The 144,179-nt window shown below is 41.3% G+C and overlaps 2 protein-coding genes across 4 annotated transcripts in view; both read left to right on the top strand.

Annotated features, from left to right (window-relative positions):
• RAB3IP (RAB3A interacting protein) overlaps positions 1–50,681 on the top strand; it is a 51,435-nt gene extending 754 nt beyond the window's left edge. The window contains exons 2-11 of one of the 3 annotated variants that reach the window (XM_074942061.1): positions 17,336–17,611; positions 17,841–18,102; positions 25,003–25,098; positions 28,520–28,597; positions 29,002–29,205; positions 32,696–32,824; positions 39,402–39,514; positions 44,257–44,356; positions 44,461–44,530; positions 50,331–50,681. In XM_074942061.1, the coding sequence (XP_074798162.1) occupies positions 17,336–17,611; positions 17,841–18,102; positions 25,003–25,098; positions 28,520–28,597; positions 29,002–29,205; positions 32,696–32,824; positions 39,402–39,514; positions 44,257–44,356; positions 44,461–44,530; positions 50,331–50,413 (1,411 nt within the window). In that variant the 3' untranslated portion in view covers positions 50,414–50,681. Of the gene's footprint in view, positions 1–17,335; positions 17,612–17,840; positions 18,103–21,988; positions 22,100–25,002; positions 25,099–28,519; positions 28,598–29,001; positions 29,206–32,695; positions 32,825–39,401; positions 39,515–44,256; positions 44,357–44,460; positions 44,531–50,330 lie in introns of those variants that run through there. The other 2 variants (XM_074942064.1, XM_074942062.1) reach the window with 2 other exon arrangements.
• Positions 50,682–67,777: 17,096 nt separating this feature from the next.
• MYRFL (myelin regulatory factor like) lies at positions 67,778–129,062 on the top strand. The gene is made up of 25 exons (XM_074956660.1): positions 67,778–67,836; positions 68,394–68,494; positions 69,178–69,268; positions 73,124–73,191; positions 73,283–73,541; positions 74,646–74,737; positions 76,734–76,884; positions 83,014–83,209; positions 84,567–84,643; positions 87,450–87,560; positions 88,417–88,507; positions 92,667–92,867; positions 93,258–93,366; positions 96,617–96,726; positions 107,367–107,530; positions 108,191–108,254; positions 110,741–110,826; positions 111,505–111,576; positions 111,665–111,711; positions 111,817–111,975; positions 119,690–119,752; positions 123,029–123,116; positions 123,390–123,464; positions 125,634–125,742; positions 128,739–129,062. Exons 1-25 carry the CDS (start codon positions 67,778–67,780, stop codon positions 128,823–128,825), a joined length of 2,730 nt encoding a protein of 909 aa, XP_074812761.1. The 3' UTR covers positions 128,826–129,062.
• Positions 129,063–144,179: the final 15,117 nt, after the last annotated feature.

Genomic DNA, 144,179 nt, shown 5'->3' with positions numbered 1-144,179 from the left:
CCAGCCTCCACCTCCCGCACCCCCCAGACACCCGCCCTCGCCCGCACAGCTCCCTCCAGCCCCCACTTCCCGCACCCCCCAGATGCCCGCACAGCTCCCTCCAGCCCCCACTTCCCGCATCCCCCAGACACCCCTCGTCGCCCGCACAGCTCCCTCCAGCCCCCACTTCCCGCACCCCCCAGACACCCCTCGTCGCCTGCACAGCGCCCCCAGCCCTCACCTCCCACACCCCCCAGACACCCGCCCTCGCCCGCACAGCTCCCCCCAGCCTCCACCTCCCGCACCCCCCAGACACCCACCCTCGCCCGCACAGCCCCCCCGCCTCCTCCTCCCGCACCCCCAGACACCTGCCCAGCCCCCACCTCCCGCACCCCCAGACACCCCTCATCGCCTGCACAGCGCCCCCAGCCCTGACCTCCCATACCCCCCCAGACACCCGCCCTCGCCCGCACAGTTCCCCCCAGCCCCCACCTCCCGCACCCCCCAGACACCTGCCCTCGTCCGCACAGCCCCCCCAGCCTCCACCTCCCGTCCCCCCAGACACCCGCCCTCGCCCGCACAGTTCCCCCCAGCCCCCACCTCCCGTCCCGCCTGACTCCCGCCCAGCCCGCACAGCTGCCCCCATCTCCCGCACCCCCCAGACACCCACCCTCGCCCGCAGAGCTCCCCCCAGCCTCCACCTCCCGCACCTCCCAGACATCCACCCTCACCCGCACAGTTCCCCCCAGCCTCCACCTCCCACACCCTCCAGACACCCGCCCAGCTCCCCTCAGCCCCCACCTCCCACACCCCCAGACACCTCCCGTCGCCTGCAAAGCCCCCCCAACTCCCACCTCCCGCACCCCCCAGATATCCGCCCTCGCCCGCACAGCCGTCCCCCGAGCACCCACCTTCTGCAGCCCCAGACACCCACCCTTGTCCGCACAGTCCCCCCTCCAGGCGCCCTGACCCCCTGCATCCTCCAGGTACTCCTCACCCACCGTCCCCCAAGATACCCAGCACCCACCATCCCTTCAGCCACTGGTATCCCCTAGACACCCAGTCCCCTGAGCCTCCAGCATTGCTCACCTCTCCCAGACACCCAGTGCCCATTTCCCCCTAGTCCCCTGTATCCCTCAGATACCTAGCAAGGGCCAGCTCTCCTTAGGCAGTGATCACCCACAGCCCTTAATACAACCCCTGGCACTACCCCCTTAGCTGACCCATAACCCCAGCTCCTATGCAGAGTCTCTAGCATACACCCCCACCCCCACCCCATCTACCACCCAAAATGCCTCTTTGTCCACCCCCCCATTCTTGACTCCTACAGAGCTTCTTGCAGAAAGTCCCACTGCACCCATCCCAGGCACCCAGCAACCGTAGCTCCAGAGCTTCCTGCAGCCCCCATTAGCCTGGCCATCGCACTCAACCCCTAACCTGCACCCTGGGCCCAGCAACAGCACTACCACCAAAGCCCTGTACCTGTATAGATCCCTCCCCAACACCTCCAAGCAACTCAGCCTCTGCACCTATACAGAGCCCCTGCATGTAGAGAGAACTAAGGGGCTGTACTGAGTGCCCTGTCTTCCTCCTGACAGTACCCATGACTTCTCTCCCAGCAGTGTATGTGTGTCGAACCCAAGCCTCCTTTCTGAGACCCCACTTAGGCTCCTATACCTTATTCTCTCCCTATGACCCAAACAGACCCTTTCTGTTTCCTCTTCTTTAAGCAACCCCTTACAGACTCAGCACTCACATGATACCAGCAACAACAGAGGCCTCTTTCTGCCCATGAACATTGACTGCTTCTATACAGAAATCTGCAGTTCATACAAATACCTTTTCACCCGCCTCAGTGGGAATGTTTCATTTATGCCTCTATTGTGCCATCAGTTATTCAGCAGAATTTCCTACTGGAAATCTGTGGGAAAGTCTGCCTTAATACTGATTGCATGATATAGGTCAGGTCTTGCAATGAAATTGTTTTGTGTGTGTATGTGTTTGGGGTGGGGAGGGATAGCTATTCTCTAAAGAAACATATTATTTGCCTCTTTGCATCCCTCTTTGGTGCCCTCTGGGTCTTTGCTGACAAGTTAGTTGATGAGTAAAGAGATATTGTCAACTAGAAATCCAGTTTAAAAAAAAAAAAAGTTTCAGGTACCGCCCCCGAAACTGTCTTACACACCTGTTGTATAAAAGATCAACAAACAGGGAAAACTCAATCTGACTACAGAAAGAACTGTCAAATGCGCAAAGTAAATAACCAGAAAAAATGAATGTTTTTCTCTAATATTAAAGTAATCATGCTACAATTAGCAGGAAACCAACCAGCCGGTTTTTAAGTCGTTTTAAGTCCTTTAAATTCCTGCATATTGTTTCACATTCCAGCAGAACAACAAAATCAAGACATTGGGGGAAAATGAGTGAAATTAGAGGCTTAATTTTTGTTGTTTTAAAGGTTGATGAGATATGCATATAGTAGTAGTTCTGCTGAAAATGTTCTCAAGCATTAATTTCCTTGACTACATCTGGCATTAAAGCCAATATAGAAAGAGAGACGCTGTTATAAAAAGTGACAATCAGGCTTGTTACTGTTCAATTTGATAGTGAAACTTTGTCCTTGAAATTCTGGTCTGAAGCAGTTCCCGGCTTAAAGTGACAATCTTGAAGTATTTAAAAAAGTGCATATGTGCTTTCTTGATATTTTCATTTTGTGTTTTGATAAAGGTTGTGGAGTTGTTTACAAAGTGTTTTTGTTTGCAGAAGAGAATAGTTGCATGTGATATAGAGGTTAATACCATGTCACTGTAAAATCCCAGCACTATTAAGTAGTGAGGATTTCAGTTAACCTCAATTTCGTAATGCAATTAAGTTGGAGCAAGAACAACAAGGCACAGATTTTGGTTATAACTTTTGTGTAGCTGACCACTTGCAATCAAATATGACAGTAAATATTCTAAACACTTTTCTGATACTGTACTAGTTTCATAAGAATTATGACAGATATTCATTGACAAACAAGCATCCTCCAAGGGGCAAAATCCTGAACAATTCTGTAGACCTAAAATACACAACTGCAATAATATTTTTCCCAGTTTCAAAGCGTTGTCATTTTGTTTAGTTTGCAGTTGGCACATTTTTGTTCACTTACCTTTGCTTTGTATTGTTTGTTTACTCCAGTCACATGAATGTCTCTTTACACAGTGTTAAGGATAATGGCCTAAATGGCTAAACCAGCTCTAGAATTTGCAGTAACTGAGAAATTAATAATCAGCCTCTTTTTAGAAGCAGAAGTAAACTTTGGTTTTTTTTATTTAGAAGTTTGTATTGACAGACGTCATCTGCTCAGTTGTATCCATATTCCTTGACAAAGTGGGAAATGGGGAATATGGGGAAGAAACTGAAGCCTGATTAAGCATTAATATCCTGTTAATACTTTGTTGTATTTTATTACATGACACATACTAAAGTGTAGGTGTTCTGAGTGTGGCCACATCATGCCTTTCATTTTTTTTTCTCATTTAGCAAGGTTACGCTTCCATTGCACTAGGTTAATGTTACCTTGTGAGCAAAGTAGACTAAATAATTTACCATTGTCGTTATGCTTTTAATAAATAATGTGCGCACACCTTGTAGCTGACACCATAATACCCAGCATTCTTAAAATCTTGTTAGAGTATATTAAAGGGTATGTCTACACTGCCCATGTTACAGCGTGACAGCGGCAGAGCTGTGATGTGGGCAGTGTAGGCTCACTTTATGACCGGGGATTTAAAAAAAACCCACCCCGAACAAGCGGTGGTAGCTTTATTGCCAGAAGCGCAGCTCCTGGCAATAAAGCACTGTCTGTACTGGCACTTTTCAGCGCTAAAACTTTTGTTGCTCAGCGGTGTGTATTTTCTCACCCCTGAACGACTAAAGTTTTAGTGCTGAAAGTGGTAGTGTAGATACAGCCTAAAAGGGGAAACATTCGCAGTAGAACAGTTAGAATTGTCCTTTTCAATAAAATCGTCTATTTTGCATCCATGCAGAAGAAAGGTAATTGGTAGTCTTGCAGCCTGTATTCATTTTATTTAAAATTCAGTTTCAGTCATTTTAAAAGTCCAGTGAACTACTTTTATAGTTGTCTTAATGCTTATCACGTCTGTCAAAGAAGCAACTTTTCTTTTTAGCTTTTATATTATTTGATTTTGATTTCAAATTGCATGCTACAATAACATTAAAAAATATATTTAAAACTAACTCTATCACAATTTCAGTAAAACCGTAACTGAATAATTGAGTCATACTTCTGTAGTTCATATGTTAACCATGTTTTCCATAAAAATAAGAAAAAGGAACAAGAAGAGAGGAAATCTTTCATTAAAATGTGTTTCTGCAAACAAAGTGTCTAAATATTGCAGTCATGCACTTTGGTTTTGTTGTTGGTTACAACATTTCTGCTGTTAAGACAAAGTTGAAGGGGCTGCTCCTTTTGAATCAAAAATTCCACTGACTTCAGTAGCAGTGGCATCAGGTCTAAAATCTAGAAAGTAGTGTAAAGTTGAGAGGAGAAATATATTGCAGATCGGTCACATTACTTAAAATAGATGAGTGTTCACAGTAAAAATTGAGTCAGTTTAGAGAGAGTTTCTTAAATCTTGGGCAGCTATATGTTAACTAAAAAACAGAAAAATCAATTTGTCATAAAATTTCAGTTGATTATATCCAGCAAAGTACTGGCTTCCACTCTAACAAAAGATACAATGACCACCAAACTTTAATTTATGTGACAAAATATATATTTTAGGTTTCAGAAAAGCTTCATAAGCATATAGGTGTCTGACAGTCCTAGAATCTTGAATGTTACCTGTAACTATAGTATTTCAACTTTTCCAGATTCAAAAGGGATTTTTCAAGTTGTCCTTTTCACATCTTGTTTTTATTAAAATAATTCCATTAATAAGCTTTGTGAAATCTAGTATTTTAAAGAAAATCTTGTTTTGAAGGGTAAAACACCCAGACACTTTCTTCTAAAGAATGTGAAATATTAAGTGTTCAGACGCACAACAGAGAAAAATACATTAAATGAATATGATTATACATGTACTGTGTGATACTTGTAGCAGAAGAAATATCATTGCTGCCCCAAAATTGAAAGTACATTTTTTTCACTAGTCCTCAGAATAGTGTATTTTTTTTCTAAAAGCTTCTGAGTGATCCATTCATTGGGCACTGTTACATAATCATTCTCAAAGTAAAAATGAAGAATTTTGAATTTGGAAAACAGTTCCCCTCCAGCCTTTCCTCACACCCTACCCTCCTAAAATCATTTCTGGAAAATAGTTTGCTACTTCTATCACATCACCTTTTCTAAAAGAACTGAGCGTAAAGGTACCCTCTTCAAAATTTTATTGAATTGCTTTGTCTCTAGAATCTCTAGTAGCCAGGATGTTTTTGTATTACAAACAATTGGGAGATAAAATGTCTCAGTAAGAGATCTTGAAAGTCTGACTTTTTCCTAATCTATTGCATCATGTGGTATTTAAGTAAGGATTTAAAATATAGCTGCAATCCTTTTTAATTCCAGCAGCAGGACTATAAATATCTCATTGTTATATTGTGGAGTGGCAGTAGCTAACAAATTGCATAGGGGGCTAATGTAATGGCAGCTGGGAACCGTAATTTGGGGTGGAGTGGGATGGATTGTAGGGAGATAAGGAAGTAGTGACCCAAACTGTGCTGGGACTTCTACTACTGAATAATTCTTAACCATTAAAAAAAATCTAAAGAAATTCCCATGCAAAATCTTAAAATGGATTTGTACAGAGAATTTAAGTTCTGTTGTAGGTAATAAAAAAGAAGTAATTAGAAAGCCAGGAAATTCAGAGCTAAGTTTAAACTTAGAACCCAAGCATTTTAAAATACAGTTAAGGTCACCTTTACAATCTTATCTCTGCCCCATAGTGACACCTTGAGAGGTAAAGAAATAAAATTAAACAGAGGCCTTGTCTGCATGAGAATTGCATAAATTTGACTTATATCCACTTTTAAACAGACTTAGGGTATGTCTACACTGGCAGAGTTACGTCCTCGTCCAAGATTTCCTCCTCTTGGCTCAGTCCACTCTCGAATGGCACCTGAGCCACTGAAGTATTCACAGGGGCCTTTGCAGTGGAGGTGGGGTCGCCACCAAGTATCACGTCCAGCTCTTTGTAGAACTGGCAGCTCGTGGGCGCAGCACCGGAGTGGTGGTTTGCCTCCTGTGCCTTGTGGTAGGCGTTCCGCAGCTCCTTCACTTTGACCCTGCACTGCAGTGTGTCCCGGTCATGGCCCCTTTCTGTCATGCATTGTGAAATCTGTTCCTAGGTATCATAATTCCTATGGCTAGAGTGCAGCTGGGACTGGACAGCCTCCTCTTCCCAAATGCTGATGAGGTCCAGCAGCTCGGCATTGCTCCAAGCGAGGGATCACCTGGTGCGTGGAGCAGTCATGGTCACCTGGAAGGATGCGCTGAGACTACTGCATGCATCACCGAGCAAACTGGAAGGGGACTTTCAAAATTCCCAAGGAATTTAAGGGGCGGGGCTCACGGTTGGTCACCGGAGGGCAAGGCAGTAGAGTTCAAACCGATGACCAGAGTGGCGAGAACAGGCATTGTGGGACACCTTCTGGAGGCCAGTTGTGGCGCTGTAGTCGACCAGGGTGACTACACTGGCACCGAGGAGCTGTAGCCCCAGCGCAGAAAGCTTTACGCCTCTCATCGGGGTGGTTTTTTTACAGCGCTGCAACTGGGCAGTTCTGCTGCTTTACTGCGCAGAAACTTGCCAGTGTAGACAGGGCCTTAATTAAACCATTGCAAATCCCTGTGTGGACACTATTACTTCAATTAAACCAAAGAAGAGAGTGCCTGGTTTAAACCGAAATGAGAATGTTCACATGGGGGGTTTGTACTATTTTAACTAAAACCTATATAGGTTTTAAACTAATTAAAACACCTATATAAATTAAATTGATGCAACTTTCTTGTATGGATAAGGTCTGAGACATTTTATTAACCTTTATGTTCTGGACAATTAACCAGTGATCACAAAATCTTGAAGACCTTAATTGTACAGTATGTGCACTTAATTAGGCCACCTTTATGACTATTCAGAGTCCACAGAAAAAGACAAATTCTTGATTAGCCCATTAGAATACTGAAGATAGTTATTCCCCCTTCAATTCTTTGTGATAGAGCATAAAAAGCATATTAATATTACTGATTATGCCAAATAGTGTTTCAAGCCTTGCTTCTGTAGCTTACTGAAAAGAGCATGCCTGTCTAATATAGAGCTAATTTCAGGCATATTGAAAACTAGTTTTAGTGCAGAATAAAAAACCCTCTGGCAGAAACAAGTTCTAACAAATTCTCTCTGAGACATTATTACTTATGCAAAAGAAGAACTGTGTGGCGAGAATTGTACAGTGCTTTTAAACATACACACTTGTTTGTTTTTGAAAATGCTAACTAGAGTTGACTTTCCCTCACCAAAAGCATATTAAAATGGTATTTTTTCCTTCTCTCCTATATTTCTTTCTGTTAAATAGTAACAACACAGTGTATGGGTTTTGCTGTTCTGTAGGTGCTCCTGAGTGTTGCAGCTAGAATTTTTGAAATACATGGAATGAAGAGTGAGAGTTGTGGCTGTAGGTTTATAAGCAAGCTGTTAGGCAGATCGCTTCTGACTGGCTGCAGGGGCTTGTGATGACAAACTTCTGAGGGATCTGAGCAAGGCTCCATAGTCAGTACTAGATATTTTAGAATAAAATGACTTTTTGGGGGTTCCAAATGAAGATATGGCATGATTTAACTATTGTTTCGCATTGAACCATCAATTTTTTGACAGGTTTCAGAGTAACAGCCGTGTTAGTCTGTATTCGCAAAAAGAAAAGGAGTACTTGTGGCACCTTAGAGACTAACCAATTTATTTGAGCATAAGCTTTCGTGAGCTACAGCTCACTTCATCGGATGCATACTGTGGAAAGTGTAGAAGATCTTTTTATATACACACAAAGCATGAAAAAATACCTCCTCCCACCCCACTCTCCTGCTGGTAATAGCTTATCTAAAGTGATCACTCTCCTTACAATGAACCTATCCTTGCAACAAAGCCCGTTGCCAACTGTGCCCACATATCTATTCAGGGGACACCATCACAGGGCCTAATAACATCAGCCACACTATCAGAGGCTCGTTCACCTGCACATCCACCAATGTGATATATGCCATCATGTGCTAGCAATGCCCCTCTGCCAAGTACATTGGTTAAACTGGACAGTCTCTACGTAAAAGAATAAATGGACACAGATCAGATGTCAAGAATTATAACATTCATAAACCAGTCGGAGAACACTTCAGTCTCTCTTGTCACGCGATTACAGACATGAAAGTTGCTATATTACAACAAAAAAACTTCAAATCCAGACTCCAGCGAGAAACTGTTGAATTGGAATTCATTTGCAAATTGGATACAATTAACTTAGGCTTGAATAGAGACTGGGAGTGGCTAAGTCATTATGCAAGGTAACCTATTTCCCCTTGTTTTTTCCTTACCCCTCCCCCCCCCACCCCCAGACGTTCTTGTTAAACCCTGGATTTGTGCTGGAAATGGTCCACCTTGATTATCATACACATTGTAAGGAGAGTGATCACTTTAGATAAGCTATTATCAGCAGGAGAGTGGGGTGGGAGGAGGTATTTTTTCATGCTTTGTGTGTATATGAAAAGATCTTCTACGCTTTCCACAGTATGCATCCGATGAAGTGAGCTGTAGCTCACGAAAGCTTATGCTCAGATAAATTGGTTAGTCTCTAAGGTGCCATAAGTACTCCTTTTCTTTTTATCAATTTTTTGGACACTTGCTGCTTTGACTCAGGCTAGCAGTTGAGCAGCTTCAACTTCACGTTGTTTATATCAAATATAAATAAGTTAAACATGCTGGCTTGTTTTGTCCTTTTTGTCCCCATTGAGATAATTCACAATTTGACTTGCTGTTGGAAAACATTTATCAATTTATTAAACTGTCCTTCCTTGTTTTAGTGATGATCTAATAAAATAAGGTGTAGTGCAAAGTAAGAAAAATCCTTGTTCGAACTGTGCATATTCTAGATCTCTAAATTTGTGTGGGGATAGCATTGGGGGAAAAGAAGAGGGTTAACAGACAGGCACAGAAGTTTGGCTTATATTTTGACTTATATTTGCTTGTTAGGTGAAAGAATATGGGGTAAACTATTTGTAAAGATTTGGGCTTTATTTCTGTCTGTGTCCAGACTGACGCAAGCAACCTCTTAAGGTATGTCTACGCTCCACTGTAAGCCCAAGGTTAGTGGGACTTGAGTCAGGTGACCCATGTTAGAAAGCCCTGAGTTTGAGTGTACACTGTTCCTTAACTTCACATTAAGACTTTTCTAACCCATGCTTGAACCTAGGGCTCTGGCATCCAGACTGCAGTGAACAGACCCGATTCGAAGTAATCATATCCCAGAGTGCCAAGCAGACTCCTGAAATGTGGTTACTCTAGCCCTAAAACTGTAGTACGCAGTGGGAAAACTTTACTCCCCGCCCTGCTTGTTACAGGAAGTTTGATCAGCCCGCCAAGCAGTCATTTTGGTCTGTGCACTCCCAGCTACTGGAGCCAGCAACATGGAGGGAGGCACCTTTTGACGAACTTCTTTTGCTTGTGCTTTCACTTCTGTGTCAGAAAACTGGCAGAGCATCCAGGAGGAGCAGGTGGACATTTCGGCAGTGTTGTTTTTTTTTTTTTTTTGTCCCACCGAAGGTACCTGATGGATTTCCTGGTGGAGCTGCAGGAGGAGGAGGAGTACTCTCGCTAGCAGATGCTGTTCTGTATAATTGGCATAGCTGCTGATGCCCCCTACGTAGACTGACACTTCTAGTGCAGGGCCACAAGCACAGACTGGTGGGATCACATCATTATGTGCAGCTGGGATGACCAGCAGTGTGTCCAGAACTTTTTCATGAAGAAAGCCACGTTTCTGGAGATTTATGAGCAGCTTCCTCTGGTGTAAAGAGAAACATCTGAGGTCACCCTGGCTGGTCCAGAAGCAGGTTGCTATAACTATCTGGAAGCTGGCTACCCCAGACTGCTACAGGTCCATTGCCAACCAGTTTGGGGTTGGAAAATTGACTGTGGGTAAAGTGGTGGCAGAGGAAACTGAGGCCATCAGGCATGTGGTTTACCCCAAGGTGGCTGACATTGGATATTCTGGAAGTAATTGCTGGCTTTGAGAGAATGTGGTTTCTGATCTGTGCTGGGGCTATTGATGGGACTCATGTGCCCATAGTTTGCCCTCCTCAAGGAGCATGTTCAGCCTCAAAGGTTACTACTCCATTGTTATGCAGGCATTAGTGGACCACAGGTGCAGATTTATGAATGTCAATTTGGGTTGTACAGGAAAAATTTACGATGCCAGAGTTCTTCATCACTTGGGAATCTACATTCATGGACAGGCTGGGATGCTATTCACACCAAATTACATTGACATAAACGACGTTACTGTCCCCAATGTTCTTCTGTATTCTGGGGGACCCATTGTACCCTCTTTTGCCTTGGCTTATGAAACCATACCCTGATTTCAGAGGCCTTGGCCAAAAAAAAAAAGGTTTAATTACACTCTCAGCAGGTGTAGAATGATTGTTGAATGTGCTTTTGGCAGATTGAAATCTCATTGAAGGTGTTTACAAACCCATTTGGATGCCAGTGTCATCAATGCTGTTTGAATTACTATGGCTTGCTGTGCTCTTCACAACCTTTGTCAAATCCGAGGAGAACCATTTCCCCCTGAATGGATATATGACAGTGAGGGGATACTGGGTCAGTACCCTCAGCCAGAAAGTATAGTTGCCACTGTGGGAGCTGGTTGTATCTGGGCAGCAGAAGTCAGGAATGCTTTGCATTCTCACTATATGGACTTGCATGGCCCTATGGAAGAGGGGGAATAGTACTAGCACATTCATACAGGTAGGACAAAACTGGCTCGCTTATTTTGGAGGGGTGGTATTTGGCAGGGGGGTTGGGCTTGATTGCTATGCAGTGTAAGTCTGAATGACATGATGAACAATGAATTTGGTTGGAGTGGGCACAATGGCTGTACAGGTGGAGTTTATAGAAATGTGAATTGCTGTGAACCCTAAATAGAGGAATACCATTTGCTTACTAATGCTTAATTGCTCCTGAATCATAGAATATCAGGGTTGGAAGGGACCTCAGGAGGTCATCTAGTCCAACCCCCTGCTCAAAGCAGGACCAATCCCCAATTAAATCATCCCAGCCAGGGCTTTGTCAAGCCTGACCTTAAAAACTTCTAAGGAAGGAGATTCTACCACCTCCCTAGGTAACGCATTCCAGTGTTTCACCACCCTCCTAGTGAAAAAGTTTTTCCTAATATCCAACCTAAACCTCCCCCACTGCAACTTGAGACCATTACTCCTTGTCCTGTCATCTTCTACCACTGAGAATAGTCTAGAACCATCCTCTTTGGAACCACCTCTCAGGTAGTTGAAAGCAGCTATCAAATCCCCCCTCATTCTTCTCTTCTGCAGACTAAACAATTCCCTCAGCCTCTCCTCATAAGTCATGTGTTCCAGACCCCTAATCATTTTTGTTGCCCTTCGCTGGACTCTCTCCAGTTTATCCACATCCTTCTTGTAGTGTGGGGCCCAAAACTGGACACAGTACTCCAGATGAGGCCTCACCAATGTCGAATAGAGGGGAACGATCACGTCCCTCGATCTGCTCGCTATGCCCCTACTTATACATCCCAAAATGCCATTGGCCTTCTTGGCAACAAGGGCACACTGCTGACTCATATCCAGCTTCTCGTCCACTGTAACCCCTAAGTCCTTTTCCGCAGAACTGCTGCCTAGCCATTCGGTCCCTAGTCTGTAGCAGTGCATTGGGTTCTTCCGTCCTAAGTGCAGGACCCTGCACTTATCCTTATTGAACCTCATCAGGTTTCTTTTGGCCCAATCCTCCAATTTGTCTAGGTCCCTCTGTATCCTATCTCTGCCCTCCAACGTATCTACCACTCCTCCCAGTTTAGTATCATCCGCAAATTTGCTAAGAGTGCAATCCACACCATCCTCCAGATCATTTATGAAGATATTGAACAAAACCGGCCCCAGGACCGACCCCTGGGGCACTCCACTTGACACCGGCTGCCAACTAGACATGGAGCCATTGATCACTACCCGTTGAGCCCGACAATCTAGCCAGCTTTCTACCCACCTTATAGTACATTCATCCAGCCCATACTTCTTTAACTTGCTGACAAGAATACTGTGGGAGACCGTGTCAAAAGCTTTGCTAAAGTCAAGAAACAATGCATCCACTGCTTTCCCTTCATCCACAGAATCAGTAATCTCATCATAGAAGGCGATTAGATTAGTCAGGCATGACCTTCCCTTGGTGAATCCATGCTGACTGTTCCTGATCACTTTCCTCTTGTGTAAGTGCTTCAGGATTGATTCCTTGAAGACCTGCTCCATGATTTTTCCAGCGACTGAAGTGAGGCTGACTGGCCTGTAGTTCCCAGGATCCTCCTTCTTCCCTTTTTTAAAGATTGGCACTACATTAGCCTTTTTCCAGTCATCTGGGACTTCCCCCGTTCGCCACGAGTTTTCAAAGATAATGGCCAATGGCTCTACAATCACAGCCGCCAATTCCTTTAGCACTCTCGGATGCAACTCGTCCGGCCCCATGGACTTGTGCACGTCCAGCTTTTCTAAATAGTCCCTAACCACCTCTTTCTCCACAGAGGGCTGGCCATCTACTCCCCATGTTGCGATGCCCAGCGCAGCAGTCTGGGAGCTGTCCTTGTTAGTGAAGACAGAGGCAAAAAAAGCATTGAGCACATTAGCTTTTTCCACATCCTCTGTCACTAGGTTGAACATGTTTTCAGTTTTATTATCGCAAATCATGATTGTGTAATGTGATGCAATGGCAGCGACAAACTTTCTTGGCATCATAACATGCCTTATTTGTAAACATGTCTTAGTAAACCATTTCATCACGGAAATGCTTCCTCTTGGAACAGTCTGTGCAGGTACAAGGGGTCAGGGTTCGAGTTCCTGAAGAACACCAAGCAGTGTAGATTGAGGGTCCTGAAATAGGACAAGAAACAGAGGGTCATTGTCTAAAGTAGTTCAGTAGAGCAGGACAGAATTATTGTGAAATTTCCAGGACATAAAATGTAACAGTTCTAAAGTGAACCAACACACATTGTGAAGGGGATGCTTCAGTCCTCACACTGTCTCTGCACACAGCCTTGTTAATTGCCGTTATAGAAGGGCAGAGACCATGGTAATTTTAGAATTATAACCTGTATTCTGTTACATGAAAATTTCATAACTAATTACCATTTGGAGTTGGGGGTGGGGAGGAGGGGCGTGTATAGTGCCCTTGCTGCCAAAGGCTTTCTCTCTCATTTCAGGCCTTTCATATTTTGGAAGACTTACCTGTTCTTGTGGTGCCCCACTGGCAGTGGGAGATGTTATTCCAAGCTGCTGGAGGGAAACTTGCAGTGTATGCAGCTGGAGTATTCAAATGAATAGTAACTGAACTGCACATTTTAGTGGAGTGGGCTAGTCAGCTATATGGGGGGGGGCCTGAAAAATACACCCCTATCTGCAATGTGACTATCTGGAGTTCCTGCTTCAAGAAAAGTTTGTAGCTATCAGCAGCCAGGATTGGGTCAGAATTCATGAGAGAATTAATATGAATTATCCTGTTGTTGCTGCATACAAACGCATTGAAATCTGCAACTTTACTCCATACCGCACCCAGCACGGTTCTGGGAAAAAACTGCCACCACACTCGTACTTTGGAGAAATGATTTTGTGACCTGCAGAATTGCATGGATTACCTCTAACTGAAATGGACTAGATCTGGAAATAGAATACTGTTTCCCAAACACACACACGCAGTTCACTAATTACAGGTGGCTGCATAGACCCAGGAGACGTGATTGCAGAGTGGCAAATTTCTAAATAATGAAAAGAAAACAAGAGTGACCCTAGCAAACCTCTGTGACTTAACAGTTAAAATAATCTTTACAGCTGTTTATGAATGTTTGAAATTCCAAGTCACTATTTTGAACTCCACATGGTGGGAGGAAAGGGAAAAGGGAGAGGGGACGCCTAGGTGGTGTGATATTGGCCACTAGTGGCCAAATGTTGGTAGCCAGGGCTTACCATTTTTGCTTCTCTCCCATTACTGTAATAATAAACTTTTGAGTCATACACTTACCAGGCTCTGGAGTGGCTTCTGTCTCCACCGGATTCTCTGCAGGCTTGGCAGCTGGCTGTTCCTCATGGGTGGAGTGGGACGGGGCAGTGTCAAACAGCTCTTTTGAGTAGGGACTGAGAATTTGTTATTGGTCCTGATCCACTGTCTGCTCTGGAGTCACTTCATGCTCCTGACTTGGAGCCTGCTGCTGGCTCCCAGCAGTTCCCCAGGCTGGATTCAAGGGCCAATGGGGTACCATCCCGGCTGACCAGGTCATTATGAAGCACGGTTGGCTTCCTGCTGAATGCAGTGCCCAGGACCTGGTCAAAGACATCACAAAATGGGCATGTTGTTGGTGAGTTGCCTGAGGTGCAGTTATTGTCCCTGGTCTTCTGGCACTCACTCTTCAGCCTCTTTATATGCTCGCTGCACTGATCACCTGTCCAGAAAATCTTGGAGAGCTGGCAGTTTTTACCTATCTGCTGGTATGTGTGATGATAGTTCCTTCACATTAAAGTTTTTCATACTTTTGATGAAATGGGAGTCACGGAGCAAAGGGATTGACGTACAGAAGAACTGGCAGGATTTTTGCTCCCATTTTACTTCCTAGGCCATATTCTCCACTTGTCTGCTAGTTGGGCATGTAAAAGGCATGTCATTCAGGCAATTGTTCTCCCTTTCAGTCATGCAGAGGACTTGCCTCCCTGCTTTTTCTTCTCAGTGAAGAAATTGGGATGCAAAGGAGAAGTGGGGAGGCAGAGAATGAGAATGTGATTGTGGAAAGTTTAGATTGGCTTATTGAGGAAAGGGGGAACTGAACTGTGAAGTGGTGGGATGAGTAGGAGAAATTGAATTGACTTATCAGGGTGGGAGGCAGTGGCTTTGGGTATGTTGTGGACATTTTTCAACTGGTCTAGTAAGTTCCTTTGTATAGCTGCAGGGGCAGTTTTTTAGTCCCTATGTTTGAGCTTCTAAAATGTTTTAAAAAAAAATCCACTTTCACTCTAGTGATTGCAGTAGAGGGAAGCTGAAAACATATTGTTGAAGTTTAACTTTGAAGAAGTGGTCTGTACTTTTGTCAGCCTGCTCCCATCCATCTTTTCATTTGTGAATCTAACAGGCTTTATCCTCAAAAGTACATTAATGGAATATTTTATGATAGTTAAGCACAGGTATAGAAAAAATAAGATTCTCTTGCCAAAGAAATTGCTTACATGGAAACTTAAAATTAAGCTGCTCATGTTTGTGGTTCAGTAGAGAAGCTGTAGATTTAGAGTTTACTCTGCTTACAGAAGAAACACTGTGCAACTGGAGGAGATACTACTGTTGTAGGTAGTTCTGAATAACACATTTCTACAGAAAACAGGAATGGAAAGAGGGTCCCTTTTAAGCCATACATGGTCCTTACTGTGCATTTTCTGGGATTTCCTGCAAAACATTTCTGTGAAGTAGCAAGGGCATACTTAACACAGAAACAGCACAGTGAAGCCATTGTGTTCAGGTGTAGGAACATTTTAGGGTTTTGGGGTGTGTGTGGTTTTTTTGGGGGGGGGGGGCGAAACCTTACCTGGCAATGTATTTAAATAGCTAGTCGCATTAGGAAATAATTATTGATGTACATGTATCCAGTCAAATACAATACTGGCAGTAGAAAACAGTTTGTTTTATTAAATGGACCAAAAAAGGGATGCAGTTACTAAATTACTGCAAATGCAAATTGCTGATCTCCACCCTGGACACTGTCCCTACATTGTAATAAGTATTTTTAAAAATTCACAAACGGGCTGCAAATGTAATAGTAAGTATATCACATGATCTCTGACTGTTTTAAACCTCATCTCTGCATACCTCCTCTCTTGCACCAACCTTTGTCATAATTTGCGGTGCTATGTCTTTTTAAATTGTAAGCTCAGAGCAGATTTTTGTCTGTAAAATGCCATACATGTCTGTTTGTTTAAATGCTGTAATTCTCTCTCATGGTACTATGCAGCTACATGAAGAGACATACTTTATATTTATATTGCATTTATTTATACTTCTAAACAATGGAAAAACCTGTTTGCATTGCCACCACTTTCAGAGGTGGTCATGTAAGTACTTGGTACTTAATTTGCCCCTCAAGTCTCCAAATTGAACCCTGAAATGTAGAATCCTGACTTTTACAAAGGGTTTGAATGTCATGTGAAATTTCTGTAAATTTGGAGTTATCTGGTCGTCAAGGGCACATAGTCTCCCTGATTTTATGCTGAAAACAAAGAAATTGTGTTAGAACCTTGTCAATTCAAAATAGTGAATTTTCACCTTATGGTGAATATGGGGAAAATGCAGAGATTTGTGCATGGCAGTTTTATTAGTATTTTACTACTTCATAGTATTACTATTTTGTGTATCTTTGGGTTGATATAATATGCTAAAGATATAAATTTAAGGGCTCATCTGTCTGAGTAGTCCCATTTACTGTTTTTGCCGCTTGAGTGAGCTATTTCAGGAACAGGCCTCTAGTTTAACAAACCATAAAACTTTGGGAGACTTATTTACAGATACACTGATTGGAAATACTTCACACACTGGAATATGAGCTTTCTTATGTTCTTTTCTGTGTCTCTTTTTTATTGAGATCAAAAGAGTACTGATCTAGGGTAGAAGAGAGGTTTCAGAGTAACAGCCGTGTTAGTCTGTATTCGCAAAAAGAAAAGGAGTACTTGTGGCACCTTAGAGACTAAATTAGTTAGTCTCTAAGGTAGAAGAGAGGTTTTACCTAAAACTTCCATTTTTCTCCTGTAACTTCTGTTCCCTCCTCCACTACACACAACCCATGTGTTCGGCACATTTGTGTAGCTTTACAAGACACCTGTAATCTAGTGCACGCTGACTTCATTGTATAAAACAGAACACACATTTATCACAATACATTCAGTTCCCATCACTCTGGTAAACAGGCACCTAAAGCTTAGTCCTAAGCCCCCTGCTTCATCAGCCATGCTGTCCAGTGTTTGAGTAAGAATGGGTTGCTTGCATTTGAAGTTAATAATGTAATATATAAATGTATTCTTTACTAACCATTCTAATAATTTGCTTGTTTAATTCAGGGTTTCATATGATGAGGCTTTTATTATGGCCAGTGACCCATTGGAAGGCTTTCATGAAGTGAACCTAGCTTCTCCCACTACACCAGATCTTCTTGGAGTGTGTGAGCCAGGGACTCAAGAACCAACTACCTCACCCAGCGTAATCTACCGCCCACATCCTTCTGCTGTGTGCTCTACACCTATCCAACCCAATGCATTAAATGTTTTTGACCTTCCCACACAACCTGTTTATTCATCTCCAAGGCACCTAAATTGTGGGGAAACATCAGGCATCAAGTAGGTTATTGATGATTAACATATCTGATTTATTTAAATGCAAATCTTGTTAATTTATTTAAATGGTTTACATAGCATGTCTTTAGTAAAAACATTATGAATATCTTTAACATCCTATGTTAAGTTATGCTTATAGTGGCACATTTAACAGCAAAACTGACATTTCTAAAAGTTTTATTCCTCTTAGTGTGTGTTCTTATTTAAATAAAGAAATGTCATTTCTTTCCAGCATCAATGTTACAGACACGGTTCCTTGTTCTACCTCTGGACCCCAGAGTGGGTCATCCAAACACAGTAGTTCCAGAAAGGAGAGCAATAATGCAGAGAGAGAGTTTTTGCAGGGTGCTACACTAACGGATGTTTCCGAAGGGAATGAAGATATTTTTGGGCTGAGTACAGACAGTCTGTCTCACTTACGGAGCCCATCTGTACTGGAAGTAAGAGAGAAAGGCTATGAGAGATTGAAAGAAGAACTTGCAAAAGCTCAGAGGGTAAGATTTGTTTTATTGTATTCTCTAATGATTTTTGCTTGCAGAATAGAGAGGTTTGTACTGTCAAACTTATAGATGGGTCAGAAGTCAAAATAGTCTGGGTCCCCCATGTTTTGGAGGATTATCACTACATCATTATTTTATGTAACCTGATCCCGAATATCTGCAGTGATAATGACTCAAACCTCCTCTGGTAGAGTTTTCAGGTATTGATTCTTCTTGTTATGAAAAACGTTTTCTGTAATGTCTAAATTAAAACATTTTCTTTCCTTAAACTTAGGCCGTTTCTCCCTTCTGATAATAAGAATAATTCCCTTCTGTTCTGGTGTTACCTTGTAGATGTTTATAGACACTGATGATGTACCTCTTGAGGCTTCTCTCTCCCATACTACATAAATGTAGCAGATGCCATACAAAATAGAAATATTTTTATATACAGGTGTTCACATACTACAATGATGTATAATAGGAATGAATGTATATGAAAGAAGAAATATGAACATCAGTGGCACTCTTCACTGTACCAGTATGTCATACTTCGAATGGAATGCTGTCTTCTGTCAGATAGAATAGCTTTGTTGTTAAAGCGTGTGACTGGGAACCAAAACATCTGGTTTTATTTCTTGTTCTTTCCGCAAACTGACATGTAACCCAGAGCAAGTCCCTTAAACTCCTCTTGTGTTCCTTTATCTGTAAAATGGAAGTAATACTTTTTTACCATGCAATGTGCAGAGGTGTAATTCATTAGTATTTGTAAAGCGCTTTGCCTTCCTTGGATGGAAGGTGTGCTATATAAATGCAAAGCATTATTATTTATTGTGTTAACACCACTTCGTCTTTCTTAGAATTGCTAGTTTCCTGGTGGATGTTACCCAGTTTGTAGATGTGCTGTCTTTTCCCTCTCTCCACATTTATTTGTATTTAACCCCATCTTGCCACATGTTTGGATCAGTCTTCCTGAATGCTTTCCCTCCCTCAGTGTTGGATGTTGTCATTAATTCTGTCATGGCTGACTTTACCCCTTCATTATGATGGTCAATGTAAATTTTAAATGTGGGTTCTCATATTGTTCCTGATATTGATATTTTTCCACTAAAATAATCACTCTTTGCCAACTTTCAAGTCTTTGCTATACTGTTTTATTTTGTTGTAATTTGGCAAACAAAACAAAACCAAAAAACAACTGTGGTTAAGTTTTTGGGGAAAGTCAATCACTGTCACTAACCAGTTCTCAATTCATTGTAGTTTTCTAAGTTTAAAGTTCCACTTTACAGAAAAACCCCAAACACTTCAAAGTACACAAATGCATAGCTAGGGTTACCTAAACAACTTGACATAGCCCTGGTATTGTCACCATGAGAACAACCAGAAAATCTGAGATAGGTTGACATTAGTTTCCCAATTTCAAACTTCCCAGATAAGGCTATCTGCCTAATGGGGTCCAATATTCATGTATGTATTTGAATATGCCTTTTGTCTCTCACTGCTGGACAGAGTTCTCAGAAAGATATCAGAGGGAACAGGGCATGTACTACACTGATAGTGTTTCTGGGCCTAGAAAATCTGTTATGCTAATGATTTGGATGGTGGTGGAAAACCCACTTATTCCCTCAGAGAGGCCACACACTTTAGTCACTTCTCAAGATGCTTGGCACCATCGGCAAAGTTGTAAAAAGGAAATACCCTAGAAGTTCTGGGGGTCTCAGTGACAGGTATGCTTACTCTGCTTCAGTCTAGATGAGCCACCACATCCAAAGCTTATCATAAGATTGTGGGAAAGTTTGGGTCTGACATAAGAGCCAGGATTTCATTCACCTTTATTCTAGGCATTTCTTGAATTCAGATATCCTAAAGCATTCTCCTGTCCACAGAATTTCCCTCTTGCAAACTTAATTTTGTCTGAGCTCTTTGTGAACCTCCTTTTGAGCTTATTCCTGCTGTTTCCACTTTCTCTTTCTAATCCTTAATCTTATTTCTAGTGGCTATCTTCTGATAAGAGTGTTGGAGTTGGTAGGAAGGTTGATTAAAGCTCTCTAGTTATTTATTGGAACTAGACTGTATCTGTCTTTAGATTTAAATGTCTCTGGTACCAATTTAGTGCTGTGAGTGTGCATTCCATAAATAAAAAAATACATATAGCAATATAAAGGACTGCCCATCCCACCATGACAGATAAACAGTCACCAGCAAGTATAATAAGAATTATATAAACCTCAAACCCACCCTTTCCCAAAAGCCTTCTTAAAATAAAGTAACCATTTTGCAGCATATCCAGATGTTAGCCAAGACAGGCTCAGGTGAACCAATGCAAAAAAGCAGTCTTGTAGTCAGAAAACTTGAGTTGACTCAGTTTCGTCAACTTCACATTGAAGATAACAGGGACATGGGGTCAGTCAGTGAAAGTAAACTTTCACTTCAACCCACAATGGTGTCTTTTGTGTGAGCTGTTCAAGTTTGCAACTCATCAGCTATATTCCTTCATTAAAGCAAATATCAAGAAACTCAGATGACGGTTAGCCAAGCATGGTCATTTCAAGACTCGTTTCACTGACTCAGTACACTTGTACCTAAGACCTTTTCCACTCATGTCTTTATGCACTTATATTATTTTATCTGCCAACCTCAGATTGAGGTGTTTGTGAAAAGTGGTTAAGAAAAATGAGCCAACCACATTTAGATGTCATCCAGATGAATAGTGACCATGTCTTGATGTACAGCATTCCGTGACCTGTTGAAGAGTGCAAGAGAGTGGCTTCAAGGGAGTTCCTTTTGTTTGTTCACCATTTTAAGTAATTGGCATCTCAAAATTGTCTTTTGTTGGGAGCTTATCTGGAATATCTGATTATGTTGTGGCATTTCAAGGAAAACCAGACTTCCCATAAACAGATAAGTGCTGAGAGCAAACCTCTTGGTCCTTAAGCAATTAAAGGTGAAGTGCAGATGCTGGTGGACCATGCTGACGTACTTTCAGTTGTATATATGTGGCACTATATTAAAACTTTTGTTCATGAGGATCTAGTCAGGAAATAAAAGCACTACCATTGCTATCTATCTGCATAGGGAGGCTATTTTTGACTTTTGTTTTTGCATGCAGGTTAAAAGTTTGGGTGAAATAATTCCATAGTAATTTTGTGAGTTTTCAGGTTTAAAATAGTTGATTTTTTCCAAGTAGCTTAACTTTTTTTTTTTTTTTTTTGAAGTAGCCAGGTGGGGAGTTCCTCTAAACCAGCTGTCTCGGCTTGTGCTTTTTATTTCTCATTACTCACAGCTGAGTTTAGCTAAGTCTTCAGTAACAGCTTCAGACATGAGAGCCTTAAGCATCTGCCTAGATATCTTTACTTTTAAAGCACATCAACCCAAAATATGTAGCTTGTTTGACAATATAATATATATAGTGTATGATATTCCTCCTAAATAACAGCCTGGAAACTTGCCCAACAGGATTTAAGATTTGACATGTCTAGCCAAACTTCTAAAAGCAATAGGCTATGTATGGTGTCCTCTGCTTTTTTTGTTATGTTTCAGTAGCCAAAACTGAACTCCTGCTTGGACAATTTTATTGTTTAAGTTTACACTACAAGTCTGATTTACTTTGGCAGCCTACACTGAATCTTAAAAAGGCAGTCTTTCCAATCACCACAAGCTGAACAGTTAAAAAAAAAAAAAAATCCATGTATCTAAACCACAATATTTTTATATGTTAATTCTGTCACTTTAAAGGTTTTAAAGTGGGCAAAACTAGTTTTACCTTTCAATGTGACTTGAAGATAATGCTTGACCTAATGTTATTTTAACTTCCTTTTGAGATTTACTGATGCATGTAATGTTTCCTTTACAAACAGTGAAGTTGAAAACTAAGTGCTGGTATGTTCCCTCTCCATTGTAGAAACATACGAGGCCTGAATATTCACCACTCCTGGATCAAAACCTGCCTTTTCCCTTCTTCAACTCCCCTACTTTTTCCTCGAGAAATACAGTTAAACAAAAAGGAACATGAGTAAATATAAACTTGCTGACCTTCAGTGTTGTCTTCCCTTGGGTTTATTTTTCTGTTTAATTCCTTTATTGTACTTTTTTTCTCTCCTTTTTATTTCCATGGTCTTCCTCTTCTTTTTTCTCTTTCTTTCTGTTCTCCCACCACAAGATATGCATTTGTCTCCCTCCCTAGCCTCTTTCATTTTTCTACAGCATTCTCTTTGGGAAAGCTAGCTGCTTGTGTATGGAACAATATATATTTAGTTGGGAGATATATCTTCATTGCTGTGCCTTTGCATACATAGTACCTCTTGAAATACAATCTTTCAAAAAAGTTAAAAGGCTGCAGATCGGAAAAGCAGAAAATGAAACTTTCACACAAACAAACCCAAAATAAACACAACTCCCAAATTAAATTAAAAAATCTACAAATTCCAACCTAGGTGGACCTATAACTGTGCCCTGAGGCTTGTCAAACTTTAGTTGTCCAAAAGCAGGATATTAGAAAATTTTGCTGCTGATGTTATTCTAGGAATTGAGACTAAGAGCTCAATTTGATGCTACAAAGTGAGATGTGGTTTCTCATGACTATGTCCTAGGGTGTTTAAGCTTTTGAAGACAATTGGGAACACCTGCAGTTGCATCCAGAACTGTACAGGAAGCCAATGCAGAGTTTGGACATTGGTTCTATGTCTTCATAGTGATTTCTTCCCCCAAGGAAGTGCGAGGGTTGGCGGTTGGGCAGCTGAATATTCTGGGTGACTTTCAAGGGAAGTTTTAAGTAGAGTGTATTAGAGTATTCTATTGTGGTAGTGACAAAATTGTGAGTGGCTGAGTTCTACATCACAGTGGAGTGGCTGTAGCCTCATGTCCCACTGGGGAATGCAGGGTGCTAAGACCTAAAGCTGTAACCTGAGAATTCAGAAACAGTGATGGCTTCTCCATTTTTAAATATCTAAAAAAATCCCACATTACTGTGTATTCAGTGGTGCTATTTTATTGCTTTCATTGAGTGTCATGAGTAGAGTGAGCTGATGATTCGAGCCTACTGAGTGTAAGCCCCACCAAAAATGTCTCCCGTATGTAATGTGATGTACTGTGGAGTACAGTGTTACATGCTGCCATTTGGAAACTTAGTGGGGCACCTGGAGGCTTCAGTAAAAGTGGCTTCCAATGAGGTAGTCTAGCTAGAGGTAACATGGACTGAGGGCAGCAGAGGGAGGCAGTAATAAGTAGGGAATACAGGCATCCGTAGAGCTGTTTCAGATCACATGCACACCCTCCCTGCTGCCTCTTCTGCTTTTCCAGATCCATCAACAAGTGGAGTGGAAGGATTTCTGAGCGTGGTGGTGGTGTTGGATGTCAAGTAGAAGGGAAAAGAATTCTGAACCTGGAGTCTTGGATAGAAGAGAGCTTAGAGCTGAGGTGGGGGGTAGTTCTGAGCTATTGCAGGTTAAGCAGGAAGATGAGGGCTTCTTGACTACGGAGATAAATTGTTGTGTGGGGCTGTATGTGGAGGTGCTTCTGAGTTGGTGGGAGTTGGCTTGGAGGGAGCTGATGTACTCTGGCAGGCTGTGAGCTGGAAGGGGGATGAGTTTGGTTGGCACAGATGAGTGCAAGGGGAATTGAGAGTCAATTGGTTAATGAGTTGGTGTATGTGAGGAATGGTAGATAAGAATTGGATTGAAAGAGGAGAGGTTGTGACAAAGACAACACCAAAGGCATTAAAGTGGCGCAATACTGTTTTCTCCCACCCTGCCCTTTCTTGTAAAAGGTCCCAGGTTTTCATTTTGAAAGGGCCAAGCAGTGGGGGGAAAGACCAGAGTGCCCCCCCGTCCTCTTTTCTTCCCACTTCCTCACCAACCTCCCTTATACCTGTCACAATACTCCAAACCCCAGTGTTTCAGTTTTTCACTTTGAAAACATGATCAACCTGGGCACTCTGGGAGGTTGCCACCTGCAGCACTATCACTGGTTTTGGGCTCCAGCTGCCACTGTTCCTAACTGTATGCAGCATTCTAATGTCAGGAAGGACTGGCAATAGGAAGACTCTTCTGAGCTTTTCCTTCCATTTTTAAAATATATTCAAGAAATCTTGGACCATATTACCATTTACACAAAGACTTCTTTACGCTGCTTTGCTCAGTGGTAAGACCTTAAAGTCGGAGTAAATGTAATTTATGCCCACTTTACAATGTTCTGGCAGTGTAAAGGGGCCTGATAGGGGTCTTAGTGTAAATGAGATTAAGCTACCCAGTCCCCAAGCTTTAATGATTAAACTGATTTGATTTGACTGCATATTGCTGCCTTTACAAGGAGCAGGGATATAACTAGAGTGCTGTTTTGGAGTTAGCTAGAGCTGTACTGTAAGGAGGCTCTCTGGAGACAAAACTTTATATTAAAAAATATATAAAAAAGATTCTGTGAACTGGGACTCTTCTTCAGACAAATGTTTTTCTTTAAAGGAAAAGAAAATAAAACATTATTGCTTTAAAATAAAATTAAAATTTTGGAAGGTGTATATTGGCTATATGGCTATATCAAGCACTAGTGAAAGCAGTATTCACATTGTCACAATACAAAACTTATGAAATTACCAAACTTATAGAATTCTTTTATATATTCTGTTTCAGTGAATGTGGTCTTCTATATTTCAGGAAAGAAGCCTTTGTACTTCAGAGAATTTTGGAAACACACATTTAGCTTAGTTGTATTTTTAGATCAGCCTGACAGGTTGCCATATAGAAGGAAGTACTAGGTATACATATACAGCATTAATGTTGTTGCCTCTAGTGTTAAGATCAATGTTTTGAAAGGTTTTATTTAGCAAAGGTTATCTGTTGCACTGATTTACTTGTGGCAGAGCTTTAGAAGCCCACAGACTACTACATTAAGTTAGAATAAATAATTTTCAATTTTCCGTAGGAGCTGAAATTAAAAGATGAAGAATGTGAAAGACTTTCTAAAGTGCGAGATCAACTTGGACAGGAATTGGAAGAACTTACAGCTAGTCTATTTGAGGTTTGTTTGAGTCATTGCTGTGATATAATTAAAGGAGACTGGGCAAGGTGTGTTATGTAGCATCAGTACATTGTACTCTGATACAGAAAAATCCAGCTTGTAAAAGAATTTGTGGTCTCAAGGCTTGGGCCTGTTGAAGTGGAGACTTGAGAGCAAGAAATCATATAGCTTTACATGTATGAGAGAGAGAGACACCTCATTAGCCTTGTTAGTCTGCCTACTGCACCCAAAATGAGGGATGTAAGAAAAAATAGACCAGAAAGCTTAAAATGTGTCGTTCTTCTCTTTTGTATAACCATTTTCTGTCAGTCAGATTATCTGTCTAGAAGATTGCATAAAAAAGAAGTAAATTTGGGGCCACAATGAGGGGGACATAAAAATGAATAACTTATCATGCTTCCAGCTTTTAGATTTGGGGCCAGGTGCATTGCTCCCCAAAACTTTGAAATAAACCTATTAAATATACACAGTTATTTATGCACATTTGTGTAATCAGTCAAAATAGAATCTGGTTGTACAATTAGAAGCATAGATATCAAAGGGGATCTCTAAAGTTAAGATAAGGATAGTTATCATAGCGAGAATGAATTTGTGCCATCTCAGGAAACCATTTTAAAGATATATTTATACTTAAAGGAGGCAGCATACTGATGACTAGTATTTTAAAAAAAATTGAGTTCAGAGGCATGTAATTGGAAAAGAATGAATAGAAGGCTAGAAAGAGTAAGATAGAATGTGTGTATGAGAGAGATGGTAAACAAGAGAAAGGAGAGGAGAAAATGAGAGAAATTGGGTAAGTATTTCACATAAAAATAAATATACCTCTGAAACATTAAATTGATGCCATGTCACAGCACCATGAAAAAGTGTATTAATCTGTATTAATTAATTTTGTATTTGATATGCAAAACATGAAATGTAGGGCATTTAGTAACTATTCTGTAATGTGTTTAAGCATTCAACACTCCCAAATGTTAACATACCACTGAAGCTTTACTTCTGTGATTACTTCACTAGGGCCTTGGGCCCTGATCCTGCATTGGGATCCACAAGCCTGGACCTTCGTGTTTATGCAGAATCTCATTGGCTTCCTTGGGTCATTGAATGGGCACAGGGGCTTATACTAGTGTAACCTATGTAGAGGGGAGGTAAGTCAATCTACTTACCAATTCTGGCTATGGAGTTCCTCTCTCTGACTTAAAGTATTTATACAGACTATGAATTCCTGTCATCGTAAGAGACTACAGCTGGATTATATAGGACCATATAAATACTAAAAGTGGAAATTATAATAAGATTCACTTTCTTTCTCATCTTGGGAATCCTGTACCAGTCTTTACCATCAGCCAGTTATGCATGCACACACAATTCATAATTTAAAATTCCTTTTTATGAATAACACTCCAAAAATAAACTGTTACAGCACAGTGTTACAATGCACCCTAGCTAGATGAATATCACTAACTAGAGATTTTGTTGTTTTCCTTGAAATGAAGACTATAACACAGGACCTAAACTTGAAGCTATATATATATATATATATATATATATATATATATATAATTCCTTACAAAATAAATACAGGAACTGGGATTCTGACAATCAGAGATCTTCTACCTTCACATAAAGAAAAAGAGTACTTGTGTACTCCTTAGAGACTAACAAATTTATTTACAAGTAGGTAAAATTGACAAGTGGGTAAAATATTTAGTTATAGTATATAACCAACTATTTCAGCATCCACGCTATTGCATATGTAAACTTCAAACAAGAAAGAAAAGAAAACTTGATAATTACCACAGCTTTTAGGCTCACACACTGTCTTTGGTTCAGTGATATAGTACGCCTCCTGAAGACATTTGGCCTCCAATCTGCAATTCCTTCTTAATGGTGTTTCCCAGTCTAACTCTTATTGACTTCTGTAAAATTATAGGAAATGGCACTAAGATTCAACCCAGAGATTTAGTCTGGGTTACCCCGACAGCTCTATCTTCTCCCTGCAGGACTGGGTGCGATCTGACTGGTCCTCCAAATGGCTGTCAGTTTTGTAACCCTGACAGAATTCACTACTGATTGGCTTGCCACCTTGTCTGGGAATGTTTCCATATCTACTCAGAGCAAGTAGAAACAGCAGCAGTAATAACAGCAATGAGTGTGTTTGGCTGAACACCGTGATGTAAGAAAAAGAAATAGGGGTTACACTAGCATATCCCAGTGCAGGATCCAGGATTTATTTTGTATAGGTGTGTGTGTGTGTGTGTTTTACATCCCAAATACTTAAATTGTAATAATATGACGCACTTTTTGTTTTGTGAGATGCATCCCTGCTTGGAAACTGCATGGTCAATGTTAAATGTACCTGTACAGATTGTATAAATGTGTGTGTTCTTATTCCTGCATGTATCTGTTGTGATTTAAGGTAATTTTATAAACCCATAATCTAGAGCTGTCATGTAAGCCAAGGGGAGCGAAGTCATTCCTACTTTAATGATTTATTATTTTTTCTGTTATTTATATAGCATCCAAAAATATGCTAGGCGCTCTACAGATATAAGCTAGGTCCGTGTCCCAAATAATTTATAGTCTAAATCCTTTGTGTTGACTTTCCTTGGCACCAGCCAGTCACAGCATTTACCCATGTGCAATAAGTTGTTGAATCAAGGCTTAAATAGACATGACATACACAGACAAAACGATGTTTTTTTTAAAAAAAAAAAATCTTAACCCCTTAGCTCTCTTCTGTTTCCCTTTATTAGCTGAATCTTGCTTCCTTACCTGGATTGTTTTTAACACGTTACTATTTACATTTTTTAAATGTAATTTATTAATCTCTAGCCCGATATATTTGTTTGGTTTTTACATTGCCCGTTTTCCTGTTGAATTTATTTTTACTGTTAAGTATTAGACTTCATATATTCATTCAACGAGCCGCCTTCATGCACAAATTAAGATTATTGAGGTTGGCTCTGCTGGCAACAGGAGAGCAGAAGGCTCCTTTGAGTATGAATGTGTGCCTATGTTGCTTCTCTTGCTGCTGGTCCTCTTTCTCAAGAGAGGAGTGGGGTCTTCAGTTGGTAGCCACCAGAGCTTGATTGGAGTTTGGAGGTCGTGCCAGGCATCTTTGTAGGTTGGCTGCAAAGGATTTCAGTTGCCCAGTGTCTGTGATCAGGGCCAATGATATACAGGGCCTGCTGATCCCCTTTGTTTTGCCATTGCAAAAGTAATAGGTTTGTAGATATTTTGAGTTAATAACTATTTTATTTAAATTCCAAGAGACATCACAAATCTTACTCTTTTTATATGTAATCTTCATGAAGAAATGGGTTATGTCATTTATTTTTAAAAGTTTTTTCCCCCTGGATTTTGTAGGGTGGCTATTCTATGGGAAACATGTACACTACAAAAACATTTTGTTTTATAGGAAGCACACAAAATGGTGAGAGAAGCTAATGTCAAACAAGCTACTGCAGAAAAACAATTAAAAGAAGCACAGGGAAAGGTGAGTTTTTTTTCAAACTTATTTTCTGTGCATTTTATTAGTGTTTAAATCCAGAATTGTTCGTGGGTAAAAAATTTAAAAAGGATCCTCACTTGTGTAAATCTATGCTAATAATTACTGAATTGTTCTGTGCCATCTACATATACGGTCTGTAAACGCTTTTGGGTTTGGCATTGGATTTTTCCAGCACAATGTTGAAAGTCGGCAGTGGACACAGCAAAACAGCAGTGCTACTGCATATTGTGCTCTAAAGGTGTACATGTTGCTGTTCTTTATGCAAATCAAGGCAATTACATTCACTATCCATATTTGAAAAGTATCTAACAAATGCCAATTGGCATTTATATCATGCCATAATGTGTGCCTAGGTTGCAAGTACTAAATTGTATTTTCTCATTTTCAAGATTGATGTCCTTCAGGCTGAAGTAGCAGCTTTGAAAACACTAGTACTGTCCACTTCACCAACATCACCAACTAAGGAGCTTCAGTCTAGTGGAAAAGCTCCATTTAAAAAAGGACATACAAGAAACAAAAGTACAAGTAGTGCTATGTGTGGCAGTCATCAAGACCTCACCACAGTGCAGCCAATTGTGAAAGACTGCAAAGAGGTAACAGTTCAAAGATTGTGTTCTTTTTGGCTAGTGGGATGGTCATTAATGTTTCCTGAATTAAAAAAGCAATTTTATTTTCATTCCCTATAAAATTGTGTATGGTTATGCATGTGTCTGTAAAATCTTTGTGTACCACTGATTGCTTTCAGAGATTTTTTCTGTTAACTTCTGTTTCATCTTGGAGTTCCATATCAATAACTGGTGAATTTCTGAATCTTCCTGTTTACCTTTAAATGCTTTCTTCGGGGGAGAAGATTCTAAATATTTGAAATATTATAAGATAGTTACCTCTAACATTTTCTGCAAGAGTTTTTTATACTGTCAGCTTTTTTGTTATACATTTGGAAAATGTATGAGACTTGGTTAATTTCAGGCCTTTCTGCACTATTGGGCATAGAACTGGGAAGAATCAGACTAACACATGGTAAAGTCAAACTATAACTCTGAAATCTAGTTAATCTAAAATAAAAAAAAAGTTGTTTCCTGCACTTGCTTCTTAGTCTACTTGCCAATTTTAATTGTTTTGCAACTAAATTAAAAATGTTTTTCTTTCTCTTGTTGCTGTTCAAGGGAAACAAACACAAAGGAAACTGACTGTATAGAGGAAATCAGGAAACTAATTATATACAAAATGATGTTATTGCACCAGTATTTTTTTAAAGGGCTGTAATATAATTCTCTAATCTTTCATATATTAGTAATCTTAGGTGCTGTTTGTAAAGATGGAAAAATATTCAGACAGAAGTGTAATTTAAAATGATTGTATCCCTTTTAAAATTTTGTTCCATTATAATTCACTGCTGATCTGATGAGGGAAAGAGTGGGGATAGAAGAGAGATACACATTCAGTATCTAGAAAGGAAATGAATTAGGCACTCAAAGTACGAAGCAGAAAGCCAAATAAAAAGAGCTTTTCAAGTCAGCTTGGTTTCTTTTAAATATTGGATGAAGAGGGAAACTCAGCAAAATACTAAAAATAAATGCAATGTAAATAATGACTGTTAGATTTCTAAAATGTTCAGTAAACACATACAAAAATTATGCTTTTTTAAAAAAAAAAGTTTTTTCCCCCTGTGGGTGACTCTTTAAGGTATTGATAAACCATTCATTTTCTCATGCCTCAGAATTTTTCTTTTGATTGAGGCTACGGGGAATGTTCCTTTACGGAACAGAATACATTTATTGGGTTTCATTTGCACAATGAGATTGGTGGCTTAGCAACAAAGGCATTTACAATCTGGTTTAACTGAGACAGCTGACTTTGATTATATCTAGGTGAAAATCAAGTGGATCTAATAGAAAATAAATTGGCCTGCCTAAATTCTGTGTTTTTTAAAACTAATTATAGGAAAATGGTAAAATGCTAAAGACCAAGGAAAACTCTGAAAATGGATAGACTAGAATAGTATACAGGACGTTAATATACATAAACTAATCTTTTGAGTTTAGTCAATTAGGGTTGTTCTAGTGTGAATTATTTTCCCTCTGCAGTGCCTCATTTACATAGAATATTTTAAAATGATTTTTAAACGGTAGTTTAAACCTTATATTCTTTCTAACAAGCATACTATAAAATAAGCATAATTAAATTCTCAGTTGGGTGTGTCTGCTTGTTGAACGTTACTTTCCTCTAGAACACCCACCCCATTCATAGTTTCTGAACTCTTGCTCACTCCATCTCACTAAAACAACAGCTTCTTCTCTTTCACAGTCCCTAATCATGAGGTGGCCCAGAAAATCCATCAGTGGGCTTCTCTTCTTTTTCTCTATTTCGAACTTTTCCTGTTTTCAGTTCTTTTCAGGTTTGTCAGTGAGTTTGTTTTCTTCTCTCAGTCCATAACTGTCCTCTGCCATCCTCTAGATGGCCACATCTTCCCCATCTCTCATTTATTTAAATGGCATTCACCCTTCCTTACCTCACAATCCTCGACCCTCTTCAGCTTTCATGCTGTTGACCTACATATCCAACTCTTTCCTTCCTGCTTCCCTCACACATACCTCCTCATTTGACCTTTGACTGTGGATTAATTTACAGACAAAACCAAGACCATTCCCTAAATCTTCATTTATATTATGACAGTAGTGTGCAAGGGCCCTATGGAGCTAGGCACTACACCAACTATAGGAAGACATGGTTCTGGCCCCAAAGAGTTTACACTCACTTGTGTCATCATATTAGATTGTAACAAACAGTAGGAAGGAAAGGGGATGAGGGTAATGGTAGTAAGGTCACAAAGTTAATTTGGCTAGTTAGTGACATCTTCATAACTTCAAATCTAAAAGGTTTTTTTATTTTCAAATATAAGTAAGTAGATCGACATCATCGGTCCTCATTGGAACTCTGTGTAGCTATTTTAATTTCATTTTTCTGTAGGCAGGTGTGGATCTTGAAGGGATTGTGAGGAGACGGTAGTAGCCTTATGAATCAGTTCAGGGAGGGTATTCTGTGTGTTAAGGAAGACAGGTTTGTAGGGCAAAAGGACAAGTGGGTGATCCATCCTCAACATCCCATTTATTTGTTTCGCTTCTGCTTCTGTCTCCTTTAGTGCTGCTGCCTGTGCATAAAATACCATTCCAATCCCACTTCATCAAGACAATATCTTTCTCATTCAGAGCTCTCATAAGCTCCATCAGTTCCATCAAGAAGTGAATTAATAATAAAAACTACGCCAACTCCCACCCTTTCCCCAAAACCCCACCAATTATTTCCCCTTCATGCTTTCCCAATGCACCTTCCCTCCCCCCCCCCCGAACATGATCTCATGTGGTTTGGCTTCATGTTCCAATAAATGCTATGTGGTACCTGTGAAATTATAGCATGAGATAGGCTTAGCAAAGTGGGAGAATGAAGTTTTTGGACTTTGAGGGACCTCAAATGAAGAATAACAGCGAGTTTAAAATGATGGGCTCAATTCTACTCTTACATTAAATTCTGTAGACATACAAAGGTATTTGTTTATTTACTTTGCTTTTAAATATAATATTAACAGATCACTTAGGTTTGGTCACCTTACCAAACTTTTCAAATTCAGAAAATAAGCAGTGGACAGACTGAAAGGATGTAACAGATGCACAGATGTAAAAGAATTAGTGACTTCTTCCAGTTAAACAGTTTCTCTTGTGTTGCCAAGGGTATCCTGACTTCAAGACTTCAATGACTTGCCAGTTTCTTCTCTTGTCTCATTTTTTAATATTTCAGTGCCCTAATACTGCAATAAGTTCAAGATACATGAAACAACACAACTTAAATTGCTTATTTTTGTATACTTAGGCAAAGCAGAGATTTTAAAAAAAAGTATGGTTAATGTGCAGCTGCTGGAGCTATAGAATAATGTGGAATAGTGGTATTGGTTCTAATGCTTGTTGATTGAAATGCAGGTATTATTAACTGTTCAGTTTTAGCACAACTGCTGTAATCCATAACATTTGTCACTAGAATATAACTTTTTTTTTGTTTAAAAAGTATCTTTCTGGGTTTGTTTGTTAGGCTGACTTATCTCTGTATAATGAATTCAGATCCTGGAAGGATGAGCCGACGATGGACAGAACATGCCCTTTCTTAGATAAAATCTATCAGGAAGATATCTTCCCATGTTTAACCTTCTCAAAAAGTGAGGTAATGTATTTATTCTGTCTAAATGTTGATGCTGTCTTTATATAATGTACATAGGTACTCATGGAACAGTTGTTTCCACATGTTGTACTCAGTACCTGAAGGCTGTAAATTATTTCTTCACATAGTTACATAATATTTAGCTATTTGCCTCATTATAAAAAAAATTGCACTAGTCAAAGTGAAGGGCTGAAGCCTAACTTAGAGTGGTAAGTTGTTGTACAGCAGTGGTCACCAGCCCGTAGATTGCAATCTACTGGTCGATCCTGGAGCCTCTGACAGTCAATCACAATCTCCAGCCGCTAAAAGTTCAACTCCCTCCTCAGGCCCTACGCCACCAGCACTCCCAGCTATCTTGGAGACACCACTGACTTCCTGAGGAAACTACAATCCATCGGTGATCTTCCTGAAAACACCATCCTGGCCACTATGGATGTAGAAGCCCTCTACACCAACATTCCACACAAAGATGGACTACAAGCCATCAGGAACAGTATCCCCGATAATGTCACGGCAAACCTGGTGGCTGAACTTTGTGACTTTGTCCTCACCCATAACTATTTCACATTTAGGGACAATGTATACTTTCAGATCAGCGGCACTGCTATGGGTACTCGTGTGGCCCCACAGTATGCCAACATTTTTATGGCTGACTTAGAACAACGCTTCCTCAGCTTTCATCCCCTAATACCCCTACTCTATTTGCGCTACATTGATGACATCATCTTCATCTGGACCCATGGAAAAGAAGCCCTTGAAGAATTCCACCATGATTTCAACAATTTCCATCCCACCATCAACCTCCGCCTGGACCAGTCTACAGAAGAGATCCACTTCCTAGACACTACAGTGCTAATAAGCGATGGTCACATAAACACCACCCTATACCGGAAACCTACTGACTGCTATGCCTACCTACATGCCTTCAGCTTTCATCCAGACCACACCACACGATCCATTGTCTACAGCCAAGCATTTGCTCCAACCCCTCAGACAGAGACAAACACCCTACAAGATCTCTATCAAGCGTTCTTACAACGACAATACCCACCTGCTGAAGTGAAGAAACAGATTGACAGAGCCAGAAGAGTACCCAGAAGTTACCTACTGCGGGACAGGCCCAACAAAGAAAATAACAGAACGCCACTAGCCATCACCTTCAGCCCCCAACTGAAACCTCTCCAACGCATCATCAAGGATCTACAACCTATCCTGAAGTACGACCCATCACTCTCACAGATCTTGGGAGACAGGCCAGTCCTTGCTTATAGATAGCCCCCCAACCTGAAGCAAATACTTACCAGCAACCACACGCCACACAACAAAACCACTAACCCAGGAACCTATCCTTGCAACAAAGTCCATTGCCAACTGTGTCCACATATCTATTCAGGGGACACCATCATAGGGCCTAATCACATCAGCCACAGTATCAGAGGCTCGTTCACCTGCACATCTATCAATGTGATATATGCCATCATGTGCCAGCAATGCCCCTCTGCCATGTACATTGGCCAAACTGGACAGTCTCTATGTAAAAGACTAAATGGACACAAATCAGACGTCAAGAATTATAACATTCAAAAACCAGTCGGAGAACACTTCAATCTCCCTGGTCACTCAATTACAGTCCTAAAAGTCGGAATATTACAACAAAAGAACTTCAAAAACAGACTCCGAGAGACTGCTGAATTGGAATTAATTTGCAAACTGGATACAACTAACTTAGGCTTGAATAAAGACTGGGAGTGAATGGGTCATTACACAAAGTAAAACTATTTCCCCATGTTTATTCCCTCCCCCCCCACTGTTCCTCAGACGTTCTTGTCAACTGCTGGAAATGGCCCACCTTGATTATCACTACAAAAGGTTTTCTTCCCTCCAACCCCCCCTCCTGCTGGTATTAGCTCATCTTAAGTGATCACTCTCCTTACAGTGTGTATGATAACACCCATTGTTTCATGTTCTCTGTGTATATAAATCTCCCCACAGTATTTTCCACTGAATGCATCCGGTGAAGTGAGCTGTAGCTCACGAAAGCTTATGCTCAAATAAATTTGTTAGTCTCTAAGGTGCCACAAGTACTCCTTTTCTTTTTAAAAGTTCAATGGCGCAGCGGGGCTAAGGCAGGCTCGCTGCGGCCCCTGATGGGGGTGGGGCAGGGGTTCTCCATGCACTGCTCCTGTGTGCAGGCATCACCCCTGCAGCTCCCATTAGCCGGGAATGGGGAACAGCGGCCAATTGGGACTGCGGGGGCCATGCCTGCAGAGAGGGACAGTGTGTGGAGCCATGACCCTGCCCCAGGCACCACAGGGACATGCTGGCCGCTTCTCGGAGTGGCGTGGGGCAGGCAGGGAGCCTTAGCGCTGCTGCGCTGCCACCTCAGGTAAGTGCCGCCCGGCAGGAGCCCGCACCTCTGCCCCAGCCCTGAGCCCCCTTCCAGAGCTTGCACCCCAACCCCCAGTCTTGAGCCTCCTCTCAGAGCCAGCACCCTGAACTCACTCCTGCATCCTGAACCCCTGTCCCAGCTCTGGAGCCTCCTCTCAGAGCTAGCACCCCATACCTCTTCCTGCATCCCAGCACTCTGCCCCAGGCCAGAGCCCCCTCCTGCACCCCTGCCCCAGGCTCAGCTTGGAGCCCCCTCCAACACTCTGAACTCCTTGGCCCCAGCCCAGTGAAAGTAAGTGAGGGTGGGGGAGAGCAAGCAACAGAGGGAGGGGGATGGAGTGAGCAGGGTGGGGCCTCGGGGAAGGAGCGGGGTAGATCCTGGGTTGCACTTAAATTCAAAAAGTGATCTTGTGCGTAAAAAGTTTGGAGACCACAGTTGTTCAGATTCCCCCTTCCCTACCTCTGTCACTGTATCCAATACTAACTTGGAGTTCTCTTGCTATTCCAGACATGACTCTTTCAAGTAGAGACTCTTATTCTTCTCCTATCCCTCCTTCAAACTCTAGTGCCCTCAGGAATTGGGGATTGTGTACTTCTCATCTTACTAGGGACCTTTTAGGAGGGACATAGTAAATGGACAATCTTTCTTACTTACGCCTTTATGTAAATGGCCATACAGGCCACAACACCCTTTACTCAGCAGACACCTGTCTTCTCTCCCAATCTGTCAGCGCAGCAGAGAAAGCAGGCAGCCAGGGCTGTGGTGCATTCTGCTTTCTTTGAGGAGGGAAGCCTTAGGCAGAAGGGCTAAGCTCAGAGAAAGGTGAAAGAGTTGGGAACATAATTGATTTTGGATTAAAACAGTTGTGTGAATTTCACCTTCTTCGATTTTTTTTTCCCCTGCATTTTGAATTTTCATTTGTTGCTGTAAATATTTTCCTAGGCTGTCGCTTTGACCATGTCATCCCTCCACTGGCACCCTCTTCTCTATCATATCAACCCTAAGCTACTTGTCAGCACTTTCAAGGCCCTTCATAGCCTATCCCCACCCTATCTATTATCATTCACTACCAAGCTGTTGATACTTACCTCTGATTGGCCCATGATGCCAGCCTCCATAGCTCACTTGTTAAATTTTCAAACAAGCACTTTTGTGCTTTCTCCCATCCTGCCCCGTATGCTTGGGATGTACTCCCCGTAAACGTGTGTAACGCCGTTTTACTGTTCTTGTTCAATCGTTCCTTAAAACACTCCACTGTGGTGATGCCTATACTTGAAAACAGCTAGGCTAGGCTGCTGTTGTCTTGCCACAGCCTACCATGCTGACCAATATTGTCTCGTTTCCTTGTACTCTCCTGTTGGTTGGTCTGTATTTGTCTGTCTTATACCTAGTTAGTAAGCTCTTTGGCAAGAGACTGTCTTTTTTTGTGCTGTTTGTACTGCACCTCACACAGTGGGGGCCTGGTCCATGACTGGGGCTCCTAGGCACTACGATAATTTAAATAAGTAGAAAAGTTACATTTTTCATCATGCAAACCACTTTTATTTTTCATCCACCAGATATCAGTTCTACACAGATTAACTTGCTCCTCCCTTCTGTCAGACTGGCCTTTGCTGGTCATGGCCAGATATATTTTCTCAGTGCCTTTTCTCCGGTTTCTACCTATTGTAACTTATTCCATCTAGAAGCCCTTTATACAGTTTAATTAAAAATATTGTTAGTCAATTAACTGGACAGAGGAGACTGTACAAGGATAAAATATGCAATCCCTCCTGCCCCTAGCCTGGCCTATCAATTTTACAGAAAGATGGAGATGCAAATAGTTCCAAATGACTGTGGTGAGATCCAGAGTTGTTAAATAATAATAATAAAAAAAAAAAGTAAGAATTCTCATGTTTCAAGTAGGGAGAGGTATTACTGTTTTGGAAATTTGCGTGTTTTACAGTAAAGACATGAAAGAGGACGTTCATTTTGATTGCTAACCACCTCCTCCCCCGACCGTAAAGGAAGAAACACAACCTTTTACAGTAAATTGTAAATGAGATCAAGGCCTCAGGTGGGACAAAAGGGATGGAAAGCTGTTGTAGCCAGTAAGCAGCCAGTTGTGTATTTGCTGTCATGGGGAAATCTAAGGCTGTCATGGGGAAATCTAAGGCTGGACAACTCCTGGACCCCGTTCCCAGATTTGCCAGTGATGCTGTGGGGTCAGAAAGAGGTGTGGTTGGAGCATGCTACATTCCTAGGATCACTATCAGCAAGAGAGCTCATTACATACCTGCACTGTTTAGAGCAGCCCTAAGAGTGTCCTAAGCTGTGCTGGAGAAAGCACAGAACTGGCCCAGGTCATTCCTCCTTTGGGAGTTTGCCCGTGTGACCTCCACACAGCACTTACTGGGTACAGTTGAAGATTCAGCCCTAAGAGTAAAAGAAATTTATTCTTGGATCTTCCTAAAATACAAGAGGCAAGATTGAATCTTTTAAGCCTACAGAGATTCATTTGTTTGAAGAAGGTGAACATTGACAGCCTTTCCTGGCACAGTGCTAAATTTTCCTCCTGCATACAACAGTCTCATGTCTTCACTTGACTGGTGTATCACTCTATCATGATTCATCCAGTCGTCTTTCAAATGGCCATTGGCACACAATCTGGGTAGCTATTTGCATATTGGTTCATTTGCAATCCATGTAGAACAGTACGTTAACTTCTTTCCGTACAATGTTTTATCTGTATGCTCCTGTAGTTCATATTTGTGTCTCTAATTTATATAACTAGGCCATCTTACTGTTTTCCCTCTGTAGCCCTCTCACCCTGTTAATTGCTACTGGAGACTTATATGTTGCCTGAAAAGGCCAGGATGCAGCTACTACCACTTCTGTGCATCAATTACAGATAATCACTGTACATGGAGTGACCATCTTTTATTTTCCTTTAAGTATAACCAGACGAACTGAATGTGTAAACTGAATGGTAACTAGATTAAGTTGTGATGTCTGCTTATGTGATTAGTTGATGTGTTATATAAATTCTTGCCTGTATAAATATGCTGTGAATGTGAACTATTTTATTTTATTTCTTGGGGGAGGGGCAAACAAGGAATATTCTATTTAAACTTATTTAATACTGTATCTGTGAGTTGATTTGTAAAATATCCAAAGCAGAATAACACTATATAGGCGGTAGCAAAGATCATTGGTACAGAGTTGTTTTAATAATACAGTTAGGAGTTTAGTGGAAACCATTGAGGAATAACCCTTTTATGGACTATATTAGCGAAACAGAACTGTTGAGTCTATTTAAACAATCATATGGGCTGATATTGAGTCACATCCTGCTTAGTTAGCATTTTCCTCCAGGGCAGATTGGAAGAGGCCCTGAGGTTTTTCGCCTTCCTCTGTAGCATGGGGCACGGGTCACTTGCTGGAGGATTCTCTGCTCCTTGAAGTCTTTAAACCACGATTTGAGGACTTCAATAGCTCAGACATAGGTGAGAGGTTTTTCGCAGGAGTGGGTGGGTGAGATTCTGTGGCCTGCGTTGTGCGGGAGGTCGGACTAGATGATCATAATGGTCCCTTCTGACCTTAGTATCTATGAATCTATATGTAAAAGCACTTTAAAACAATGAATCAGGAAATGAGTTAGGGAAAGGGGTATTTTAATTTCTGCTTTATGTTGTTTCCACAGGAAAATATTATAACCAACCTACTTTGGCAACATTGATAATGATCTATTGTTTTTTAGGTATTCTATAAATTAACCAGTTTTATTCCTTCCTGAAAATCTTTTAAATAATAATAATTGGCTTTAAAAAAATGTTAAAAATGAATGTCCAGATACTTGGACTGAAACACTCCTTGCTTAAAAGCATGTTTGATTCAGCTTAAGAAGAATAATTTCACTATGAGTCAATGCTTAACAAGAAAACAAACTAGACTTTTTGTTTTTGTTGTTCTAAATGCAGTTACCTCATAGCTTGGAGTTCAGGGTTATTTGGAGAGGAGCCTGGGAGTTAGGACCTTTTGGTTTTATTTACACTGACATACAGGGCAACTTCTTAACCTATCTGGGGTGTTGAATTTGCATGTTTAGACTTTGCTTTGATTATATTTATATAGCTGTAAACCTTGTATTACTTCAGTGCAATGGATAATGTCAAACTACTTCTAATTACTTTCTTTGCTATCCTTTTGTAGTTGGCTTCAGCTGTTTTAGAGGCTGTTGAAAACAACACCCTGAGCATTGAACCAGTTGGCCTGCAACCTGTTCGATTTGTGAAAGCTTCTGCAGTTGAATGTGGGGGACCAAAGTATGTTACACCAAATATTCTGTCATATGAGAGGCACAATATTTTTCATCTGGCATTTGAATGGTTCTTGTGTTTGATTGAACTGTTGTAACTGTTGCATGACCCTAATAAAATGGATATATCTTAACCTTTTGTTTATGGCCTCTGCATCAAGAATATTAGAATGCTATGCTGAACTGTTAGGGGAAAATAAATGAGGACAGGGACCATCTTTTTGTTCTGTTTGTACAATGCCTAACATAATGGTGTCCGGGTCCATGATTGAGTTTCCTAGGTACTGTGGTGGTGGTAATAATCATCATCATCACCACCACCACCACCACCACCACCACCACCACACATGTAAAACACAGGCAGAATAACACTGCAGAAAAAGCCTATGAGGAATCTAATAATCTTTTGGTACTTCACTTAAGTAAGACACATAAGGAAGAGTAATATTTAATTCATTAAAACGATCCAGTCCTTGACTTAAAGGTTCAATTTTCTGTGCTGCTCTTTTGTGTTCTGAAGCACCATCTACACTTAAACAAAGTAAACCCTCACAAGGTTTCTTTCCTGAAGAGTGTTTGATCTAACATCAGATAGGTAAGTTACATGCAATAAGTTAAATTGCAAGAGGCTGTGAATGTGGACACCATCTGAGGGGACACTATCCATTGAAAGGCTTCATGAAAGAAGTAGGTATGAAGAAATAGAGAGTGAGTGTTTGATATCTGGAGGTGTTTCAAGCATAGCAAGATGCATGAAAAAATTCTGGAACCAAGACAAAGGAAGCAGTTGAAGGCACTGAAGAGGAAGGCAAGGAGCAAGGCCTCAACAACAAGCATAGATAGGAGGGTGGAGTTTGAGTTTGAAGCTGATGCAGGAAGAGAGAAAAGGATGGGGTGTGAGTAACAGGAAATGAAGATTGTGTTAGCAGCTGCATTCTGGATGGAACTGCAGCAGTATGAAGTAAGCTATGATGATGGGAATCTGGAGAAGAGAAGGCTGTAGCAATTGGACCGAGAGGTGACTAAGGCATTGGAACAGGGCTTCTGCAATATATGTGCAGAAGAAAGCAAGGAGTTTAGAGGTCATCTATAAAGAGAGAGTCAGGACTGTTTAAGCAAATGAGCCTCCTGGCAGGAAAACCCAAGTCGTCTACTCTCTTCTGTCAAAACAATTTGTCAAATAAACATGTTCCCACAAAACATTTCACTTTTGACAAATCTGCATTTTCTGATGGAAAACTGTTCCAGCTCTACTTGTATATTTAAAAAATTACAAAAATCATTATGGTGTCTTGTATCATATTTAATGTAGGATATTTGCATTTTGTTTTGCTAGTCTCTTTTTTAGAAAAAGTGGGGGAAAAGGAAAATATTTTGACCACACTTTGAAGGAAGATTCAGAATTTTTTTTTTTTAAAGCTGTTTAATGGGAAGTAACACACTCACTATTTTTGAACCATGCAGAACCCCAAAATCATTAAAGGGTTTGCATATTCTTAAACGTCAACTTAGTCCCTCAGCCATAACTGTGTCATTACTACCAGTACTCACAAGACAAGCGCAAAAAATCGTTGGGTTCCACCACACCAGGTTAGTTGCTGGTATGATATTTACTTCAGTGCTATATGGTATATAATACATGCTGCTTAGTTCTGAGTACCTTGTGGGAACAACTATCTGAATCCTGTGGGGGTAATCAAGCTCTATCCCCCTCTTTATTGCAGCCATGGTTGGGGCACATCACAGGTTCTTCTCAACATCCTCTGTATGAGAAGAACCTCCCCCCCATTATTGTCTTAACTCCCTCCCACTCCTTCCCTGTTCTGGGAATATTACTCATTCCGTTCTGCACTTTCTATTTCTTCATACCTACTTCTTTCATGAAGCCTTTCAATGGATAGTGTCCCCTCAGATGGTGTCCACATTCACAGCCTCTTGCAGTTTAACTTATTGCATGTAACTTACCTATCTAATGTTAGATCAAACACTCTTCAGGAAATAGACATTGTGAGGGTTTATTTTGTTTAAGTATAGATGGTGCTTTAGAACACAAAAGAGCAGCAGAGAAAATTGAATCCTTAAGTCAAGGACTGGATCATTTTAATGAATTAAATATTACTCTTCCTTATGTGTCTGTCTTAAGTGAAGTACCAAAAGATTATTAAATTCCTCATAGGCTTTTTCTACAGTGTTATTCTGCCTGTGTTTTACATGTGTGGTGGTGGGGGTGATGATGATGATGATTACCACCACCACAGTACCTAGGAAACTCAATCATGGACCCGGACACCATTATGTTAGGCGTTGTACAAACAGAACAAAAAGATGGTCCCTGTCTTAATATTTCCTCTAACAAAGTTCAGTTCCCATGCCGCAGGGAGTCATAGAATAAAATGTTTCATATTGACTTCTGTGTTTTATTATACATATTTAATATTTTGGAACCAAAACATATTTTGAATTTCCCATGGGATATAAACTCCATTTTATGATCAGTTATGTGTTTAATAACAATTTTGTCGTGGAGAACTTCCTAGCAGATTGATTTAAATAGCTAACCCAGGCTAGTTATTTACTTGTAGGCAATACGCTAGACTGAGGGTTTTGTCATTGTAAGACCAAAAAAATTGGTTATAGGTTGTTTTTTTTTTTTAAAGTAGGTCATTAATATTCAAATGGTATTGGGGTGCCGCCTTCCAAGCCGGGCACCTGGCCAACAGCCACCGCTCTCCAGCCGCCCAGCTCTGAAGGCAATACCGCGATCCCCGCCCCTGCAACTCTTTTGGGTTAGGACCCCCAATTTGAGAAACACTAGTCTCCCTCATGAAATCTGTGTAGCATAGGGTAAAAGCGCACACAAGACCAGATTGCACAGTCTGATGCGTTTTTCATGACTGCTAATTTGGTAGGGCCCTGTTTATTAGTTTTAAATTAATTGTAGTGAACTGCTCTTCTCTGTCATGTGACTTGATGTGTTTTGTCACCATCACAGACTATCTCCTGTTTTCGTCAATGGGATACATGTCACAGTGGTTTATCTTTGTTCTAAAGCATTGGTTTGAGCTTCTAAATTATTTTTAGCATATTAAAAGGACTTAAGAATATAAGAATGGCCATACTGGGTCAGACCAAAGGTCCATCCAGCCCAGTATCCTGTCTACCGACAGTGGCCAATGCCAGGTGCCCCAGAGGGAGTGAACCTAACAGGTAATGATCTAGTGATCTCTCTCCTGCCAGCCATCTCTACCCTCTGACAAACAGAGGCTAGGGACACCATTCCTTACCTATTCTGGCTCATAGCCATTAATGGACTTAACCTCCATGAAATTATCCAGTTCTCTTTTAAACCCTGTTATAGTCCTAGCCTTCGCAACCTCTTCAGGCAAGGAGTTCCACAGGTTGACTGTGCGCTAAGTGAAGAAGAACTTCATATAAGACTTGTATAACCATAAGAACATAGCAGGAGACATTTTCTAGCTTTTAAAGTCTTTCCTCCTCTCCCCAAAAGCTTTGCCAAAATTGAGATCAGCTAGTCTGATAAACACTGAATGTATACTTTTTAGATAAACAACAGAATATTTTAGCTATTGTGCTTTTAGTTGCTTTTGTTTCATTTTTGAAAAGAGTGTGGTTCTTGTACCTCCTGATTTTGGATAATGTAGAATGGAAGGGAGAAGAGCAAAAAACTTCAAGTCCACTACTCACCTTGCCATAGGAACCTAATTTACCTGTGAGATGTGCTGTTACTATGCTGGTGGTTGCTACAGAAAAATCTAAAACTTTTTTCTAGTTATATATATGAAGCTTTTATTGTAGCAACAGTTTTTTCCATCAGATAAAGCTGAAGATGAATTATTCCAAATTGTAAATACCCCCTTTTCTGTTGCTAAGGAATGTAGGTGAAAATCCATTTAAACTTAGTGCTTTCCCTTAATTGTTTAGCTGGATCACCATTGGCTAACAGGACCCTTCCTCTGGGACTCAATGCATTATATCTGCCAGCATGCTTATTATATTCAGATGACCACAAACAATGGGTGGGGTGGGGTGGGAAATGGACCTGGTCATTTAACCGTAGTTTTCTGTAAGGCAGCCCAAAACATTGCTGTCAGGCTTTCACTTCAGTCCCTCTATTCAGGATATTTATAGTACCTTGAATACAAAATGCAATATAAACGTCAGCATAAAAGCAAAATTGATCTTATAAAATACATCTTACACAAATGTTTCAGGGTTGAGCAGTGTAACAACATAAAATATCAGTGCTTTAGGGCAAATAAATATAATGTCAAGCGCAGTTCTTTAACTGATTTTCAAATAATTGACATTAACTCAAAATATAATAGCATATTCCACAGATGAGGAGCTCTGCTGGACAAATTCCTAGCTCATTGTTTCAAGTTATATTCAACCAACTTGAAATGTAATGAATGAGGGAATATATGACTAAGAATGATCAAGTTTTCTCAGCTTCTGCCTTAAGGGTCTTAAAGATGATGTTAAAATTAGTAAAATTTAATGGGGCGAGAATGTTAAAAACAGAATAGTCATTGTAAACCATAATAGCTGACAACCTAGAATAGTAATTGCAAATTACAAGTCAAGAGGCTAGAAGGGGAACTCAAGCAACTATTGCTACGTATCTTTCTTTAAAACAAATAAAACAGCATCTTACATCCTAAAACTTGCAGGCGGTTGAGTTTCCAAAATTCCATTTAAAGCAAAATAAGCAAATTTTATATTTTACAGGAAATGTGCTCTCAGTGGACAAAGTAAATCATGCAAGCATAGAATCAAGTTAGGGGACTCAAGCAGCTATTACTATATTTCTCCTTTTTGCCGATACAGGGTAAGTATCTACCTTTATCTTGAATTCATTTGAGCTTACATTGTGTTTCCATACAGATATGTAATACATGAGAACTTTTTATTTTTTCCTTCCCATTCATTTAGATCACTTCTGTGTGTAACTTCTTTACATACATTCGGTATATCCAACAAGGACTTGTGAAGCAGCAGGATGGTAAGTGGAGAACTGTAGTTTGGTACAGATGTAAATATCCAGGTAAATGGTGTATCTGTGTCTAAAACATACCAAATACCCACTTATGCACGGCAATAGTGACATGATATGACAGACAAGTCCTGTGCTGGTACCCATATACTAGTCATTACATTAGGTGTTCTCATACAGTATTTACATGAACAGTGGTTGTTCTGAGCTTAATGTGTAAAACTATGCAAGAGCCAAATGCAGATGGAAAATATGCTTTTAGCCGCTGCTATCAGGACATCATGAAGCAGTCTGCTTAGACACCCAGTTTACAGTGTGAATGACAAGCAATAGGTGAATTCTCCAGTAAAGGGAACAGATAATATTGCTGCCATTTCCTCAGGCTGTTTCCCCGACCTGCTAGCTTCATTCTTCTCTGGACTAAGCTTTGGACAGCTGGCTCTCTATCCAAGCTCCTATCTAGGTTAGTAATTAGGAAAGCAGCTCAGTTGAACTGTTCAGTTCCAGTAAAATGGATACATAGAGCTGGCTATGAAGACACTGCAGCCCACAATTTAGATTTATACAATTTTAGAGAGATATTTTGCAAACTTACTGCTTTTTGGAGTAGGCTTTGAGCTTCATTTTTTAAGTGCACTAGCCTTGCAAAGTTTCATGGTTTTTTTTTTTTTTTTAAAGTCAGGAGCGACAGTTATGATTATTTAATCTGATTTGCATAGCATAGGTGTCACAAAATATCATCCAGCAATGTTTACTTCCACTCCAATAATCTGATTGAATTACAACAGTGGTCCCCAAACTGTGGGGCGCACCCCCCTAAGGGGACACAGAGGAACATTTAGAGGTGTGTGGTGGGGCCTGGGCCAGCCTCCATAGGGAGTTGGGAGGGAGCTCCACGCAGCCCTGCTCTGCCCCCAGCCCCAGCTGCAGGTCTGGCCACGGGAACTGGCTCCCAGCCCCGACTGTGGGCCTGTTCTCAGCTGTGGCAGCTGGCTCCGACAGTGGCCCCACTCCCAGCCAAGGCCCCAGCTGCAGTGCTGGCCACGCTCCCGGCCCTGGTGCCCAACCATGGCTCCTGGGAGTGCACAGACCAAGAGGGGAAGGGCTCAGACAAAAAAGTTTGGGGACCACTGCCTTAGAAAGACACATAGACTTGATTTAAACACATCTGGTGATGGAGAATGTACTATATCCCTTACTAAGTTCCAGTGATTGATTATCCTCACTTAAAAATTTGCTCTCACTGTTAAGTTTTGCTAATATGTTTGAGGCAAATGACTTTATTTTTTATAAAAGAGTAAAATAATATTGTCACGGTTCAGGACTGTCTGCATCTTTGCCACTCCTCCCCCTTCCCCCCCTTCTCTGAGTGCACCCCTTCAGGAGACAGGCCTCTTGCCTTTCCCTCTTTCAGGGTGGAATCCTGCAATTCTCCTACCTTCAGACTTGTTCCAGGGGCACAATATCAGCTGTGATTCCTCAGCAGCCTGACTGGGTTTGAGCCCTAGTGATCTTCCTTTTGCGAGCTATGACTAGTGTGAAAATACACAAAACAGCCTGTTCAAAACAAAGTGCCTTTTAATCTTAACAGCAGGAATGAGGCATAACAAGAAAAAGGGTTTTCAAGACAAGTCTACATGCATCTGTCTTATCTAAAGGCTAGGTAGGTCTAGCTTATTCAGACACCCCCACCACTGCTCTGCACCCTTACAGTCTGTCTCCCTCTCTCCTGAACTTCAGGGGCTCAAGGTTTGTAACCACTCTCAAGTTCTTTGTTTCTCTTTCTCACTTGGAGTCTCCCAGAGGTTTCAAGTTGAAACCTTCCCCACCAGCCAGACCGCTGATCCTAGCATGGCGGAGGTAAAACGTCCGAGGAATTGACACCTGCATTGTCTTTTTAAGTATCAGTAAATAGAAGGTTATCAGAAATGTTTGTCTGCTTTCCTGTCTAGATACAAACTAACCCATACCTAAATTAATCCTTACTAATTATATAGCAAACACAATAACAATCAAATTCATAGAATGTATAATCACAAAATGTTACATCCTTCACAATCCATTAATTTTCTTTATTATCAGAGTAAACTTTGCCTTGTGCTGCAGCTGCTAAATTTTCATAGCTAATAATATAGATGCTTTTCAAGAAATTCCACATAATTGCTTGTTTCCATTATCTCTAGAACTTCAGTAATGTTGATTGCCACTTCAGTATATTGGCAACAATATGTGTTGGATGTGTCAGTTGTCACTTCATGTTTACAATGTCACCTGAAAGTGCGAACAGGTGTTCTCATGGCACTGTTGTTTCCAGCATCGTAAGATATTTACGTGCCAGATTCGCTAAAGATTCATGTTCCTTCATTCTTCAACCACCATTCCTGGGGACGTGTCCATGCTGATGACAGGTTCTGCTCAATAACAATCCAAAGCCGTGCGGACCAACACATGCTTATTTTCATTATCTGAGTCAGATGCCACCAGCGGAAAGTGGATTTTCTTTTTTGGTGGTTCAGGTTCTATAGTTTCCGTATCGGAGTATTGCTCTTTTCAGACTTCTGAAAGCATGCTCCACACCTCATCCCTCTCAGTTTGGAAGGCACTTTATTTTCTTAAACCTTGGGTTGAGTGCTGTAGCTATCTTTAGAAATCTCACATTGGTATCTTCTTTGCGTTTTGGGAAATCTGCAGTGAAAGTGTTCTTAAAATGAACAATATGTGCTGGGTCATCATCCGAGACTGCTGTAACATGAAATATATGGCAGAATGTGGGTAAAACAGAGTAGGGGACATACAATTCTCTCCCAAACAGTTCAGTCAAAAATTTAATTAATGCATTATTTTTTTAACGAGCATCATCAGCATGGAATCATGTCCTCTGGAATGGTGGCCAAAGCATGAAGGGGCATGCGAATGTTTAGCATGTCTGCTACGTAAATACCTTGCAATGCTGGCTACAAAACTGCCATGCAAATGCTTGTTCTCACTTACTGGTGACATTGTAAATAAGAAGAGGGCAGCATTATCTCCTGTAAATGTAAACAGACTTGTTTGTCTTAGTGATTGGCTGAACAAGAAGTAGGACTGAGTGGACTTGTAGGCTCTGAAGTTTTACATTTTTGTTTTGTTTTTGAGTGTAGTTATGTAACAAAAATTCTACATTTGTAAGTTGCGCTTTCATGACAAAGTGCACTACAGTATTTATGAGGTGAATTGAAAAAGACTATTTCGTTTATCATTTTTATAGTGCAATTATTTGTAATAAAAATACTTTGATTTCAGTTACAACACAGAATATAATCTATATGAAAATATAGAAAAACATTCAAAATACGTAATAAATTTCAATAGGTATTCTGTTTAACAGCGCGATTAAAACTGCTATTTTTTTAAAAATTGCAATACATTTTGAGATAATCGCATGAGTTAGCGGCGATTAATCAACAGCCCTAGTAAATTTACATGAAGACAGCCTACTTCTGAAGCTATGGCTACACTAGAGATCTTACAGTGACGTTGCTGTAAGCTCTCTAGTGTAGTCACTCTAAGCCAACTGGCAGGGCTCATCTGTCGATTTTAATTAATCCACCCTCAGTGAGCGGCAGTACTTATGGTGCTTTCTACACCGGTACTTAGGGCAGTGTAACTTACATCACTGAGGGGTGTGAATAAGTCACCCCCAAGTGACGTAAGTTACACCGACATAAGTAGTAGTGTAGACATAGCCTAAGTATTGAACAGGTTTAGTGCAAATATATGTAATGCATATGTCACAGGTTTCTGCTAATAATCATTTAAGGAAATTGCAGGAAGTATGCTTGGAAAATGACTGGCCTTAATTTTAAAGCAATTGAATTTAAGAGGAGGATATTGTTCTGACCAAAAAAGCTTATATTTATCCCAGTTTGTGATATAATGCTTGCCACAATACTGTGAAGATTAAAAGACTGAAAACTATTTGAAGGGGAGAGATTATAATAGATAACATTGGAAACATTTTCCTATTTACCAGAATTGTTAATGTTTAACAACTATGCTCTGAACTCAGTATTTTGGCTTGATGATCCAACTACATCACACTTTTAGGAAAATTTATTTTTTTATATAAATTGGACCTGTTGCTTTATGCAAATATTTTCTCAGATAATTTATACTATGAGTTAGGGGAATATAGGCTTTTTTTATTGGTGGTCATCCACATACTGTATTGTATGCTTCTTTGCTACTTGTATGCTTCTGGTGCTATCTTTTTATGTTAGATAGAGTTCTATCTTAGAGTTCAAGAATTTCTGAAAGATTACGGGGAAAACATTTTACTTAGTTTTTAGTCTTAATTTGAGCAATACCTTTTACATTTACTTAGAGCCAGGACTATGATCCGAAGGAAGATGATGATGTAAGTGTGGTGTGTCTCTTGTTGTCTTATGTTTTTAACCATGTAATTCATTATGATTATGATTTGTATTACTGTAGCATGTAGGAGCCCTAGTCATTTACTGTACCATCTTATGCTAGGGGCTATACAAACACACTCTCATTTGATAACATTTTTCATATGTAAAATCATAAATTTTTGATGTTCCTAGATTACTGTTTACATCCAGTAGAACCAGTTGAAAAAGTTAGTTTAATTTTCATTCCCAGGTTTTGAAAAGGAACACTTTTTCGTAATCCAAAAACTTTGGTTTTCCTTCTTCCCTTCTGTTTCTACGCCTTCCTTTTTTTTCCATTTTGCCACTAAAAAAAGATCCCCTCTTTCAGAAGAAATAGGCAAGATGAAAATTGATTAAACTGAAAAAAGCAGGTCAGTGTTTGTTCCATAGTTTGTTTTTTAAAAAAGGGGGGGTGGTACCCCCTTGCCCCCCAATTTTTATGGAAATTTCTGATTTTAAAAGCCATTTTTAGTGTGAAGATTTTTTATATGGAAAACTTCAACTCTAACATCCAGTAAAGTGAGAGATAAGGTGGGTAGGATGATATCTTTTATTGGACCAACTTCTGTTGGTGGAAGATGGAGACAAGCTTTTGAGCTACACAGAGCTCTTGTTCAGCTCTGTGTAACTGGAAAGATTGTGTGTCTCTCTTCACCCATGTGTCTCTCATCCTGGGACCAACACAGCTACAACAACATTGCAAACAATATCCAATAAAGTGACTAACAAATACATGTATGACTGCCAAACTTCCATGTTTTTATGGTCTGGTTAGGTACAGCGATGTCAGCAAGGTTGCTATGAGACTTTGCTTTAAAACTGTTCATAAGCATCCTGCAGAAGGAAAACCATTTCTGGCAACAGGCACGCCAGCAATCAAGGATGCAGAGGAGTTAATAGTTTAAGCCCTTTATGTGGGGATTCAAGGTTTCCTTAATGTATTAGTACTGCACATAGTGGCAAGGCCTCTGGACTAAATATTTTAAATTCTTGCATTTTTTACATCTCACAATTCCAAAGGTCACTTAAAAGAGCTCTAAAAATGCCTTCTTTTAAGGCTGCCAGTGTGTCGCAGATCTGCAGTTATAAAGTGAATAGAAAGCCCACTCCTGACTGGGATGACCTCTGTCTGTTGAAGGGATGTTTTAAAAAAAAAAAAAAAAAGAAAAACATTGCATATTCCTTTGTGCAAAATAAAAGGATGGGATTTTGAAATTGGTGAAATTAGCTTTGAAATCATGCCACTTTGTAAAATGTTTCTAAAGATGAAACTACTGTTTGAATAAGGTAGCCTACATATTTCAGTTAAAAACCCTGAAGAAATGAGGATGGAGATTTAGCTTCAGTAAGTTTTCTACACTTTCTGTTTTGTACAGCGGATCAGATGTTTTGGGAAGTTATGCAGCTGAGAAAAGAGATGTCATTGGCAAAACTTGGATATTACAAGGAAGAGCTCTAATTCTTTACAGTCTGGCGCATGCGTGAACTTCGATATGGATAAACTCTAAAATGGCTGAAATTTTTTGTCACTTGATATTTATTTCCAACAAGTCGGTCCAAGATCTTTTCTCCTTTTTGCAAATTGCACTAAGTACTGTGATTGTTTTAAACTCTCCTATGCTGTGTATGCTTAGATATGATACTTCAGTTGAACAAAATGTGGCAAGTACTCATTATTGTAATTTACAATTGAAAACAAAACCTCTGATTAAATAAATGTTAGATTGAAGATGTGTTTTTATTGTCCTGTATAGTTTATGATGCAGAATGGCATGTGAACCACCACCCCACATCCCCACCACCACCATAGTCACTCTAAACTCTGTAATCTGTAGGGTACTGACACTTAGAAAAGAGTTGGTTTGAGGTACATTTCAGAATTTTATGAACAGGTGGGAGTAAATGTGTCTCTTAAACACTTAAAACGTTCCCGTCACTGCCGTATCTGGGCAATGATCATCAGTATAGAAGGAAATATCTAGGAGGATTTGGGGTTCTCTGAAATATTTTTTTAAATGTTGCCCTCTCCCTATGTTTCTCATTTATAGATTTGTAGAGTTTAAGGCCAGAAAGGACCATGAGATCATCCGGTCTGATCTGTGTATAACAGGCCCTTAGATTTAACTCAGTTACCCCTTTTATTGAGCCAAGTAACTCGTTGATTAAATCCTAACTTGGATTTTTGCTAAAGCAAATCTTCCAGAAAGGCCTCAGTCTTGATATGAAGACATGAGAGATTATGCTTTCTCTCCTACACTGAAGAGACCTTTACTACCTAGTATTTATTCTTTGAGAAGGTACTTAGACACTGTAATCAAGTCACCTCTCAATCTACTTTTTGATAAATTTAACAGATTGACCTCTTTAAGTCTCCCACAGAAGGCATTTATTCCAGTCCTCAAATCATTTTGGTGGTTCTCTTCTGCACCCTTCTCAATTTTTCACCTCCTTTTAAAAATATGGACACTAGAACTGTATGCAGTATTCTATGATCTGTCTCCCCAATGCTATATACAAAAGTAAAATCAACACTCTACTTCCCATTTTATACATCCAAGGTTCACATTACCCCTTTTTGCCACAGCATTTCACTGGGATCTCATACATGTTGAGTTACTTGTTCTTAAGGCTAGTTAAGATGGAAAAACAATCATACTATGTAGTATTCTAATGGGGGATATGTTCAGATAGCTCACCTCTAAACTTTGGTGTACCTCACAATTCTGCTCAAAGACAATGCTATGGTTATCAGTGTTAGAACACTGCTTCGATTTCTAATCTGTATCCTACTCATAGCCACCTTCTGGTTATGCATCCTTTTTTCCCACCCTGTCCTTCTTTCTCTCTGCATGTATCTGGTTTCTTTTTCCTTACATCTTTTTTTCCTTATATTAAGAATCAGTAATTCTTTACACATCAGTTTCCGTCAACTGCCATTGCACATGTAAATCATTTCTGTCCTTCTTAGATGGAAAATTAAGATTAGCAAATTTCTTTCTGTTAATCTCCTCACACGTAGAACTGCTTGCAAAGGGAAACTGAAGAAAGATGATCATGGCTCCTTAAGGAAAATGCTGCTTTGCTCAAGTGCCACTTGGCCTGCTTTTGTTACAAAGTGGCACTTTGCCTGCTCCACCGGCAGACAACTGATCAGGATTTGTGGAACATAGCCAGCACTGTATGGCAGACTTACTACACATAAGCACTTTGGGAAAAACAGTAGCTTGTTTTTGATCCTGACAGCAGCTCTTCATTTACAAATATCCTAAGATTATTGGTGGGTAAATTGATTATCAAATTAAAATGTAGAGACAAAAAACTTTTGCTCTAATTATAATAAGAGCACTTAAGTAGTAAACAGATGTTTCATTTATTATGAAAGATTTGAAACATACATAGTTCCCAAGTGATTTAACCACTAAATATATACTTGCAAAAGATCTCATTTTTACACAAAAGTAAATCAAATGAGCTTCAAGATTTAATGGAATAAATGTGTTTAACACAGTATTTCAGGAAAGGGTGTGTGTGTGTGTGTATGGGGGGGGGGGGGGCGTGGCGGGTGTTTGATAGTCATTCCAATAGTGAAATACAATTTTTTCCCCAATCACTCTCCATTGCTAGCAACATATTCATTGAAACCATTGGTGAAAGGATTTTGTATATCCTACCACTGGTTCAATGGCTTCTAATGTAGCAAGCTGGATGAATTTTAATAATGTCAAAGGTTGTTATTAATCTGTTAAGCAATAATAGCCTAAAGGCCTGTTTAATTCAGTTGCTATTTTCAGTAGAAAACATGACCCCATATGTTCATGGTTATCTTTCTGTGCTATACACAGAAATGCTTGCTAAAGATCTTAAATTATCATTATTTCTTATTTTGAATATTTGAAAGATTAAAGATTTCAGAGTGTTAGCTATGTTAGTCTGTATCATCAAAAACAATGAGGAGTCCTTGTGGCACCTTAGAGACTAACACATTTATTTGGGCATAAGCTTTTGTGGGCTAGAACCCACTTCATCAGATGCATGGAGTAGAAAATACAGGAGCAGGTATAAATACATGAAAAGATGTGAGTTGCCCGACTCAGACTTAGACTGACTTCTCACTTGTTGCTTTTGAAAGATTAAACTTTTCTGTTGTTGAAATCAAACCATTTTCAGAATTACTTTATTCTGTAACCGAATGATACCTAAAAATCTACAATTTACAAACTGATTACGAACAATGCTCATCCCAGCAGAAAAGCTGTTTTGGTATCTGGTACTGTGTAGGCACAAAGGTATTTTTTATATATATATCTGAAAGTTTATCATGCACACTTTTTTTTTTTTTTTTGGGTAGCCAAGGACTACAAAGGTATACCCATTGGGTTTTGGCTTCCATGAGGCAGTAACCCTGGCTATTAGTCTGGTCTCAATAAATTACCACCCTTTAACACTGATCTGCTAGTCTCTTGTCGTCTTTCTTTCCCCCGCCCCTTCAATCCTATTTCTGCTCTATGCAGCTGTTCTATTGTAGTGTAAACTTTATGGTTAAGAGACCAGCCTCTTAGGAGAAACTGTGCAGCTCTGTGACTGGATGTAAAGGGACATAACAGCAATTATACAATTGCTGCCTCTGCAGTGACCTTAACGTCTCTGTATCTGGTCTTCATGCAGGTTTCTTGAGTTTGTATTCAGACCTTGATATTCCAATCCAAATGCTTCTTGGAGTTACCCACCATACTAGATATGGTCGATTTCCAATTTAGTCTTTGGGGTGAAAGGGAACAAACTACTTGGAGTGCATACGGTATTGTTCTATATACATCAGATAAATGAGGAAAGGTGGACTGGTGGTAGTGCCCTGTATTCAAGAGATCTTAGATCAGTTTCCAGCTCTGATGCAGACTTCGTATGACTTGAGCATGTTGCTTAATTTCTGTGCTTTAGTTTCATGACAGTAAAATGGAGATACTACTTCCCATAGGTATATTGTGAGGTTAAATTCATATTTATGAAATACTCAAATATAATGCAGGGAACCATAATAAAAACCCAGATAATGCAGAATTATGGTGTACAGTGGTGTTTTTCTGTTACGTTTGATCATATCAATTTTTATCTATAGTACTTACTCATTTACACATAAATACACTAGTGCGGAAGGACAAATACAAGATAAGTAATTTTTATTGCCTTCTTGCTTGCACATGTGTAGCTAAGAGCATTACTGGGGGCAAAGGTCCTTGAAACAAGGAAGAAATTAGTCTAATTTCTTCATAGTTTTCAATATGAAGTAAGGAAAATATGCTTTCTAAAATTTTCCTCCTAAAGTCTTGTCAGGTTCTTCTCTGCATGCGGTAGAAGCTTTGAGTCCATTGCTTGGAATTAGTTTTGAAAGAATCAACTTCCCTGGGGCAAAGACAATCAATCTGCCTAGGACATGTTCTTTAGCAGCAGAATGACATGATTATGAACATGTTCAAAAATACATCAGCTGGAAAAGAGAGGATAGTGCAACTGTTTCATAGTCTGATGTCCCTAAACTTGTGAAGAAAAAAAAAGCTTCTACCTTCTTGTCATGGATGTTGTGGGAGAAAATGAGGCCCTGCAGCAGTTCTTTGAAGGTAAGAGTACAGTTTCTAAAGTAGCTCAACAATTTCTGAAAGAGAAACTATTTCAGATGGCATGTGCGTCTTAATAAGATGTACTTAGTATTACTTTTTTTAATTTGAATTTTTAGTTTGGAGAAGAAAATATGCGGAAACACTAAATATTCTGATATTTACACAGCAGTTCCATGTAACAGGATACAAGAGGACTAATGACATAAGAGCACTGGAAGGATTCCTTTATGCTCTCCTTTATACAGCAGAGATAGGAATAAAGGAAACCATGATCCCCAAGAGTTCCCAGTGATGAATGACAGGGAGGAAAGTACCAGGGAATGGCTGGATCTCCTAGTAAATGTCCAGAGCTCTTTAAAGAAAATCCTTAGGATATGGCAATATCCATGGAGCTTGAGAACCATTCCTCCCCACCAGAGTGGGAGCCAAAACCTGCTCAGCATGATGTTATTCTATTGAAGCTGACTGAACATCATTTTCCTGGTGTCTTTAGTCCTCTCCCTTGGACATTTTTGGGAGGCTGTAATCTGATCTTCAGCTGTGTCTAATTTTCTTTCTGTAAAAACTTCTTGCCAGATGTGTCACTGATTTCATCATCAGCCAGACCCCACTACAATCTCCACCTTTCCTCTTCTCCATCACAGTTAATATGCACTTTATTATGGCCAAATGCAAATGTACACCTCTAGGAACAAAGAACGTAGGCCATAGTTACAGGGGACTCTATCCTGGCATGCGGTGACCCTGAAAAAGATTTGGGGGTAGTTAATCAGCTGAACAAGTGCTCCCAGTGCAATGCTGTGGCCAAAAGGGCTAATGTGATCCTGGAATGCCTAAATGGGAATTTCGAGTGGGAGTAGAGAGCTCATTTTGCCTCTGTGTACTATATCCAGTTCTGGTGCCCACAATTCAAAAAGGATGTTAAATGGGGAGAGGTCAGAGAAGAGCCACTAGAATGATTAAAGGATTAGAAAACATGCCTTATAGTGATAGACTCCAAGAGCTCCATCTATGTAGCTTAATAAAGAGTACTTGTATGGGGAACATATTTGGTAATGGGCTCTTCAGTCTAGCAGAGAAAGGTATAACATGATCCAATGCCTGGAAGTTGAAGCTAGACAAATTCAGACTGGAAAAAAGGTAAGTTTTTAACAGTCAGGGTAATTAACCATTGGAACAATTTACCAAGGGTCATGGTAAAGACTCCATCACTCGCAATTTCTAAGTCAAGATTGGATGTTTTCTAAAAGATACATTCTAGGAATTATTTGGGGGAAGTTTTATGGCCCGTGTTATGCAGGAGGTCAGACGACATGATCACAGTGATCCCTTCTGGCCTTGGAATCTATGAATATTTCCATTTTTTTGATTTTTGTAATCAAATAAACCTAATTTCTCAAGCCTCCTAACATTGAATGCAACCTGTTCAAAATGGTTATTCAAATTTAGATGATAAACAAAAGAACACGCTACTTCCTTTTTTTTTCTTCCCAGATTTTTCACTTTGTCAAAAAAATTTAATTTGAATTGGCTGGGATATTTGTTCTCGCTGCCATAACTCAGGTGTAAATACTCTTGATGTGAAACTGAGCCTCAGTGTAATATAAAAAAGCCTCATCCAATACATTAACTTATTTAGTTAATAACTATATATCTTCCGTTGCCCTGTGTTCCTTTTATAAGCTAAGCAGTTCATACTATTAACGTGAATCTGATAAAAATATACTGAAAGTGAAAGTTAAACTGTTTCTTCTCTTTGCTTTCAGAAAGATTTAATTTTGATTTAAACAGACTGGTGGGTTTCTAACAAACCTTGCACTGTACTGAGTAACTGTTAGATACTTTATGAAAATCAGGAATTTAATCTGGGAGGTGTGTTCAAAACTAAGTCTAAGCACGCTGGAAGTACCTGCAGAGCACCACGGAAAGGTCGCTTCCAAAGCAAGGATTTAGGAGAACTGTGAAGCATACACTGGTGACTTCTGTTGCAATGATAATGTAGCAATGGAATCTCACCCTGGGAGAATTCCAGCAGCTCTTTTAGCAGGTGCCACTTCTCTAACTATAATCACTAAGGTTTTTAACCCTTTCAGTATACTGGATATATAACGTGTTCTGGGAACTAGATGAAAGCTTTGTCTTCAAATTAATGTCAAGTAACAAGACAAGGTTTGGAAAGATGTTCCTATAAACATTTGTTCTAAGTAGAGTGAGTTAACAGTATACCGTTGGAATACAGGTGTCACACAGAGCAGTGCTGGTAAAAGGCTGAATTTCATTTTCTGGCCACAGTCACGTAGTATGAGTCAGGGTTACAAACAGCTCAATAACCTTGTCATATGACAAGAGTTGGTGTTCAGAGGCCAGTGGCTACTTTTAAAACCACAGCTAAAGCACAAAAAGGAGCAAGTATGTTAGCTGGATTTTGCTTCAATTTAGGGTATTTGTCACATTCACTACATATGATGTCAACTACTATTCTATTCTTTGTAGGTATCTATCCTGCACCCACCCCCATAGTATTTGAGATAATTTCAGTAGTGCAAAGAGATCACACATCTATCACATGTTTTTTCTCTTTTGCTCTCCCCAAAAAGAGAAATGTATGGAGTGGAGTGTCTTGTTTTGGTAGGTTTTTTTTTTTTAATTGTTAAACATATCTGTTGCTATGTGTTTGTTAGAGAAGGCAAGGTCAAAGAAATACACCTTGCACTTGGCAAGGAAAATGGTGAGGTTTGTGATGGTCCTTAGTTCCCAGGGCAGTTCACTGCACAGGCTCAGATCACCTCCAGAGAAGGCCCTGTCTCCCTCAGACAGCTTTACTGTTGTTGTTGAGAGTTCCATTGGGCCAGAGCAACTGCTGCATTGACCACAATCTTTGTCCAGGAGCTTTAGGTGATGTTTTCAAGCCCAGGCCATGGAACACTTCGAAGATAAGGACTGAGACTGTAAACTGGATTTGAAATTCTATGGGAAGCCAGTGGAGAGAGCAGAGGACAGGTCTGATGTGTTCACAGCAGCCTGTGTTGCTCAAGAGAGTGCTGCAGCATTTTGACTAGTTGGAGTTTCCTAAGTGCTGAAGGTTTTATGCCCAAGTATTTTACATTGCTGTCATCCAGCCGAGAGGTGCAGAAGGCACGAATAACAGAAGCCAGGTCTTCATTTGCCAGAATGGGTCTGACTTCTGCCTGGGCAGGGCTGTGGGGTTTGGAACATGTGTTAATAACATCACCCCGGGGGATCTTATAACTTCCCATACAATGTTGCCACACACATTTTATCAGGACAATACTGACCAGCAAATTATGAGTTTTCAAATGATACTTTACAAGGCATACTTTGTACAAAGAGTATTACAATGGCTTGTAGGGTATGAACACATGTATTCCATCAAATACAAACTTTTTTGTCAGTAATGTAAGCAGATATTATTCCAAACACCTATGAAGTGTGTGCGCGTGTGCACCATTTTTAGGTCTCTTCGGATCAGTGCTGTTTCTAGATTGCTTTCAGGGTGCAGTGGCAGACATTAACAATTTTTGCTAGACCCAAGTTGAAAGAAGAAATGTTTCCATCTTCACAGGTGGAAATAAAGAGCACTTTCTACTTGGATGAGAGATCGGAAAATGAAAGAACAAAAGGATGACTGAGGGAAATCTTTCCTCTAAATAGGAAATTGGTGTTTGGGACATATTAGAAAAGGGAGATATCAAGTTCACCCTCTGAGAAAATACATTGAGGATACAGTTAAGTCTGGGAACAGGCCACCTTTAAGACCTTGTGTGTCCTTTTAAAATGTTCGTGTTTAACCTGTACAAAGACGTGGTCGTGAATTTTTTTTGTCCTTCGAGTGCTTGCTCATGTCGATTCCATTCTAGGTGTGTGTGCACACTCATGTACATAGTTGTCGGAGACTTCTGCCTTAGCAGTATCCATAGGGCCAGCTGTGGCGCCCTCTGGAGTGCCACGATCATGCATCTGTATATTAGGTGCCAACCCTATGCCCTCTCAGTTCCTTCTTACCGCCCGTGACGGTTGGAGTGCCTCGTCTTGCCATTTGCAAGTGTGTTAGCGGTTCTTCAGAGACTTGTGTTCTACTTAATCTGTACATAGTGTGACAAAGCTCTGTCCTTGCCTCCGTGGGTCCCACGTTTCCTGGCGGATTTTGCTAGCCTCAGAGGCTCACTGTGACCCTGCACGTAACCCTTCTCTCTCTACAGACAAGGGTCACAGTCTACTGAGCCATTTTCATCATAAGCCAGCAAGGGAGGTGAGGAGAAGTTATCCTTCCTTGCATAGTCTCTGTTGTCTCCCAGGCTCTGTGATTAATCAGGGGGTAAAAGTGAGGGAGGAGCCCGGGCCCACCCTCTACTCCAGGCTCCAGCCCAGGGACCCTAACAGTATCAGCTATGGTAGCTGACCTTTTAGAAACATGACATGTACAATTCCCTGGGCTACTTCCCCCACAGCAACCCTCACTTCCTCAAGCTCCACTTCACCCTTACCTCAGGGCCTCCTTCCTTGTGCCTGATATGGTGTGTACTACTCAGCCTCTCCAACAGCGCAACTTCCTCCCACAGCTCCTGACATGCACACCCACCTGACTAACTGGGAGGCTTTTAACTAGTTTCAGCCAGCCCCTGATTGGCTTCAGGTGTCCCAATCAACCTAGCCTTCTCCCTGCCTTCTGGAAAGTTCTTAATTGGCCCCAGGTGTCTTAATGGACCTGGAGCAGCTGCCATTTCACTTATCCTGGTACCAGGGATTTGTTTAGCCTGGAGCTAATATATCTATCTCCCACTGCTTTTCTATAGCCATCTGGCCTTGCCCCGTCACATATTCCCCCCTCCCCGCCCCCGGCTCAACACCATAGAGTTAGGCAACTTGGGACGCCAGGCAGTATCATAGAATCATAGAATATCAGGGTTGGAAGGGACCTCAGGAGGTCATCTAGTCCAACCCCCTGCTCAAAGCAGGACCAATCCCCCATTAAATCATCCCAGCCAGGGCTTTGTCAAGCCTGACCTTAAAAACTTCTAAGGAAGGAGATTCTACCACCTCCCTAGGTAACGCATTCCAGTGTTTCACCACCCTCCTAGTGAAAAAGTTTTTCCTAATATCCAACCTAAACCTCCCCCACTGCAACTTGAGACCATTACTCCTTGTCCTGTCCTCTTCTACCACTGAGAATAGTCTAGAACCATCCTCTCTGGAACCACCTCTCAGGTAGTTGAAAGCAGCTATCAAATCCCCCCTCATTCTTCTCTTCTGCAGACTAAACAATCCCAGTTCCCTCAGCCTCTCCTCATAAGTCATGTGTTCCAGACCCCTAATCATTTTTGTTGCCCTTCGCTGGACTCTCTCCAATTTATCCACATCCTTCTTGTAGTGTGGGGCCCAAAACTGGACACAGTACTCCAGATGAGGCCTCACCAATGTCGAATAGAGGGGAACGATCACGTCCCTCGATCTGCTCGCTATGCCCCTACTTATACATCCCAAAATACCATTGGCCGCCTTGGCAACAAGGGCACACTGTTGACTCATATCCAGCTTCTCGTCCACTGTCACCCCTAGGTCCTTTTCCGCAGTATGCTCGTGACAGACCATCAGCGTTACCATAGTGGCATCCAGCCCTGTTCCGTATGCGGAACTGGCATGGTTGGAGGGATAAGAACCACCTGGTGACCCTTGCATTCTTTTCCTTATTCTGCTGCATCCACTGGAGGGGTGCGTGGTCCGTCACAAGAGTAAATCGCTGGCCTAAGAGGTAGTAACGCAGTGTCTCCATAGCCCATTTGACAGCAAGGCATTCTCTCTCGACTGCTGCGTATTTCTGTTCTCTTGGGAGAAGCTTTCTGCTTAGGTAGAGGATCGGATGTTCCTCTTCTCCCACCATTTGCGACAGAACTGCCGCCAACCCCACCTCGGAAGCGTCTGTTTGTAAAATAAATTCCCTGTTAAAGTCCGGGGCTGTGAGTACGGGGTCATTACAGAGGGCCGTCCGAAGGTCTGTAAATGCCCCCTCTGCTGCGTTGGTGCACTTTACCATGTCTGGAGCTCGGGCCTTCATCAGGTCCGTTAGGGGACTTGCCCTAGTGGGGAATAAAACATCGGTAGTAGCCTACCACGCCTAGGAACGCACGGACCTGCTTCTTTCGGGTCGGCCGGGGCCAGTTTTGAATTGCCTCTAGCTTATTCATTTGGGGCTTCACTATGCCCCTTTCCACAATATATCCCAGGTACCTAGCCTCTGCTAGCCCTATGGCACATTTAGCAGGATTAGCAGTGAGGCCAGCCCGCCTTAAGGTGCACAGTACTGCCTCAACTTTCTCCAAGTGGGTTCCCCAGTCTGGCGTATGGATGATATCATCTAGGTATGCAGCTGCATAACTAGTATGGGGGCGCAGCAGCTTATCCATGAGGTGCTGGAATGTGGCTGGGGCCCCATGTAGCCCAAAAGGGAGGACGGTGTACTGGAATAGCCCATCCGGGGTGGAGAATGCTGTCTTTTCTTTAGCTTCTTTGGTCAGAGGAATCTGCCAGTACCCTTTTGTCAGATCCAGTGTAGTCAAGAATCGGGCACTACCCAGTCAGTCAACCAGTTCATCGATGGGTGGTATGGGATATGCATCAAACTGGGATATTTCATTGTCAGCGAAAGTCATTACAGAATCTCTTAGTACCATCAGGCTTAGGCACTAGAACAATTGGACTGGACCACTGACTGTGAGATTCTTCAATAATCCCTAATTCTAACATTTTCTTTACTTCGGCCTTGATTTCTTCTCTTTTGGCTGCTGGGATTCGGTAGGGTCTCAATGTTACCTTGGCTCCGGGGATCATGCGGATATGGTGATAGGTCTCAGTTGTCCACCCTGGTTTTGTAGAGGACACATCTTGGTTGCGATTAATCATGTCGGCTGCCTCGATCTTTTGGATCGGCGTCAAGTCGGATGATATCCTCACTTGCTCATGTAAGTTATCCTCCTGGGGAAGGGTCTCCTGCATGACTAAGCATGCCTCACGATCATGCCAAGGTTTTAGAAAATTGATGTAGTAAATTTGCTCCGATTTCCAGCGGCCTGGCTGCCGCACCTTATAGTTCACCTCTCCCACGGCTTCAGTTATTTCATAGGGTCCCTGCCACTGGGCCAACAGTTTACTTTCTGCTGTGGGCACCAGTACCATCACCCGATCCCCTGGTTGGAACCACTGAAGCTTCGCTTTGTGGTTATAATGGGTTCGTTGGGTCTCCTGTGCGCTCTCCAAGTGTTCCCGTACAATGGGCGTAACTCGGGCTATCTGATCTCTCATCTGCAGTACATGCTCAACTATGTTCCTTCTGGGATTTGGCTCCTCTTCCCAGGCTTCTCTGGTTATATCCAATATGGCCCGAGGGTGGCGCCCATATAGTAGTTCGAATGGAGAGAAACCCGTGGAGGCTTGCAGAACCTCCCGGATGGCGAACATGAGGTAAGGCAATAGGGTATCCCAATCTTTCCCATCCCGGCTCACCACTTTCCTGATCGTGGCCTTGAGGTTCCTATTAAAACTTTCCACAAGGCCATCTGTTTGCGGGTGGTATACAGAGGTCCATAGGGCTTATACATGGAGCAATGAACAGAGATCTTTCATCAACTTGGACATGAAAGGTGTCCCTTGATCAGTCGATATCTCCTTGGGTAGCCCAACCCGGGAAAAGATCTGTACTAGCTCCTTAGCTATTGTCTTGGAAGCTGTGTTGCGCAGGGGAACAGCTTCCGGGTAGTGGGTTGCATAGTCCAGTACAACAAGCTCATGTTGGTGGCCCCGAGCTGTCTTCTCTAGGGGCCCTACCAGATCCATGGCTATCCGTTCGAAAGGAACCTCTATTATTGGAAGAGGTATCAAAGGAGCCCGCAAGTGCGGGTGAGGGCTATGTAACTGACACTCCGGACAAGAGGTGCAGTATCGCCGGACATCTTTATGTACTCCTGGCCAGAAGAACTGCCGCAGGATCCGTGTCTGGGTTTTCTCTACCCGTAGGTGTCCTCCAAACAGATGACTGTGGGCGAGACTCAATATGGCTTTTTGATGTTTTCGTGGCACCAGAAGTCGTCGTATCTCTTGCTCCTGCATTTGCACCACACGGTACAGGAGATCTTTCTTCACTATAAAGTAAGGTCCGGGACTCCGGACCTTCCCATCCACGGGTATCCCATTGATCTCGGCCACCTCTTTCCTGGCGTTATCATATCTGGGGTCCTCCGCCTGGTCCCGCCAAAAGTCTCTCTCCCGGGACTAACCTGCCCAAGCTCCCAGGGGCCGGCTTCTGCTTCTTCCAATGGCTCATCGCCGTCGTGGCTGGGGGCAGCTTCTGGCTCACCTTCTGTGGTGGAAGTTTCTTTGTTGGCTGCTCGCATCCATCTGCCTATTAGGGAGGTCTTCTGACCCTGGGTCAGGATCTGGGTTCTCAAGGCCTTCGCGGCCTTCCTCTCTTTTTTTTGTCTTCCGGGTCTTTCAGGGGGCTGAGAACAGATCCTGAGAAATCTCAGTGAACATCAGGGGTTGACATTCCCCCAGTGAAGAATTACTGTCCTCAGGGTTCCCACCTCCCTCCAGCCTTTCCGGGGGGAGTAAATTATCAAAGCCTGGATAGTCCCTCCCAATGACTACAGGATATGGGAGTTTAGGAACTACGCCCACGGTCACCTCAATGGGGTTTCCCTGAACCTCTGTCTCCACTGGGATGGTGGGGTAATGGCTCCTGGCCCCATGCACGCACCTCACTGCTACGCGTTTGGCTTGTAGCAGCTGACTACTTTTTACCAGCTTACCTGATATGAGAGTGATAGCACTCCCAGAGTCCACAAGCGCTGTAGTCTCTGCTCCATTTATCCTCACTGGCCTGGTGTAATTATGCGGGGCTAATGCGATCCCCATGAGGTGGAAAAGGGAGCATGGGACCTCCCAATCCCCCAAGTTACATTGCATAGGCTCCTCGGTGCTGGGACACTGTGCTGCTCTGTGTCCTCACTCCCCACATGCATAACATCTATAATTGCTTTTAATCACTCCCTTATCCCGGGGGTTAGGGGGTTTAGTCCCGGGGTGCCCCCCCCACTTCTTCCACTTAGGACTCCCCGGGGGTTTGGCTGCCCAACCTTCCAGGGTTGGAGTCGGGTGCTTGCTTCGAAAGAGGCCCTCCTTGGGTAGTCGGGTCAGTTCCCTGGCTGTCATTCGTCTTTCTACCAGTGTGATCATCTCGTCGTACGTGGACGGATCATTCTGGCCTACCCATTTGCGGAGATCTGGCGGCAGTCCCCACATGTCCTGGGAACTACAGGCCAGTCAGCCTCACCTCGGTCCCCGGAAAAATCATGGAGCAGGTCCTCAAAAAATCAATCCTGAAGCACTTACATGAGAGGAAAGTGATCAGGAACAGTCAGCATGGATTCACCAAGGGAAGGTCATGCCTGACTAATCTAATCGCCTTCTATGATGAGATTACTGGTTCTGTAGATGAAGGGAAAGCAGTGGATGTATTGTTTCTTGACTTTAGCAAAGCTTTTGACACGGTTTCCCACAGTATTCTTGTCAGCAAGTTAAAGAAGTGTGGACTGGATGAATGCACTATAAGGTGGGTAGAAAGTTGGCTAGATTGTCGGGCTCAACGGGTACTGATCAATGGCTCCATGTCTAGTTGGCAGCCAGTGTCAAGTGGAGTGCCCCAGGGGTCGGTCCTGGGGAAAGTTTTGTTCAATATCTTCATAAATGATCTGGAGGATGGTGTGGATTGCACTCTCAGCAAATTTGCGGATGATACTAAACTAGGAGGAGTGGTAGATACGCTGGAGGGCAGGGATAGGATACAGAGGGACCTAGACAAATTGGAGGATTGGGCCAAAAGAAATCTGATGAGGTTCAACAAGGATAAGTGCAGGATCCTGCACTTAAGACGGAAGAACCCAATGCACAGCTACAGACTAGGGACTGAATGGCTAGGCAGCAGTTCTGCGGAAAAGGACCTAGGGGTGACAGTGGACGAGAAGCTGGGTATGAGTCAGCAGTGTGCCCTTGTTGCCAAGGCGGCCAATGGTATTTTGGGATGTATAAGTAGGGGCATAGCGAGCAGATCGAGGGACGTGATCGTTCCCCTCTATTCGACATTGGTGAGGCCTCATCTGGAGGACTGTGTCCAGTTTTGGGCCCCACACTACAAGAAGGATGTGGATAAATTGGAGAGAGTCCAGCGAAGGGTAACAAAAATGATTAGGGGTCTGGAACACATGACTTATGAGGAGAGGCTGAGGGAACTGGGATTGTTTAGTCTGCAGAAGAGAAGAATGAGGGGGGATTTGATAGCTGCTTTCAACTACCTGAGAGGTGGTTCCAGAGAGGATGGTTCTAGACTATTCTCAGTGGTAGAAGAGGACAGGACAAGGAGTAATGGTCTCAAGTTGCAGTGGGGGAGGTTTAGGTTGGATATTAGGAAAAACTTTTTCACTAGGAGGGTGGTGAAACACTGGAATGCGTTACCTAGGGAGGTGGTAGAATCTCCTTCCTTAGAAGTTTTTAAGGTCAGGCTTGACAAAGCCCTGGCTGGGATGATTTAATGGGGGATTGGTCCTGCTTTGAGCAGGGGGTTGGACTAGATGACCTCCTGAGGTCCCTTCCAACCCTGATATTCTATGATTCTATGTAATGGTCTATGACCAGGGTCTCCAAAATCTCCTCCGGCCTGCACAACTCGGGCTGTAACCACTTCTGCGCGAGGTGTATGAGGTTGAATAGTTGGGACCTCAGGGGTTTGTTCTCCTGGTATTTCCACTCATGGAACCTCTGGGCCCTTACCGCTGCCGTTACCCGTGATTGTGCTAGGATCTCTGCCTTCAGATGGGTATAGTCGCATCCGTGGCAGGTAAGTCAAAGTAGGCCTTCTGGGCCTCTCCACGCAAAAAAGGGGTGAGAATGCTGGCCCACTGCTCCTGGGGCCATGCCTCACGCTGAGCAATCCTTTCGAATGAGAGGAGATATGCCTCTACGTCATCTCCTGATGTCATCTTTGGCAGACAACCAGTGGCCCTCAGGGTTCGCGTCCCATCGGACCCCCGGGCCTGGATGGTGAGGATCTTCAGCTGGTCCACCACCTCCCTCAAGAGGGCACGATCTTGGGTTGCCTGGCTCATCAATAATTGATTGGTTTCCTGCTGTAGCCGCATAGTCTCTTGTTGTGCCATTGCCTGAACCCGGGTGGCTTCCTGCTGGGCTGCTGTGGCTTGTACCAGAGCTCTTACCACCTCCTCCATTGTGGTACAAAGTAAACAAACAAACCAAACAAAAAAATGATCCAAAACCCCAGTGCACTTTTTTTTTAAAACCTCTTTCTTCCGCCATGCTGTGAACGAAGTCCCACTCCTGACACTAGTTGTGACAAAGCTCTGTCCTTGCCTCCGTGGGTCCCAAGTTTCCTGGTGGATTTTGCTAGCCTCAGAGGCTCACTGTGACCCTTCACGTAACCCTTCTCTCTCTACAGACAAGGGTCACAGTCTACTGAGCCATTTTCATCATAAGCCAGCAAGGGAGGTGAGGAGAAGTTATCCTTCCTTGCATTGTCTCTGTTGTCTTCCAGGCTCAGTGATTAATCAGGGGGCAAAAGTGGAGGGGGGGGGAGCCCGGGCCCACCCTCTACTCCGGGCTCCAGCCCAGGGACCCTAACAGTATCAGCTATGGTAGCTGACCTTTTAGAAACATGACATATACAATTCCCTGGGCTACTTCCCCCACAGCAACCCTCACTTCCTCAAGCTTCACTTTACCCTTACCTCAGGGCCTCCTTCCTTGTGCCTGATATGGTGTGTACTATTCAGTCTCTCCAACAGCACAACTTCCTCCCACAGCTCCTGACATGCACACCCACCTGACTAACTGGGAGGCTTTTACTAGTTTCAGCCAGCCCCTGATTGGCTTCAGGTGTCCCAATCAACCTAGCCTTCTCCCTGCCTTCTGGAAAGTTCTTAATTGGCCCCAGGTGTCTTAATGGACCTGGAGCAGCTGCCATTTCACTTATCCTGGTACCAGGGATTTGTTTAGCCTGGAGCTAATATATCTATCTCCCACTGCTTTTCTATAGCCATCTGGCCTTGCCCTGTCACAATAGTTAATAGTAGGTAGTTAGTCTTTAGTTTTAAATTAGAGTACTTAGAGTCCCAGCTGGAACTTTGTCCCCAAGTAGAGCATGTCCCGCTCCCCTGGCTTCAAGTCAGGTGCGTCTTGCAACAGGCTGATGCAGGTCAGTGACCCACATGACAGCTGCCTGAAGTGTTTGGGGGAATCCCATAGGAAGGACAAGTGTCGTATTTGTAAAAACTTTTGTTCTTGCACACCTTGGAACTGCCCTGTAACATCTTCAACAAGGACAAGGTCCAGCTGAGACCACGCCCAGCTTTCCTGCCCGAGATGGGGGCCTCAGTTTCGTTCAAGCCAGGACATTTACTTACCGGTCTTCTTTCCAAAGCCACATAAGTCAGAGGAGGAGTGTAGACTGCATGCCTTGGACATTAGGTCACTAGCCTTCTACATCGATGGAACCAAGCCATTCCGAAAATCTATGCAATCACAGTGGCTGACAGGATGAAAGGTCACCTTGTGTCCACCTAAAGAATTTCTTCTTGGATCACTGCCTGCATTTGCTGCTGCTACAATCAATCGAAGTTCTACCCCCAGCAATTGTCACCATCCACTCAACCAGAGTGCAGGCCTTTTCAGTGGCTTTTCTGGCCCAAGTGCCTATCCAGGACATCTGTAGGGCGGCCACCTGGTTGTCCGTCCATACATTTGTCCCACTGCACACTTACTCAGCAGGCCTGGGACGATGCTGGCTTCAGTAGGGCAGTACTGCAAGCCGCAAAACTCTGCACTCTGGGCCCACCTCCGTAGATACTGCTTCTACATACTGTAGAATGGAATCGACGTGAGCAAGCACTCGAAGAAGAGAGAGAAAGAAAAGCCTACTTTTCATAACCTTTGTTCTTCGAGATGTGTTGCTCATGTCCATTCCATTACCTGCCCTCCTACCCCTCTATCCAAGTTGCTGGCAAGAAGGAACTGAGAGGACATAGGGATAGTGGTACCTAATATACCGACGTGTGAGCGTAGCACTCTCGGGGGCACCACAGCCGACCCTACAGATACCGCTAAGGGAAAAGTCTCTGACGACTGTGCACATGGGCGCGTACACATCTAGAATGGAGCAACACATCTTGAAGAACAACAATTGCAAAAGGTATGTAACACGTTTGTGTGTGTTTACCATACTTGAAATGTTAATGATTCCCACTAGGTTTTGCTTTTTAAAATTTGACTGTGGTGAAAGAAGGAATGTTGATCACACCTCTTCAAACTATACAGCCTCTTCCCTATTTCCTGCTGTGTGGAGGACAGTAAAGCTGGGATTCTGTAGCAAACAGAAGTAACTCCATTTTGGTAATGCGTATTTAGGAATCACTCACTCATTTCATAAATTGCTTTGTGCTCACAGAACATAGGAGGAGTTGGAAGTAATGCTATAGCTAGGTGCTGGCAGGTACATAGAAGGGAATTGTGTAAACGGACAGATGCAGATTTGGGTGTTTGCAATTAAATGGTGTCCAAAGTTACTAGCAGAAGTCATCTCAGGATGAGAAGAGAAAAAAGCAGAGCAGAATGGAACTTCAGAGCATAGCCATTTACTCATGCAGATGCCTAGCAGTGTTGTCCATGCAGCCTGCCTTATACCATATTTATTATGAACCCAGAAAGGCCATAAAGTATTTTAAAAAGTAAGATTGTTTATCTTTTTAGGGAGTTCCAGCTGACTTTTGAAAAAGTCCTTGTTAATGCTATAGACTTTATAATCATAAAATCCATTTATAGCCTTCAGTTACTAAGCAACGAAGGACAAAGTACTGAACTTTTTCACTCATTACTAAATTCTATATGTTAGTGCTCTGGTTTTGTAAGGAAAACATCAGGAAGATAACGCCTAACATCAGATTTCTGATATTTTGTTCTGTTTGTCTAAAGTTAAACCAATCCAAAGGAAAGTGGTTTTTATGTGTTTTGAAGTGTTTCAAAAACAGTTTGACAACCCAAGTCTAGTAAATGGAGTAAAATATCAGAACCCCTGATGTCCAGACTAGTTGCTTTGTACTGATCCCAGCAAGCAGATGACTATGAAATAGTCTTCAATACCTGCATTTTATGGTGCAAAATATGGACCTACATCAACCTACCTTACACTTATATTTCATTGAATGATGTATGTAAACAATGGTTCTTGAAGTGTGATGTGAAGAAAACGTCTCATGTCTAGAGCTGCTCCGTCATCTCCCACTACCTCTTCCATGCTGCCCACTGCTTCCTATATTTCCCATCCCTCCTTGCATGTGGAAATCTAGCCCCAGTGTGAAAGTGTGGCCCTTCTATCATGTGCAGGAGGGTTTTATCTGAAGGCAGGGGGAATGTGGTTGTCTTCTGTACACATGAGAAAGTGAGCTACAGCATTCTGCATGTGCTGGAGTCTGGAGTATTATGATCTGGGGAAACCATGGACTGAATGACAATCTTTCTTTCTTTTTAATTGAAGGGCAAGATGTGCATGGAGCCCTGGAGAATGCTATGGTGGATACAAGTATGTTGGAAGAATTCCTTGGCAGTGACTTGGAATTTGGAGCCTTGTAAGTATTAGCAATGAGAACTGAACTTGTTCGCACATTTCTTGGGTTCTGTAATCGCAACATTGCTACCGTCTGAACACAGCAATCACACCTCAAGTCCCATTCAAATCTGTGTTCTACAGAAAGTAACTTGATCAAACAGAAGTCCTGATCCTTTCTTGAAGCTCTATGTCTTGAAAAAAGAGAGGGAGATGGCAATTGAAACATGATTTTCTTTTAAGGTACAGTAGAGTTAAAGGCGTGGATGATACTGAAGGATAGGCTCATTGATAACTTTCACATTAGTTATTGTGGTAAATTTAAACGTGTCAAACATATTGCTTTTTTATGGATAAGAACTGCTGCTTCCATCCTAATGTCCCTTTCATAACTAAGAAACAACTCATTGATCTCTTTAAAAAATAATTTATAAATTACGTTACACTATTCAACAGAGCATAATTGAGGACAGCTTACTATGGACCACAAATCCATCAGACCTTAAAACACAGATAATTCATCCTAACTGCCAGATGACTGTCATTAAATACAAAAGATTATTATTCAAAGCCTGAAACCTACCAACACCTGGTCAAAGAATGTTTGGGTGGGGAGGGTAAAACCTCATGCCATTTCTCATTCTGGACATACACATACACATACATACACATGCACTGCACAGATTTACAATGGGCTAAGTAGGCTATTACTAACCCATTTTCATTCATGAATTATGAATAAACTTTCTCAGTTTGCAGGCAGAGGAAAAAATAAGAATATAAGGAATGCTTTACTTGGATACTTGCGGTCTTAGTTTTTAGTATCACTAAGCATATAGAGAGAACCAGATTACAGATGATTAAACCTCCTTTAAAATGAGACTTCACTTCTCATGACCATATGGTATTGCCAGTTAACAGGTTAAGTAGGAAAAGCCTATTACTCCATATCTACTACCACCGTTATGAATCTACAGTAGATATAATATTATATACTTGTAGATAACTGCTCTATAATCATGTAACTCTTTTTATATATACATAAATAAAAATGTGTGTGTGTGGGGGGGGGGGGGGCAAAATATCAAATGTACTGTATTTTGGGGGCTTAACTGATTTTCAACTATAGTGAAGTGTAGTAACATTTTATTAATTATTAGGTTAACAGTTCAATAACTATTCTTGTCAAAATTCTGCAACTAAAATTACAATTCTCTGCATTGAAGTATTAAAAACAAAACCAAAAATAAAGTTTTACGGAGAAATCCATATAAATCCATATAAAGAGCCTGGGCATATTTAAAATACAGATAAAAGAAAATTATACACAATTCCATTAAAGAGAAAACTATATTAATACAACTTTTTCTCTGTTTTTTTGAAAGAAGATATTCATATTATTAAGAAGGAGCAAGGATGCAACGCTGATACAAAAGACATCAGGCATGGTGCAGTGAATATAAAAACTGGCCCAAATAAGTTTTTGCACTTACATTTTGAAATGATCTTTAGGAACAATGCATTACTATGTTGCAGGCACAAACAGAGCAGAATCTCAGTGAGTTGCTATTATATGTTTTTTAAAAATTGTGAGTGCCATGGAATACATCATCTACACTTCTCTCCTTTTGCACAGTGAAGCTGACACAATATGTGGTTTTCCCCACCTTTTTCCATAGTAAAGGCAAAAAGTGAGGGGCAAATGAAAAGTAAAACATTGAATTTTTGTTTCCCAAGTGGATACTCAATGGATGTACCAAGTTTGTGATTCAAGTTTATTTCAAACTTATAATTTTTTTTTTAAACACAAAACCATGGTATTTTTCCAACGTGAATCTACAGTGATTTCCTTCCCCTTTCAATGACTGTTTACTTTCCTTCCTCTAGTAGTGTATAAAATATGTTGTTGGACTTTCATTTGAAATATTTTAATCTAAAACAGAAATTAGGTGGGTACCTGAGGCAGTGTTTGAAACCAGGAAACGTACATACAGTATATAGAAGGGAAATTGCAGGCTTTTATAGATTTACAGTTCAAATTTTATGAGGCAAATCAGTTTCCTAACTCTAGTTTGTTAAAAGTTAGAAAACAATGTTTAAAATATTAAACACAGTTTTAAAAAGCTCTAGAAATATCTCCTTACTCTGAAGAAAACTTTAAATGTTATTCATACACTCACTTCTTAAAGGGCATTCACCAAGTCACATCTGGTCCAAAATGTAGGTTTTATAAATGTGACATTTTATAAAACCAAGAGCAACAGAACCTTGAAATGCACCACAACATGTCAATGAAATGGATTGCAAACAAAAGTGAAACTGACTTGTCTTTCACAGTGTGCAAACTAATATATACAAAATTAAACACTGTAAATAGTAGAATGTAAACTAGATCACTGAAACTCTATTTTAAGCACAAAAGTGTTTGCAATAGAGGTAAGGGCATTTTTGTGTTAATATTTTTAACTTAACAGCATCCCTTTAAATAATTGCTTTCTATTTAACCTTGTAGTAGGGCACTGGGTGTTGTACAAGCAGATAGTGCTCCTCCCCCCACCCCCCAAAAAATTCCTTTGCAATTAGCTTTCTTTTATTAACCTGTCTATTTATAAATCCTACCCATCAATTTCTCAGGCAGCATTTCAAAGTAGAGATTGAGTCTGAAATTTACAAAGGAGCCTACAGGAGTTATGCACCCAACTCTGACTGAATTTCCATTTCCTTTTGCATTTAAATAATTCCTACCTTTAACTGAGGGTCTCTTCCAGTTCTGGGTAAATGACAGTGTTATTGCATAGGCAATTCCTTGCCTTGGGCTCCTTTGAAAGTCCCAGCTGGAGTGTATGTGTGAGAGCTGCCTCTTGGCCAACATCAGGAATTGAATGGGGGTGGAGGAGGGGCTCTGCAGCTTGAAATGGAGAGTCAACCTCTTAAGCTGAGAGCTGTAACAGACCCCATGTTGACTGAGCACACTGGGGACAAACAATACACTGGCCAATGGGTTACACATGCAGCTCTTATCTTTACAGACCATTTTAATGTAGTGTGATGTCAGAGACTGGCTTGCATGGTTATGAGCCTAACAAAAACATCATTTGTAATGTATTTTAATTCGTTCAGATTTCTAAAATGCAACCATAGGCACCAAGACTGTTCTGGGCAGCTACCCCATCGGTTGAACAAAGTGGGAGTGGGGTTTAATACATGGTATGAATAGCTGATCTTAAATGATAAGGTTACGCTGGCTTTTGTGCTCTTGCCTCAGCAGGGCTGTGTGCATTTAAAAAAAAAATCTACCAATCCTCTGTATTCCTGAGCATTTTGGGAGTTAGCTATGAAAAATACAAATATTGACCCCCTGTTAAGGTCTTCCAAACTGAGCTGAAAAATTACACGGGGATGAAAATGAGTCCAAATAGACTGCCTGGGGGCGCTGAGCAAAGCACGCATCTTGCCTGGAAACCCTGCCCTGAACTCACTCTTTCCCAGTGAGTTTGCAGGGGCCCAGCTCTAGTTTCTATTTGAATCAGACAAATGCAAATTCAACCCCCTTCCATTGTGTCCCGTGCCCTCTCCTCTCCACTATTCCTACTTTGCATCTCTTAATTTCCACAGCGCTGAAGTTCTGGAGGCCAAAGCATAAGCCAGAACAAATTGTCTAAAGCTGATACCTTCTGCTGATGAAGATACTGGGCGTCTCCCATCCACAGCCTAGAGAGAAAGGGAATTTTAAATTTTTATAGGCAGGCCAAGCCTTTAAGGCTACCAGGTCCATATGTTATGAATTACTCATGTGGTCTGAGGTAGTTAAAGATTGGCTTATGGTTATTATGCATTTCTTTTCTTAGTGAAATAAAAGTATCCTTTTCATCTCTAGGCAAAGCCTGTTACCAGAATCACCGCCAGATTCAGGATCAGAACCATATTCTCCAGCACAACTGAAGGGTGGGTTGTGCGAGTTCTAATCTTACCGTACTTATTAGCATTCTTTCTATTCTCTTTATGATTGAAATGTTTCATTTGTTATTCCTTGCAGCTTTACATTATGATGCTTCAGGGCCAACTGGATTGCGGCCGTCACTTTCCTTCCCTTCTGCTGGGGCACCCGATACATTTCTTTGTAGATACCCTGACAGTTTCTCTGACGTGAGCACCAATGGACATTCTTGCGGTGTTCCCCAAGACTGCTGTCTCAAGACAGATAATGCCACGTCTCCCTGGAATACTTCTATATCCTCCAGCTGTCTGGGTTTAAATTATTCCTACCTTCAGCCAAGGGCCTCTCATAGTGCTGGGTAAGGTATAATTCTATTATGTAGGAAGGAAGGCAGATACAGAAGAGGGAAGGTGGCAGCTGCTCTTAAGAGCTATATGGTTTCAGTCTGGAAAGAACTACGTGTAGAAAAATACTGGTGGGTGCAAGTTTCTCCACATGGTGGCTCTGTTTAGACATTTTATGGGATCCTTATCGGCTATTGTTCTTTAAGCACCATATTTTAAAGATTAAAAGTCAGATTAAAACCAAAAGCAATTCAATTCAATAAAAAGTTACAAGGTTAGAGAGAGATTGTAAGCTAATGAGTAGCTGGGATGGCAGAAATATCTCTGGTATTTTACAACACCCATTTGAGGGATTTTATTTTCACGAGTTAACATTCTGACATGAGGCATGAGAAAAACCAGCTCCTCTTACTCATGTGATAAAACCGAATACTCATTATATACTTGATATAGTCTTCAGCCACCAAAATGTGTTGGGTGCTTAATAATAAAACAAATAAAGATTAAGGCAAAAGCTTTCCCTCAGTGCCTCATCAAAATACCTTGGCAGGCAAAGGGAAAGGGTAACCATCCCCCAGGTTGTGGACTGGAACCTATTTTGGCTTATAGCCCTTGCCCCTACACCTGTCTGGGTGGCAAATAAAAGGTCTCAAGGATCCGTATAGCGGCAGATCCTCCAGCCCTGTCTCTTCTCCCATGTGGAACTAGACTCCATGCTGCACAAGAGGTGCATCATATCCCCCTCCTCCTTATATAGCAGAAACACTGTAAATGGCCTTTTTCCTTCTCCACAGAGGAGGGAACAGAGTTTGCCCCTGTCTGACTAAACCCATTCAGGAATAAGGCAGGGATTTTAGTACAACTGGCCCAAAACAAATGCAATCTCTGTGGTGTGCTGTGTGTGTAAAACTTGCTTTAAAAAGGGTGAATTCCTTGGTCACATGGAATAAAAAGGACACTGGTATTTAAGACTGAAAAGCATAAGTCACTTAATTCAGTAAAAATAAAACAGAATCGGAACTCGAGTGAAAATTCTGTTAGAAATCAGGTACTTTGGTGTTATCTTATACATTTAGTTATTCTGTGGAGTACTAATGTACAATGTATTTTTTTTTAAGTATTTCCCTGGCATCAGGTAAAAAGAGAAGGCACTCACAATTGTCAGAAGATGCTACTGATTCTCCACCATGGACTAACAACTCTCAGCAGGGTAAGTGTTTCATATTGTTGACCACTAGGACATTTTGACAGTCATGCTAGTGCTGGCTCAGTATTAAACCTGACAGGACAGGCTCCTTCAAACAATTTTCTTCACTGTTTGTTCAAAAGTGAGGAACTATCTGTTTTTGCAGGTTACAGATGAAACTTTAAATGTTCACACTCACTGAGTGCACTCTTCAGCCAAAGGGTTCTGTCCTTCTTACCTGCGGGAGCCTGTGGAACATAAGGGATTCTGTACTCTGTTGACCTAGTCAACACAAGTTCACTAGGGCATGGAAACCATCTTGGGTCAGCTTAACAGGTGATTAATGTGGGGGGCAGAAGGAAGGAAGAGAATGCATTTCAGCGTCACTCGCCATCTGATTTGACAGCTCCCTTCTATAAAATGTACCTATATAAGGGTCTGATAAAAAGCTTTTTATTGTTTTTCCCCCAACATTAATGTAATTCAGGGTTTTATCATGATGAAAATGCTGAGTCTATAATAGTCCATATGTACCAAAAGACTCATTGGGCTTCTACAGGATTGGATCAACTTTGGCATATGAGATTGTATGTAACTGAATAGTTAGTTCGCAATGAACAATTTGTCTGATGAATTTAAGCCTTTCAGTGAGAAGCTTGTATTTAGCTGTGACACTCTTTGTACATTTCTCAGACCTGAAGAAGAGCTCTGTGTAGCTTGAAAGCTTGTCTGTCTCACCAGCAGAAGTTAGTCCAATAAAAGATTATTTCCTCACCCACCTTGTCTCTCTAATATCCTGGGACTGACATAGCTACAACAACACTGCATAGTCGGAAGCCTGTCACTCTTTCAGACTTATAAGTTGTTTGAAATTATTAGATCAATTTTTGTGGTGGTTTCTTTTATCAACTAGTATATGGATTGACCACAAACCTTTCTTTAAGTATCTGTTGTTTGAGCTGTGTTGGTAAATTGTGATTGGTCAGATGAGTCACATGGTATTGCTACTATTCCTGATGGAATGGATAAACGAGCAGTTGTAGATGCTTGCTTATGTGAATTTAAAATGTTAGGTTTTAATAATGGCGATACAGCTTTGAAATTTGCTCTGTGCAAACATTTATGTCAATAAAACCCAGTGGCTCAATTTTAGTGGACTGTGAACACACAAGGGGCTCAAACATGGCAGAAGGAAATTAGTTTAAAAATTGAAATGAGTAACCAGAGAACACTGTTTGTAGTATTCACCCAGCTGTCTGTCAGAAACGCAGTTATTGCAGCAAGGGGCTCTGGGCTGCAATTATTTCAACAGTGCTGTGCTCTTTCTGTCACACCATGCTGCCTCAGGCCACATAAGGATTCTTAGATTGCTTGCTCACTGTAGTGTATGCTATATTCTGGACTCCACTCCATTTATTTGTCTCCCACATGAAGTGCTCCTCAGCCGTCATGACATGTGGAGTATCTCAAGCATCAGCATTGACGCTGGCTGCTTCAAGCTGATGTAATGGGCAGTCTGGGATGTTTCTCATGATAAAGCATTAAACAGTGATTGGCCAGCCAGTTTGAATGGCTTAATGTTGCTTCTTTCTTTCTTTTTTTTTTTTGCTATGGAACTAAATACTTGTTAGTTTGGACTGGTGGATTTTTTTATTTTAAGCTTATCGCAAGGGGGGTATTTGATAATTCTGGCATTTCTTCTTTCTTTGCTAGATCTTGTCACAAAATGATTATTTCAAAAATTAAAATGCTTAGCTGACAAATGATTTTTTTGCCATGTAAAAGTTGCCTTTTTCGGGGTGGGGGAGAGTAGAAGAATTAAAAGCAGTGCTACCTGAGTGATATCTTAGAGCATGAAAGGTAAAAAAACAAATGCTCTGTGATAATAAAATAAGGCAGGAAAATATTTTTGGAATAGCTACAAAGGAAAACAATGTTTTTTTTATTTGCTGGTCTTCTGCAGTGTTACAGGCTAGCCCTGGCATGTAGCAAATGAACTGTGGCATTTGTCTCTTCACAGTGACAGTAAAGGACTGTGGCACTGAAGTGCAAGACTATGACAGCGATGGACAGAATGTAGCGGCTGTGGACAAATGTTATCAGGCTCTAACATGGCAGCCGTATCAAACTTCTCACTGGAGCAGCTTATTTAACTATAGTTACGAAACACTGTAAGCACAGATGTTTACACTTGGATTTATTTTCGTTTGTTTGCACTGAGCTGCTGAAATAAATGGTACATGTAGTTTTCAGAATGAAATGAGGTGGGGAGGGAAAGTGACAGTCAGAAGTGAGGATGAATCTGATCACCAGCTTTTAGGGAATCACTGAATGTTCATGCCAAGCATTCTGATATATTTTTTTCAACACAGCAGATGGACTCTAAATCAGGTGGCTTCAGGCATGAGAACACTTCCAAGCTAACTTAAATCTATTTGATTTTTTTTTCTCCTTTTGGCAAAACAGATTGGAGCAAATAACTATTGCACATACTGCACATCACCTTCCCATGGCCTAAAGTCCTCTTAACGTAGTTACCTTTGTTACTTTGTTATTGCTGCATGGGCTCTTGTAACCTATGCGACAAGGTTTTAATATTGTGCACCTGTTTTAGAGTTTGCCTGTACAGACACAGAATTTTGCAGCAGCAACAAAAGGGGAAAAAAACCTCCCCAATATCAACATACCCCCTTCGGAAAGGTCACTGCAAGTTCAGCCCTCCCTCCGTCCCCCAATTTTCTATGTTCTCGTATTCAGAGAACATTTTTTTTTAGCAGAGATCCTTCCATGTCAGCTTGTTTATCTCCCAGGGTTGCAGCAATTAGTCACTGTGCACAGTAGAGAAGCCTTTTAAGTGCTAGGGTTAGCTTGTATTTTCCTCCAGCTCCACCCTCCAAAAATAAAAAAAACACTTGCCAAAAAGAACACTTTCCAAAAAAGGTTAATTTGGGTGCATCATGTTCAGCCCTGAACACTAGTGTCTCCCATTTATGCACAGACAGCACTATGTAGCTGCAATATGAGGTGTGGGGTTTTTTTTTTTTTAACACAACCCCATGCTGAAGGGATTCAGAGTAGCCGCCGTGTTAGGCTGTATTCGCAAAAAGAAAAGGAGTACTTGTGTACTTAGTCTCTAAGGTGCCACAAGTACTCCTTTTTACTCTGAAGAGACTGTCTTACGGGTGAGCCAATAGTTCAATGTCTCTGCCTTTCAAACCTTGGTGCCTTTGCTGGGAAAGCCTACAAGCCTCCCAGTCAGCTTGGAGAGGTGATTGTGGCCTGGATACCTCTCCACGAGGAAGTGGCCTGCCACAGCCAATATATTGCACATCCACTTTTAGTCAATGGCTACATTTGAGCTGTGAATTAGAGGTGATAGGCTCTGAATCCAGTCTTATCAGCTATTTAATTCCCCAGATGTTGAACACTTAAAACGGATGTACTTTTTTGGCGCATTATATCAAGGAACAGATACTATGATGACTACCATAAAAGTACCTAAATAGATGAATTATGACCATTATTTGGTCACTTAGGGGATTAGCATCTTTTTTTTTTTTTTTTTGAGTATAGGTCCGTGTTAGTAGTCTTTCTCCCAAGATACATTGTAGTTATGATCTGTGTACAGAATTTCTCTGCTTCCTGATATTATATCCTGTTTGTGTCAAAAGAACATTCGTATTATCACTGCTAAGTCTAGATAGATTGTCATTGAGCCTAAAAAACCTTACTGTTTCCTCTTTTTTTAGAATTTTGTTTCTAAGAAAAAATTAGCATTTTCTTTTTAATCTTTTGGTATTTTCACCGTCACAGTTTACAGCAGGTGGGATTCCATTCTGAAACATGTCTCGAGCCAATTTGTTCTTGTTATAAAAGCTAAGATGAGATGGAGCTAAAATTCTAGATCTGAAAATTCCCTTGTTCTGGGAAAATTTAAATCTGAGCTGTGTGGCTCTGGCCTGTTTCTATTAAAAAAAAAAATTCTCAAATTTCAGCTAACTCTTAAGTCATGGGTTAAGATTTTCAAAGGTAACTGCTGATTATTGTGGGCCTCAGTTTTGGGATATCCCATCTGAAACCCCTGAAAGTGGCCTGAGTTTTCAGAGGGTGGATACTCCGCACTTTCAGAAAAGATGGCCCCTTTATGGTGTCTCAATTTGGACACCCAAAATTACTAGTTATTTCTGAAAATTCTGGCTATTGAGTGTGAGTTTTTCAGCCTTCAGCAGTCAGAATGTAAATGCTAATTAAAATTAAGTCAGGTGGTGATCCTGCAAACACTTAAGAATGGGCTTAATGTTATACACATTAGTAGTCCCATTAAGTTCAATGGAGCTATTCATGTGTGAAAATTTAAGCACATGCACACATTTTCCCAGGATTCTGGCCAGTATATATTTATGAGAAATCAGTAATCCTAACTGCAGGAACACAGTTCATGTAATCTTAAACTCACAGAATCTGTGAAATGAATAAACTTCCTGGAGACTTCAAATCAAGAAAACGAGAATAAATCTGTTTATTTTTAATTCCTAGCTACAAGTGCAAAAATTAGAAGGAGGAAAAAGTAATTCAGTGTTTATTTAGGGCAGCCAGTCTCAAACTATGGGTTGGGACCCCAAAGTGGGTCCCAATCCTGTTTTAATGGGGTCACCAGGGCTCGTGTTTGACTTGCTGGGGCCCGGGGCCAAAGTCGAAGTGTGAATCCCACCACCCCGGGCTGAAGCCCAAGGGCTTCATGCCTGGGCAGCGGGATCAGGCTTCAGTCCTGGGTGGCAGGGCTTAGGTTACAGGCTACCTGCCTGGGGCTTGAAGCCCTTGGGCTTCGGCTTTGGCCCCCCCCCCACCCAGGGTGGTGGGAGTCGAGCTCTGGCTTTGCCCCCATCTCGCCTGAGTGGGCGGGGCTTGGGCGGGCTCAAGCTTCAGTCCCCCTCATGGGGTCGTGTAGTAGTTTTTGTTGTCAGAAAGGGGCTGTGATGCCATGAAGTTTGAGAACCCCTGATATAGGGGAAACAGAATTACATATTTATATAAAAAAACACCCTAATCTGTTTATTTTCAAGTGCAAAAATGTTTACAACTCCCTTTAAACATTTAAATCCATCAGTTAACAAACTCGCCTCCACTTGCACTCTATCTATTTAATTTGCTGCTGCTGCTAAAGGATTTATTTACAGCTACATTTTAAAGAGATGTGTAAGGCATTGTTAGTCAGTGCACTAGAAATGGCCTCATATCACAGCTGACTGCTTTCATAACACACATACAGGGCATGATCTTCAATGTTTTATGTGCATGATTATCCTTTTTCACATGAGCAACTTTACTGACATCAGTTGGACCACTTGTGCATAAACCTTCGTATGTCCTGGGCCTGAAGGTTCTGATCTTGCAGCCCCTCTGACCATGGAACTGATACTGACTTCATTGGCAGCTCCATGTGTGGAGGGCTTGAAGGACTGGGGCTCTCAGTCTGTGATTTAACTCTGTGGATTAGATTACACCTCCCCTTAGATGAGTGGGAAGAAAGGTATGAGAGAACGTTTCTCTTCCCCTCCCATACACCTTGGGCCGCTGCATGGAGTCCACACAGAGTCCCTCCCAGTGCTATGAAAGAAATACTGTTGGATTTGCTAGCAACCCAGGCAGAGGTGTGCTGATGTGGAGTGTATTCCAGGAAAGTTGCATTGGAGGAGCACTGTCAACATTACAGAGGCATAGACAGGTGAAGCATGCCGTCTCCTCATGCTAGCATTCCAGCCGTCTGCCTCCTCCCCAACCGCACCACGGCTCAGACTCATAAGAAACATCACTGAGCCCTAGTTAGGCAAAGGAACAGGCTCAGCACCTTCAAATCCCAATAAAACTCCTTGCAAAATCAGGCCTAGATACTCCATGTGTGTCTTAACTGCTTTATGAAGATGTGCCTGGGTACAGTAGGTAAGAATCCAACCATGACAGTACTCTTCAGAATAACCTTCAACCCAAATCATTCCTCTTGGGGAAGGAAAAGCTGTACTTCTATTTCTTGACCTGTGTGTCTGCATTGAAGCAAATGTTCAGAAATTGCTTTAAATCGTCATCTTATAAATTGGCATTGCCCTTACCTAGAAGAAATTTCAAAATTTATATAGATGCTTAAGGAGTTTCTTCAGCGATGATGCTTTTAAAACCTGCTATACTCATTATGACTTATGTTAAAAAATAAGGGAGTTCAGAAGCAGTCTGGTAGTTTATGAAGCCTTTTTAGCTTTGCTCTCTATGCCAGAAAATCCATGATTAAAATTTGTTCAGAAGATGATAAAATCTTTATAAATCTTTTGTAAAATCTTTATATTAAATCCTTCCAACCTATAATGACCAAATAAATGGATTAGTCTTGAAAAGTTGTCATTAATGGTTGTGCTAATGAGGGGTTCCATAGTGGAACTTGATCATTATCGTCAAATCCCTCATTAATGAGGAAAGTCATTCTTCGTATCTGGAAGATTTGCCGTGTAGTCCTGTTACTTCAAGATTATCAGTCACTTATGCCAGCAGACTGCAACCATTGTCTGGGTGGCTAATTTGCTGGATCTTTCTGGAAGATCTTTTGACCCCTTTGCCTGATGTGCTCTGAATCAGGGAATATAAAGACAGAGAACTTTTCTCTCTAGCTGATAAATTATCCCTTCCAATAAGTAGAATAGGGTTCCATTACTTTGTGGATGAGGAACAGCACTATAAAACAGTGCTTTATAGAGATCTTTCCAGAGTGCATGTGTCAACAGTTGTATGTTTGGCCTGAGTAAAACCCTACTCCACTTCAAAAGCTACTGTGAAAGTGTTTGGTTGCATGAATTCCGGAACAAAGCAAGATGTCTACTTGGCTGATTGGCACGTCAATAAACACAATGCATTTTCAGCTCAGTTACTTATAGTGGTGCATTTTGAGCTCTGGGAATAAACTGATATGGTTTGGAGGTGTGCTTTTCTATATGATTTGTAAGCGAGAATTGTGTAAACTTCCCCCACTCTTAACCTTCCTATATGTAAGGTGCCAGAGTAGAATTACAAGTCAATTTAAAAAGAATTTCTAGTCCTACCCTTATGAAGATAAAAGAACAACACGTGCATAGGTGCCGACTTCTTCTGGCTCCGGTGGGTGCTTGGCTCGCCTCTGCTCCCACCCCTGCCCCACCTCCAACCCCTTCCCCAAAGTCCCTGCCCCAACTCTACCCCCTCCCTGCCCCTATTCAATTCGTTCCCCAAATCCCCGCCCCAGCCCCACCTCTTCGGCGCTTCCTTCCCTGAGCGCACCATGTTCCCGCTCCTCCCCCCTCCCTCCCAGAGCTTGCTACAACTGTTTGGCGGTGGAAAGCACTGGAGGGAGGGAGGGAGGAGCGGAGACGCTGTGCACTGGGAGGAGGCGGTAGAGGAGGAGGTGAGGCGGCGGGGTGGGGCAGGGAGCTTGACTGCTAGTGGGTGCAGAGCACCCACTAATTTTTCCCCGTGGGTGCTCGAGTCCCAGAGCACCCACAGAGTCGGCAGGTACACATGTAGATCTGTTGCTTGAGATTATACATAATCCCACTTTCATTTAATCCATGTTACACTGTTGCAAAAAAATCAACATCATTCTAGGATGTATTAGCAGGAGTGTTTTGAGCAAGACACGAGAAGTAATTCTGCCACTCTACTCCGTGCTGATTAGGCCTCAGCTGGAGTATTGTGTCCAGTTCTGGGCACCACATTTCAGGAGAGATGTGGACAAACTGGAGAAAGTCCAGAGAAGAGCAACAAAAATGATTCAAGGTCTAGAAAACATGACCTATGAGGGAACACTGAAAAAACTGGGTTTGTTTAGTTTGGAAAAGAGAAGACTGAGAGGGGACATAACAGTTTTCAAGTACATAAAAGGTTGTTACAAGGAGGAGGGAGAAAAATTGTTGTTCTTAACCTCTGAGAATAGGACAAGAAGCAATGAGCTTAAATTTCAGCAAGGGAGGTTTAGGTGTCAGACATTAGGAAAAACTTTTGTCAGAGTGGTTAAGCACTGGAATAAATCGCCTAAGGAGGTTGTGGAATCTCCATCATTCAAGATTTTTAAGAGCAGGTTAGACAAACACCTGTCAGGAATGGTCTAGATAATACTTCGTCCTGCTATGAGTGCAGGGGACTGGACTAGATGACCTCTCAAGGTCCCTTCCAGTCCTAGGATTTCATTATTTATTTAACTCCACCCAAAGGAACATGAGCAGGGTTTGTCACTGAAATGTATGCTTGCTTACTGCAGCTGTTCTTTATTCCTATTTTTGTAGCCCTGATGTAGGATACCACATTGTCACAGACAAAGGATTTAATTTTTCAACAGCAGATGATGCTTTTGTATGCCAGAAGAAGAACCATTTCCAGATCACAATCCACATCAGTGTTGTTGGGAATCCAAAATATGTCAAAACCCAGCAGGGGTTGAAACCTATCGAAAAGTTTTACTTGAAAACTTTTGGAATTAAGGTAAGTCTCCCTGTGCTTTTAATTTCTCTTCATTATAAGTATGTGATTATCAATAGAGCAGGAGGAATAGTGCAAAAAGCATTTGCAATAATTTATTTGAATAAAAAACGGAATTCATTTAATTACTGTTGACTCTTTCTGTTAGTTTTTTGGTGTCTGATAGAATGGGCAACATTTTGTTCATCAGGATGTGTTCAGATAGTGAGATTGCGCACACTTCTGCAGATGTGTGCTGAAGGGTGTAATGTTTGTACAGCTATCATAACACTGATTTCCCTCCTGTTAGTTTGTCATCCAATCAGGGAATGCAGATGGTACCATGTGACTTAGGTGGTCAATCACATACCATGAATAAGGACTAATTGAAAAAAGTAGTTCACAAAAATGGTAAAAATCGAATTCTATTCCCAGACAATCCACAAACAGAAAAAGGGCTAAATTGGTCATTATGAACAATTCTGCCAGATCGATTTATCAGGCTTACTGTATACATAAACAGTCAGGGGTGGGAAGACGGTACATGATTTGGGTGGGGAATGATAGTTTAGAGTGGAATTTCTGTACAACAAAAGTGGAGGTCATCTTTGGATGATGGCAGAGGCCTGAATCTATGAAATTTAATCAAGCTCTCTCCAGCCAGTCAAGTGGAACCCAAAATTTCATTTCTCATCCTCAATTCCTTTTGTGTATAGCAATGCTCTTGTATTCAAATTCCCTTCTGTCTGAAAGATTTGCCCTAGGTTTTATTTACCAGAAGAGGGTAGTGGTTTTAAATATTTGTATAGGTATTTTTAAAGGATACTGTAGTTAATAACTTTGCTTTGCTTCATGCTTCTTAGAACTCTAATACATAGTTAACTGGTGGAACTCACTGTCATATGGTATTATTGAAAAAAGAGCTTGACAGGATTGGGAAAAGGTTTAGACATGTCTAAAAGAATTTCTGGAATTTCCTGGTTTGTATAAATATTCATAAAAGATATCCACACTCATGCTTCAGGACATAAACCAACTGTTAACAACTTGGGATCAGGAAGAAACTTTCCCCTTGACATATTATTGCATAACTGTCCATGAAGGAGGCTTTGAAATCTCCGTTACTTACTGGCTACGGTGGGATCCATGAGTCTGGACTAGTGAAACACTGCTCTGAACAGGTGGCGATTCCTATGTCGCTATATATGTGGTTCCACAACAATTGAGAGAGCTTGGTTTTCTAATTAATTTGTATATTGACTCTTGGTCTATTCTCATTACAACCTCTTACATTTATTTGTGAGAAAAATAACCTTTTAAAAGTGTAACCTGTCACGTTTTCAAATTTGTACTTGAAAAGGTTATTTCCTTTTAATTATAGGCGGACGCCCCAAATCAGATAATCACCATTGAACAGTCTCAGTCGGACCGAAGCAAAAAATCTTTCAATCCTGTTAAGTAAGAATTTTTTTCTCCCTCCCAATTCTCCTCACCAGAAATTGTTGTTCCATGGCAAATAGATAGTAATTCTAGGCCTGGCCCTACAGTCTTTATTCAAGCAAAACTCTAATTGACTTTACTGAGTCACAAAGTGAGGAGTGCATGTCAGCCCTGGGGCTGGGGGAGAGGCTCCAGCTGTGAGCTCTGCCAGCCAGAGCCCCAGACAAAATGTGAAATAATAGCAGCGGTGAAACTGACGAGTGTCGATTTCATTGCTGATAGGCTTCCTCCTGTGAAATTGAGTCCTGGACCGAGCTCACAGCTCAACCCTGGTGACTGGGAGGGCTCCAGATATGAGCCCAGCATAGCTGTCAGTTCCCCACAATGCCCCACTACAATTTGTGTAAGTGCTCCTGGTGAAGACACGCACCACCAGCAGAAGGAGGGCAGTGTGGACACCAACAGCTGATTTCATTACTGCTGTGGCTGACCTAACTTAAGTCGACCTAATATTGTAGTGTAGACAAGCCTTAAGGCAAACTTACTGAAAGCCTTTTGTACTTCCTCATACTTCCTTTTCCTCTCCCTGCTGATAGTCAGGCTATTTGTGTCAATATCAGACATCTCCTTTCTAAACCTGCTTCCCCTGATTTATTGCCTGATATCCTCATCCAGTGTTGCAACATCATAGCCATTCTCCTGAACTGTTAATGTCTCAGTTGGTTTATGTAAAAAGGCCCTTGTCTCTCTGAAACTCAAGAAATGCTTTTTTTGGGGGGTGGGAGGGCACTTTATTTTTGGTAAAACATGTTTGCTAGAGGATTCTTTTAATTTTGATGATATATATGTCTTTATTGTAGCAGGTGCCCAATGGTTGTGTAGAAATGCACATTCCCCCTCACACCAGCAACCAATCCAACAAAAAGCAAAGAGACCTGAGACTTTTAATTTATATGCAGAGCTCCTGAACACTTGGGACTTATACCAGAACAACAGTGTTTAGGGGAGTCCCTGACAGCATGGACCCCCACAGCACTAGAGAGCCAGAAGCAGAAGAGGGGGCACTGGAGTTGATTTGGAGATGTGGGGCACAGATGGCCCGGAAATCTCCAGCGACCTACAAGATCTGTGTGTTCCAGGCACTCAGAACTGCCTGTTCCATCTGAAGTTTAGGGGGATGGTTAAGAAAAATGGCAAGGGGAAGTGTGCATGTCAAAGCCTACTCCTAATGCTGGAGAAGTTCTGCAAGGATTTCCTCTCCTCCGGCTCCCTCCTGTGTGCACCGTTATATTTTATAATGAAAGGCAGGAAGAGCTGGTCCCATAGTATTAATCCAATAACGTATAGGTCTAGTGGATACAGAGTCTGCTTTATTTTTCAGTTCAAGTCCTATTCTTTGAGTTTACTTAAAATCTGTCTGTGTCAGATGGATCACAAAAAAAAATGTATGTACATTTTTGGAAAAGTTTGAAAAACAAAACAAAATAGACCTTTTAGCTGCAGAAGCAAAATATAATGTACAGCAGAACAGAACAAAAAAAAATTCTATAGGGGAGTAGTTTCTGTCTAGAAACCAGTGTATTTATATCACATGTATCTTAGTAGTTTGACCTCTGTTAAACACTTTCCTTTTGTTACTAGTATAAATATTTCAGTTGCAATCATGGACTGGAATTGACTGCGTCCTATGACCTAACATTTGCTTGTGGTCGTAGAAATTTTGACAAAAACAACTCTTTCACACAGCAGTGTGATTTATAGGTAAATTCATACCACTTTTCTACATGGATAGAAACATCTGACCAAAAACATTTTGGATGTAGAACATGCCAAGAGAAAAGCAGCAAAATTCTATAATAGAGCTCTGTGTGGTTCAAAAGCTTCTCTCTAACCAACAGAAGTTGGTCCAGTAAAAGATATTACCTCACCCATTTTTTCTCTCTAATATCCTCGGACCGACGTGGCTACAAAAACACTGCATGTCATATAGATACGACATAGAGAAAAATCGCCACATTAACTTTCAGAAAAGGTTACATCTCCTATTCAAAAATCCACAGAGGTGAATGCTGAATTGGAAAATGGGGGACAGATTAGCCCGTAGCCTTTTCCGCCATGGTTCTTTTTCTAGCTACCAAGGGATAGATTCTCAGCTGGTGTAACTTGATGTAGTGCCACTGACACTGAAGGAGTAACACTGATTTACACCAGATGAAAAGTGAGTAATTGGACGATTCTTTGTCCATGAAAAAATGTTTGATCAGATCATCATTACATGCAATAGTGGACACGAAAATGCAAATCAGATATAGGTAAAAACAAACAGGAGAGAAATTACGGTTTGGTTAATGTGTTACTGTAGGTTGAATGATCTATGGTAGTATCCTAAATTAGCAACAGATACCCATGTATGTCAATGGGCCTATTATGTGCAGCTATGTATGGCTCTTGGTGCAGAGATACTTAGTATATGAATATTACTAAGAACCCAAATATTCCCGCTCTTGATTGGGTACCGTATACGATTGACTACATTCACCCCCTTACTGAACTACCTGACAGATTGTTGTGATGGATTGATTAATGTGAGGCTGATGTGCTTTGGCACCTAAGTTGAAAGGTGCCATAAAAGAAGAAAATGTGACATTTTTATAAGTGGGGGAGCATTGCACATGTACTGAGGTGCCTCTGCTGTCAGCTCAGTATATAAAATCAGAAAAATGAAGCATATTAATCAGCTTGAGCAAACCTGCAGGACAATCGGAAGTGGTCTAGGTGGAGGGTGGTGGTTTGCCTCTTAACTTGTTTCCTTTTTCTGTTTTAGACTTGATCTACCAGCAGACCAGGCAACCAAAGTGACACTGGGAAGGTTACATTTCAGTGAAACAACAGCAAATAACATGAGAAAAAAGGGGAAACCTAATCCTGACCAAAGGTAGAGTGATGGTCTTCTGGGGGGCAGGAGTGTAAGGGGGGAGTGTCCTGGCTTACAATGAGGCAGATATAGTCTGTGAAAGTTTGTGTTGCCAGCTCTCATGATTTTATCTTGACTTTTATGGTCTTTGGTGTCTTTCTTGAAGACCCAGCTCCTGAAGTTTTAGAATTATGTGAGAGTCTGTTTTAATTTTACTACCAAAAAAAGAAAAGTTTCTAGTCCGCATGGCTGCAGCACAAAGCTGGAAAATATCACCCAGATTATACTTTAACAGCTCGGAAACCAGAATGCAAATAAAAAGAAACCTAGATATAGAGTTTAAAAGCTTATTTATTTGTAGCCAATCTCATGAGTTTTGGGGGGCCTGATACATGATTTCTTGAATGGTTGGAGTTGGCAATACTGAAGTCTTTCTATTGACTTCAATGAGCATTGGCTCCAAAGAGTATTTAACAGAGAATGAACAAAACAGAGAGTAAGAAGTGTTAATTTTCCTCCCATTCTGCAAAATAAGTTGTATTTTAAACATACTACTATTGTTGGTAGAATAATTTGGCCAGAAAAATAGTGAGACAGTCAGAGTCTGGACCCCAAGAGGAGGGGAAATGGGGACTGGCAGGGTTGTAGGAGTAACCAGGCTGATGGAAGCCAGGGTGAGACCTTTATGTTGGTAGACTGGCTACTGTTATCAGGGCTCTGAGCTATGGCAGCATAGTATTAAGACACCCAAAATTATAAGGCAGGCAGTGACAGAAAACCTTAATGGTCAGGGTGGTCCCCTACAGTCACAGATACATTATGCCTGTGAGATTATTTCAGCTTTCTTGTGAAATCATTGAAATTAATTTCATATTAGATACTTCATGCTGGTGGTTGGACTATATGCTGTCAGTCAGGACCAGTCCTATTTATTGTCTGCACATGTCTCTGAAAGGATCATTGTGAGGGTAGGTACAAGTTTATTTGAACCACGTTCTGATTTTCTTTTCACAAGGGAGAATTTTTTGTTTATTGTTGGGCAGCGTGCATTTTATAATTGTTTGTAGTACACATGGTGATTTAGGGATCTTCATGTTTTTGAGGGCTTGTTGTGAGGCTATAAATAGTTCTGTATATCTGTGTGTGCATGTGTGAAAGATGGACATGTTTTAAGAGGAGTACATATTGAGAAGGGAGTGAGAAGACATTCAAAAATATGGGAAATTTTAGAAAGCTCTTGGATTGTTTTTAAATTATGCGCAGCTTATAATCTACAATAGGCACCTGGTACTTTTGAACAATTAATTTTTGAAAAAGCATATGTGTTTGTATCATATTTAGGAAAAGGAATTTAGAGTAAGGGACGACTTTTGTTCTTGTCCTTTGAAGACCACATTTAGGGCAGATCCAATTGGACCCAATTCTGCTCATTTTTACATATGCCAGGAATCCTTCTAAATAGGACTACCCATGCGAGAAATGTCTACAGGATGGGCCCATGAGGGGTAGTCTTCCCATGATTTTTAAGCTGCAGTTCTATTTTATGAAGAGTAACTCAAAACGGCATCCTGAAGTTCCATATTTACTATCTCTTGATTATTTTTGTATCAATTGTGCTCAGTTTACAAATAATAATTTCTAACTTCCGGGCCTGCAAACTGTCTGAGGTTGGGAGTCAAAAACTTCCCAGTCCATGTCTCCTCACCCATGTCAAATATTCTGCAGGCTAATTTATGCCCTTCATGACACCTATGCAGTCCCATTGCTTTCAACGGGCTTAGTACTGGAACTTAGTAAACAACCGTGTTGATGAAGTACAAGGTAGGATAGAACCCACAGCTCATGCTGTTGTAATTGTGTTGACTCTGCAGGGTTAAAAGGAGCTGAAAACAGTGAACCTTTATTTTTCTCATTGTAGTAAAATACATTTGACTCTGAATACACAAAAGGAATAGATATGCTAAATAAAAAGAAGCTATTTTTTATAATCACCATTGGACTGCACTTTAAAAGGAAAAGTTCATGTTCTTTTTTTGTAGAAATATTGAGAATTAAATAAGATGAAAGAGAACTAGCATGTAGAGCTGAAAAAAGAATAGATTTTGCAGTTCACTGTCAATGCCAACAAAACAAAAACACCACAAATTGTTTTCTGTTGAACCGCAAATGATTTTTTTTAAAGTTTTTGGTGAATTAAAAAAATTCTGGGTGAATGAAACATTTTGTTTTGATTTTGAGCATTTGTAAACAGCTTTTTTTACAAATTTTAAAATAAAATTAAAGGTAATTTCAAACCAAAGTGATTTCAGACAGAAAAACCGCATCATTTAGTTGCAAAAAAATGTCAAAGTGAAACATTTGATTTTTTTCCTCAATTTTTTTTCAAAATGGACAACTTAGCAAAACCGATGTGAATTTGCTAAATGTTTTTCACTGAAAAAAGTTTTCATTAAAAAATTTCACCCAGCTCTAATTACATATGCCACTGACCTATTATCAGAAACATTTAATGTTTTTCTTTTTAATAACATACCTACTTCTTATATAGTACTTTTCATCAGTAGATCTCAAAGAGCTGTAGAAATGAGATCATATACACAGCTACTATAGTCATGTAGTATTTTTTGTGTGTGATACATGTATTTCATAACAATTTAATAGTTTGTAATAACTAGGCCTAGGTCCTCCCCTTCCCCCTTTAGTTGGGGGGGGCATGGGGCAGGGCGGTAATTGCTGCAGTCTGTTCATTTTTGTTATAAACATTTTTTTTAAATTGCCCAGGTGCTGAGAGCTTGGGCTGGGTGTTCTTTTGTGGGTGGATGTAGTATACATTTCTATAAATCAACTAATGAGGTCTGTGCTACTTTATCTCTCCTGTAGCCTCTGTTTTCAGTGCTCTGCTCCCATGAATAACTCCAGTGCCTGCCTCTGCTACTGCCCGTAGTTTTTCCAAGCAGTAGCAGCATGAAACTGATCTGAGTCTTGGCAGTTTTTCTGTTGCTCAGATTATTTTGAATAGCTGCAGTAAAACTGACCCCAGTACTATAATTCTGCTTTGTTGCTGCTTGGTAAAGCAGAGCTGTTGGAGCTGTCTGTTTGCAGATTCAGGAAGACAACTGCATTTTTGCATCCAATTCACATTTGGATCATTATCTTGTGAACCGTAAGGGCTAGTATCTTAATTTTTGCTTTAAATAAAAGCTTATGTTCTGCAGAAGTTCATGGTTTAGGCTCCCACACCCACCAGATTTTTTTAGCACTTGTGCCTATGGTGCCAGTCAAATAAATAAATGATTGAATGGACAAAAATAGAGGACTGAGAATGTAAACAATGGCCATATCAGTAAAAGGACTATAGCAGTGTTCTGATCTGATATGTTTGCAATGGAAGGCAGGGTCATGTAGATAAAGACATCACTTACTGCAGTGTGGCAAAACTTACTGAATGCATCGCGATGGGAAAAACATACACTCTAGTCCGCCATACTGCAGAGTTAAAGATTAAAGAACTACAAACTGAGTAGTGGTTAACAGGCACATCAGCTCATGCTCTAATTGTGACAGTTAGAAGTGCACAATTCTCTGTATCACAGATGGTGTAGCCTTGCAAAAACACAAGGCCTTTATAAATGAGTGCTGAGTTTTTGGCACATTGGTATTTTGTTTAGATCCACATTTTAATGCCTGAATTCTGTGTTAATTGTTTATTTTTAATAAGGAAATAAACAAAAAAGCATTAGGATTTTTGTTCATTGAGCTTTTTTCTCTGAGAGCAAGATTAATTTTATTTGATTAATGTAAAGTAATAGAGTTCGGACAAGGGGTAGTATTTTGTAGAATGTGTGGACATGCTTATTTAGGGGTCCCTCATTGAAAATGACAGCTGACTTAACTTGTGAGTGCAAAAGTTATATATATTACAGATGGTGACTTCTCCAGGAACTGCTGTGTTTAAACCTTGCATGTCTCCAGGCCTATGCAAATATGTTTGAATATGATGGAAATTTCCATGTCTCAGTTGATAAGTGGAATTCATCTGGTAGCTTTGATTTGTTGCAACTGCCATTCCAAAGTCAATTTATCTATGTCCACTTTAATCAGCAATGTTGTTATCCATGCAAAAAAAAAAAAAAAGTTAAGCCGTTAGAAAATCTCATTGTTCTATTCTTTTCCTGAGGCATCTTAATAAGGTTTAGGTTGTTCAAAGCACTTAGGGGTCATGGATTCAATACACTGCTTAATTGTTGTTTTTTTGTTTCTGGAAACATCCTCGAGCTGCTAAGTGCTTTTCAGACATAAAAGAAGGCTGAGTCTCGGTCCCAAAGAGCTTAGATTCTAAAAGAGACAAACGGGCAAAGGGAAGAGGAAATTGGTACAATGTTGCAGTTAAAGTAGCACTTTGGAGCCCTTGTCCTGGACCCCATTGTGCTGGACAAATACAATAAAGAAGTGGTAATCGGCCACTTCAAGTAATATAGTTGTGGGATAGTTTCGTAAACATAAGTTATTCCTAGGTACCCACAATGTGGACAACAATGTACCTTCAGTCTGATTTACAGTCCAGAGTGTGTGCATGTTGGGAATGTAGTATGCATGAATTCAAGCCCAAACCCACCTCTTATCTGTTCAGAATGGACATTGGACAAAATACAAGGAGAGTGTCTGAAAACGGGTAAAAAAGAAAAGAGAGAGAGAGAGAGATCTGTATGTTCAATGGGTTTCTTTAGGGAATGGGGAATCTTTCGAGTGAGATGTGTTAAAATCTGCCTTTCTTTCTCTTGTCCAGTGTCCAGTCCTTAGTGAGCTAGTAGGCTAGAAAACAGTTTGTTGGCAAATCAGAAATGATTCTGAGGTCTGATCACAAACCTAGTTACTTGAAAAGCTTTGAAGTTGACCATCTTCCTTAACATTATAGTAAAATATAATACAAGAAAAGGCTTTGCGGGCACTGCAGATGTTCTAGATGGGAAACATTTCTTTAGAGGTTATCCATTTTGATGTGTCAAAGTTCAAAAATGTAGTTTAAATGTGAAAGATTTGTATGGCATTTCATATTCCTTTGGTAAATTGGATAAAGCAATAGTAAATCCGTGCTACTGTGTCTTTGACTGTAACAAATGTTTTCAGGCATCTAACCCTGGGCAGTTTGAGAATGACAGTGATGTGTTGTGGCAGCGAGGACATGTTCCAGAGACCATGGTCTGTCATGGTCGAGTAGGAATTAACACAGATGCACCAGATGAAGCACTGGTCGTCTGTGGAAATGTGAAAGTGATGGGGACAGTCATGCATCCCTCTGACAGTCGAGCAAAACAGAATATCCAGGAGGTGAGTGAAGTGGAGCTTTCAGGGCATTTACATTTACACCACAGTGCATGTATGAATTATCCTTCTGACACACATGAAGTAGATTCTGTTATCCTAGACACGTTGGAATGTTGGCCTTAGGAAAGTGAATGCGCTGCTTGCATTGTGGAGCCATCCTGTTTGAACTGGGGGGCGGGGGGGACTTTGAACTTGGATGAGGCTGTGTCTGCAAATGAAGTGGTTTGACTGAAATGTAACTGGGAATACAAGTAAAAATAACAGCTGGTTAATGTTGAATAGGGAGATGTTTGATGGCAGCTGTGTCATGCTTCTCAATATGCTTGTGCAACCCTTGATGTGACTCTGATCCTTAATATTGGAACATGTGAAACCTGGTCTTTGTGCAATTAGGTTGATACAACTGAGCAGCTGAGAAGAATAGCGCAAATGAGGCTCGTTGAGTATGACTACAAGCCTGAATTTGCATCTGTAATGGGAATAAACAATACCCATGAAACAGGTATTCAATCAACTCTTCTTCTGTTCTAGTGTCTGTCCTTTTATATTTGTATGTTGTATCATAATGATTAATTCCCTGGCATTCCAATCTCATTTTTAGGATCCTAAGGCCTTTTGCAGTGTTTTTCTTTTAAAACTGATGCGTATGAGAGTATGTGGGTGTCTGATTGATTGTGTGTGTATATGTCTCCATTTTAGTAGATGCAATCAGCTGACATTTTCCACGGTTGGTCTCGGCCCAGAGGTGATACACCTTTTCTAAGGCTTTAGCCAAATTGCTTCAACCATTTTTGTGTGTATTTGAGCATTTAAAACATAAATCCATATTATTATTTACCTGTATTACCATGGTACCTAGGAGCCCTCATCATGGAACAGGATCTCATTGTGCTACATACTGCCTTACATATATAGGCTGAAAATTTGTGCTTAAAACAAAACAAAAATGTCTATTGAATCTATTGAGACTTGGCTTCTTTTGTAAATCTTGTGGAGATCTAAGGTCCAAGACAGGTTGAATACCGTCATGTCTCTTTTCCTTTGTCTATAAGTGATAAGTAACAGTCAGCATGGACTTGTCAAGAACAAATCATGTCAAATCAACCTAATAGCTTTCTTTGGCAGGGTAACAAGTCTTGTGGGGTGGGGAGCAGGGGCAGGGGGAAGTGGTAGATGTGGCATATCTTGACTTTAATAAGGCTTTTGATATTGACTTGTATGACCTTCTTATAAACAAACTAGCGAAATACAACCTAGATAGAGCTACTGTAAGGTAGGTGCATAACTGATTGGAAAACCATTACATAAGAATGGCCATACTGGGTCAGATCAAAGGTCCATCTAGCCCAGTATCCTGTCTTCCTACAGTGGCCAATGCCAGGTGCCCCAGAGGGAATGAAAAGAAGAGGAAATCATCAAGTGATCCATCCCGTTTCCCATTTTCAGCTTCTGGCAAAGTTTGCAGATGATACCAAGTTGGGAGGGGTTGCAAGTGGTTTGGAGGATATGATTAAAATTCAAAATGATCTGGACAAACTGGAGAAGCGGTTTGTAGTAAATAGGGTGAAATTCTATAAGGACAAATGCAAAGTACTCCACTTAGGAGGAGCAATCAGTTGCACACATACAAAATGGGAAAGGCCTAGGAAGGAGTACTGCAGAAAGGAATCGGGGGGTCATAGTGGATCACAAGCTTAAATATGAATCAATGGTGTAACACTGTTGCGCAAAAAAAAAAGCAAACATCGTTCTGGGATGTATCAGCAGGAGTGTTGTAAGCAAGACATGAGAAGTAATTCTGCCGCTCTACTCTGCACTGATTAGGCCTCAGCCGGAGTATTTTGTCCAGTTCTGAGCACCACATTTCAGGAAAGATGTGGACAAATTGGAGAGAGTCCAGAGAAGAGCGACAAAAATAATTAAAGGTCTAGAAAACATGACCTATGAGGGAAGAAAAAATTGGGTTTATTTAGTCTGGAGAAGAGAAGACTAAGGGCGGGGGGGACATAACAGTTTTCAAGTACATAAAAGTTTGTTAGAAGGAGGAGGGAGAAAAAATTTTCTCCTTAACCTCTGAGGATGGGACAAGAAGCAATGGGCTTAAGTCGCAGCAATGGCGGTTTAGGTTGGACATTAGGAAAAACTTCCTGTGAAGGTGGTTAAACATTGGAATAAATTGCCTAGGGAGGTTGTGGAATCTCCATCATTGGAGATTTTTAAGAGTAGGTTAGACAAATGCCTGTCAGGGATGGTCTAGATAATACTCAGTCCTGCCATGAGTGCAGGGGACTGGACTAGGTGAGCTCTCGAGGTCCCTTCCAGTCCTATGATTCTATGATCTGACTTCTAGTTGGTTATTTTTGATTTAGTATTTGTAATTGTTTTTTTCTTTTCCCTTCCTCTTCCTTTCCATGTTGTTTTCTCCCTTCTTCCTCAATGTTCACTTCGAATCCGTAGCTTCTATTTTTACCCCTGTAACCTCTGTGTTTGCTGTTCCTTCCTTCCCATCCACTCTGTCCATCTGCACTAAATGAAACCAAGTGGGAAGAGAAATGTTTCACGTCACTGTCTTTTCCCTGCCCTTTACATGCTCTTCAACTTAGGTGTAGCAAATGACAAATTGCAAAGAGCAGAAAACTTGTAATTATTATTTGTATTGCAGGAGCACATTCAGACCTCAGACAGAATCAGGACCCATTGTGCTAGGGAGTGTCTAAAACATATAGTAAATTACAGCTCCATATGGCTCCATATGGCTTGCAAATCTAAATGACAAGAAAGAAACAAGTTGAAGGAGAAGGAGCTTCCTCATAGCCAGTAGGATGTTACCTATTACTCCTCCTCATAATACAAGAACAAGTCAATGAATTGGAAGGGCAGCAAATCTGCATGATCATCTGGTGGTAATGAGTTCCATAGGCTATTGCAGAGGCCAAGAGTTGGGCAATTTTATAAAGGATTAGACAACTAGAACATTATATTGGATGAAATTAAAAATTAAGGATAAAAGCCCTCTTGTTTCAGAGAATAAGCCAGCCTCTAATTGAAGGGGAAGTTGGGAAGAAATTTAAGCATCTGATTATGGCCAATATCAGAAATACAGGAAATTGGGCTAGGGACCCACCTGGTCTGTCCCTATAGAGCAAATTCCATATTTCTAATTGAGCCATCCAGTAAATAATATATATATGTAGAAGCAGATAGTAGTTCTAGATAAGTGGTTTAGAATGGTGAAGACTAAAATGATAAAAACCTGTAATTAGAGCTGCTTGAAAATTTTCTGAGGGAATGTTTCTCCATCAGAAAATGCTTTTTTGTCAAAATTGAAAAATTTTGGAGAAACATGCCTGGATATGGGAAAAACAAGCAAACCAGAATGAAGCATTCTGATAAAGATGATTTTTCTTTCAATTTTTTAATTTTATATTTAGGTAATATAAAATACAAAGTCAAAACTGGAATGGAACATTTAGATTTTATCAAATAAATGTTTTGATTTACCTGCAATAATAGTAATAATAATTAATATATTTTGAATTTTGGTTCTCAGGAAATTTGTTTTGTTCCATTTTGGAATGGAAAAAAATCAAAATTGCAGAATTTCCTACAAAAAGGAAAATCTGGTTTCTGCAGAACTCGACTTGTAACTTTTAGGATGGCCACATTAGGGAGAATACAAATTACAATCTGAGAGTAAATTGTTTGTTTGTTTGTTTGTTTTTTACACTAGTTTTTCATTATTTTGCAAACAGGAATAATAGCCCAGGAGGTGAAAGAGCTTTTACCGACAGCTGTAAAAGAAGTTGGAGATATTACCTGTGAAAATGGAGAAAAAGTAGAGAACTTCCTCATGATTGATAAGGTATATTATTGGTTTACTGCCATTCATTTATACAGTGCTATGGTACTGGACATGAAACAAAGACTTTAAGACAATGCATTTTTTAAAAAATTCAGTAGCAAATGCAAGTGCTTTTTTGCCCAGAATCAGCCACATAGGTTTTGGCATTCAGAACTAATTTGCTTTTTTTTCCTTTGGGGAAAGGAAGCTCTGCTCTTGAACCATATTTTTTTATTAGTCCAGCTGTAGGACTTGGTGAAGATCCTGGCTGTCCAGTAAATCAGTTTCAGTTTAATTTTTTGCTGACCAACAAAAATTAATTTCCTTTTTCTTAATAATTTGGTAATGTGCTGCAGAAACATTTTTGAGGGTCTTGAGGCAAAATGCATTACAACGGAAATGACAGTTAAAGAGAGTTGCAAGTAAATAGGTTTCAGAGTAACAGCCGTGTTAGTCTGTATTGGCAAAAAGAAAAGGAGTACTTGTGGCACCTTAGAGACTAACCAATTTATTTGAGCATAAGCTTTCGTGAGCTACAGCTCACTTCATTGGATGCATACTGTGGAAAGTGTAGAAGATCTTATTATATACACACAAAGCATGAAAAAATACCTCCTCCCACCCCACTCTCCTGCTGGTAATAGCTTATCTAAAGTGATCACTCTCGTTACAATGTGTATGATGATCAAGTTTGGCCATTTCCAGCACAAATCCAGGTTTTCTCACCCCCCCCCCCACAAACTCACTCTCTATTACCAGCAGGAAAGTGGGTTTGTGTGTGTGGGGAGGGGAGAGGGGGGGAACCTGGATTTGTGCTGGAAATGGCCCAACTTGATTATCATACACATTGTAAGGAGAGTGATCACTTTAGATAAGCTATTACCAGCAGGAGAGTGGGGTGGGAGGAGGTATTTTTTCATGCTTTGTGTGTATATAATAAGATCTTCTACACTTTCCACAGTATGCATCGGATGAAGTGAGCTGTAGCTAACGAAAGCTTATGCTCAAATAAATTGGTTAGTCTCTAAGGTGCCACAAGTACTCCTTTTCTTTTTGCAAGTAAATAGTTCTGGATTCTTTAAATACCTGTCTCTGTTAGTCACTTTTGGTCTTCAGTGTCTGATTCAGAGTTGCTCCCTTCAGTTCTCATTAGGGAGTCATGTGAAGAGGTCTATGTGGACAGTAAGGGCCTGATCCCACATGATGATGTGTGTTTGTAGACCGCTGCCCCCATATGGAGCCCCATTGAAGTCAGTGGGGTTCAACATAGGCACAGGAGTCTGCACACATGGAGCCTAATATGCTCCTGCCAGTCAGGGGTATCTTAGTCAGCCAAGAGAGTGAAATTTCATCACGCTAACTTGATCACTAATTATTAAGGCTCACAAACAGGTAAGAAACTTCTGCTGCACCACATATTTTGTGTTTGTCAAGATGCAAATGTCAGTCTTTCAAATTTGAATTGATCTCCCCCCTGTAGGTATTTGACTAAGAGGTTTTTTTTTTAATTATTTGAAATCTTAATATAGTAGTATTTTAATTGAGAGATACTTAAAATGAAGTGTGGTCACACAAAATTTGGATAGAGATGTCTTAAGATTGGCTGCTCTAGCTCTACCACTATTACAACAAAAGTCTTTTGCGTCGGAAAGTCTGAATTAATTTAATGGTTCCTAAGAAGAATTAAGCTCTTGTGGTATTTTACTTCACAAACTGGTAACTTTCTTATTCTAATCCTCTTGCTTTACACAAAACGTAAAAGCTAATTCTGTATGTGGTGTGTGAAATTTCTCTATCTTAGACCATTATCATAACTTCAAAATCCTACAGGAGGAAATGTATATGGTACACAGAGAAATTAACATGCTTTAATGATGAAGATAATGCTGTTAGGTTTGTACTATGCAGTGTCCTGCTATATTCTGATTTGTTGTGTTTCATAAATGTGTAGTCATAACTGAATGTTGAATAGTCAGAACAGTCTACCTTAGAAATCAAAGTGTAATCTCTTCTAGCCTCTAGAGTGACAATATCAAAAAGCAGATCTTACTGTGGAGGGTACTTATGTTATCATAGATAAAGATTATAGATTTGTGTGCATAAACCTGGGATTTGAGCAAAACTTGATTTAACAGGAAAAATTTTGCCAAAGTGAAATGAAAATTAGTAGGGAGAAGAGAACATCTATACATATTGGAGGTAGTTACATTTGGTCTGAATGACAGCATATCCCATATTCATTGTTAACTATGTCATTTCAACTGATTTTTTATTCTGTATTTTATTGAAACTGTTGTATCAACCACGCAAGGTACTAACAAGCTTCAACAGGACTTTATTTTCAAAGTGGAAACCTCTTTACCAAGCTATTGCCACACCCTCTGTAGCTCTCTCCCAACCTCTCAACTCCTCCCCCCTCCTTCCTGTTTCCTGTCCTGTGACTCCCAACAGCCAGTGCTCTCAATTCTAATAATTACAAGCAACATCTAAACACCACATTCCCTCCTCTCTTAAGAAACTCTCCCAATTAAAATAAACATTATTGTTCTAACCACAGGAACAAATAGGAAACAAGGCACTATACCGTTGACAGAAATATTACACTAAAAACACTATAGATACTACATAATATAGTCTCTAGTCCAGACAGGTGGTCGTCCAGGTCTGACAGGCCGTCTCTCAAGCCCTGGTTCCAGTTCAATGTCCTGTTGTGTTGGTACTACGGTGAAGTCATCCAATGCAGCCTGGGTGTTGGCATAATCTCCTCTTGGTGCATAGGCAGGTGTGAGATAAGAAGCATTCCATACCCACCCATCAGAAAGTCGATAGAGAAGAAGGGACCTTACACCTATGATTTTAAGAGGAGCTGTGAATTTATGGTCCCCTTTGCATAAAATTCCAGGTTTTCATACTCTAATGAAGGAACCACACTCAAACTTTGGTTCCTTAGCATCCCGCCACTTGTCTGTGAAAGCCTTAGACTTTGCTTGGTTCTGTTCAACTGTTTTTTTCTCATATCATCGTCGTTTGGGGCCTCAGGTCGTGCCTTTAACAATCCAGCAATGTTCAGTTTAGTATTCATCTGTTTCCCATGCAGTAACTCTGCGGGTGATCTTTGCATTGTGACATGTTGTGTAGCCTGGTATGCTTGCAAGAAATCAGTAGTGAAGGGTATCCACAATCGCCCTTCCAGTTTAGCCATTTGCAAACTCCCTTTCAAACTTCTGTTAAACCGTTCGATTTCCCCATTGGCTTGAGGGTAATATAGGGACGACCTTCTGTGTAAAATGTTCCTCTTTGCTAGAAAAGTTTCAAACTCCAGGGAAGTAAATTGACTACCATTATCTGAAACCAGTTCTTTGGGGTTACCTTCACTGCTAAAAACTGAAGAGAGGAACTTAATTACTGTAGCAGAAGAGATTTGCGATGTAAATGCTACCTCAGGCCATTTACTGAAATAGTCTATTCAAGTGATGGCATAATGGCAGTCAATTGGAGCAGTATCAAAGGGTCCTACAATGTCAATCGCCACTTTTTCCCATGCAGATTCAGGAAGAGAAACAGGCTGTAATGGAGGGGTACATGTCACTGCTGTCTTATCATGCATTTGGCAAGTGACACAGGATTTTATGAGTGCTTCAGTTTGAGAGTCCATCCCTGGCCACCAATACAGATCCCATAGTCGTTGTTTGGTTCGGACAATTCCTTGATGAGTATCGTGTGCCAGGAGTATGAGTTTTGACTGTAATTCTTCTGGTACAAGAAGCCGGTGTGTACCTCGTAGCACACAGCCATCAAACAAAGAAAGTTCATCCTGAACTCTAAAATAAGGCAGCAAAACTGGGTCAAGGTTTTTAGGGTCACTGGGCCATCTCTTTGTCAGAAATTCCCGTAGTTTTTGTTGAATTGGACACGCTGAACAAGCAGCTTGAAATTGTTCTCTTGTAACTGCAGTAAGAGTGCTTGTAATAAGCTCAACCACTACATCCTATCCTCCGGTGGACCATCTGGTGAAGGCAAAGGCAGGTGAGAAAGGCAATCAGCTACCACATTTTGGTTTCCAGGCTTATATTCCAGTTCATAATTGAAAGAGAGTCTTGCAGACCATCAAGCAATACGGTATCCTGCTCTTCCAGTCCTTTTGTGGTGAGCAGCGTCGTCAAAGGGCTGTGGTCTGTGCGCAACTTGAATGTGCAGCCCCACAGGTAGAGTTCTCCATTTTTCAGTAGCCCAGACACAAGCAAGTGCTTCTTTTTCGACTGTAGAATGTTTTCTCTCAGCATTACTTAGTGTCCTTGAAGCAAATGCAACAGTCCTCTCTGTGTTGTCCTCATGCAGTTGTGTGAGAACAACCCCAAGTCCATAATCAGAAGCATTAGTAGTTACAATTGTGGGCAATGCAGGACTGAATAGTGCAAGTACTGGACTATGTACAATCAAGTCTTTCACCGTTTTGAAACTAGTTTGTGCATCTGTTGTCCACACTAAGGTTGAACTTCTCTGTAGTAATTCCCGTAACGGTTCAATGACAGAAGCATAATTGGGAATGAATTTTGCATACCAGGAGGTCAGACCCAAGAAGGAACGTAAGGTTTGCAAATCTGTTGGAGGAGGAGGATTTGAAATTGCCAGGATATGATCTGGATCAGGTTTTAGTCCAGCCTGTGAAATTGTATGCCCCAGAAAGGAGAGTTCAGTTTGTCTAAATTTGCATGTGGACCTATTGAGCTGGAGGCCTGCTGTGCTGATGCAGTTTACTACAGACTGAAGGTTATTGTCATGCTCCTCAGAAGTATTTCCAAACACAATAATATCATCCAGATAGCACCAAACTCCATGTTGATTCTTCAGAATCAATGAAATCATTTTTTGAAAGGCACTAGGGACAGATGTGAGACCATATGGAACACATTTAAAAAGAAATAGTCCCTCATATGTAATAAATGCTGTGAGGTGTCTGCTATCTTCATGCAACATAACCTGGTGGTATGCGCTCTGAAAATCAGGAGTAGAGAACATCCTTGCTCCACGGAGTTCTGCAAATACTTCTTCTATGTGAGGAAGAGGATGGCTGTCAATCACAATAGCTTTATTTGGCTCCCTTTAGTCCACACAAAGGCAAATGCCTCCACCCTTCTTCTGCATCACTACTATAGGTGAAACCCATTCCGAGGAGTCCATCTCTTCAATAATGTCCTTTTGAACAAGTTTTCTAAGCTCCTCTGAAACAGCTTCCCTGACTGAAAATGATAAGCGCCGTAACTTCTGTCGTACAGGCATCACATTATTCCACATTTTAACTTTATGCAGAAACCCATAAGCACAGCCGAGTTTCTCCTCAGCCTGGTGTTGGGTCCCAGCTGAAACTGGTGTGTGTACCGCAAGAGTGCTTTGCTGAGGAAGATCAATTCGTCCATTAACTACCCTGAGATTTAAAGCAGCCAATAAATCTCTGCCAAGGATAGGAGTGCCTTTGTGGACAATGTTACACAGCAATCACCAAAAGTAACTATTGCTGGCAGGCAGCCATGTACTGGAATATGGTTTTTCAAATAGCACACCAAGTGAAGTTTGGGTTCAGTAAGAGGCACATCTTTAATGTAATGCAGATAGATGGAATCAGGTAGTATAGATACTGCTGAGCCAGTGTCCAACATTAGCTGAATAGTGTGTGGTTTGCCTAAGGGTATGACGGAAATGTTTACAGTGCACTTTATCTGTTCTGGAATATGTGCAGTAGTGATTTTGTCCATGCTCAGCACGGTAAAATCTGGTATTGTAACTGCATGCACCTGTTGATTGAACTGGCTACTGCGACATACTTTAGCAAAATGTCCAATCTTTTTGCAATGATTGCACTGAGCTACTCTTGCCGGACATCCTGTGTAGCTTGCAAGGTATTGTGGGGATCCATAGCGAAAGCATGCTTTTACTGTATTTTGAATTTGCTGATTCGGTGGTTTTTCATTAGTTTTTCTCTTGCACTTGTGTGTCTGCAGTGATAGTGAACTTTTCTGCAAAGGAGTCACAGCCTGGACTGCCTCCTGTATCCATTATTTTGGCTTCAGCTGTAGCTGACTCAATCTGAGTAACAATGGTTATTGCTTTTCCTAGTGTAAGTTGTGGTTCTAGAAATAAGCGTTCTCTTACATGAAGCATGATTGTTTTCTCAATGAGCTGGTCTCTAATCATCTCATCTGCCATATTCCCAAAGTCACAAATTACAATCTGACTCCTCAGGGAAGCAATATACTGCATTATAGCTTCCCCTGGTTTCTGCTCACGCTGGCAAAATCTGTAGTGATTTGCTACTACATTCACTTCTGGCACAAAAAAATTCTTTAATGCAGTGAGTGGTCTCATATTTATCATCTGCAAGGGGAAAAGTGTAAAATATACGCTGCCCTTCTGCTCCAAGGCAGTGGATTAGCAGAGCATGCTTTCTTTCTTCAGAAATCTCTGTAGCACTGATTGCAAGCAGATAAGTCTCAAACATATGGATCCAGGTAGTAAAAGCAATTGGAGGCTCACCGTGGCTTTGCAGAAAGGGTGCAGGTGGGTTCAGAGGCAGAAGATCCATCCTAGTCACCGAAACGTTGTATCAACCAGGCAAGGTACTAACAAGCTTCAACAGGACTTTATTTTCAAAGTGGAAACCTCTTTACCAAGCTGCTGCTGCACCCTCTGTAGCTCTCTCCCAGCCTCTCAACTCCTCCCCCCTCCTTCCTGTTTCCTGTCCTTTCAGACTCCCAACAGCCAGTGCTCACAATTCTAATAATTACAAGCAACATCTAAACACCACAAAAATCTCAGATTGTGTGTATGGAATCCTACCTACCATTAATCAAACCCACCCAGCTCATATGAAAGATCCATCAGGAGTATGAAATATTCAGTATTACACTTCACCTATATGTATCTTATTAAAAAATAAGTTTACAAAGACAAACTTGAAAACAAGCTCTTTCTTGCCTATGCTGTAGTCCATATAAATGAAGCATGTGTCAAACTAGTAGAATAAAAGTTTTGTGATAGTGGTCCCTGTATGCTGTTTACCTATATTCATGAATAGTGCTGGGCAAAATTGTTTGTCTGAAACAGATTTTCAGTGAAAAATGTGGATTCAGTGACACTGAAACATTTAGCAAATTTGTGTCAGTTTTACAAAATTCTTTGTATCTTTTCATGAGCCACTTCAGTTTTCAAAAGAATCATGGAAAGAGGAGACAAGAGGCAGAAAACTCTGATTCCTATCAATTGTGGCTTAGAGTTCTTATGTTCCTTCCTCACAGTGGTGATGGAAGCTGTAAGAAGTTTCATTCCTGTCCTTCACTGTGTTTGTGAAGTTCAGGCCAGGGCAGCTGTCCTGTGTGAAGGGCAGGCTGGCAAATTCAGACCACTCAATAATCTCCCCTCTGTAACAGGCTAGGACATGTTCCACTGTTCCATTCCATTTGTCACTTGAAGAGTATTCAATTTATTTTGCAGAATAAGATTGGATCTGACCTAGTTTGCCTGCTTCTGTGGAAGCAACAAGGAGAAAATGAACATACCATCTTCACTGGTGGAGTTTCAACTAGTTTGGTGTTCCGGTGAAGCTGTGAGCTATGCCCTCATACCTGATGAAAACAGGAGGGGAAGTTCTAGGTTTACTATTGAAAGGAATTGTTAATGCATTTACTCTATTAGTTCAAGATGCCAACGACTTGTGAGCGATTGGTTGGCTCTTCATCAAAAGCCATTGTTTAATGTTAGTGACAACACCAGTGTAACTACTGCCCTATACCAAATGTTCCTATTTTAGCAATGTTCATGGCAAGGCAGCTGCATCTTCATCTGGATTTTCTAACTTCGTGGATTCCTAAACATCTGCTTTACAGCTGTGTCACAGACCTGGCTGGATGCTCCTTTCCAGTCACTAGCAGGACTTCTGTAAGGGTAATCCATGCCTCTGTGTCCCTGAATCCCCAGGTGGTTTGACTGACCTAACAGAGTCCAGCTGCTGCCCTAATCTTTGGGTCCCTAGGCACATTTCCGAGTACAAACCTATAGTCTAACGCTCCTTCCTGACAGCTGGGATGCTCTGGCAAGCTGCCTAGCCCTTCTGGGTGCAGGGCCAACCCTTCAGACTCACCAGCGCCTAAAGACACCCTCTCTAGATATCCATACCAAGGGTGTGAAGCTTCTGGTTTACAGTTTAACCTCCTTTGGAGATGTGAAGCATTTGTGAAGCTGTTAACATGCAGAAATTCCTTGACCCTGCCTGAATCTCTGCAGTCTTCCCATGTCTAGTTTCTTTCCATCTCTCTGTCTCTAGCTCTTTCTCTTTCCCTCTGGTTCCTGCACTATCACTGTCCTTCCCCTGTGTCTTCCCCATTGTTCTGGCCTCTCTGCAAATCTCTTGAGCTCCAAACTGTTTTCCTTCTGCTCCATTTTTCTCTCTGGGTTTTTCCTCTCCCTAATATTTCCTCTCTGGCCTTCATCTTTTCCACCATCCTACTTATGTCCCTCACTACACACTTAACCTCCCTTGAGTCTCCCCTTGAGTTCTTCTATCTGAGGGGCACCCCTAAAACTCTTCCTTTCCCCTCTTTTTCTCAGGGTTTCTCTTCCTATAGAACTAGATAATTTCACAGAGGATAGGTCCATCAATGGCTATTAGCCAGGATGGACAGGGATGGTGTCCCTAACCTCTGTTTGCCAGAAGCTGGGAATGGGCGATGGGATGGATCACTTGATTACCTGTTCTGTTCCTTCCCTCTGGGGTACCTGGCATTGGCCACTGTTGGAAAACAGGATACTGGGCTAGATGGACCTTTGATCTGACCCAGTAGGGCCGTTCTTATGTTTCTATACTGTCCTCTTCCAGCCCCTCAGTTCCATGTTCACTGTTCTCTTCCATTCCAAATCATCTCCTTACCAGGTCCCCTTTCTGCTCCTCCACAACCCCCAGTCTGTTCTCTGCTCCCTACCCATAGGATTTCCCCCTCCTGTATTTCCAGCCCAGCAAACTTTCTGCTGTCTCCTTTTCTGTCTCCCCTTCTGCCTAAGTCAAGACTGGAGCTGACAGAATGCTTCAGAAGTGGTTGCAACATCTGTTCAAATAAAAATAACTTTTACTCCAATGGTATCCATGACTCCTTTTATTCTCTTTCTGCAAACCTTAATAGGAACGTATGTGAAAATGTATTTGTACAGCTTTCAGTGACTTTAATAGGAGATATGGGGGGGGGGGTGTCTAAGAATTTAGTGTAACATTTTGAAGGTGTATTTAACTGAGAGCTTTGGGGGTTTTTGTGGGACCTTGAGACTCAGTACCTCATCTTCAGTGAGGCACTAAAACTCTAATCTGCCTTTTCATCCAAAGAAAACATTCCTTTATTTTGCCAGGTGAGTCATTTTTCTCAGCTTCTCAAAGCTGCCCAGGAGAGAGTCATGCATGATTTGAAGAGAACAGGAAAAGCCGCCGCTTCATATCACTGATATATGGACAAGTGATCACATCATTAATTTCATGGTTCCAAGCACATGACGCTGTTTTGAAGTCACTTGTCAATAAACATGCTATAGTAATTGTTCAGTGTGTGACTTACCATCTCTACTCTAGCTCTGGTACGTGGTATTTTCAATGAAAAAGATGCATCTATGTATGTGTCTTATTTCTGCATGGCTTGAACATACTGGAGCAACTCACCAATCTTTGGCAGAATAATTGCTTTATCCAAGTCTTAATGGGAACATTCAGGTTATACACTAGCATGGGAAGGCATTTTTTTCAAACACAGCAACAAAAAATCATGAAGTCATCTCACTCTTAGCACAGATCAATGAAAATTTCAGCTTAGAAATGGAAATATGCAGATGGTGAAATACGTGCTACCCAGATGAAGGTGGCACTAACCTTCCTAACAGAACTTTGGTACCAACGATGATGTATTCCTTGCGCTGGGATAAAACAAACAGGGTGTTAGAACTGCTGGGTTGGGCAATGAGCCAGCTGAAAGGTCTGGGAATTTACAAGAAGGTCATGGGAGGCCTTCTGACAGGGTCTATGTAGTGCCATTTATCCCGTCATAGCTAAATACTTTCCTAGCCCTGGTCCTAGTAGTAGCACCAGGGTCCCTCTTCCCCATCTCTCTCTCTCTCTCTGTGTCCTTTGGAAGTTCGTGTTTGGTTTACAGGATAGGCATCTGAGCTAGTTAGCCCATCCCATAGCTAAACAAGCCAGTGAGTACGTAAATCCTGGAGACAGCGTTAAGCTGCAACGGCATAAATCAAAATGTAGATGCTTGCCATGATACTTCCGATGCCTAAATTTCAGCACAGTGTTAATTCGAGACAAATTTTAGACTTGGGTCAGCACAGTTCTTCAGCTCATTCACTATTTTTCTTATACAAGTGCTCATATCCAATTTACCGCAAATCGAACACAAGCACTTTCTCAACATAGCTAGCAATCCAGCAAAAGGATTTTATGGTCCCAAGAGGCCTCACATTTATTTTGAATTAATTTGTGTTTGTATCTTAAATGCTGAAACCATCTTTGGATGTGTGAATTCTGTACACATCCTTGGTTGTGACATCTCATTGATTAATACAGTACATGTCTGTCTGTCTGTCTGTCTCTCTCGCTCTCTCCTTTTTTTTCTTTCACTCCTCAGGATCAAATTTTTATGGAGAATGTTGGTGCAGTTAAGCAGCTCTGTAAACTAACCAACAACCTTGAAATCAGGATAGAAGAATTGGAAGTGTGGAATAGAAAACTGGCCAAGCTGAAACGGATGAGCAGTTTGAAGTCAACAGTCAGTGAAAAGAGCACATTCAGGTATCCCAAGATCAATTCGGGAGAATTGTCTGATGATTCTGATACTGGAGATGATAAAACAGCCTGGGTGATAAAAGTTAGAACTAATTTAGTCTGGTGGGGGTTTCGTTCATTTCCAGGTACTCTTACTTCTGAATTTTGTAATTATTTTTTTAATTCAAATCATGTGCAATCATACAAAGCTTTCCTTTTCTTAAGTCACTTCTTTTTTCAAAGTTTAAAATCTCCATGTTTGAAAAGCAGCAACTCAGTAGCAATCACTTCTGGAAGCTCTGCAGCCTAATAAAATAAGGCCTGAATGACTCCGGTTATAGGCCTGTAATAGCAATTTCCAAGTTAAGGGAAATCCACAAAAACCTCTTTGATGAAGAAAATCTTCCTTACAATTTGTGTGAAATGGATGAGCATTTCATATTTCTAAATCTTTTTTCAATTTTTCTTTGAAAATAAATGTAGCATTTAATAGCATGTACCTGAGCAAGCTGACGAGTGCCCTTTGTTCTTGAAAACAAAGCTATGGCCCCACTGACTTTTTTTGTTCTTTTAAAATGTTGCTATCACAAAGGCATGTAACATTAAAATCCTACTCAGAAAACATCCCTTTCCCATTTATTACTGCTGAAGCACTTGAATGGTAATCAGTTTTTTTGTATTTTACAGCAAATTTAGTCGAGCTGCTAGTCTTTTACCACCAAGGAAACCAATCGCTATACCACACAGTAAGGTGAGTGAAATGTACTATATGGTGGGTGTAAGAGTGAGTGAGACAGAGAACGTTCTTTATAAGGCTTAGGCCTGGTCTACACTACAGAGTTTAGGATGATGTAAAGCAGCTTATGTTGACCTGACTCTGTAAGCAGTTACACTAAAATGTGACTCATACCAATGTAACTCACCCACTATCTCCACAAGAGACGTAGTGCTTAAGTTGATGTAGTGAGGTTGATGCAGTGTCAGTGTAGACACTGTGTGCTTATATCAACTGTTGCTGCCTTTCAGAAACCATCCCATAATGCACAACACTGGCAGTTAAATTGGTGCAAGTGCTCCTGCTGAGGATGCACACTGCCAACAGAAGGAGTGTAGTGTGGACGTGTAAAACCAATTCAAATACTGCAGTGGTTGTACATCAATGTAACCTAGGTAGACCTAATTTTGTAGTTTAGCCTTGCCCTTAGACATAAGTGCTATAAGATTTGGTGGAAATGGGTTTTTTTGACATATGTTAAACCCCATTGAAATGCATTTTTTCAGATTACATGAAAAATGGTATTCATGCCTCTAAAATAGAATTACATGCAATCAAAGAATTCCACTACCATGTTTGTTCAGTGCAATAGGAATTGCTTAAAACCAGGACAAAGTGCCTCAGAAGAGCAAGAGAACAAATCAAAGTGAATGTATGTATGAATGTAACAAAACAGTTAATTTTGGGGGGAAAACTGTACCCCTTAAAAATCAGGAGTAGTTCACCAATGCAAGCAGGACATGAGGGAAGTTCCTCCTAGGATCTGAAATTTGAGGCTCTAATAAAAAGGAAGCGTGTATGAAGTCTTGTAATACATCCCATGTGACAGGGTCAGGCCAGATGGCTACAGGAGAGTGTTAGAAGGCAGATATATTAGTCCCAGATTAAGAAGGTACATTTTCCCTGGGTAAGGTAACGGGCAGTTCCGGAACAAGACGGAACTTGCTGGAACAAATTCAGGCAGGCAGGCTAATTAGGACACCTGGAGCCAATTAAGAAGCTGCTAGAATCAGTTAGGGCAGGCTGGCTAATCAGGGCACCTGAGTTTAAAAAGGACCTCACTTCAGTTTGTGGCGTGCGTGCGAGGAGTTGGGAGCAAGAGGCACTAGGAGTTGAGAGTGAGGACGTGGACTGTTGGTGGACTGAGGTGTACAAGCATTATCAGACACCAGGAGGAAGGTCCTATGGTGAGGATAAAGAAGGTGTTGGGAGGAGGCCATGGGGAAGTAGCCCAGGGAGTTGTAGCTGTCGCACAGCTGTTCCAGGAGGCATTCTAGACAGCTGCAATCCACAGGGCCCTGGGCTGAACCCGGAGTAGAGGGCGGGCCCGGGTTCCCCCCAAACCTCCCAACTCCTGATCAGACACAGGAGGAGTTGACCTGGACTGTGGGTTCCACCAGAGGGGAAGGTCTCTGGGTTGTTCCCCGACCCACATGGTGGATCAGCAGAAACTGCGGGGATTATTGTTCTTCCTTTTTCCCATGCTGGCCAATGATGACGTTAGCTGAGTGAACGGGCAGGTTTGAGCCACTAGCAAAAGTGACCAAACTGAGGGCTACCGTGAATCTCTGAGGCAAGCAAATCTGCCAATAAGCGCAGGACCCACCAAGGCAGAGGAGGAACTTTGTCACACTGCCAATATATTTGAGCCTTAGTCTATCATTTTTGCTTATGTGATGCCTACTTACCATCTCTCTATGGCTCAGTGGTTGCACGCCCTGTATTGTACAGTGTTTCCGCCTTCAGATTCCAAAGCTATTGTGGTGAAAAAGTTAGAACATGCAAAGTGTACAACAGGAAGTCTCATCTATGGCCATGGGGACTCCCTCTGTCACAGCAATGTTCACTGTATTCCGATACAGAAAAGAAAGGGTTAAAGGGCATGTGCTGAACTATTTTGTCATATTCTTCTCAGTCTGATACCGTTAGTCCTGCCATTTCATATCACCCATCGCTACTGCTGGTGTCAATGTGTGCTCATAGGTGATGGAACAAAGCACTCTGTATCCAGTAATGATGATCCTCAGTCTCTCCATATTCTGAGACCATTTTTCCTCTTGCCCAAATGTACTTTCTTTTTGTATTTATATTAGATTCAGTTAAGCCTCTTCCTGGGCACATACTGGAGGTTCCTCCTCTCGTAGATGTGGTTGCCACCAATTAATTTCTTTGGTTTAAACAAAGGGATTTTATAGGCGTTTCCTCCAGGGGTGAAGATAGCAGCCGAAGAAAGCAGCATTATCTGTGATTATTACCAATGCTAATCCATCTTTCCCTTTCCTCATCCTTCCATTTCCCTGAACTAGTGACTTCTGTGATATTCCTGCCACCAGTCCATCAGGAGACGTGGGACCCCATTTTAGGAAAATTAGCTTTATTAGTTATTTACCAACTGACAATTCATCAGCTACATATTACTTGGTATTTCATGTCAGCTGAATGGTTGTTTTTTTTTTTTCTAGGTTTGTTTTTCTGAGAAAAAACAGTCATGGCCCAACAGGATTTTCCAGATCATGGTAATAGCTTTGGTAGCTGTTATGGCACTATGGTAAGAAATATATTATCCACACATTTTGTTTCTTCTCTTGCCCCCACCTCTTATCCCTTCAGAAATCAGATTCTGGTTGTCCATAAACATTGGCTCGAAAGAAACATTTTAAATTAGAATTTGGAGCTCCTTGCAGTAACAGTTGCGAAAAATGAGCGTAGTGTTTTCTCTTCACTACTAATATTCAGTGCATGGAATATGCTCAATTTATTAACTTGATAATAATGTGCCTCTAAATGAGGCAAAGTCAGAATATTTGTCCCTCATATAAGGGTTGCCTGTTCTATTTTTTTTATTCTAGAAATATTCTGGTCGTACACCCCTAGAAAAGGGACAAGAATATTATTACTGCAGTGTCCTCAGCTAATGCTATAGTACTTTTGATAAGGGGAAGTTGAACGTATTTTCTGCTGTATTTACAACTGTACTGTTGCTGTTACCTCAGAGGAGCTCTCTTCCGACAATGCAATACTTCAACCCATACTCAGAAAGGAACACATCAAAAACTGCTGGGTCCCTTATGCCAACTAAAGGCCTGATCCTAAATTGCATCAATGAGAATCTTTCTATTAATGTCAATGGGCTTTGGAAGAAGGGAGCTTGCTGCTGAGATCCTATTTATACGGTGTGTGCATCAGATGATGGGTATGAATCTACTGAATAATTATCTTTTTACAGTGCCTTGACAATATCCACCCTTTACATACTTAGCATAGAAGAGCAAGACATTAGTCGAAATCCCATTCACAGGCAAGTAGTTAAACTATTATGACTTCTGTTTCAATAAACAACTTCTGTAGATGTTTTGTAACTAATTGTTTTTCTTCTCCTTCACCAGCAATGCTACAAGTTCCATTACGCAGTATCCCTACACCACCGTGGCAGGTACGGTATCTGTTGTTATTCCGTATGATATGACTTCAATTTCTGTGCTGCTGCAAAAAGTCAAGAGACAAACAGCACTATTGAGGAGTTGGTTGTTCTTTGTAGCACTCAGTGACAGCACGGCTTCTCCAACCATGACATCCAGCATTACAGTCCCCGAAGTGAATTTCTGTGACATCTTGCCTTGTGACAAGACCTATTGCTGTTCAATTCATCAAATACAAAGAAAAATTCCAAGATACCAGACCATGATGACAGAGGAGAGTAAGTTGAAACGTGAATTCCTATTACAGTAACTCCTCCTCACTTAAAGTCGTCCCAGTTAACGTTGTTTTGTTGTTATGTTGCTGATCAATTAGAGAACGTGCTTGTTTAAAGTTGTGCAATGCTCCCTTATTTGGCAGCCACCTGCTTTGTCCACTGCGTGCAGAAAGAGCAGCCGGCTGGAGCTAGCTGGTGGGGGCTTGGAACCAGGGTGGCCCCGCAGCCCCCCATCAGCTCCCCTAAGTTCCCTGTGTGGCAGCTGCCCAGCAGCCTATCAATTGCGGGCAGTTCAGCTGTCCCTCCCCCCACTGCCATGTGCTGCTCCTGCTCTCTGCCTTGGAGCTGCTCTCAGGAGCCTCCTGCTTGCTGTGCGGGGGAGGGGGAGGAGAGGGGTGCTAATATCAAGGTATCCCCTTTCCCCCCACTTCTGTACCCCCATCTCCTGTACCTTATCTCCACGGGGGGGGGGGGAACACTACAGGGCTCAGGACTGAGGGAGGTTGCTGGCAGCAGCTGCTGTCTCAATTTGCTAATCTACTTAAAAGGGCAATGTACTTACAGTGGGTCAGCATATTTAAAGGGGCAATGAGCATCTCTCTCTCACACAGTGTGTGTCTCTGTCTCTGTGTGCCATGCTGTCTCCCCTCCCTCCATTTGTGCTGCCTTGTAGAGTGTGAAGCTACATTAACAACAATGTGTTAACCCTTGAGGGCTCAGCCGAGTGCTAGTTCATCATTTAGCAGTAAGGCATTCCCTGGGAAATATCCCACCCTCTGACTTCACCTCAACCAAACTTCACAATCATTGCTGTGTACAGTATTAAATTGTTTATTTAAAACTTATACTGTGTGTGTGTTTCAGAGTAACAGCCATGTTAGTCTGTATTCGCAAAAAGAAAAGGAGTACTTGCAGCACCTTAGAGACTAACCAATTTATTTGAGCATAAGCTTTCGTGAGCTACAGCTCACTTCATCGGATGCATACTGTGGAAAGTGTAGAAGATCTTTTTATACACACAAAGCATGAAAAAATACCTCCCCCCACCCCACTCTCCTGCTGGTAATAGCTTATCTAAAGTGATCACTCTCCTTACAATGTGTATGATAATCAAGTTGGGCCATTTCCAGCACAAATCCAGATTTCCCTCCCCCCCCCCACAAACCCACTCTCCTGTTGGTAATAGCTTATCTAAAGCGACCACTCTCCTTACAATTCACTTTAGATAAGCTATTACCAACAGGAGAGTGGGTTTGTGTGTGTGGGGAGGGGAGAGGGGGGGAACCTGGATTTGTGCTGGAAATGGCCCAACTTGATTATCATACACATTGTAAGGAGAGTGATCACTTTAGATAAGCTATTACCAGCAGGAGAGTGGGGTGGGGGGAGGTATTTTTTCATGCTTTGTGTGTATGAAAAGATCTTCTGTACTTTCCACTGAATGCATCCGATGAAGCGAGCTGTAGCTCACGAAAGCTTATGCTCAAATAAATTGGTTAGTCTCTAAGGTGCCACAAGTACTCCTTTTCTTTTTCTGTGTGTGTGTGTAATATATATAAAAATAGTCTTTTGTCTGGTGAAAAAAATTTCCCTGGAACCTAACCCTCACTATTTACATTAATTCTTATGGGGACATTGGATTCGCTTAACATCGTTTCACTTAAAGTCGCATTTTTCCGGAACGGAACTACGATGTTAAGTGGGGAGTTACTGTATTATTAGAGCTCAGCAGGAAATGATTTTTTCCTTCCTGGAAAATTTTTTGAGCTTTCAAAACCAGTTTCCTGTTGTGCCTCAGGACAAAACTGAGACCTTTTGAAAGTTTTCATAAAAAAACAAGGACACACACGCACCTCGGAATAGCCATAACCCAGTTGCACTCATCTGGGATGCAGGAGAAGCAGGTTCAAGTCCCTACTCTGAATCAAATAGAACAGGCTATAGAATAGTACTCCATATCCCAGGTGAATGCCCTATCCACCAGGGTATTCTGTGGTGGGTAAAAGTTTTATTGAGAATAAGCACTTAAGATCAAATTTCTAAAGGTATTTTGGCACCTAAAGATGCAGATAGGCACCTAGTGGAATTTTCAAATGTGGTTAGGTCATTTGAATATCCCAGTGGTCACCTATCTACATCTTGAGGCATTAGTCTATAACATCAAGCTGGGAGCACTTCTTACTAGCCAGTTATACTTAGTTAATGACCCAAGGTGAACCTGAGGGCAGCTAAATCCTTTAATAAACCATCAGATACTTTTGACAATGAATTGACTGGATGTGGTGGAGGGGGAAGTAACTCATGTTAAAAACTGATCAACCTGGTATAGTTCCAATGTGATATTTTCTCAGGGCATGCATAGTAATTTCACTGCCACAAAAGTGAAATGTAAAGTAATAAAAACGAAGAGCTTTCTCTTCAGGTACGGGTTTTCCAAGCACTGTGATCTAAGAGATGGCATTCTGAGACACTGCACTGTAGAATAAAATAATACTTATGACTAAAATACATTTCTTCATATTCTCTCTACTATATATATGGTAGCATAGGTAGTAGCAGAAAGCGGCATTTGGTAACTGATGGCGCTGTAACATTAAATGGGGCCCCAACCTGGAAAAGGCTCGAGACTTGATTTTCTCTTTACTTCCAGACCTTAAAATCATCAACACTTAAAAATGAATGTTGGTACTCTTAATCCCAACATTCATTCTCCTTTCTTCCCCTTTCGTTGACCTGAGGATTGGCCGCTAACCAGTCAGGCTGCCAGGGCATGAATACTTGCAATGACTACAGGGGTGTAGTCCCCATGGCCTGAGTCAAACGGCATGACTTTCACAATGTCAAGGCAGGGATAGTGCTGCATATCACACTGGCCCTGAGAGACCCATCCAAGATCTTTACAGTACTTCACAAGGGAATTCAGTCAGGAGAAAAGAAGATTCTGAGCCCTGAAGTAAGGAGAGTCTTGTATTTGTAATGATCTAAAAGGAGCAGCCAGTACTGAAGTCCAAGACCCAGATCTGCAAAGGCCCTGGGTAGGCAGCAGGCCTTGACTCTTCTTGACAACTGGCAGAGAGACCTGGTAAAGGGACATTTTAAGTTGTCTATATTCGCCATGATCCTGGTTCAACTTTTGTGGATGGGCTATGAAAATCTTGCAATTCAGTATACAATTTCAGTGGTGGTGACTCCTTGACCAGTATCTGTATCATAAAGTGCTGTCCTTTATTATTTTCTAGGGCTCTCAATTAATCACAGTTAACTCATGCGATTAACTCAAAACAAATTAACTCATTTAAAAAAATTAATCTTGATTAATCGCAGTTTTAATCATACTGTTAAACAATAATTGAATACCAATTTAAATTTATTATTATTTTGGATGTTTTTCTACATTTTCAAATGTATTGATTTAAATTACAACACAGAATACAAAGTGTACAGTGCTCACTTAAAAAAAAATGTAATTACAAATATTTGCATTGTAAAAAAGAAACAAAAGAAATAATATTTTTCAATTCACCTCATACAAGTACTGTAGTGCAATCTCTTTATTGTGAAAGTGCAATTTACAAAGGTAGATTATTTTTGTTATATAACTGCACTTAAAAACAAAACAATGTAAAACTTTAGAGCTTATAAGTCCACCCAGTCCTATTCTTGTTCAGCCAATTACTAAGACAAACAAGTACGTTTACATTTACAGGAGTTAATGCTGCCTGCTTCTTATTTACAATATTACCTAAAATGAGAATAGGCGTTTGCATGGCACTTTTGTAGCCAGTATCGCAAGGTGTTTAAATGCCAGATATGCTAAACATTATCTCCCATAAATGTAAACAAACTAGTTTGTCTTAGCGATTGGCTGAACAAGAAGTAGGACTGAGTGCACTTGTAGGCTCTAAAATTTTACATTGTTTTATTTTTGAGTGCAGCTATGTGTTTTAAAAAAAAGTAGTTCTTTCATGATTAAGAGATTGCATGACAGTACTTGTATGAGGTGAATTGAAAAATGCTATTTCTTTTGTTTATCTAATTTCTTTTGTTTAATAAAAAATTACATTTTTTAAGTGAGCGCTGTACTTTGTTCTGTGTTGTAACTGAACTCAGTATATTTGAAAATGTAAAAAACATCCAAAAATATTTAAATAAACGGTATTCTATTATTAACAGTGCAATTAAAACTGATTAATTGCGATCTTTTCAATCATTGCGATTAATTTTTTAAAATCATTTGACAGCCCTATTTTCAAATCATTGTTGTGAGTAAATAAGTAGTGGTTCTTATGATTCCAGCTGAACTAAGCCCCGTAAAAGTCATAGCTCAACACAATACATTAAAAAGGACAGCCCTGAATGACTTGTATTACTCTGAAGCTTGAATGAGTATCAAGATTTCCTTAATTAAAAATACACTAATCTAATTTAAAAATGAGAGAACTTCAGGAAAAAGAAAAAGCTGTCATCCCCATCTGGGTATCTTTTATATTAGATGATGAGAGTGCATTCCTATAGCAGGAAAAAAAGATGCACAGAACAATACCTACTGTTGGAATCTCATGCTCTAAATAGCATGAAGTGTGGATCCAAGAGTGAAAATCTGCTCAGCACACAAGCTACTGAAATATATCAAATCTACAGCAAGCTTAATGAGGCTGAACAGATCTCCCAAACGAATGGTGGTAAGGTCAATAATCAATCCAATTGCAGAGAAAATCAACAAGCAGCTTAATGTAGCTGTATCCAAAACAAATGAGAAGGAAGAGGTTGAACAGACCAAAAAGCTGAAAACTAAACACAGGGAAATAATCAGGACAAATGTGTATTTTAAGGAATCAGTTCACCAATCTAAGAACATAGTCACTGAAGGTTACAGCTGTTAGCAAATACAGTGGAACCGAATGCAAAATCCAGAGTGCATTTCAGTGGGGCCTTTCCCTGATCTCCAGGCACACGCACACTTTGTGGGTGCCAACAGAAGTGCATACACTCCTGGGTGCACAAGTGCTTTCAGTGCAGATCCTATCTAAGTATGTTTCACATTTGCGTAAAATGAACAGTTGTGCTAGTGAGACTCAATTGCTTGAATGTTCAAGGACAGCAGAAACAAAACCACGTCCAAGCAAGGCCAAAGCAATTCTTAAAAAAACGTCAGCAGATTTTCACAGATTACATTTTGTAGCATTTGCCTCACTCTAGTTGAACATGGTCCATTTCCCCACACACTATTTCCTCAAATAGGGCTATAGTTCTTTGTTTCCAGCCTAGCAGCCAGTATGGCATATCTATTCATGCTAACTGTCCCTGAGGAGGAGGGACTGTCCTTATTTTTTAGCAAAATTTTGTCATTTCCTCCGTGTGCTTCCCCCCCAAATCATTGCTCCTCATAGAGCTCAATGAGGGCTAAAGGCTCATTACAATTTTTAACTGTACGTGTCCCTATTAGTTTCCTTCAAATGTTGTCATTTATGGATTCATAACAGTGTGCACTCATTAGATCAACATAACATGAGGTTATGATCATATTCAGTGTCCTCCTTTCATAGAAATGTGTTGAAAGCTTTGGACATTTCAATGAATACCACTGCACTTCTTCTTGGTAATTTCTGATCCTCTGGAATGATGTTCTGTGCCTCCAAACAAAAAGGACTTTACCTAGAATTCTTTTTCCTGCATTTCATTTTGATCCCACCAACGGACAGGATAAAGCAGTAATTTGGATGGATGAGGTAATATCTTTTTATTGGACCAATTTCTGTTGGTGACAGAGACAAGTTTTTGAGCTCCGTGGAGCCCTTTCTCAGGTCTGTATATAACTTGGGTGGATCAGAAGAAATCTAGAAGACCTGGATACCCAACCCCATGCACTGCCCTCCTCAAAATAGTGAAATCTAAGTTAAATAAATTTACCTTTGCCAAATTCTATGCATCATTCAGAGCTTGTTAACTGAAAAGCCTAACGCTTCCATCATCTTCCATCTAAAGAATCCATGGTGGAACTGCTCCAGTGTTCCAGCCTGTGTACTGAATTTTCCAGCAGAGCACTCTAAAGTAGAAGTAGCAAGACTACAGGGAGAATGTTTGCTTTTCAGTGATCAGTCTGTCAGCTCCAGCAGAGGACTGAGGACCACTTTCAGAAGGACTCTTAATGAGACACATGCTGCCAGGGAAGTTTGCAATGCATTATCTAAAATTTTGATCTAGATGTTCCACTGCAAAGAACATCAGAGAGGAAAGAACAGGAAGGGCGGGGGGGAGGGAGACACTACAGAGAGTTTGTAAATTTAAAAAAATGAATGAGCAAATAGGAATAAGGTGATTGTGATGGGAGACAAAACTGGCAACATGTGAATTATTCAGAACAAAACACCTCTTGAAATTCAAGTTTTTTTTCTTGCATTTCATTTCTGTCATCTTGAGTCCTTAAACTTAGCTCTTTAAACTTGTCCTATGCTGTGGGTTTGCCACAGCCAACCTGTTAACTGCACCTCAGTGGACAGATTGTCCATCCTGAAGACAGGCAAAGAATCCCTCAGCCTCTGCGGAAAAGATACAAAACCACTGCCATGCTTTTAGTCTAAGGCACAGACAGTGTAGTGATTATACTGTAACCCCTGTACATTTCAAGTGTCCTTATTAGAAAATAGAGACATAAACAGTTCACAAAACATACCTAGAATTCCTTAGTCTGGTGCTGATAGTCAAATCTGTGAACTTACAGAACAGAGATCAGTAAATACAAAGATCACATTTCTAGATTTCTCCATCAGTTTCTCTAAACTGAAGTCTCAGGCCTGATCCACACTACAGAGTTAGGTCAGCATACATCGACCTAACTCTGTAAGCGTCTACACTAAAATGTAGCTCCCATTGATGTAACTTGCCCACTACAGGATTTAATAACTCCACCTCTGCAAGAGACATAGCAATTAAGTCGATGTAGTTAGGTCGACGCAGTATCAGTGTAGACACTGTGTTGCTTCCATCGACTGTTGCTGCCTTTCAGAAACCAGCCCACACTGGCCTTTAAATCGGTGCTAGCGCTCCAGATGAAGACGCGCACCACCGACACAAGGAGTGTGCTGTGGACGTGTAAAACCAATGCAATTACTGTGGTGGCTATATGTTGACGTAAGTTAGCTTGACTTGATTTTGTAGTGTAGACTTGCCCTCATCCCTCTGTCCCTGATGTACTACATTTTAGGTCAGTCCTTGGTGTCCTATTCCTTATGTTCAGAGGCCTTGGATATTCCCCTTGCCTATTTTTATGTAGCCAGGTATCCATTTAGCCATTGCCATACTAGCCAGGAGGGCATCCTTGCTAATGACATCTTTACAGTCAGATGTATGCAGGTGCACTGTGTTGGGAAGTGAATTAATATCTCTTTCTTTCCCTTGTACAACAGCCAATATATTCCATGCTTCCTGGGGAAAATCCTTTCTATTTGGTTGTTTATTTTTTTCTTCTTATATACCGTAGCATTTCAAAAGCTCATTTGATTCTGTTGTCCACAGTTCCCTTTCCTTTGTATGCACCTTGGTCTGAATGAAGCTGGTTTGCGTTTTAAATGAGTCCATCATTCATGGTACATGTGCCTTGGTGGTCTGTCATTTGGGGTAGAACATTTTGCTATCTGTCTTGTTGATGTTTTTCTGTCCATTTTTAACATTAGAATAGTTTGTACAGGGAGATCAATAATATTGTCCCCTTCCACAGGAGACAAAATTAAAGCACTACAAGAGAGGAGATTGATGGAAAAACCTGATCTCGGAATTGACTGTAAGTCCTCCATTTAAAAGAAATACTTTAAATACATAATTTATAAAACTTTTGACTACTTTTGTTTAACTTCCTGATGGCCTGGTTTGGGGAAATTGCTTTATAACTGGTGGTTATAGGAAATTGGAGTTCTGGAATCTGTTAAATACCTGTGGTCCACTATAATTTTCTTGTAGAATAAATTGCATAGAAGTGTTCTTTAGACTTTTACAGATCTGCCTGCAACCCCCTTTAATGATTTATTTGTCTTAGTCCTGGGGATGATCTGCATAAAGGTAGGACTGCATATGTTGAACTCATCTCAGCTGAACTTCTCTTGCACTTATTTTCTCAGTCTCCTTATTGAGCCAAAGGACTTGACTTCAAGTCAAATTAATGGAAGGTGTGTTATATACAGTTTTCCCCTCCCCCCGGCCAAGGTAAATGACAGCTCTCAACAGAAGCTATATCCTGCATGACGCTGAGGACTCTGGGCCTGATCCAGCAAAGAACTTAAGCCACTGAATAGGCTCAATAGCAGCAAAGGGATCACTCGTGCTTAAAGTTAAACACATGCTGAAGTGTAGGTGAGCAGGGTTGTCTGCCGTTTGGTGGCACAACTGCTGTAGGGTTTTCAACACTGGTGGAGACTAACTTGTGTTAGAAACAGTGGGAATTTTTGCAAAACTTCCTGGTGCAGACAAGGCTCTTAATTTAACTGAAGGCTTCTCCCTTTATAGGTTGCACAACACTATCAGATCCGTTCTGGACAAACGAATCACTGTGTTTGCATCTCATGGTTGCAGATAATATGAGAGTGCACTCTGGCATTGCCGAAGCATGAAGAGCATCAGCGCTTGTGTTTAAGTTAGATGGTGTTTTGTTTCTAGCAGCAGCTTGTTTAAATAGGAGTCCGTGTGATCCACTGGAGGGGGCACGGGCATTCAAGTCAGGAGACCTGGGTTCTATTTCCTGGTCTGCCCTGGACTAACTGTGTGACTTTGGCAAATCCCGCACCTCTCTGAGTCTGTTACCCTCCCATCCTATGGCTTGGCTGTTTACTAGCAAGTTCTTTGGGGTACAGACAGTCTCTGATGTGTATGTACCATGCCTAACACAATGAGGCCCTGATCTTGGTTGGGGCTTCCAGCATGCTGTAATACAAATCATAATAAAGTAGTGATGTCATGAAGGGAAGGTTACTAATGTACTAGATCTTTAAGGGACAAACATGGTCAATCTATCTAAGTTATTTATGCCATCTATTGCCATAGTAGCTGAGCACCTCACAATCTTTAATCCTCATGACACCCCTGTGAGGTAGGGAAGTACTATTATCCCCATCTCACAGGTGGGGAGCTGAGGCACGACCACACTAAATGACTAGCCCAATGTCATACAGGAACCTTATGGTGGAGCGGAGAATTGAGCCCATGTCTCCCAAGTCCCAGACTATTGGCCTAACCACTGACCTTCCTTCTAGTCTGGTAACAGCTTCCTTCCTCATCCTTTCCTGTAGTCATTACTGTCACAGTTTAGAGCAACTGCACCTGGGTTCCCCTCTCCAGGGCCCTGCAAGGGCACCCGCTCCAGGATCCTCAGACTTCACCTCTCTTGAGTGGAGACCTGCGTGTCTTTACCTCCTGATCAGGGTATTTCCAGGCTGCACAGTTCCCTACCTATACTGTAACCTCCCCAACATAGTCAGGCTGCCTAAGCCAGCCTGCTTTCTCTTTCTCCTGAGAGACAGTAAATAGTGTAATTGCCACAGTTATTAGTTACCCACAGCTCTCTAAGCAAGTGCTTTATTCTTACGGTAAAAGCATTACTGAGAAAATATATTAAAAACAGTAAAAGAACTTACACACATGCTAATAAGCTTACCAGAGATCACCCCCTACTCCAGTAGCTCTCAAACTTTTGTACTGGTGGCCCCTTTCACATAGCAACCCTCTGAGTGCAATCCCCCAACTTAGAAATTAAAAACACTTTTATATATATTTAACACCATTATAAATGCTGGAGGCAAAGCAGGGTCTGGGATGGGGGCTGACAGCTCGTGACCCCCCCATGTAATAACCTCGCGACCCCCTGAGAGGTCCCGACACCCTAGTTTGAGAACCCCTGCACTACTCCAACAAGGGCTGTGGGCGGCGATTAGTCATTCAACCCCCCCACCCCCCCCACCCGGAGTTTTCCCTGTGCTCACGAGTTCATAAAAGCTTTCACTCAGGACTTAGCTCCCCAATGAGTTGGTGAGTGCCTCCTTTATCCAGCTGGAGCCTTTGAAGAGATCATGAATGGGTAATCAGACAGACCACAGGTTTTTCTTCAAGGCACAGCTTCAAAAGGATGTCTCTGAGAGTGGGTAATGTGTATACTCCCTGTTCCCAAGTATTTTCTAGGAACCCCACTCAACTAAAAATTTGGACTTGACTTGTCCATTGTTTTAAGAGAATTCTTGGAAGCACATAACACTTCCCAGTGTTTACGTTAGTCCTGTCACCCCTAAAATATGAAATTCAGATACAGAATCTGAACCAAGTTCAAACTTCCACAAAGGCTGGGGAGGTGGGTTTGACCTGGTGTTCGAGTTCAACACATCCTAAAGAGAAAGAAGAGAGACAAAGCTGAGATTTGAATTTCCCAAAATCTCAGGAGCTAGAGGTGGAGAGGGGGTTGATCTGGTGTTCTGGTTTGTCCTAATTCTAGATTTTAGCTGATCTGTTTCTTGAACCACAGTTTAATTGGTATGTAAGTGAATATGTACCCATGTTGTATCAAATAGGTTAATATAGAATCAAATACTTTTACAGAATGAAACATTTTCTGCAGGTGCAAATTCTTCGAAAAGTAATTCCAGGGATTCTTAGAAAAGTAATTTCATTCCATTCTGAATCGTTTATCTAGGAAAAGGCAATGATTTTCAAATTAAGGGCTGGTGTGTCTCAGGTGTATCTGTGCAAGAGCAGCTCCTGTTAAGGAAACTAAATATGCAAATACACTCAGCAACTCTACCTTAGATGCTCTGTTCTAGGAAAATGTTTTAATATGAGGTGCCCAATATGTTGCCCATGGAATTCTGACATGTGACTTTTAGTTTCAATCTCCCCTTTAACTGCGGAATGAGGATAAAGCTCATCAGCTGAAGGTTTCTATTGCTGGTGACTAGATCTGCAGCAACTTCTACCATGGATAATAAGGGGGTGGGAACTACAGCATTAACTGCAATGTTATTACTGTCTTACCCCAAACTCCTGAAGTAATCCAGGAAAAAATTGTTCCTAATGTTTTTAGGGATTGATACAACAATCAGTTCCATGCAGATTTTGGAAACGCAGCAAAAAATTGACCGTCGCTATTGTAGTGAAGGTCGACAGTGCAGGTGGGTGAAATATTTTGTTACATTTTATTAGTGTGATGAGGTATAAATGCCATTAAGGTGGCATTGGTGCTTGCCTGTCCTCTCATGTGTTTTGATAAATATCCATTCCATTTTTCAAAGTTAATTGCAAATATTATTGTTTAAAAGAGACTTTTTACAGCATAATCTATTAAATGTTTTTTCTTAATCCAGATATAATTTTCATACTCATGCAGACAAACTTCATGAACTCTTTGGTGTTAATGTTGTCCCTTTATTGTTGCCAACATTTAGGTCTGGAAATTACAGCTATGTTATTCCTGTTAACAAATACACGCCCATCAATGTAATACTCTCATTGGAAATCAAGTAAGTACAATCAATGCAAGTGTCTATAGGAAAAATGTGCTCTGGGCTTTAGAATGAAATTGCTTCTGCCTCATTTTTCTGGACCCCAGATGAAACTCATTCCTGTGCAGAGGGCCAGGACTATGTCTAGGCATAACTTAAGTCTTTGAAATAGCTCTGCAGTGGGATATACTGCATCAGGCTAGTGCCAGCACTCTGCACAAGGATGCATTTCACCCACTGAGATAGATGTTAAAATGTGATCGTTTTAGGCCCAAATCCTATAGATAAGCCCATATGTAACTTTATTCACTGCCCATAAGCATTTGAAGGATTGGGGCCTTCATTTATTGTGATTTTTCTTAATAAAGGAAATGTTAATTAAGAGACTAGAAAATAGTTCCTGTCCTTACCTATGCCATGGGGCAGAGCTAACCAACAGCAAAGCTCTTAGTCAGCAAAGGCTTCTCGTCTTGAACATAGGTCGAGTTCCATTCTGTTCTCTCAGAAGTAACCGGTTCTTCTGCTCCTCTTCTCCTCCAGTGGAGGCTGATCCCACTCAAAATGGTTGTTGAATTGGGAATGCTTAGTTCTGCCTCATGACATTTCATTACTCTGATCACTCAGAATTCCAAGGCAGAGTTTTATGAAACTAATGGAACACGCTTTAAAGGCAATCTGCTGACCTCACATATGAACACTCTCGCTTGTAAGGTTAGCGTGACCATAACAGGACTCCTACTGAAGTGGCTGCGCATCATCTGAAGCGGTAGAAAGAAACCTTTTGTTTAAGCGTGTGACTTTATGTACAAATGTTGCAGCCCTCGTGCATGGATATGAATGTGTCATGCTCATAGTTTTAGAAAATAGGGTGCTGAACTTATTGTCATGCTCCCGCTGTGTTCTCCAGTTCTTTTGCTCTGAATGTATTTCAGTGACCTTTCACTGACAAAACAAACCAACCAGAAACCCACAGACAATCCACATTTAATTGCGTGTGTTGTTATATCCAAATACTATGTTCTTATTTCCACTAAATAAAATCAAGTGAAGCCAACATACCCCATTGCAACCTATCTAGGGCGCAGTATGTGGCATGTGTATTATACACTTGTACAATTGCTGTGTTGTACAAATGTCTAAGTAAAGCTGTACAAGCCCTTTTTTCTCCTCCCAGAAAAAAAACAACCCTACATTTTTATGCCACCTTGTTGCTTCCATTTTTCTGTCACCTGTTGCCTCATCCAGCTTCTTCTGGGTCTGTTTTTTTCTGACCCTCAAGTCCTATCACGGCTGCCCAGGCTGGCAGGATTGGAACGGCATGACCATGGTCAGATACTACTGGAAGAGGAGGGGGGCAGGGTCTTTTCTGTGGAAGGATTCTGACTGGAATTCTCTCCCTGGGCCAGTGTTGACCTGTGACCTCAATCAGGGCAAAGCGCAGGATGTGCTTGTTCCCTTTTTAATTGCGTGCATGTTTGTGCACAGCAGGATTGTGGTTCCTGTTCTAATGTGTGTGTTGGGCTTGTCTTCTGTCAAGGTTTGTTTACTGTCTTGTTATGGTGCCCAAAGGTTTTCTGGCCCTGGGGAATGATAAACTAAAGCATGTAGTTATTGTTGTTTTGGAGAGATTGGAATATGCTATAGCCTTTGGTCTGAACATCCTTTAGTGTTGGAGAAGTTTATATGCAGACATGGATTTGGCTTTGCAGTTAGATGGGCTGAACCAAAACTGCAGATGCCAACTCTCCCAGGAAAGAGTCCAGATCATGATTAGAGTTTCTGAGCCACAGAAACCCTAATTTCCTTTATTTTGGCCACTAGGGGCGTGTCTACATTGCAGCTGGGGGTGTGAATGGCAGCTGGTGCGGACGTGCCCACCTGGCTGTACTCTGGCTAGCTCACTAATAATAGAAGTGAGGTTGCCATGGCGTGGGCTGCACATGTGAGTGTTTACTCCGGGGCGTGAAATGGGCTTGTGCAGCCTGTGCTGTGCCATTTCCTTACTTCTATTTGTAGCCCTCTAGCTAAAGGACAGCTAGTGTGGGCATGTCCACACGACCTGCCATTCACACCCCCAGCTGCAATGAAGACACTACCCTTAAGAATTTGTTTTAGTTTTTTTCCAGTCTGTCTTTCAGTTCCAAGCAGCAGAGTAGAACCTTGGATTCTTTTTCTTTTTTCTTGAAGCACTACGGAGCCATTAATCGTCTTTCAATGCAAAGTCACTTTTGGAAATATGTGTTCCTATCAGTCACGAAACAGAAACAAAAGAGAGGCTTTCCAAGAAACCACCCAGGTAACACTTTTCTGAGTTGCAAAGCTAAAATGAAAATCGAGGCAAACCCAGGAATACATGTTCAATGTCCCCATGAACTTGGCCCTGAGAGGTATTAAGCAAAGAAATAATTTGTAACTAGTCTCGCCCTCTGTCAAATCATTTGGCACTTCTTAAAGACATCCCTGCATGCATCTTTCTGAGACAACCCTGATACCTAAATTGCATGGGACTGTGGGCCTCAGTGATGCATTTTGGGATGTCTTTAGGAAGTGCCAGTATATGTTATAGATGAGACGATAAAACTTTGAAAAGGTTAGTCATAACTCATGTATCTGCTGAACGTCCCTCCCCAGTACAGGAGATGGAGACATTCGGGTTGTAATTCTGTGAAGCTGTGGGTGCTTAACTCCCTTCCCCAGCGGAAGGCCATCCTGGGGTGATCAAAGCACAGAGATGTGTTAGGGGTAGGGGAACGAAGAGCCTACACTCAGGAACTCCAGGCACATGCAAAGGCAGCAAAAGCAAGCCAACAAATCTCTAGGTTCAGTCAATTCCGCACTTGTGGGTGCTTGAAAAATATCAATGAAAAACCGATACAAGATTAAAACCCTCAAATTATTTTGGCAAACATATTAGGCCAAATTCTGCTCACAGTTTAATGGTGGAAATCCAAACTAAAATCCAAATCTAATAGAGTTAGTCTGCATTTCCACTGGTGTAAATGAAAGTAGAACTTAACCCGTTAGTGCGAATCAGTTTGCTGCTGCACATTGCAAAAACTGAATTAATGATGCTTTAAGGCTCCCATTGGACTCTTGTGAGGGTGGCTTTTTCCTGTCTTCATTTCTCCTCTGGCGACTGTAGACTCACTCAAATATAAAATGCATGTTACATACCACTTGGGGTGCATGGACCCTCACAAACTTCAGAGCTGAAACTCTCCACTGGTGGTAAATACCCATGGAGGAAGATGTAACACGATAGGACTCTGGAGTGTTTGCCACCGTGGCCACATGGTGATGAAGCCCTCACCCCCAAGCCCCTGGCCATCCTACTGCTTCCACTGCCAGTGAATTATGACTTTAAGGTGAAATCCAGGCTTCACTGAAAACAAAGGTAAAACTGCCATTTAGTTCAGTGGGGCCAGGATTTCACCTATAAAGCAATGTAGAGAGAAGCTTGCTGTGTGTAGGTGAGAATTATTTTCATGTATTCTCTGGGATGTCTTGGGGGGGAATAGAAGTTGTCCCAAACACCGGAACTTTTCCCACCACCCAAGCCAGTTGGAAGTCTGATCCTGCCAGGTGCTGGGCACTCACCTCCAGCAAAGAGATGAGTGCCCTAAACTCCCATTAACTTCAATAAGAATTGAGGCTGCTCAGTACCTCACAGGAATGGGTATTTAGTCTTTATTGTACTTGCCTGGAAGTGCATCTGCTAGCTTAAAAAAAGGGTGGGAGTGGGGAATAAAGGTGGTAGAAAATTTACAAATAAAATTCTAGGGCAAACCTACATGTCATGAACACTTGGGAGTCGTGTTTGGCCCATTACACATCTGCTTTTAGCTTGGGGAGCATACATGCTCCTCACACCCTGCATTCTTAAGTATTATTAAATTGCTGATTTGCTGCTGTGCTGATCAGCTGGAGCCCTGTCTTCCTCCACCTGCCCAAGATGACTTTCAAATGCCATTGAAAAAGGTGTAGGGTTGCTGTGGCTACAGCAAATCATCAGGTACAAGTGAATGAAGATCCTGGGAGCTCTGACCTCCAGCTGTATTTCCAGCAGCCCCTGAAGCTCTGAGTCAAACCCAGAGAGTCTCCATATCTGCCCACGTAGGGATGTCATTGGGACTGACTGGCAGCAAAGCTAGTCAGGCTTCATGTGTCAACTTGAAATTCACATCAAAGGACTAAAGCTGTCTAGTTTGACCCATAGGTAAGAAACTGCTTCCAGCAGCTGTAACAGTGAGTTATTCAAGGTTGGCATGAGTCAGAATAAAAATGCTGCTATTGAAAGTATTTGTTTTCAAGTTTATTTTCCTGAGCGTAGAGAGATTTATTCCCCAGGGGTTAGTAGCCCAGCAGTCAGCTGGCCTCTGAACAATTTCTGCCTAAAATTTATAATGTGCATAATACCTATTGCCCCAGGGCGAGAGGGGTAGCTGGGACTTTGATATCTGTGACATCTGTGAGGTCCTTGAATGAAATGTGAGTGCCAAGTCAAACCATTATAACATTGTTCTTCCTGGAAACAGTGGGGTTGAATTATCCCTATACAATCTCAAGGAAAAGTGTCAGAGCCAAAATACATTACTTGCATTTGTATGTGGTAGAGTGTTATATCACACACACAACCAAATCTTGCATGCGTACATCTTCTTGCAACAGTCCTGGAGTGAAGATGCTGCTTTATGCCTTGGAATACATAGAAGCCTGTGCACACCGAGGGTATTAGTCCTGCTGCGGCTTGTTAATCAGCTGAATCACGTTTACCACTAGTGCACTGTAAACTTTACAGAGCACTTTGGCACCTCTGGAAAATTTCTAGTTTCCTAAAGGAGTCAAGAGGGAGCTCCGTGATTCACAGCCAGCCTAGAATGCTGGGAGCCAGATGTCTGTCAATTCCTGAGCTGATCAGAACAAAACCCATTCAGAACATTAAAAGTCAGCACTTTCCTTTTGTCTTTAAGTGTGCTGACTTCTCTCACTGTAGCTATCAAGTCTTGTTATCGCAATGACTCATACTGCATTTGGCAGTGAAATGCTTTCACAGCCTATCCTTCTCTCCAACTGAATGTAAAATGAGGTTATCAAATTTCTCTTTCTATAATTCATTATCTAGGGATGTCAGCATATTTGGATTCTCCCTGTAACTTGGTGGTATGACAGCGCATACCATTTCCGAGTAGCTGCACCGGTAAGCCTTTTTCAAATGGGAAATAGACCAGAAGACAAATGACATTTTAGCTGTGATTAGTTTCTACATTAATCTCCTTTATTTTTCTCCTGCAGGATCTTGCAGACTGTTCAACAGATCCAAATTATGCTGGGATATTTTTTACGGATTACTACTTCTACTTCTATCGACAGTGTAACTAAAATATTGCTGATCATTCTGTTTATTGGGGGGGCGGGGGCAGGATAATACTCATGGTACCGAAAAGACTATTGTCTTAGTAAAAGTTTGCAAATGAAATGAGATGTGCGGAATGTTTCCTAGTTTTTGTTTAACCGTTAACTTTTAGAGACAAGTGGGCAAAAATAAATCATTTGACTGTAGTCCAGGCTCTGCATGTCAAGTCATTACTTGTGAAGGGACGTGATTTCTGAAAATCAATGGAGAGCTTGATGTGTAGATATTAAAGGGTTCCAGTGCTCTTAGCACTGCTATAAAATACAGGAGATGGGGAAAAAATAGTGGCATTCTAATATACTTCAGACTCTTCAGAAGACTTGGACATAACAAAAATATCAGTTGCAGCTGAGACTTGTTTTTGTCCTACAAGCATCTACCCTCCAGTATTGTCTGCCTCCTTCTTTATAGTATTATGATTTCTACCAAACAAAAGCTTTGTTATAGAGGAGGTTGTACAAGTACAAAATCTCATTGACGTAATAGCGACAAGTTTAGGAAACCTCGTTCCACAGTGCATGCAATTATTTCGCTGCGTCATGTGGGCCAACACACCCGTGCTAACATCACACTCAGCAACAAATGTGCAACTTTAACACCAGTGACGTTGATGCTAGAATGAAGAGTATGTTTCAGATATGATCTTTTGGTTTGATCTGCTCAGAAGAATATATCCTTGGTTATTTTTTGGAGTGTGTCACGGCTGTGCTATGCCCCAGCTTTTAAGCAGTCTCTTGGAGAAACCACTTCAGTGGGCCAACCCCAAGAGTTTCCCGTCAAGTAAGTCACTTTCATGCACATCATTCATTAAAAAGTTACAGAAAATTCTCACTTTGTTACAATGTGTAAAGACATGTGTCAGTGTGCTGGAAGAGTGAGAGAACAGGAAAATGATAATGGGATGCTGTGCATAGTTTTGTACGATAGACGTGTACTTGGTGGTATCTACATTCTTCTATGTTTAGGAAAATTGTTTTTTTAAAGATAAGCTTAGGATGACTGTCACTGAAGTTGTACGTTTGCTGTTGAGATAGAGGAAGTACATGAATTATGAGTAGTGGATGCTGTCAGTAAGTGGGTATAAGGAAAATTATTTGTATTGGGGAGGGAGGAGAAAAAGGAATATAATGGTGATATTCTAGATTTTGGGAAATTGATGAAATGTACATGTGAGCAATCTTAATCCTAAATTAAATCTATTGTTTGTTTTTTGGGAAATTTCTCTGGTTTCTAAATAAACGTAACAATGCTAATATATATTCAGATGTTTAGCCATGAGGGGAAAAGCTCTGAAGAAAATCTTGCCTCTAAAAATCAGTTTACTTTAATCTTTGACCACAAACACTAAAGTGTCTTAATTGTAATTGTATGGCTACTGCCTGACACCACTATAGGGCAGAATTAAGGTTGTCTGGGTGCCTTAAGTTTGTATTTCTTTAATATAATCCTTAACTCTGAACTTTCTGGGTTTATAGACGTTTGGGGATAATTGCAACCTCCCTGAAATTTTTTACTCCCAAATGACTAGCAGAAACTCTCAACCTTGACTCCATCTTTGCCGGGGAATATGTCATATAGATGACATATTCTATAATAGCCCGGAAATGGGCTTGATATGGAAGTCTGGATCCAAAAGGATTCAGAATCTGGACAAAACCAATTTCTGCTTTTAGGTTTCAGAGGAGAATCTCCTACATTGATGGTTGTCTCTTAAAAATTACACATGCTCGCCATCAAACACATGACCATACACATGCATTTTTAACAAAACTGTAGATCAATAGGCCTACCTGCTTTTCATTGGATATTGTTCTTGGTAGATATATTGTTCTAACTGACCTGTAGCACTGCAGTGGGAGAATGTGTGGGTTTTCCACAATGTAACTTCATCAAAACAAACCTCTGGCTAATGCTAGTGGAGACCCCCCCCCCCCAACATTTTTGTGCAACATTTTCATGGTGTATTTTGTTCAAACTGAATTTTGACAAATTTAGTTGAAAATTCTGTAAGTTTCAACCAGTTTCACCCATGGCACATTTATCTAGCCACTCTCCTTTTAGGACTTGATGCAGGTTCAAAGGAATGGCTGTTGTGCAGAGGCCCATATTCTAAGTTGTCCAACGTAACAAAAGTCCAACTCTTGTTGATTATTTATAAAGTAAGCAAAAGTTGGAAACTGACTAGTACAGTACAAACTGGGTAGTCTAAGTTAAAGTAATTGTGATAACGGGTCTTCATTGCTTCTGGGAAAGTCTCAGCTTGGTGTGACAAGCTGAGATTCTAGAAAGAGGAGGAAATGTTTATAGTTAAATAACCATGTCTTTTGTTTTGTTACTTGTAAATGGGATGAGGCTGTCACTGACATCTTCTTGGACACTGAGCTTACATTGAAATGTAGATAAACAGGCTCAGGCTGAAGCCCAACCCCTCCCCACCTCTTCCGTCCATGTAAGCACTTAGGACCCAGGTCCCAGAATCTGGTGGAGGATAAGTCCAAGCCTAAATCCCTCTGGGACTTGGGTCCAAATGTTATCATTTTGTAGTGTGGACGGAACATAGGCCTGGGTTCTCAAGACTCATGTCCTTAGAGACCACCAACACTATCCCATAATCCCATGGGCCAGTGTTCCTAACCCATTCCAAAAGTAGCCTATTGACTCCCAGGAAATGGAAGCAACCCCTCTGGTGCAAGTACAGCTGCTCGGCATTTAACCCTTACGTTTGATTCTGACCACTGAGCTGCAGACAGAGATAACTGTCTATGGCCACTGACAGGAACAAGTCTTTGACAAGTGTGCTACTACCTGGCCACTGAACCACAGTCAGATACTGGTAAATCTCTGGTGTGAGATGAGCATGACATTCAAATTCAGTCAGAGTCCCAGAAATGACCATGTGTACCAAGTAGTAGTGAACATGTTGACAATGTTGGAGATTCACTGGACCTATGACCAATGCAGAAAGCAAGTTAAGCAACTCAAGAGAGAGTGCTGGAAAGTCAGGGATGAGAACAGCCCCTCGGAGAACTCACCATCATCCTGCCTCTTTTATAAGGACTGTGACCAGGTGCTCGATACTATGCCAAAACACTGATCCCGCAGCAGTTCATGATAGCCTGGTCAGCCGGGATGGTGAGCTTCTGACCCCCAAATCCAATATAGCACTGGAGGGGAGCTAGCAAACAGTGGATCAGGCTAGCAAAGTGACTCTGATGCTCATACCAGTCCCCAAGGAGGCTTTGCCGATGGAGCAGCTGCCGCATGTCCTGGATCCAAACCTGGAAGAATTTGATGACCCCCAGGAGGAGCAGCTGGTCACAGAACAGGCAGCAGAAGCAGATGAAGCAGAAGTAGCCCCGGAGCCTGGTAATTTTCTGGCTCTGTTGTTGTTAATGTATAAATGGGACTGATTTCCAGTTTGAGCAATTTTTGAGCAATGCAATTTTTGTTACAAGTCATGGGTAGCAGGGTGTATTTGGAAATAGAGAAGACTTCATGCCAGCTCCATGGCATTATCCCCCCCCACCACAACGTGGAATTCAAAATGAAGACCGGGAAGTGAAAAACAGTTAAGCATTTCATGTGACATTTTTAGCTGATACGCACACATTCTTACAAAGATATGCTGGGGTGTTCAGAGGAAGAATCTTATATTGCCTTCCTTTTCTGAGTACTCAGAATTTTTGAGCCTTGACGTTCCAAAGGCACTTTTCTCTGAGGATGTTCTGAATCTTTTTTGAAGTCCTGAGGCAATAATGCACTGTGATATATCTGCTTTCAGGCCCTTCCACCTTTGCAGCTCAGTCTCAGTCCAACAGGAGCCTGGTTTTTCAAACGGTCGGAGAGGCAGCGTTTCCTCAGTTGCCTTAGGGTTGACATCCTGGACAGGGCCAATAAGCTAGTCAAATACCAAAGGGAAAAGGATTCACGACAAATGGAAATGCCCAGGCAGGCTGTGGAGCATGAGGAGAACACGGCAGTGCACAAGGAAAGATTTGCAGTGCAGTTTCTGGCACAGGAACATCGCTTGGGGGAGGAAGATAGAGCACAGCAGCAAGACCTGTTTGAGAGGCTGCTTGCACTAATGGCCACGAGAGTTCAGGCTCCTGCTCCAACTGCACCACATCCTGAGTCCTCTCCATGGTACCAGGTCCTCCAGACCAGCAATGCATTGGACAATACCAGGGTTGGGTGGCCAATGCAACCATGACTGAATGGTAGTTAGACAGGAAAACGTACCTCCTGCAGTTCTTCACTCCTTTGCAGTGGCACCAGGTGTGTGCTAAACATGGTAGAAACAGACAGGAGAATGGTAAACCAGGAGGCACACACAAGTAGAGGTTTAATTATTTGCAGGGACAAAACATACCTGAAGATGTGTGATGCTCTGTAAAACAAAGGTGACCATTTATATCACTCTTGTTTCCACGGTTACACCATTCCACAAACCTTAAACAAAGTGTATCATATGAGGTGTCAATGGAAAAGTTCTGATTTGCTAAGTACGATTATCCTGTTTATATGCATATATCATCTTTGTATCTGAAAGCATGAATATTAGCTATGTACTTGTATCTTACACATGTGTTGTATTCCTGTGTGACATCCCCCAGATAGAAGTTACATCAAGGCTAGACAGCTGTGTGTTAATGGCCCCGCTCATCAAGGACACTCAGCTCTCACAGTGGGCCATTGAAGAAACTCATCCCATCCAGGTGGCTCTTCCTGAGGATGCCTCCGACAGGGAGGGGCCAATGGCTGCTCCCTGTGAGTCACAAGCCATGTGATATGCTCATGTGACCCTGGACTCCATCTTGGGCCAGTAACTTTCCAAAAGCAGGGGAGGTGGGCTTTGTTTGGGACAGTAAACTTCCATGCACTGGGCAGAGGATATAAAAAGGCATGTGAGCCATCTTCATTTTCTTCATTCCCGGCTTCATTTCTCTGGACGGGATTTCTAACAAGGAAGGTCTGAACAAGGACTGATGACCCCCAATCTGTTTGGGTGATTCCAGAGAGACTTTTGCAAGATAGCAGTTTATTCCATCACTACTACAAACCTGATATAAGAACTTTGCAAACACTTGCATGATTCCTTAACCATTCAATAACTCTTTTCTTTCTATTTTTAATTTAGTTTTTACTTACTAAAGGATTGGCATCAGCATGATTATTGGGCAAGATCTGAGTTTTATATTGACCTGGCTAAATGGCTAATCCCTGGGGATTATAGGGACCTTATAGCTGATGAAATTGGTTTTCAGTAACCACTCATCATAAAGTCCAGTGTCTGGGTGGTGAGACAAGGGCTGGAATGCCCAAGGAGACTGCATCTCTGACTTCTTGTTAACCAGTGTGGTGAGACAGAAGTTCACTTTTGTTCCTGGCTTGGTATAATCTAATGATAGAATAACCATCAGTTTGATGTGAATCTGCCCCATTTCTCAGCAGTCTGTCCTGAATTTGACATTCTCAGCTGTGACCCACTGAGGCATGGTGACAAGATGTACTTACAGTGAGCATTGAAAGGCTACAGCAGGTGCTTTACTAGAGGGCTAGACTACTCCTATTGAGTATGATCAGATCTGGATTTCAAACCACGATGACATCCCATAGTAATACTTGAGTTAACATTTTTTACTTGACTTTCAAATAAACCACCTAGCCATCTCTTGACTCCTTCAAAAAAGACATCTTTAAAAACACTATTGGAATTTCTCAGCTTTAAACACATTGGTCCAGCCAGCGAGACCACTCTGTGTTACTGATTCAAAAGTGGTTTTTGGCAAACTGCCCTACACAGAACTGAAAGCAGATTCTAGGTCCCATCATTCACACATGTTCCCCTGAAATTGAGAACTACTGGGCATCATTGGCATAAACTAGACAAGATTGTCAAAAGTCAATGTTTAATCACTTTTTATAGGGTCTCCCTTCCGGATTCAGACAAGATTCCCATTGAACATCATTACCAGATTAAACTTTGAACTCCACACTTAAAAATGTGAGAAAACAGTCCAGTGGGGATCAATCATTTCTTAGCTTACAAATATTTGTCACCTTATTTTTCCATCATATGGGTGGAACGGGAATACTGTATCAGTGCATAATCACCTTGCATGCCATGGAAGGAGGCAGGGAGAGGTGGGGCGCATTAGTCCGTGAGCACAGAAGTGGCACAGGCATGTCCACGTGGCATGATAATTCTCTCTGCTTCACTCATGCATCTGAATCTTTTGCCCTCATATGTAAAGGAAGACATGCATGAATCCCGTGAGGGAGCCAAGCAGCTGGCTGACTTGTACTCAGTTCTGGCCCCACTACTCAAGTGTGGAGAGTGCCTGGGGCAGAAAAAGTAAACCAAAGCAGGAGTAACTGAAGTTACTCACATGAGAGAGCAGAGAGGATTGGATAGGAGAGTAGCTCTGTCTAGTGCCCAGAGGTGTGTAACATTCCCTCTCTCATTTGCACATCAGGTCTCTGGTTTCTCACTCTGGTTGTGGTAGCCATGGGGCGATTTACAATAATTGCTACCCTGTTCTTCTGCTGTGAGGTGTTCTATGGCTATTTGCTGTAAACATTGTTTCTTACATACTTCTCGTGTTTCTCTCGTGCTTCATGCATTTGGCTCTATGGACTTCCCTATGCACACAGTGTGCATTGCTTTTTTTATGTTAACTGTGCTATTATCATTGGAATACAGTAAGTGCCTCCAAAAGACCATAGTGCAATTGTGACCTGAATACCTAATCTATATTTTTTATTTTGTTGTCTCCTTGTTGAGCTATGTATTTATTTATGTAACTTAAAAACAGATCAGCGACCCTGTACAGTAGCTGCTGCTTCACAGTACACAGGGAAATCGTATGAGAGATCAGAACTGAGTTTCATATGTGACGCAAGATTTTTGAGGCTGAATTTCAGGGTATTTGTTTCCTTATGTGAAGACCTCATTCTTGTTAAACGTAGTGTCCCGTACTTATGAAGCAGCAGTACAGACATATCGTGAAAACTCGCATGATAGAAACCACAAAGGCTCTTACACTGATTATGATCTTCATCTTGGACTAGTTCCACTGAACGGCAGGTACGCAGCTAGCTGCACTGGAGACATGTAACTAAAGCCAAACTCTTTTAGCTTCCAACAGGGTCAAGGGAGGCTTGCTTCTTAGAGGAAAGAATCCAAAATGGGGATTGCAGCTAGGGAAGATGCAGCAAAACCCTGCATTTTGCCCTGTATTGTCATGTAATTTTGTCCCAGCTGCTGATTGGCAGCACTAATGCACTTGTGCTTTTTAAGGTCTTCTGTAAAGCTGCCTCTAGTCTATTGTGGAAAAACGTACTTTCAAAAAATGTCTGACGTACCCAGCAGACCGTTTGCTCAGTCCTTTCTCCTCTTATTGTTCAGATCACCAAGAATAGCTACACTCTGCTTGAAACCAGGATTTTGGAGCAACCGAAGTAAAGGTAGCCCTGATTGATCTATCCCAGCTTTTACATAAGACCCAGGACCTTCTCAGACAGGATATTTGGGGCAGGTTTAGTCTGTGCTATGCAGGTATGCAGCCAGGATGGATGGTTTAAATTAAAAAAAAACTGCTAACTTTTATCTTAAGTGGTAAATGTGAGTGAGAATGAGTCTTGGGGCTGCCAGCGAAGTCAGTGATAGTCGCCAGTGCTTAGCCCTTATCAAAATTAACTCCCCCCCCTTCTATTTAGTAGCCAAGACGTGAATTTAGGTGCCTAACTTTAGACCCCAGGTTTGAACATTTTGGCCTTAACTCAAGGTGCTCATTAATCTGGGACGCAGCTGTCTACTATGTAAACACACGTTTAGAATATATGCAGTAAAAATCGTTATGAACAGTGGTTATAGAGCAACTTAAAGAACCACTTTCCACTGCTAAATACCTCTGTTGGTTAGCAGCCCTCTCTTTCTGCCCTTCTGTCTCTCTCGTGCGTGCCCACACACAGTCAGACAGACAGCAAATCATGACCATGTTATGGATTTGTTTCGTGATACTTTTTTAAAGCTGATATTAGTGGTTTTGAGTTCTGAGTGGATTACTTGTGAAACTGAGATATTTATAAATATCCCAGTCTACTCACACACAGTTGCAGTAATGGAATACAATTCAAAGGCACTAAAATCAAGCTACTAAAACACTGGTGCTTCTTAAGAATAGGATCTATAAGGCATCCACACAATAGCTACGTACTGTATGCTTAAACACACAGATAAATGTTGTTTCTGCCTCTCAAATCAAGCAACAGGAAGTTCCAAAAACCTTTTCATTATTAGCACTCAAATCACTGGCAGTCTGCTTACCTCCATACAAGACATTCAGGGAGCCATGGTCCCAACCTTGATGAGTTTACACTCTAAATATATAGAGACAAATTGTACTACTGGCTGACTAAAAGATGAGTCTTTAATAGATGCCAGAAGATGTCAGCAGGTCACTGGGTAATGTGTGACCAGATTGGCTGTGAGTTTAAAAATGTCAGCAAGGCAGTATAGTATGAAATAAGTACATTTGATATGGATTCAATGTAGGCACAACCATTTTTAACACTCTCACATATCTTAAAATAGTCGAACTGCCTTTTATAAATGTAATCTCTCCCTCTCCCCCCGGTTCCCAAATAGCTTGTTTTACTGGCCTTAGATTTCTTTGCCCGAATTTCATAAAAATTGGCATTTTCAGTCAAAGTACAAGCTGCTGATTTAAAATAATAGGTTTTATAATGGAAATCCTGACCCAGTTTTAACCTTCCTTACCATAGTCCTGGAACAGGCTGGGGAGTCTACCCAGGGTCAGTCAATGTAGTAGTGGAACAGAAGCCTTTTATTACTATTTGGCCTGAATTCAGAGAGCCTGTTTTCCCCCCAACAGCTGACCACAGCCACAGTGCTGGAGAGGAGCAGACTTGAGGTTGCGTCCTCACTTGGCTCTTCAAGAAGGTCAGTTCCTCAGATCAGGCATCTTTATTTGGCGTCTGCTATTCCAAGCAAGGGTGCTGGAACAATTTTTATAGTGCGGGTGCTCAGAGCCATTGAACCAAACTGTAAACTCTGTATATAATGGAAACTACTTCAAGACAGGGGGTGCAGCAGCTCCCCCCATACCCTGAATTCCAGTATGTATGAGTCCAGTCAGCCCTATTCTCCTGAAACCCACCTCTCTCTCTCTCTCTCTCTCTCTGGATTATTTGTCTTTATGGAGGAAAGGCCCTCACCTGCTGGCCTCCTACTTCAGGGCCTTAATTGGCTATACTTCCTTTGGCCTGACAGATCTTTTCCTAGTCATCCTGGGCTCCTGCTTTATCTTTTCCAAAGAAGGGAATTGTTACAATACTTTTAAATAATGAGATTTAAAAGAGGTCATCTTAGTAATGGGAATAAGGGAAGCTGCTTTTATGAATGGAGTTTGGGACAAAACTCATTTTGTTAAGGGGCAGCTTCTTTAATTTCCAGTTGATATAAAATGGATTGCACCACTGTTGGTGCACAGTACTACAAGCACAGAATTTACAAATTCAAGTGTCATGCCCATTTCACTTGCAGGAATATTCAGCTGGGTTACACCTTTGCTTTGCATTTCTTATCCAATCTTAATGTTACACCTTCCTCTCCACAACATAATCTAAATGATAGACCAGCTGGATGTATTGATTAAAATCCTTATTTGGCTTTTTTATTAATCTTCATGGTCCTGTCCTAGAATTATGAGGTGGCCAGGGTCTATCAGAAAAGAAATCTGTAGGAGCAAAATGCAATATTTACAAGTCAAGGCTTCTACCTAAAACATATTGCTGATGCCTAAAATAAGTTGATTTGTGAACACACTGTTGTACCCACAAAGCATTATACATTTCGGGGGAGGGATATCTCAGTGGTTTGAGCATTGGCCTGCTAAACCCAGGGTTGTGAGTTCAATCCTTGAGGGGGCCATTTAGGGATCTGGGGCAAAAATTGGGGATTGGTCCTGCTTTGAACAGGGGGTTGGACTAGATGACCTCCTGAGGTCCCTTCCAACCCTGATATTCTATGATTCTGTCTGGGATAAAGCTCTTTCAGACTAGATTACTTCTAAATGATTTGCATGTATTTTGCTGGCACACTGGATGGCATTTTTCTCCATATACCTTGGTGAACACACAGATTAAGAAACACCATTAGGAGCTAGACATAATCTCATTCTCTGGACTATGTGCCAAATCCTGCCAATCTAACTCAGGAGGAATGTTCATGTAAATCCTCTGCATGGACTGTCATCTTAAACTCCCCTGCAATGTCAGCAAGGAAGGGGGTCATGATGATCAGACTCAGATGCCCCACATTCCCAAATAATGTATATTTGGAGGCACGGATGTTCTTCTAGTGCATAAACTGCAATAGCAGCCCAAAGGAGCTGTGCTTTAGCCCCATGAGCTGTCCAAGAATTCCTTCCTTCTACCTTGGCCTGTACAAACTGCACAAAGTCAGTTTGTACAGGCCGGGTGAAATTCACCCGAACTGAATGATTGTCCTGAGCATCTTAGCAGTATCAATACTGTCGTGTGTTAGCAAAACCCATCATATCATGATGATTTGATTTCATCACTAACTTGATGTGATAGGCAATCATTTTAGTGTATGTTTGTTTTTCCAATAACAGAATAAGGCATTAACTAAACATAACTATATTTTCATGGTCTCTCATCAAGGATAATTTAGACCCCAGATCTTTTTCTGATACTCATTTAGAGCCTCGGACCTCTTTTAAATGTTTGGACTAACAGGGATCAGTAGCATAAATAAAATTCTGTAGTTATGCCACCTCTAGTTTGGCCTGATTTGGTTCTGATTCTGCTCTTATTGAATGGTGAAATTCCTGCTGCTTTCAGTGGAAGAATGATTGGGCCCTAAAACTCTCTCTCATGCTCTTACTATGTCCGTGTAACTACATGTAATTGTTTCCCTCACCCTTCTTCTCTCCTTCTCTTCTATTGGTTCACACTCACATGTTGAGTGTAGAGTCTAGTTTAAGACCAGACATTTTGGAGCAGGGACTGTGCTAGATGCTGTACACAGGTATGATTGGGACCTTGGGTGCTCCCACAATATAGATACAGTACTAATAAATAGTAATAATGGGAGTTAGGGACCCAGATCGGGCCCTTCTTTTTACTCTGTTTCCATTTCCCCTCTTTCATTATTCAACATAAATGGCTGTACTGATTGTGGATCCTTGAAGACTTTTTGAAATTTCAGGAATAACCCTGAGTTTTGTCAGGTGAAGAGTCCTGGGCCATAGATTTTTATTTTTCCTAGCATCTTCTCTTGTTGCAAGGAGCTTGGTAATTTGAAGTGTCTTTAAGCAGTCTGTCTGCAATAGTGTTCAGTCTTTCCCTGGAAGGGTGATGGAGGAGTAGGGATGGGCCATGGGTCCGTGCTTCTTGTAAAACTTGAATGCTACCCTGATTAGAACTGAATTTCTCGTCAAATGCCTGCTCTGGCCATTTGGAAATAGTCTTCTGGAGATGGAATTACTTTGTGGCCACCTCCTTCCAGAGCCAGCGCCCTAGTTTGCTGCAGTGTGTTCTGTAGGTCAGGGCTTCTCAACCTTTTTGATACCAGGGACCAGCCTGCTGCCTTCCTAAACTGTGTCAGGGAGATCACAGGGACTTGGTCCACAGACTGGTCGTTGAGAAACACCACTCTAGGGCACGTGTCTCATTTTCTAGAATGGTCTGGGATTTGCTGCATCTCTGTTATTCCACCCTGTTATCTTCCAAAATCCCCATTCTTTCTCCCATTTCAGGAAATCTTGGGCCCAGAGAAGTCACTTCTAGCTTCCTTTTCCCAGTTCTGTTGTTTCATCTGTAGCAGTAGCCATAATCATTTTTGAAAGATTTAATTTCTTTAGGCACAGAAGCCTGCATTAGCTGGGTTGCCATGGTAACCATCTCACTGGATGCCAAGTGTTGACTGTATGAATCCCACAGGAGCACGAGTACCCCTTTCATTTACAAAAAAATGTTACTGGATATCAAGTTTTAATTTGTGCTCACTGTTTTCGCTCAGACTGTCAGTAGTAGTGAGCTCTTGAGCTATGCATCCATTACTTTAAATGGTCATGTCACATCTCAGATGATTTATGTGTGCATCAGCATACCCACTGTATTTGGGATCATAATCGGGCCCATGGGATATAAAATTACCCAGAAGTGCATGCAATGCAGAACTCCCTGTGGCCCTCCCAATTCCCAGCTTGTTTCCCTGTAGTCCATCAAGAGCATGGCCATTCAAACCATGTTCTGTGCTACAGTTCCTGCGGAATCCATTTGACATGTGTTCGCACTCATTTGAATCGCTCCTCTAGCTCCTCGTCTCCTCCCAAACCAAGTTCAGGAATTTTGTCCTCTTCAAGACTGTACAGTTGTGCCCCTGCCTGTATTTCTGCTCTTGTCTCATCACATGCTTCCTCACCCTCCTTGTCAGCTCCTGTTAACCCTTTAGCTCACCTTTATTGGTGCCTTCTTTCAGGCCACCACTTTCCCAGGGGGCCAGCCTACTCCATTCTCCATGTAAATTCCTCTTAAAACCCACTACTTCCCTGAGGCCCACACCCACTAACCTACATCAATATTAAGTCATTAAATGCTAAGCTAACAGAGAGCTTCCCCTGGGTCTCCAAGTGGGTTTGCACCTGATTTGTTTTGTCTTAGAGCCTAATCCTACAAGTGCACCTGTGCGAGTTGGCTCCTGCCTGTGTGGAGACCTGTTGACTTCTCTGAGGCTCCAATGTGACAACAGGGTCTTCCCTTAAGACGCAGTTGCAGAATCTGGGCCTTAAGCTGTAAGGCCAGAATCTCAAAGGCTTTTAGGTGCCTAACTCCCATTGATTTCAATTTCATGGGAGTTAGATTCTTAAATATCTTTGAGGATCTGGGCTGAAATTCCTCTGGGCTAGGTCTGTCCATACAAGTGTATTACACAGCACCAACACCACCTGTAACACTCAGCAAATAATATAAGTGCCCTGGCGCAGCTTAAGGCAAAGGATGCAGACCTAACTCGGAATTTTTGGGCAGAAGCATTTGCCACTTTATAGCATAATGTCATTCAGGGGTGCTGGAACGCAGTGGGGGTGCTGAGAGCCATTGAACCAAACTGTAAACCCTGTATATGATGGAAACCACTTCAAGCCAGGGGGTGCTGCAGCACTTCCCACACCCCTAGTTCCAGCACCTATTATGTCATTTTAATATCTTTTTTTTTTGTATTTATGAAAAAATAATTGGAAGTGCTCACCAACACAACAAACAACATTTGGGCTTTGCAGATCTCCCTTGATTCCTCTGTATAGAAGACAGGGATCATTTGTTTTAAAATAGTTTGCACCTTTAAGCACTTCAGTACTGTGCTGCTTCTGTCTGTGTAGGTTCCAAGAGCCATTTCCCCTTGTTTGAATTGGTTTAGATAAGCTTGTTCTACAGGTCAGAACAGAAGCTGCATGTATTTGTGTACAAAGAATGATTGATTGTCAGTCCAGGTTAAATGCATATATAGAATAGTTCCAGCCCACAGGATTAGCAAAAAGCATTTCAAAGTCAATTGCATCAAATTAGATGGCTCAGACCCACATACTGTACATAGTACACTGCTTCCTTCCTCCTCTGTGTCTGTCATCTGGAAGATGAAAAATTATAAAGGCGGAAGCTGAAAGCATCATTGAATGTTAATCTGCTGGGGCTTCCTTAGTGCTACTGAGGTCAGTTTCTGTTTCTGAATATAGTGACAGATGGGGTGTCCGCTGTGAAAAAACGCAGCTTTGCCAAAAGCCATCAGGACATGAGCTGTCTGTCATCCTGCACGTGCTCCCACCATGCGCCCTATTAACAATGAATGTGAGCTCTGTGTGTGTTTTAAGATGGAAATGTTCAGAAGGGAGTATAGGGGGATGTGAATTCTCACTAAGAATAGATAGGTAGAAACACAGGCATGGATATTATGTATTGACAATAAATTAGGGAGGATAGGCTTTAAAGAAGAGCCAGTCATGAGCTTTTGGCCGCTGTAGGTACATCTCCGTTGTGTTTTAAAGGCAGAGAGTCTCAGAACCCAGGTGTTCAGACTCAGGCTTGTGGAGCTTGCGCTATGACACTAGAAACAGCTGTGTAGATGTTCGGGCTCGGGCTTTGAATCTCTCACATCCTGCAGCCTTCAAATGCAATTTTAAATTGGTTTGTGCAGAAACATTAGGGTCTTTAAATTGTTGCTAAAGGCAATTTCCCTCAAGTTGGAGGGCACCATGACTTTACCACATTTGATTCAGAAATCAAACCTTGGAGGTTTACCCATTAGTACAAAATGATATTTGAGGTCATTAGCTGACAATCTTGGGACTTTTACTTTAATAAAGGAGAGCTCCATTGCTGTTTAGTTGGCTGAAATGTAAGAAAGGTGAATGGTCTTGCTTGGGTCTCTCTATATATACACCTGTTTTGTACTGTCTGTCTGGATTGCTATAGCTTTTACAGCATCCCTTTGTAATGTACCGGGGGGAGGATGCAGTGTAAAACAAACCAATACAGGCCCTCTCCACACAGCACTACGCAGCCTATTATTAGCAAGCATGGTGCAATTACTGCTTCAATTGCCACTTTGTGCTACTTGTTTGCCACACTGAATGCACTACGGCTGACGAGCTAAGGTATTGCTCAGCAACTCCAGGGAGAGTTGCTGGCACTGTGACCCAAAGCCTGTCTACTGGCAGATGAGACAACGGAGAAACGAGTGACTCCCTAGGCCCAAAGAAGTCCTGCTATTTCACACAGTTATGCTGGATAGCCTGCAAACCTGCTGGTTTCAGTACGTAAGGGGTGCTGTTCCTAATGCCCCTATGGAGCGCAGACAAGTTCCTCTGTTGCTTTAGATGGATCAGAGACTTCCTTCCCTTCCTGCCTCTAAACTCCTGTGTGGCATTGCCGGTGCTGCTGTAATGGCTGCCCCCGATCCACTCTTGAGCTGGCTGTGTTTTGATGGTGGGGGAAGGGTTTCATGTATCATTCTGCAGAGCATTCTGAGGCTTGCGAAAAGGACTCTATACGTCAGCAAATAATAAAATTCCTCGAGTTTGCCACCCCGAGAGGACAGGCACACTCTGCTGAACGGATAAATAAGCCCAGCTGTTTCAACTCTGCCTGACCTTACTTAACTTCACTATCCTGCAGAGTATGCAATTTACAGGGCTGTGGTTATATTTGATAGGTTAATTGGACACGTCATTCTCTGGGCTTGATTTTCTTTTAAGGGCACAAAATGCTTCAGT

This window comes from Natator depressus, chromosome 1 (genome assembly GCF_965152275.1).
Source record: "Natator depressus isolate rNatDep1 chromosome 1, rNatDep2.hap1, whole genome shotgun sequence".
Taxonomy (NCBI): Eukaryota; Metazoa; Chordata; order Testudines; family Cheloniidae; genus Natator; species Natator depressus.
The sequence above is the reverse complement of the archived record's forward strand: the minus strand, read 5'-3'. Positions and strand labels throughout refer to the sequence as shown.

Bases quoted from the DNA above. Each gene is read 5' to 3' on its own strand.
- MYRFL (XM_074956660.1), top strand. From the start codon at position 67,778: ATGGGCGCGTACACATCTAGAATGGAGCAACACATCTTGAAGAACAAC. The intron at 92,868-93,257 runs GTGAGTGAAGTG...TTGTGCAATTAG, and splicing joins CAAAACAGAATATCCAGGAG to GTTGATACAACTGAGCAGCT. The intron at 107,531-108,190 runs GTATCCCAAGAT...TGTATTTTACAG, and splicing joins AGTGAAAAGAGCACATTCAG to CAAATTTAGTCGAGCTGCTA.